Below are 141,872 nucleotides of genomic sequence, written 5' to 3' on the forward strand. Positions count from 1 at the left end.
CAGGCCTTCAGACTTGTCACTGGAGCTTCCCATCAGTGTCAGTGACATTGCACATGCTCAGTGGGCTCTGAGCACCTGTTGAGAAGCTGAGCTTAAAAAGAAGAAGATGGGGGGCTAACGGGGCATCTTCAGAGGCGCCGATATTCCCAGCCGATACAGAAGCCCAAAGCATAATGTTCTACATTTCTACCCTACTTCTTTAGTTAGGCTTTAGTTCTCCTTTAAAACTGGGGCATAAGCAATGTGCAGTAGATGATGGTGGTGGAAAACCAAGGTTGGCTTCAGAGCTTTCTCTCAGGGGCCCAAATAAGTTAAGTCTGGCGATGGTAATGAAAACTGGAGACAAGAGACTAAGACAACAACAGCAATGCAAGATGGAAACATTACGATCATTTATAAACACCAGACATCTGGGCAGTTACCCATGGCAACCAAACAGACGTTTGATTTCATTGTTCTACCTGCAGCTGGCTCAAAAAAAACTAATCACTGATTGGTTGCTATGAGTTACTGCCCAGGTGCAAATTTGCCCAGTGTTTACAAATGAGCCCCATTATGTCAGGATTAAACAGGGCAAGGTGGTGATAGGAGGGAAAGGTGGAGACGGTTCATTTCCTGCTCTACAATTTCCTTTATGTTCTGCTCATTTCCTGCTCTACCATTTCCCTTCTGTTCTGCTCATTTCCTGCTCTACTATTTCCTGTCTGTTCTTTCTGGTCTAGTAGTTTCTGGGTGTCTGCTTTGCTTCTTTCCTGCTCTACTATTTCCTTTCTGTTCTGTTCATTTCCTGCTCTACAATTTCCTTTATGTTCTGCTCATTTCCTGCTCTACCTTTTCCTGTCTGTTCTGCTCATTTCCTGCTTTTACCATTTCCTTTCTGTTCTGCTCATTTCCTGCTCTACCATTTCCTTTCTGTTCTGCTCATTTCCTGCTCTACTATTTCCTGTCTGTTCTTCCTGGTCTAGTAGTTTCTGAGTGCCTGCTTTGCTTATTTCCTGCTCTACCATTTCCTTCTGTTCTGCTCATTTCCTTCTTTTCTGTTCTGTTCATTTCCTGCTCTACAATTTCCTTTATGTTCTGCTCATTTCCTGCTCTACCATTTCCCTTCTGTTCTGCTCATTTCATGCTCTACTATTTCCTGTCTGTTCTTTCTGGTCTAGTAGTTTCTGGGTGTCTGCTTTGCTTATTTCCTGCTCTACTATTTCCTTTATGTTCTGCTCATTTCCTGCTCTACCTCTTCCTGTCTGTTCTGCTCATTTCCTGCTCTACTATTTCCTGTCTGTTCTTCCTGGTCTAGTAGTTTCTGGGTGCCTGCTTTGCTTATTTCCTGCTCTACCATTTCCTTCTGTTCTGCTCACTTACTTCTTTTCTGTTCTGTTCATTTCCTGCTCTACAATTTCTTTATGTTCTGCTCATTTCCTACTCTAACATTTCCCTTTTGTTCTGCTCATTTCCTGCTCTACTATTTCCTGTCTGTTCTTCCTGGTCTAGTAGTTTCTGGGTGTCTGCTTTGCTTATTTCTTGCTCTACTATTTCCTTTCTGTTCTGTTCATTTCCTGCTCTACAATTTCCTTTATGTTCTGCTCATTTCCTGCTCTGCATTTTCCTGTCTGTTCTGCTCATTTCCTGCTCTACTATTTCCTGTCTGTTCTTCCTGGTCTAGTAGTTTCTGGGTGCCTGCTTTGCTCATTTCCTGCTCTACCATTTTCTTTCTGTTCTATTCATTTCCTGCTCTACCATTTCCTTTCTGTTCTATTCATTTCCTGCTCTACCATTTCCTTTCTGTTCTATTCATTTCCTGCTCTACCATTTCCTTTCTGTTCTATTCATTTCCTGCTCTACTATTTCCTTTCTGTTCTATTCCTTTCCTTGCTCTACCTTTCCCTGACTATTCTGGCAGAAAACAGAGCACAACCTGATACACTAGTTGGCCAGCTAGGGTGGCATCTTGGCAGAAGGAGATGTACTGTCTTGTCCTTTGCTGCAATCGGTTTTAAACAGTTTTGTATGTTTGGAAGAGGCAGATGTGCTACCACGTTCCTTTATGAGAGTTCAACCAATCAGTTTGTATTAATTCATTATTAAGTTTGGTTAATAAGACCCTAGCAACCAGATAGCTGCTAAAATACCAAATAGAGAGCTGCTAAAGAAAAAGCTTTATAAAAAACCATAAAAAATTAAGACCTGTTTGCAAATTGTCTCAGAACATTAATGTCTACATCATATGAAATTCAAAGATGACCTATCCCTTTACATAAACGTCTGTGCGCGAGGCTTACTAGCCCTATCAGATAGAAACCTGAGCCCGACACCCAGCCAATAAGCCTTTAATGATATTTACAATTGCACATCTCTCTGTATGGGGGTAGGAGTGAGTGATTTGGCCTCTTTCTTATTATCTCTCTTACTGACAATATTCTCCAATATTTATTACAGTGCCTAATTCATAGGGATGCTGAGCTTCCTACTGCCTGCTTCCCATCTACTATTTTCATTAAGAAACATGTGATTTTTGTTATTTTTTTTTAGCTAAAGAGGGCAGAGAGAGAAATCGAAGGGTCTCCGTATTTCCAATTTCCTGGTTCTTGATAATTAGCAGAACCGGTGCAAAGGTAAACCTCCTACATAATGGACTACTGCTTAGCTGTAAGTCAAAACAGTCACAACAAGGGTTGACAGAGAGGGGGTTGTTTATACAGAGCTAATAATAAAAGTAAGCATAGGAATATGAATTTTTTTTTTTTTTTAAATATTTTTTTGGCTGTCGGGGTCAGTGACCCCCATTTCAAAGCTGGATAGAGGCAGAGAATTATTCAAAAACTATAAAAAAAATAATGAAACCAAAGTTGCTAGCAATAGGCCATTCTATACCATACTAAAAGTTAACTTAAAGGTGTACCACCCCATTAACTCTTTGTTTTACTTGACCTTGGTCTATCCAAAGCTGCACAGGGGGTAAACAAGGAGTTCACGTGTACATTTCAAATAATGAGAAGCAGACCATGGGTGGTCTCCGCCCAGGACTAACCACTACTCGCCCGCGTATTTGTGCGGCACATGACCTACTTGGCTCATTCTATAAATGAACTCACTTTGGGTAGATACTTTTCACCCACTCATCTCAGTTTCTATTTTATTTCCGGAACTGACAGAAGGCAGTGTTGCCTTGCTTTATGGCAGAGACCAGAGCGATAGTCTCATATGATAAGTGGTAGAACTACCCTTTCAGCGAGCAGCTCATTTAGGGCTAAGGGCTCTGGCACAAGGGGGTGACAAAACTCCCTGTTCACGGGCGACTAATCTCCCCGAGTTGCCATGACCCGCTATCCCGCCGGTGAACATGTAAGTCGCCGGCGGGATGGCACACGCGGCAGCGCGATTTCCCGAAATCGCTGAAAAAGACTCGCAAGTCTTTTTCTGCGATTTGCGCGAAATCGCGTCACCGCGTCTGCCATCCCGCCGGCGACTTACATGTTCGCCTGTGGGATGGCAGGGGTAGGCAACTCGGGGAGATTAGTCGCCCGCGAACAGGGAGTTTTGTCGCGGGCGCCTAATCTCCCCCGTGTGCCAGAGCCCTAAGACACACTGAGCTACTAGTAGCAGCTACTTTTTCATGGCTACTAAACTCCAGAAAATCCCCTGCCATAGACAATACTGAAAATTGCCTCTGCTATCACGTAGAGACAATTATCAGTAGATGATCAGCATTGTCTGTGTTAGTAGCCGTGACAAGTAGCTGCTACTAATAGCCCTGTGTGTCTTCACCCTTAAGGGCAGGGGTACACTGGGAGATTAGTCACACCGCGACAAATCTCCATTGTCGTGGGCGACTAATCTCCCTGCGATGCCATCCCACTAGCTAGAATGTAAATCGCCAGTGGGATGGCATACGCGGCACGATTTGCCGAAGTCGCAGAAGTTGCCTTGCCGGTGGGATGGCATTGTGGGGGGATTAGTCGCCCGTGACAACAGAGATTTGTTGTGGTGCGACTAATCTTCTCGTGTGTCACGACCCTAAAAGTATTAGGGTGAAGACACACAGTGCTACTAGTAGCAGCTACTTGTCACGGCTACTGAAATAGACAATGCTGATTATTTAAACGTGTTTTCTCAGTATTGTCTATGGCAGGGGATTTTCTGGCTTTTAGTAGCCGTGACAAGTAGCTGCTACTAAGTATATGCCCCTCTGTCTGGGCAGGGTCCGTCTGTGGTTACAAAGGTATATTAGACACCATCAAGCAGAAATGTACATAGGATATTTGAATGTTTTTGCCTATAAAGGTAATAATATCTTATCCACCCCCCCACGCGCACTTATAAAAATAAATACTGCTTAACATAGAAACGTGCACACCTATAAAAGCTGAAAAACCTGCCTAAGTATTGGGCAAATCCTATAATAATGTGAGGAGGGGTGAGAGGGCACTGGCATTCATTGGATTCTTATGCAAATATCTGCTAATTGGGTTAAATGGGACTTAAGGTGGCCATACACGTACCAATAATGATCTTTCCTTCATTCCTTCATTCCCTCCATTGACATTCACGGCTGAATATGGAGTTAGAAACAAAATGCATTCCACCTTTTGACCCGATCGCTGAGACGCCCAGTATCCGAAGCTTTTGCGATATCGGACATCTAGTCGATCCGCCATATACGCACTGAATATCATACGAAACGAGGTAAATTTGGTGCTTCCCTGGCAATGGCCTCTGTTTACATCCCCCCAGTGATTTTACCTTTACATTCCGAAAGTTCCAAAATTTTGGCATTGAAGCGATCGGAAACGTATTGGCGATCCTAAAGTCACGAAATTTCCGTATCCCATTGATCGTAAACGGCGCGAAACCCTTTCTGACTTGACCAAAAGAAAGTCATGATACCGAAGCTTGAATGAATTCCTAAACTTTCATACTCATTGCGACAAATACGATTTTGTCACACAAACTGTCACAAAGCACAAAAAAATCTTGGAAATTAACAAAAAATTTGCAGAAAATACACACAGTTCTAAAAGTTAGAAAAACTACGATTTTTTTTGTAATCGCAACCAATCATATATTGATAAATGGGCCCCACAATGTTTATTCTGATAAAGGGACTGGGGGAATTGCCTTGTAAAGAGGTAAAACAAACACATTTATTGGCTAAAAAGTGGCAGAAGCAGCTCTGTACAATTATAGAAGCCTGCCTGGTTTTTCTCTGGTGATTATTGCTTTATGTGCTTATTCCCCCCGGTGCGGGGCCCTATTGGGCCCAATTGGCTCTAGGCCGGCCCTGATTACATCACTGGCTATGTGTCAGCCCCAGGAAGGTTTCTGGGAAGGTGACAGGATGGGTGGAAGAGATACTAATGGGTATAATTATAAAACAGGAAAATTCAGTAGTGATTCACCATAACCGTGAGTGCCCTGCCTTAAACATGTTATTGGCAGCAAACAGCCTCCCCATGCTTATAGTCATGTCCCAGGCCTCAATCCGGGGGCGAGACCCCACCCCAACGTCTGTATGAGGTGCTGCATTACTGTTATGGTTGTTGTCTCCATAGGGAAATGGCTGTACAGCACAACTGGAATGCAATGTTTCTCTCTACAGATAAAATGTTTTGGATTCACTATTCAGTGATACTGGCCCTTTACTATTGGTGCCATGGATGCCCAGCTAGAGTAACACGGGTACTGCCAGTGGAAATCGTGGTTTAACCGCACAGAGGGAGGGCCTCAGATTTAACTCCTATCAGGGCCACCATCAGGGGGGTGCAAGGGGTACTACCAGCGCTGCCATCAGTAATTATGTTATAACAAACAGTTGGGTCATTTCCCTATGGGACCAAACTGGAAATGATATCTTTAAAGACGGTGCTTAGTGATGTCATCAGTTATAATCGGAGCTTAGTGATGTCATTTCACATGACTCACTAAAACTTGTATATTATAATAAATAAAGTACCCCCTGTTGTAAAATATGATGATATTATAAGGCCTTCGTGCCTTTATATGGTCATGGAACTCATCGGTGACTTTTTCTATCCCTATAGTTTACAATAGGGGGTACTTTATTCACTATATATTATAAGGAACTCCTCTGGAACTTATAATATCCCTATATGTTACAATAGGGGGCACTTTATTCACTATATATTATAAGGAACTCCTCTGGAACTTATAATATCCCTATATGTTACAATAGGGGGCACTTTATTCACTATATATTATAAGGAACTCCTCTGGAACTTATAATATCCCTATATGTTACAATAGGGGGCACTTTATTCACTATATATTATAAGGAACCCCTCGGGGACTTATAATATCCCTATATGTTACAATAGGGGGTACTTTATTCACTGTATATTATAAGGAACTCCTCGGGGGCTTATAATATCCCTATATGTTACAATAGGGGGTACTTTATTCACTATATATTATAAGGAACTCCTCGGGGACTTATAATATCCCTATATTTTACAATAGGGGGCACTTTATTCACTATATATTATAAGGAACTCCTCTGGGACTTATAATAGCCCTATATGTTACAATAGGGGGTACTTTATTCACTATATATTATAAGGAACCGCTCAGGGGCTTATAATATCCCTATATGTTACAATAGGGGGTACGTTATTCACTATATATTATATGGAACTCCTCGGTGACTTATAATATCCCTATATGTTACAATAGGGGGTACTTTATTCACTATATATTATAAGGAACTCCTCTGGGACTTATAATAGCCCTATATGTTACAATAGGGGGTACTTTATTCACTATATATTATAAGGAACCGCTCGGGGGCTTATAATATCCCTATATGTTACAATAGGGGGTACTTTATTCACTATATATTATAAGGAACTCCTCGGTGACTTATAATATCCCTATATGTTACAATAGGGGGTACTTTATTCACTATGTATTATAAGGAACTCCTCGGGGACTTATAATATCCCTATATGTTACAATAGGGGGTACTTTATTCACTATATATTATAAGGAACTCCTCGGGGGCTTATAATATCCCTATATGTTACAATAGGGGGTACTTTATTCACTATGTATTATAAGGAACTCCTCGGGGACTTATAATATCCCTATATGTTACAATAGGGGGTACTTTATTCACTATATATTATAAGGAACCCCTCGGGGACTTATAATATCCCTATATGTTACAATAGGGGGTACTTTATTCACTATGTATTATAAGGAACTCCTCGGGGACTTATAATATCCCTATATGTTACAATAGGGGGCACTTTATTCACTATATATTATAAGGAACCCCTCGGGGACTTATAATATCCCTATATGTTACAATAGGGAGTACTTTATTCACTATATATTATAAGGAACTCCTCTGTGACTTATAATAGCCCTATATGTTACAATAGGGGGCACTTTATTCACTATATATTATAAGGAACCCCTCGGGGACTTATAATATCCCTATATGTTACAATAGGGGGTACTTTATTCACTATATATTATAAGGAACTCCTCGGGAGCTTATAATATCCCTATATGTTACAATAGGGAGTACTTTATTCACTATATATTATAAGGAACTCCTCTGTGACTTATAATAGCCCTATATGTTACAATAGGGGGTACTTTATTCACTATATATTATAAGGAACCGCTCGGGGGCTTATAATATCCCTATATGTTACAATAGGGGGTACTTTATTCACTATATATTATAAGGAACTCCTCGGTGACTTATAATATCCCTATATGTTACAATAGGGGGTACTTTATTCACTATGTATTATAAGGAACTCCTCGGGGACTTATAATATCCCTATATGTTACAATATGGGGTACTTTATTCACTATATATTATAAGGAACCTCTCGGGGACTTATAATATCCCTATATGTTACAATAGGGGGTACTTTATTCACTATATATTATAAGGAACTCCTCGGTGACTTTTTATATCCCTATATTTTACAATAGGGGGTACTTTATTCACTATTTAAAGGCCCTACCCCCCAGGGGCCCCAAATATTAGCCCACTGGTCACCTGGGCCTCCTGGATGGTGGGCCTTGTCAACAAAGTAAAATGGAAAAAAGCCTGGTGGACACACGATTTCATACCACTGATGAAAACTCTGCCCACTATTCACCCACGGACTGGGCACTATTTCATTCATTTAATGGTTGGCAGGCTCCACCACCCAGGGGACCAGGTGACAAATGGGATAGTATTTAGTGTTCTCTGAGGTATAGGGCCCTGTTAACTTAACAGTATGGAGCCTGGGATTACTAACAAAGTCCCTTGAAGAGTATCTAGAATATTCTACTGACCTTGCCCCAGATCTTTACCTGGGTTCTCCCTGGAATCTGTGTCACTAACTTACCTATAGTTTAATTCTAAACCCTAAACCTCCTGCTGGGCGAGCAAAGCAGCCCGATTGGCCCAGAGTGGCACAGACACAGAGTCGGCCAATAAAGTGCAAGCCTGCAGCCACGGAATTGCTTCATACCAACGCAGCTGCCTGACTCATGATCATTACAGGATCAGCTGCCAATTTGTTTGGGGCGTGATGTTTATTTTTAGGCCTCTGATGAACGAGCACAACAATAGGTTAGTCTATGGCTTGGCTCTGTCAACCAATGCCCCACTCATGGCGCTCCCCACTAGTGGAACCCTAGCACCTCCAGGCTGCCCATAACTCAGTAAGTTATTCTTCTTGCTAAAACAATACAACAATAAATCTAAAAAGCTAAGTTCATAACTAGAAAAAAAGAAAGCAAGAACAATGATATATTGTAGTATAATATGTATTAAATGAGTACTTGCAGCAGGGATTTAATATCCAAACATGATACCCAGCATTTGAATGTAAAAAACAAAGCGGGCAATAGAGGGGGGTCTATAGGGACATACAGAGAATTTGTAGAGGTAAAGTAGCCACACAGCCATTTCTCAGACAGGTAAATTAATGTATACCTTGTTGTTGCTTACATTTAACCCTACCTGTCCCAGTGCCTAGCTTCTGCCTTGCTTTTTACCTCTCTGGATGCTTCTATTTGCCAAGCACCTGTTCTGCCTGTTTCCCAGTCAGATTTGTCTTTGGACCTTACTTCAAACCCTTAAAAGGAGCCAGGGTCCCCCAGTAATACATACTAGCTCCTTTTCCTTAACCCAAGGATTCAGCATCTGAGCTGGATATGACAGAGGTGGACACATAGTTACATACATAGTTAAGTTGGGTTGAAAAAAGACCAAATTCCATCAAGTTCAACCCCTCCAGGTGAAGCCTATCTATACACTTATATAAACTGTATATACCAATACCTATACCAATTTTATATTTTAGTATCACAAGCAGTATTCTGCTTGTTTAAGAACTCATCCAAGCCCTTCTTATAGGCATTAAAAGAATCTGCCATCACAACATCACTCCAAAAGGCATTCCCCAACCTCACTGCCCTCACCGTGAGGGACCCCCTACCCAACATCCCCCGGCAGGGCATTCCCCAACCTCCTCACTGCCCTCATATATCCTTGGCGTACCAACTCTACAAGAACACAATAGAGTTGGATACATATCATTGGCTCTTTCATATCAGCACACAATAGAATTGGATACATATCACTGACTCTTCCATATGAGCACGGGATAGAGTTGGATACATATCACTGGCTCTTCCATATGAGCACGGGATAGAGTTGGATACATATCACTGGCTCTTCCATATGAACACGGGATAGAGTTGGATACATATCACTGACTCTTCCATATGAGCACGGGAAAGAGTTGGATACATATCACTGACTCTTCCATATGAGCACGGGATAGAGTTGGATACATATCACTGACTCTTCCATATGAGCACAGGATAGAGTTGGATACATATCACTGGCTCTTCCATATGAGCACGGGATAGAGTTGGATACATATCACTGGCTCTTCCATATGAGCACAGGATAGAGTTGGATACATATCACTGGCTCTTCCATATGAGCACGGGATAGAGTTGGATACATATCACTGGCTCTTCCATATGAGCACAGGATAGAGTTGGATACATATCACTGGCTCTTCCATATGAGCACGGGATAGAGTTGGATACATATCACTGGCTCTTCCATATGAGCACAGGATAGAGTTGGATACATATCACTGGCTCTTCCATATGAGCACGGGATAGAGTTGGATACATATCACTGGCTCTTCCATATGAGCACGGGATAGAGTTGGATACATATCACTGACTCTTCCATATGAGCACGGGATAGAGTTGGATACATATCACTGGCTCTTCCATATGAGCACGGGATAGAGTTGGATACATATCACTGGCTCTTCCATATGAGCACGGGAAAGAGTTGGATACATATCATTGACTCTTCCATATGAGCACGGGATAGAGTTGGATACATATCACTGACTCTTCCATATGAGCACGGGATAGAGTTGGATACATATCACTGACTCTTCCATATGAGCACGGGATAGAGATGGATACATTTCACTGGCTCTTCCATATGAGCACGGGATAGAGTTGGACACATATCACTGGCTCTTCCATATGAGCACGGGATAGAGTTGGATACATATCACTGGCTCTTCCATATGAGCACGGGATAGAGTTGGATACATATCACTGACTCTTCCATATGAGCACGGGATAGAGTTGGATACATATCACTGACTCTTCCATATGAGCACGGGATAGAGTTGGATACATATCACTGACTCTTCCATATGAGCACGGGATAGAGTTGGATACATATCACTGACTCTTCCATATGAGCACGGGATAGAGTTGGATACATATCACTGGCTCTTCCATATGAGCACAGGATAGAGTTGGATACATATCACTGGCTCTTCCATATGAGCACAGGATAGAGTTGGATACATATCACTGGCTCTTCCATATGAGCACGGGATAGAGTTGGATACATATCACTGACTCTTCCATATGAGCACAGGATAGAGTTGGATACATATCACTGGCTCTTCCATATGAGCACAGGATAGAGTTGGATACATATCACTGGCTCTTCCATATGAGCACGGGATAGAATTGGATACATATCACTGGCTCTTCCATATGAGCACAGGATAGAGTTGGATACATATCACTGGCTCTTCCATATGAGCACGGGATAGAGTTGGATACATATCACTGGCTCTTCCATATGAGCACGGGATAGAATTGGATACATATCACTGGCTCTTCCATATGAGCACAGGATAGAGTTGGATACATATCACTGGCTCTTCCATATGAGCACAGGATAGAGTTGGATACATATCACTGGCTCTTCCATATGAGCACGGGATAGAGTTGGATACATATCACTGGCTCTTCCATATGAGCACGGGATAGAGTTGGATACATATCACTGACTCTTCCATATGAGCACAGGATAGAGTTGGATACATATCACTGACTCTTCCATATGAGCACGGGATAGAGTTGGATACATATCAGCCCTTCAAGTTTCTGAATATACTTTCCATTAAACATATATAGTTATCATTTTGTAGCAATGGGACACTATATACCGTAGCTGATTCTCTTGTTTATGGTCCCTAATTCGATTGCTCGGGCGGCCGGAAAGCTCGGGGTGGTATTTATGTACCAACAAAACAGAACAAGTGAAAACAGTCCTTGAATTTTCTCCAACAAATAAAACAGGATATTGCATAAGGTGCTGCGCTGAGGCGCGTCGCTTTCTAAACAATACGCAATATATCAAAGTTCAGCAGCAAACGCTATCCTTGAGCTCTTTCAGGATTTTACAATAAACATCAATGGGAAAACAAGAATCTGTGTGACCCCCTGTTCTATTGGTACTCGATGTTTCCAGCAGCCGCTGCCAACAAACAATACGCCGTGTCCACAAGCCCTGCTGGCTTTTCATTTAAAGGGGATATGTATGATGTAGAGAGGGATATTCTGAGACAACTTGCAATTGGTCTTCAGTTTTTATTATTTGTAGTTTTTTCGTTATTTCACTTTTCGTTCAGCAGGTTGAAACTGCAGTAGTTATCTGGTTGCTAGGATCTAAATGACCTTAGCAACCAGGGATTGAATGAGAGACTGGTATATGAATAGGAAAGGATCTGAATAGAAAAATATGTTATAAAATGTAATAATAACAATAAAACTGTAACCCCGCCCCTGTAACCTCACAGAGTAAAATTATTTTGCCTGCCGGAGTCAGTGACCCCCAATTGAAAGCTGGAAAGAGTCAGAAGAAGGCAAAATTACTTTTTAAATACTCCCACTACCTACTGCAATCTCATTAAATGACAAGTCAAATTCACTGGCGGTCCTCGCTCCTATTGGCTGAAAAGTGCACCCAACTGGGGCGCTATCCCTTGAGCACCACTATCTCTCCTAATGCCCCTGTCAGGGCCGCCAGGGAGGGGTGGGGGGTACAATTGTGCTGGGCCCTGGGAAATCTTCTTCCGCAAAGGGACCTGGTCACGGCGCTAAAGTGACACATAAAGTTACACCAAAACTTACACAATTTACTTAAGTTCCACAAAAACTCCCTAAAAAAGTCGTAAATTGCCCAGAAATGCGAGTAACTTGCCCAGAAACGCGAGTAACTTGCCCAGAAACGCGAGTAACTTGCCCAGAAACGTAAGTAACTTGCCCAGAAACGTGAGTAACTTGCCCAGAAACGTGAGTAACTTGCCCAGAAACGCGAGTAACTTGCCCAGAAACGCGAGTAACTTGCCCAGAAACGCGAGTAACTTGCCCAGAAACGTGAGTAACTTGCCCAGAAAGTAAGTAACTTGCCCAGAAAGTAAGTAACTTGCCCAGAAACGTAACTTGCCCAGAAACGTGAGTAACTTGCCCAGAAACGTAAGTAACTTGCCCACAAACGTGAGTAACTTGCCCAGAAACGTGAGTAACTTGCCCAGAAACTTAAGTAACTTGCCCAGAAACGCGAGTAACTTGCCCAGAAACGCGAGTAACTTGCCCAGAAACGCGAGTAACTTGCCCAGAAACGTAAGTAACTTGCCCAGAAACGTAAGTAACTTGCCCAGAAACGTAAGTAACTTGCCCAGAGACGTAAGTAACTTGCCCAGAAACATAAGTAACTTGCCCAGAAACGTGAGTAACTTGCCCACAAACGTGAGTAACTTGCCCAGAAACATAAGTAACTTTCCCACAAATGTAAGTAACTTGCCCAGAAACGTCAGTAACTTGCCCAGAAACGTCAGTAACTTGCCCAGAAATGTAAGTAACTTGCCCAGAAACGTAAGTAACTTGCCTAGAAACGTCAGTAACTTGCCCAGAAATGTAAGTAACTTGCCCAGAAACTAAGTAACTTGCCCAGAAACTAAGTAACTTGCCCAGAAACGTAAGTAACTTGCCCAGAAACGTAAGTAACTTGCCCACAAACGTGAGTAACTTGCCCAGAAACATAAGTAACTTGCCCAGAATTGTAAGTAACTTGCCCAGAAACGTAAGTAACTTGCCTAGAAATGTCAGTAACTTGCCCAGAAATGTAAGTAACTTGCCCAGAAACGTAAGTAACTTGCCTAGAAATGTCAGTAACTTGCCCAGAAATGTAAGTAACTTGCCCAGAAACGTAAGTAACTTGCCTAGAAATGTCAGTAACTTGCCCAGAAATGTAAGTAACTTGCCCAGAAACGTAAGTAACTTGCCCAGAAATGTAAGTAACTTGCCCAGAAATGTAAGTAACTTGCGTATAAAGCCAAAGCAGAGAAGCTTTGCAGGGACAAACCCCACTGCCCCCCAATGAATGAAACAACTGAAGGGGAATCCCACTGCCCCCCAATGAATGAAACAACTGAAGGGGAATCCCACTGCCCCCCAATGAATGAAACAACTGAAGGGGAATCCCACTGCCCCCCAATGAATGAAACAACTGAAGGGGAATCCCACTGCCCCCCAATGAATGAAACAACTGAAGGGGAATCCCACTGCCCCCCAATGAATGAAACAACTGAAGGGGAATCCCACTGCCCCCCAATGAATGAAACAACTGAAGGGGAACCCCACTGCCCCCCAATGAATGAAACAACTGAAGGGGAACCCCACTGCCCCCCAATGAATGAAACAACTGAAGGGGAACCCCACTGCCCCCCAATGAATGAAACAACTGAAGGGGAATCCCACTGCCCCCCAATGAATGAAACAACTGAAGGGGAATCCCACTGCCCCCCAATGAATGAAACAACTGAAGGGGAATCCCACTGCCCCCCAATGAATGAAACAACTGAAGGGGAACCCCACTGCCCCCCAATGAATGAAACAACTGAAGGGGAATCCCACTGCCCCCCAATGAATGAAACAACTGAAGGGGAATCCCACTGCCCCCCAATGAATGAAACAACTGAAGGGGAACCCCACTGCCCCCCAATGAATGAAACAACTGAAGGGGAATCCCACTGCCCCCAGTGATCTGACTAATTAGCTCATTAATTATTCATTTTAACTCTTTATTAGCACATTAATCAATGGAAATCTTTATATGAACAGTTTATTATAGAGTAACATCAGCATCACACATAGTGACATCACACAGTACCTACTGACCCCGCCCCCGCACACAGTGACATCACACAGTACCTTCCGCCCCCGCACACAGTACCTTTTTACCCCGCCCCACACACACAGTATAGTACCTAGGGACACACACACACAGTGACAAACACATAATGACACACACAGTACCTAGTGGCACACACAGTATAGTACCTAGCAACACACACACAGTGACAAACACACAGTGACACACACTGACATACACACACAGTGACGCAGACACACATACAGTGACAGACACACAGTGACACACACACACACACAGAGTGGTACCTAGTGACACACACACACAGTGACACACACAGTGACACACAGAGGGGTACCTAGTGACACACACACACAGTGACACACACAGAGTGGTACCTAGTGACACACACACACACACAGTGACACACACACAGTGACACACACAGTGACACACACACAGAGGGGTACCTAGTGACACACACACACACACACAGTGACACACACACACACACACAGTGACACACAGAGGGGTACCTAGTGACACACACACAGTGACACACACACACACACAGTGACACACAGAGGGGTACCTAGTGACACACACACACACACACACAGTGACACACAGAGGGGTACCTAGTGACACACACACACAGTGACACACAGAGGGGTACCTAGTGACACACACACACACACACAGTGACACACAGAGGGGTACCTAGTGACACACACACAGTGACACACACACACACACAGTGACACACAGAGGGGTACCTAGTGACACACACACAGTGACACACACAGTGACACACAGAGGGGTACCTAGTGACACACACACACACAGTGACACACACACAGTGACACACACAGTGACACACAGAGGGGTACCTAGTGACACACACACACACAGTGACACACACACACACAGTGACACACAGAGGGGTACCTAGTGACACACACACAGTGACACACACACACACACACACACACAGTGACACACAGAGGGGTACCTAGTGACACACACACACACACACACAGTGACACACAGAGGGGTACCTAGTGACACACACACAGTGACACACAGTGACACACAGAGGGGTACCTAGTGACACACACACACACAGTGACACACACAGAGGGATACCTAGTGACACACACACAGTGACACACAGAGGGGTACCTAGTGACACACACACACACACAGTGACACACAGAGGGGTACCTAGTGACACACACACACACACAGTGACACACACACACAGTGACACACAGAGGGGTACCTAGTGACACACACACAGTGACACACACAGAGTGGTACCTAGTGACACACACACACACAGTGACACACACAGAGGGATACCTAGTGACACACACAGTGACACACAGAGGGGTACCTAGTGACACACACACACACACAGTGACACACACACACACACACAGTGACACACAGAGGGGTACCTAGTGACACACACACACACACACACAGTGACACACAGAGGGGTACCTAGTGACACACACACAGTGACACACACAGAGTGGTACCTAGTGACACACACACACACAGTGACACACACAGAGGGATACCTAGTGACACACACAGTGACACACAGAGGGGTACCTAGTGACACACACACACACACACACACAGTGACACACACACACACACACAGTGACACACAGAGGGGTACCTAGTGACACACACACACACACACACAGTGACACACAGAGGGGTACCTAGTGACACACACACAGTGACACACACAGAGTGGTACCTAGTGACACACACACACACAGTGACACACACAGAGGGATACCTAGTGACACACACAGTGACACACAGAGGGGTACCTAGTGACACACACACACACACACACACAGTGACACACACACACACACACAGTGACACACAGAGGGGTACCTAGTGACACACACACACACACACAGTGACACACACAGAGGGGTACCTAGTGACACACACAGTGACACACAGAGGGATACCTAGTGACACACACACACAGTGACACACACAGAGTGGTACCTAGTGACACACACGTGTATGCAGCGGAGGCCCCGCCCCTGGGCGTGTATTTGCGGCGCCGTGCGTGTGACGTCACAAAAGGAGTGGGAGGCGGAGCCCTGGCGGGTCCGGCTGAGGTAGAGACCATTTGAGAGAAGCGAACAGTTGGGCCCGCACCCCGGGGATCGGAAGAGTCTCAGTCCCCGCACCGCCCCGCACCCTGCCCGGCCTGACAGCCTTCCGGCCCGCACTGCCTCCTCCTACACTGACACCCGGGCGGGAAGGGGCCACAGGCCCGTAAGCTGCACTGACCGACACAGGCCCGGGCTCTCTGACACTCACACAGGGGCCCGGGGAGCCCAGCCTGACACACACGGACCCAACTCACCCACCGGGGAGAGAGCAGCCTGAGGCCCGGCACCCACTGGCGCCCTGACAGGACTGGCCCAACTTACTGAGCCCCTGTGTGCCCTCCTTCATTCATCCTCTGCTGGGGGAAACCACTTCCGTGTGGCTGTAGGGGGGGCCCTTCCCTGCCCCTCACACTTCTATTGTGTGCAACTGTGCCCTCCCCCAAGGGAATTGCCTTTGTGTGGCCCCTCAGTATCCAGCTCCATTCACAGCCCCCCAAGGGAATTGCCTTTGTGTGGCCCCTCACTATCCAGCTCCATTCACACCCCCCAAGGGAATTGCCTTTGTGTGGCCCCTCAGTATCCAGCTCCATTCACAAGCCTTTGTGTGGCCCCTCAGTATCCAGCTCCATTCACACCCCCCCAAGGGAATTGCCTTTGTGTGGCCCCTCAGTATCCAGCTCCATTCACACCCCCCCAAGGGAATTGCCTTTGTGTGGCCCCTCAGTATCCAGCTCCATTCACAAGCCTTTGTGTGGCCCCTCAGTATCCAGCTCCATTCACAAGCCTTTGTGTGGCCCCTGAATCCAGCTCCATTCGCAGCCCCCCAAGGGAAGCCTTTGTGTGGCCCCTCAGTATCCAGCTCCATTCGCAGCCCCCCAAGGGAAGCCTTTGTGTGGCCCCTCAGTATCCAGCTCCATTCGCAGCCCCCCAAGAGAAGCCTTGGTGTGGCCCCTCAGTATCCAGCTCCATTCGCAGCCCCCCAAGAGAAGCCTTGGTGTGGCCCCTCAGTATCCAGCTCCATTCGCAGCCCCCCAAGAGAAGCCTTGGTGTGGCCCCTCAGTATCCAGCTCCATTCGCAGCCCCCAAGGGAAGCCTTTGTGTGGCCTCTCAGTATCCAGCTCCATTCGCAGCCCCCCAAGGGAAGCCTTTGTGTGGCCCCTCAGTATCCAGCTCCATTCACTGCCCCCAAGGGAAGCCTTTGTGTGGCCCTGGGAGAGACTTTAGTAGACCATTCCCCTTACAGGTGGAGGCCCCCAACCCCATTCCTGAGAGGGAGCCTGACTACCACATTGAGCTAAAGAAAGCCCCCCTAAGAGAAGAGACTTGCCCCAGGAGAGAATCTCTTTGCCCCCCCCCCCCCATACCCTGCTGGGAGAAGCACCCCGACCCTTACCTCCCACCTCTGCGCCCACCATGGCCCAGCAGCAGATGACCAGCTCCCAGAAGGCCCTGATGTTGGAGCTGAAGTCCCTGCAGGAAGAGCCGGTGGAGGGATTTAGGATAACTCTGGTTGATGAAAGTGACCTGTATAACTGGGAAGTGGCAATATTTGGGCCTCCTAATACCCTGTATGAGGGGGGCTATTTTAAGGTGAGTGCCTGACCTAAACATTTTTGGGGTGTGAATTCCAAGCTGTGTCCAGATTTATTTTTGTATATACAAAATAAATGTGTATCTGCGCCCTCTGCTCTTTAGGAATGATTCATGGAATTCTATCAGTCATCCCCTTTAATTGGACCTGCTGCTCCCCTGACTCACTGGTGGTTGGAGTCTACAAGTTGGGCATCCCTACCCTTAGGGTGAAGAAACATGGAGCTACTTAGTAGCAGCTACTTGTCACAGCTACTAAACACCAGGCCCTGCAATAGACAATACTAAGAATTGCCTCTGCTAAACACACGTACAGACAATTATCAGTAAATGATCAGCATTGTCTGTTTTAGTAGCTGCGATTAGTAGCTCCGACTAGTAGCTCCGTGTCCTTTAGGGCTCTGGTACACGGGGAGATTAGTCGCCCGCGGCAAAACTCCCTGCTCGCGGGCGACTAATCTCCCCGAGTTGCCTTCCCTCTGCCATCCCACCGGCGAACATGTAAGTCGCCGGCGGGATGGCAGACGCGGCGAGGCGATTTCGGGAAATCGCCGAAAAAGCCTCGCGAGTCTTTTTCGGCGATTTGCGCGAAATCGCGCCGCCGCGTCTGCCATCCCGCCGGCGACTTACATGTTCGCCGGTGGGATGGCAGAGGGAAGGCAACTCGGGGAGATTAGTCGCCCGCGAGCAGGGAGTTTTGCCGCGGGCGACTAATCTCCCCGTGTACCAGAGCCCTTAGGGTGAAGACACACAGAGCTACTAGTAGCAGCTACTAAAATAGACAATGCTGATCATTTACTGATAACTGTCTCTACGTGTGTTTTAGCAGAGGCAATTCTCAGTATAACCCTGCGATAAACAATATGGAGTTTAGTAGCCTTGAAAAAGTAGCTGCTACTAGTAGCCCAGTGTGTCTTCACCCCTTCACCAATTTGGCAGCCTATCTGCCTGTGTATGGGCCTACCTGACTGAGATCTGGCCTAAAAATTGAGCATATCTCAATCAGGCAGGTTTGATTTTCTGTTGCATCTGGGACTGCATTGGCTCATTGATGTGGTTCCTGATCCAACAGCACCTATGCCCAATGAAATTCAATTGTTTGGCCCAATATCGGGAGAAGATCAGCTCGCTTGGTGACCTCGCCAAACAAGCAAATGGCCACCTTAAGTGCCTAAGCCTTTAGCCCAGGTACTGGCTAGCAGGCTTCCTTTGGATCCGCTGTTGATGGCAAGAAGGTGTTTATGAGATTTCCAAGGGCTTGGGTTCTCATTACCTGTGATATAACACCATTTTTTTTTATTGTTAGCTCTTACGAGCACGGTAAAAACTCTGTTATCCCTAGTTTATTATCCACAGTGTGTGATTGATCCTATAAATGATTAATGCAGTGGAAAATGTAACTTGCCTTTCATGTGAGGGCTGTAGGAAGCCCATGACACTGCATTTGCTCTATGGCTTACCTTTAACCCTTACTGGGTAATGGCTCCTCCAGTGTGGCCTGTGATAGTGGTTCCCAGTATGTTGGGCAGGGCCACCTGTGGGGGCCCAAAACAAGAGACCCAACCTGAACCCCAGTAAATATTATAAGGGCATAAGTTGCTCCCTTTAGATACTCTGAAAGCCCAACTTGAAGATCATTTTATGATGAGAGATTTGGGGTAAACACCTATTTGCTCAGTGATCCACATCTGTGTATGTATGTGGGCAATTCAACTTTCATTTGTTTGTGTCAGTTTAAACTGAATCCTCTTGGCCACGCACGTTCTACAATACTGGGTCCGACTTAAGCCAATTGGTGACCTTTATTCTGGATTTACGGATGAGAGTCTAATCACTTTCCTTTATTCTGTGTTTAGCCATAGAATAGGGGCCACATTTATAGGGATCTTTAGTAGTCAGAGTGGGAAAGGGTAATCATTTTGGCCAGGACCCAGGTAAAATAATTTTACGATGTTATGAAAGTAAATGTTGGTTTATTATTGTGTGGGACCTAGGGTTTTCTGGACAAGCGGGCTTCTAAAAAAAAAATATATATAAACCCAATAGGATTGTTTTGCCCCAGTAAGGATTAATTATAAATTAGCTAGTTTGAAGTACAAGTTACTTTTTTATTATTACAGAGAAAGAGGGAATCAAAGTTAGACATTTAGGGTGAAGAGGCACGGGGTGATTAGTAGCTGCGACTTTTGGAAAAGTACCGATACAAGCACCGATAATATCGTACCAAACCTCGTTTCATATGATATTCGGTGCGTGTATGGCAAGTCGACCTATATCGCAGGAGGCTGCTGATATCGATCGACTCGCCAATCGGGTGGGTTAAAAGATTTTGATCGGGCGCCATAGAAGGCTCCTGAGCAAAATCTGCCTTCAGGGCTGAATCGGCAGAAGGAGGTAGAAATCCTATTGTTTTTACATCCTTATCTGCCGTTTCAGCCCTGAACGTTAGTGGCAAATTGAACGATCTTTTGTGCGACCGATGGTCACGCGAAAGATCGCAAATCGCCACGTGTTTGGCCACCTTAATAGGCCCAGCACCAACGATGCAGCGCTCGTGGTGAGTAGAGGCAGTTCTCAGTATTTGCTGGCGTTTAGTAGCCGTGACAAGTAACTGCTACTAAGTAGTTCCGTGTGTGTCTCACCCTTAGAGGTTGTGGGTGAACCCCAACATATTTCACAAATATAAATAAAAACCCTGTTCAAGTGGTTACTGGGCAGCCGCAGGTTAGGAATGAGTACAGTTTATAGAGCTGGGGATAAACTAAAAAGTCCCTGAGGGTTAATTTATGAATTTATGAAAGCACAAGTACAGCCACGACCAGCCGCAACTTGTCCACAATGCACCAACATGGGCGCAAATGTTTCTGCATTTGTGTGCAAAGGGCTTGAGTTGCAGCTCGACTTGCAACACCCACTAAGGGAACCCTGGGATTGGGCATTGGAACCAGGCCCAGGCAGGCAGTACTTACAGAACCCCCTTCCCTTGAATAGTGTGAAGGAATGCACAATTTAACATATTTTTGCACACCTGAGTTTTTTTTCTCTCTATCTGTCGGCATTGGCCCCAACAAAATACCTGCTGCCTGCAGTTACGTGCTGTTATTTACCCCCAAGGAGGGAATGTGTGGAGCCATGACACATCTAAAGTCACACATACAGCTCTGCTGAAAGTTTCCTTTTGGCTTTGCGATTAACACATCTAAAAATTGTAAATGTATGTTTCGAGTTTCTTGCTTCACTATTAGTCACAGTGATAATCTCGCCCTATTTATTTCGGTGGTGCTGCAACTAAGTGGTTCACAGCGGAACCCCAGCATTTGTATAGGTTTGTGCAGTCAGGAGATGTCAGTGTCACACACCCCAATATACCCAATATAGGATGGACATTTCCATGATTCCTAGTGACTGGTCCATGGGCCTAATGGTCCATTTTGGCCAATATACAGATGGCCAGAATAATGTCTGATTGTTTGGACACTGAACCACGAGTGGATGTTGAATTAAGTTTGATAGGTAGTCCGGTGGGCACACCCATTCAGCCTGTTGATAGGTGGCAATACTGTGCAGGGACCCCCAGTCCGCTGGGCACACCCATTCAGCCTGTTGATAGGTGGCAATACTGTGCAGGGACCCCCAGTCCGCTGGGCACACCCATTCAGCCTGTTGATAGGTGGCAATACTGTGCAGGGACCCCCAGTCCGCTGGGCACACCCATTCAGCCTGTTGATAGGTGGCAATACTGTGTATGGACCCCCAGTCCGGTGAGCACACCCATTCAGCCTGTTGATAGGTGGCAATACTGTGTGGGGACCCCCCAGTCCGGTGGGCATACCCATTCAGCCTGTTGATAGATGGCAATACTATGTAGGGACCCCCAATCCGGTGAGCACACCTGTTCAGCCTGTTGATAGGTGGCAATACTGTGTAGGGACCCCCAGTCCGGTGAGCAAACCATTCAGCCTGTTGATAGGTGGCAACACTGTGTATGGACCCCCAGTCCAGTGAGTACACCCATTCAGCCTGTTGATAGGTGGCAATACTGTGTATGGACCCTCAGTCTGGTGAGCACACCCATAATTATTTATACTATACCCATGAAAAGCCCCAAAAGTGAGGGATACATTCAAATAAAAAAAGTGTAAATTATTTGGTGTGCGAGGTCCCATAGGTTGTGGTGTATAGGTATACCCAGTTAGACCCAGTGCAAGTCTCCTCACAAAGGAGGTAAGTGGCTATTGCACTGACATATTCTGCCCCAGCGGAGCTTACAATCTAGGGCCCTTATCACAGTCATACACACTAGAGTAATTTTCATCAGAAGCCAATAACCTTCCTGTGTATGTGGAGTGTAGGAGGAAAGTGGAGTGCCCAGAAGAAACCCATTAAAGTATGGGGCAAACATACAAACTCCTTGGCTGGAATTGAACCAAGAGCTGCAAGGCATCATTGCTGACCCACGCATCACGTGCTGCCTACAGCATGTTTGTTGCCCCCTCAGAGTTTATGGGGGCAGTTTTGCTATTATACTGGCAAAATAATTCTGTCCGGGGCCAAGTTATACTTTTCCTGTTCTAAATACATGTGTACATACCTGTTTGGCCTTGTGTCACTGTGGCAGGGAGCGCCATAAATCTTCCTTGTTCAGTTTAGGATACGTTCGGCATGTTGCCCCGTGGTGTTTTTTTGACATTCTGCTCAGTTTCACCGGAAAAGAGATTCCAACTTTACATACAGATACAGTTTGTCATTATCTTGTGTACTTGCTCTCCAACAAGGCCTCCATTTTTGTTTTCTGCCATCTTTCTAAAGTCTTCGTGATCTTCCAAATGTACAAAAGTACCCTGTAAAATGATAATATTTGTACTACCTTGCTACCATCGCTGTTGAAGAATCTTAGCCCGTTCCTTACCAAACTGCAGGTTCTGGCACCGCATCTCTATAGGGTTCCACGGGGCACTAGGCCTGTCCAAAACATTTTTGCTTCTCCTCTGCAATTCAGATGTAGACTTGCTTTTTACGTTTGGATTAATATCTTGCTGCATAACCCAATCGAACTTCGGCTTCAGCTCGCAAACAGGTTTTACTCTAGATTTTAGAGCATCGGTCCTCAAACTCTGGCGCCCCAGGAGAATTTACCCGGCCCCCCGCTGCGTCCTCACCCCTGGCAGCGGAGAGAGAGGTCTCAGCGGGGAGCAGGTCGGGGGAGCCCAGAGGCAGGACGGACGGCAGACCGGGGGACAGACAATTGGAGCGCTGGAGACGGGAGGGGTTGGGGGGGGGGATGCGACTAGTTTGGGCCACAGAGTTTGCAGACGGGGTGGGGGGTGATGGCAGTCCGGGCATCTCAAAAGTCTGAGGGGCCCTTGATACGGCCCCTTGGTTCAGAAGTTTGAGCACCTCTGTTCTAGAGTCTAGAACATAACCACCGCCACTTGTTTGTTTATATAAAATTTTGACAAAAACATTGGGGAGAATCCATTTGTTGACAAGCATTGATGTTACTTTTGAACTGCAGTCGGTTTTTCCCCCTTTCTATTCTCCGTTGTATCCCAGTCAGTCTTATTGTGGAGTTAGGAACACCGACTTTAGCTATGGCTAGAGGCCTTGAGTTTTGTTTTTGGCAAATTTTGAGATGGCCACTCTTTGGTGGATTCACCAGTCTTCCATATTTGGAGATGATGGTTCCTTCGAGTCTGAGGCTTATGCTAGCCATTCACACACAGATATAACTGTCCAAAATGATTTTTGTCGTGATATCTGCACAATGAACCTTTGGGCCAATGGGTTTGGATAGTGCAGAAGGCCACCAAGTGTATGGCCATTTCAAAAAATGACTTTGTAACCCTTCCCAGACTTGTGTGGTGTAGTATAATAATCCTGTAGGAATGTTGTGATGACCTTCACTCCCATGGCAAGGTTCAATGCACAGTTAAGTTTATATTTTATAGGCCTGGCTGAACCAACTGAGGCCCATAAAAATCTCCAAATGCTGCTGCCAGTTGGGCAACCCTGCTGCCCTGGAGTATTAGAAGCAAACTTGGAGATGGTTCCCGTAGCCACGTTGTTTATAAAGAGACCCACGGTGACCTAGCAGCTTTGCTGATGGTTGGTTGGAGCCTTGGCATTCCCTGTGGGTAATATTGCACTCATGAATGTCCTTGGCTATGATGTTTAGTCTAAGGCATCTGTTTTCTGCATTTATAGCCTTCTCCTCTGGAGCAAAGCATTGTTTCCAGCAAAGGCAGTGGATAGGACGTCCTGTAACTTAAAAGTTGAGCCAACCCCTCTTAAGGGGCCCCATACGCACTGACCTTAGGGTGGGCAGCAGGGGTGGCTGCCTAGGGTGCAAATGGGTGGGGGGGTAAGCAGGTAGAGTTAGTAGGGTGCCTTTGTGAGTATAAAGGCTGGTACCTAAACTGGACAGGCTGTATAGCACAATATATAGCAGGGTGGTACCCCAATTCATGCATTCTCCGCTATGCATTATGGGTAGATATTTTTCATATGGGGGCAGGTCTTAATATTTGCAAATTTTATTTTTCTACAGCTTTTTTTGTTTTGTTTTTCGCCCCCTTCTGCCTTGCCTTCTGATAACGTTTGTTTTGCGATAACCGAGGGTTTTCAAACAAATAAAGCAGTTGTGGATCCGATTGGGCAGTGGGTAAAAATATGGTTCCCGGGTGGGTTTTACAATTTGGACCCTGGCAGGACTCTTACTTGTGCAAACTGAGGGCCTCTATAAAGGGTACATTGTACTATGTTAACTTTTAGTATGTTATAGAATGGCCAGTTCTAAACAACTTTTTCAACTGGTCTGTTTCCAGTTTTCAAATGGGGGTCACTGACCCCGGCAGCCAATAAACTATTGCTCTGAGGCTCCAGTTTTATTGTTATTGTTACTTTTTATTACTTATTTTTCTATACAGCCCCTCTATTATTCATATATCAGTCACTCGCTGGTTACTAAGGTACATTGGACCCTAGCAACCAGATAACTGCTGAAATTCCAAATTGGAGAGCTGCAGAGCAAGTAAAATAAGTAAAACTACCAATAATAAAAAATGAAGACCAACTGCAAATTCTCAGAATAGCGCTCTCTACGTCATACTGAAAGTTAACACAAAGTTGAACAACCCGTTTCAGGGCACGGGGGCCCCTGCTTCAGGCATCTCTAATGTGTTGGGCCTTTCAGAAGGAAGTACATGTGACTCGGGATCCCTAATGGCAGCTGCTACAGAGCCCGTGTGTTTGCGCACACTTGCTTCCTACGTGCCTGGAGTTGTTTGTACGGGGTCTCACACTGGGGCCCCTCTTTCCTTTACACTTACATAATTGTTGCTGTGAAAAACAGACACTGTTGCCATACAAAGTAGCCATCTCGCTCAGCACAACGCTCTTTTTGTGAACTCACACCCAGCCCCGGTGCAATAAAAGTAAACAGGAGGCCTACTTTGCAAGGGCAAGGTAACCCAAAATTTACTTTTTATTTTGGACTGTCACAGGGATGTCTCTTTCCAAGCTAAAGGTGGCCATACACGGGAAGATTTGCTTGTTTGGCGAGGTTGCCAATTGGCCGAATCTTCTCCCCATATGACTACCTAAAGGTGGGCAATATCGGGCTAATTCCTTAGGTGCATAGGTGCAGTCGGACCGAGGATTGCATCAACGAGCCGATGTGGCCCCCAATCTGACGGAAAATCAAACCTGCCCGATCAAGATTTTAGGCCAGATGTTTGTCAGGTAGGCATGAAACGCGTCAGGTTTCCTTTCTGTTAACTTTTTGAATGTTTATAGAATGGTCAATTCTAAGCAACTTTTCAATTGGTCTTCATTATTTATTTCTTATAGTTCATGCAGCTTTCAAGCGGGGGGGTCACTGACCCCGGCAGCCAAAAAACTATTGTTCTGTGAGATTACAATTTAATTGTTAATAGGGATGCACCGAATCCGGTTCGGGATTCGGGCCAAATCAAGCCTTTTTTTGAAGGATTCGAATCTGTCGGGGCAGGTTCGGCGCATCCCTAATAGTTTGTTACTTTTTTATACTTATTTTTCTATTAAAGTCCTCTCCTATACATATATCAGTCTCTCATTCAAACCACACCCTGGTTGCTAAGGTAATTTGTATCCTAGCAGCCAAACAGAAACTGATATAATTAAAAAACTACAAATATTAAAAAAATGAAGACCAATTGCAAATTGTCTCAGGATATTACTCTCTACATCAGACTAATATCAGTCCGGTAGATCACGCTGGAGTAAAGGGACATTGCCCCTCCCCAGCAGGAATGTACCATGGGAACGGGGGCATTAGTAGAGGAAATGCTTTGCACGCTGCCTAGAATATGTGGCCCGGAATAGGCTGTGAGTTATTACCGTGCCGGTAAATTGCCCACGCGGGGGGTGCGGGGCTTTATCAGAATGCTGCTGGGTAGTGCGTTTCCTCGTACCAGGAAGCCTTACAGAAAGCAGATCTATACATCCCTGGCTTATTAAACCCTAAACAAACAAAAAAAAGAATGCGAGAGAGACTTCCGGGCACCACAGGCAATAAACGAAGCAGAAGCAAATTCCCGGTAACAATGGAGAATATGTGTAATTTAACACCTGCCTTCAAAGTCTGTTGGACCAACGACCCAAAGTTTGTACTTTGATTGTCCCCTTGCAGCGTAACACTAACAAGGGACGGCGTAAATGCCGGGAACGTAATACCTTAATACAAAAACCTCTGTTTTTAATGGTTTTTATTTTGGAGATTGAAGCCCAAGCAGGGTTGTATTTGCCCTTTATTTCTTGCTCAACCTGTCTGTTTGCTTGGGTCAGCGACCCTGCCCAAGGTAAAACGACTGGGCACCAATGCCTGCTTGTCACTGCTCCACGTGCATCCGATAGGGTGTGTATTAGAGAGAGGGGCGGGGTAATGCTCCTCATAGTTGATACCTTTATAGTAATATTCGTAAAGAACTGCTCCTAAGCTGCCCACCTTGGACTGCACAAGCGACTGTCTCCCCATCTTCATCCGTGGCATTATGCCCAGTATATTGACTGCCAGGTCTGTAGAAGGGAGCCCCTAATGGCTGTATGGGGGAGGCAGGAATATGGAGGCAGATGCCCGACTTGCTGACATATAATAAGGCACAGTGGCTAAATGGTATGGGGGCAGGAAAGCTAAAGGAAAGGCGTCACCTGTTGAAGGCAACTGTGGGTGATAAATCTGCCCCATGCAGGTTCTAACCCAGCCCACTGCAATGATTTATTTATCTGTGCCCAAGCCGTCCATCTCTGATGTTACTGTAGGGGACATGGGGTATGTAAATAACTGGTGATCAGTCTCCATGTCAAAAGTGGGCCAAGGAAGGGGCTTGGCATCCCGTTATAGGGGGCAGTTGTTTAGCCCAGACCTGCAGGCAACCCCCCGGGTCCCAGGTGTCCTGTTTATACTAAACACAGTATTGGCAGTGAGAGGCAATAACATCATTTACCATCGATCAGGATGCATTTGCTGTTAGTGTTCCCTCTTTCTCATGCATTTTCTTTCCAATGCACTGTGTGCCCACTCCATGCCCCCCACCCTTCTAACGACAGACACATTTGCCCCTAAGGTGGCCATACATGGGCCAACCAATTCAGCAGCTTATCTGCTTGTGTATAGGTACGAACGACAGGCCTGAGCGACCAACATCTGGCCTGACATCTGCCAGATCTTGATCTCGAGGTTTGATTTTTCCATCAGATCAGGGTCCCCAAAGAGACGGTGCCTATGCCCGCCGTTCCAATTCAACTGTTTGGCCCGAGGGCCAAATGGCTGAATTAGCCCTATATTGCTCACCCGTAGGTGGGGATATCAGGAGATGGTCATGTATGGCCTCCTTTAGCCTGTAGTAACAGATCAAATCCGACCTTTGTTCCCTGTGTGCCTGTTCCCGGGAAATGGTTCGGCCTCCCTGTGTTTAAACCCACGGTATGGCCTGTGTGTCCATCAAACCATAGTGACCGACACCTCTGATATAATATGGCCACATGCTTTTATGGCCAATGTGCACTTATTCCCCTTCAGCCAGTGGCAAATCGGGAGATTTCAAAGTGAGTTTTAAAGGGGCAGTAAAGGTAAAATCACTGGGGGTGGAGCCAAGTTGGTAGGCAGTGATTATTCCCTTTGCTTGTCCCTTTAACTAGCCATGCGCCTAGCCATGTAGACATGCGCCTAGCCATGCAGACATGCGCCTAGCCATGCAAACATGCCAAGCAAAGGTTCATGCAGTTTTTATTACATGTATGCCGGGAGAAGGATCCCAACCAATATCTTTCCAGCAGGGATATTGGTTGCTTTATTGATTGGTGCTGATTGTATAGTGTGTTGGCTGAATGGGGGGAGCGTTGGCTTTAGCCTTTAGAACAAGAGGAAGGCAGCTGTACTATGGATGGCCACTTATATGGTATATGACCATTGGCCAAGTGGCCAGTTGGTTGGATACTGAAGAATGTTGGATAATACATGGGCAATTAGTTTTTTCTTTTTATAGTATTAAGTGAAGGGGGTAAAGAGTGACAGAGAGCCCTTAGATACTGGGCCAAGTGGCACCCTGGTTTCCATTACAGGTTGGCCAGTAGGCTGTGTGAGTGCTGAAGGAAGCCATCGGCAGCCTGTAACCCAATACACATACACCATTTTACTGGGCTGGAAAGAGCAGAGGGATATTTACTTCTATCAGGTGGCTATGAACTAAACACACTGCCCATGATTTACTGCCGGGGCAACCCCTCGCCCAATATGCCACTCATAGGAACGGGCACTTCTGTTCACTATTCTCATCCCTTGTTCCCATGAAAGTGATAAGTGTATTTCTTCGTGCTACTGCTTTGCCTGAGACTGTTTACCGTTGAATGATTTTATTCAGACTTCTTTCTCTAGCTTGCTTTTCCTTTAAAGGGGATATAACCCATTCACTGCACTGCAGGTTCTGACTGTTGAAACAATGTAGCAGAAATCGGCGGATAACGCGGAGTGAAGGCTTCTGTTACTTTGTCATGAGTTGGGGTACGTGTATGTGCAAAAGCCACCCTAATATCAGTCTGGTAGGCCTGGGTTGTAGGAGGCCAGAGTGCTGCCTCTGTAGGAATAGGTGGCTTGAAAATCGCCATTGGTTAGTACATTTACATTACTATTACCTATAACTGTAAGTGTGCTGGACTATATATTATTAGGGTGACATGGAGAGCGGGCTAAGTGCAATACCTCCGTGCATCGCTGCATAGAATCCGGGTTGGGCTGCAGAAATGAAGCGCGGAGTCTGCTGAAAGTGCTTATGAGGCTTTTAAGCAATGTAATGGGAAGTATAGATTAGTAGCATTGCAGCAGCAGAACTGGCAATCTGACGGCTCCCGATAAGCCCCAGCCAGGGTGGGGTAACTTGCCAGTCACTGTGTGAATGTGGCCTGACTGGCGGGGCGCCCCACTTACAGGCACAACATCGGCAGGGCTTGCCTGTAAATTGTATGGACAGCTGCATCCATAGACCATGACCAGTGACCAAAAAAACAAATTTTTAGAAGCCAATGTCTACGGGTAAAGACACACGGAGCTACTTAGTAGCAGCTACTTGTCACAGCTACTAAACGCCAGAAAATCCCCTGCCATAGACAATACTGAGAATTGCTAAACCACACGTAGAGACAATTATCAGTAAATGATCAGTATTGTCTGTTTTAGTAGCCGTGACAAGTAGCTGCTACTAGTAGCTATGTGTGTCTTCACCCTTAATGGCTCTGGCACAATCCCCAGATTGCCATCCCACCGACGAAAATGTAAATCGCCGGTGGGATGGCATACGCGGCAAGTTGCCATCCCACTGGCGATTTACATTTTCGCTGGTGGGATGGCAATCCTTGGAGATTAGTCGCCCGAGACACGGGAGATTTGTCGCGGGCGACTAATCTCCCTGTGTGCCAGAGCCCTAAAGTAAGGTTGGTCCGGCTTAGCCACGGCTACCTGAATCTTCAGCCTGCTGGCCAGTGAGTGGGGCAATGTCAGAGGTTTGGGTGGGCAAAGATCTTTGCATGGATCTCTAGGTTTTTTTTAACCTATGAACAAGTGTGTATTCTTGACCCCATGTGGACTGCTGTCAGGTTATAGAATTGGCAAGGGGGGTGTTAAAGGGTCAGTATTTCTTTAAAGGGAAACTATACCCCCAGAATGAATACTTAATCAACAGTTTATATCGTGTTACGTGACCTCTTGATGTCAGTAAATATTGCCTAATATGTCAGTAAATATTGCCCTTTTACATCCTTTCCCTTGAGTCGCCATTTAGTGATAGGCTGTGTGCTCCCTCAGAGATCAGCTGACAGGAAGTGATGCAGCTCTAACTGTAACAGGAAGTAGTGTGGGAGCAAAAGGCAGAACTCTGCCCATTCATTGGCTGATGGGGCCTAGCATGTATGTATGTATAACTTTATTTATAAAGCGCCACAAGGGTACGCAGCGCTGTACAATCTTACAGAATTACACACAGGGAGGACAAGTGATATAATAAATAAAATATATATATGTGGTATGAGACACAATAGGAAGGAGGTCCCTGCCCCGTAGAGCTTACAATCTAAGTATGTGTGCCTTGGCTTGTTTGTGTGCACTGTGAATCCTATGATCCCAGGGGGCGGCCCTTAATTCTTAAAATGGCAACTTTCTATTTGGGATTACCCAATAGCACAGGGTCAGGGTAGGCGCAGGGACCCTCGCCACCGGTGGCCGAGGGAGCGGTAACAGGAATTTGTTCTGGGTCCGCCGGGGCCCACCAGGTTTTTTTTCCGGTATCCCAGCGGCCCAGTCTGACCCTGCAATAGCACATACTACTAAAAAAAGTATATTTTTATGAAAATGGTTTATTTAGATGAAGCAGGGTTTTACATATGAGCTGTTTATGCAATATATTTTTATAGAGACCTACATTGTTTGGGGGGGGGGGGGGGGTATAGTTTTCCTTTAACTTCTGTTCTCTGCCATGCAGAATAGGAATCCCCGGCTTTAAGGGAGCTGTGGGGTAGCACAGTATCTGATAATTGCCAAAGAGACTTACTGCAAGCTCAGAGGAGCAAACATGGCCGCACCCTGGCTGTGTTAGTGAAGGTGATACCCGTTGAATGGTATTTCCCAGGCTGAAGGTACATTTGTAGGATCCAGCTGACATTAGGGGACCGGGCTGTTCCATAAATCATTCAGCCATTCCTATGGACACATACATGATGTATGATGTGTGTGTGATTTGCCCTTTATTAGTTACCCAGCAGGATATATCAGGCAGTGCCATTGCTCACTATCCCAGCTCTCTCCTCGTTATTGATGCCAGTACCCCATGCCTTGCAGCTGGCTATCACTTGCCATACATGTGGCTATCTAAACCCCCCAGCGGCACGGCATTTCAGATTTGAGGGCAAAGCTTTGGCACGTTGCAAGCAGCTCGGTCACTGTCCCTTGTACTCGGCTATTATTTATGAGCGCTCGGTCCTGCACAAGGTATAGGGTACCGGGTCGTGTTACCCACACACGCCTGCGTTAGTGGGAGAGTATATTAAAGGGAAATCTGACCGGTCCCCTCCCTGTGTGACCTAGTGCATTGTTGCAATGTATGTCCGTCAGTAATATGGTTTGTGTGTGATATCCTACCCCTTAGGGACTACTTTAAATGCCTGTGCCCCTCCGCCCTCATTTTAGTTATGTGGTGCCTTCTGATTTTTTCCAAGTTTCAAATGGGGGTCACTGACCCCAGCTGCCAAAAACCTATTGCTCTGTGAGGCTACAATGTTATTGTTACTTGTTTTTACTTATCTAGTAGAATTAAGTCTAAAACAACTGGACTTTTGTGAGTTTTTCTTGAAAATGTTTCACCACTCATCCGAGTGGCTTCTAAAGAAGCCACTCGGATGAGTGGTGAAACATTTTCAAGAATAACTCAGAAAAGTCCAGTTGTTTTAGACTTAATTCTGCTAGATACTGTATATTATGGCCTGGATGAATGAGAATCTTCATAGACATATTGTTATTACTTATTTTTCTATTCAACTTACTGGTTGCTAAGGTAATTTAAACCTTAGCAACCAGATAACTGTTGAAGTTCCAAAGTGGTTAGCAGCCAAGCATGGTGTCTGTACTGATAAATATAAATATATATAAATATGGAGCAAATGGGCCCATAATAGCGTGTTAGCTGAACTATACCTTGCTACTGGGAGCAAAGGTAATATTTGTGTGCGTGTATGGGCTGCACATTTGTGTTGTATTTATATAAGGGTGAAGACACACAGTAGTAGCAGCTACTTGTCACAGCTACAGAAATAGACAATGCTGATCAGTTACTGATAATTGTCCCTACGTGTGTTTTAGCAGAGGCAATTCTCAGTATTGTCTATGGCAGGGGATTTTCTGGTGTTTAGTAGCTGCTACTAAGTAGCTCTGTGTGTCTTCACCCTTTGACATTGGCTAAGGAATGACTTCTACTATGTGTGTTTTAGCAGGGGCAATTCTCAGTACTGTCTATGGCAGGGGATTTTCTGGCGTTTAGTAGCTGTGACAAGTAGCTGCTACTAAGTAGCTCCGTGTGTCTCACCCTTAGTGGGGTCATAATGTGGTGCCTGTTGGTTTATATAGAGCGGGCATGTTGCCATGAGTGCTATTGGCCGTGCTGGCACCGGTGCCCCATTCCTCCTTATCTTCCTGTTATGATGAAAGCTGTTTACTTTTGCTGCCCTCCCCGGCCCTTGGCAGCTGCCCCTCTCCGGGGTCACGTGAGCACGGGTCACGTCTGGCAACACGCGGGCGCACATCACCCCACCTGACTGGCAGATAGCAGCCAAAATTAGCCGCGGCCCCTTGACTGAGGCAATGTGTCGGAGTGATCCCGTCACGGGGGCGCATTCCAGCACCCTTTTTATCTCACACTTGAACGCCTGCCCTGTTAATTTGTCATTAACGCCTCGCGTCTCGGTTGGGTTCTTATCGCCCTGCTCATCGGTCAGTGGGGTGCTTGGGTGCTGCCATCACTCGCCTATCAATTCGGACGACTGCCGGAGAATAGAGTCACAAGCGGCCAATCCCAGTTACAGGGCACGTTGGGTTTCAGCCAATCGCATTCTCTCCGGCTGCTTACCTGAAGCACATACACTAGCCCTTTGCTTTAGTTGCCAGCCCCCCTGCGGCTGTGCCAGAGGAATGCCCTTATCCCCAGAGCCCAGCTACTTTTAACTTAATGGCGCTGGGTTGTGTCTGCCTCCTGGCTCCGGCTTCTGAGTGCCGTTCCCTGTAGCCTTGGAGGCAGTAGCCATGTACTGATCCCCTTACTGACAAGAACATTGCAATAAATAGCCTGGCCCAGAGCCCAGCATTAGCAGCCTGCCTGTTGCTGCACGGGCTCCGTATTCTGCCTTCTCATCCCTGCCCTGGGGCTTAACCCTTTCACTGCCGCGGCCACCTACGCTGCAAATCCCTATCCTTATCCTACACTCCCCGGCCAGGGAGTTATGTACACAGCGATAATCTTCTTTCATTTCATTGAGGTCTTTTTATGCAGCTTCCCAGATAGCAAAATAAAGGGAAAGTAAAATCATGGCACAGATGAAAGTAAACACATAAAAAGTGACACTTTTGACCTCCTGCAGTGATTAAAGAAGGGGGGTTGTGGGGTATATTCTGGTTGGAGAGGCCTTTTTATAGGGAAATCAAGCCCTGGACTGGGGTGTGAAGGGCCCTCTGGAGCTTCCGTCCCAGGGGCCCTGCAGGTGCACTCAGCCGGGCGCGTCCTCCCCCAAGCACATAAATTTGACGCGTCAGGGGAGGAGTATTCGGGAGGGGGAGCGCCGGCAAGGGTCGGGTCTGGGCCACCTGGGCCCACTAGAGCCAGGGCCTTCCGGGATTTTTCCCGGCGGCCCAGTCCGACCCTGCCTGGACTATAGGATTGCCATTGGAGGTTTTAGTATACAAGTAACGGTGGCCATACACAGCAAGATTGCCTTGTTTGAGGAGGCCGCCAAACAAAAGGATTTTCTCCCAATATGCCCACCTAAAGGTGGGCAATATAGGGCTATCTGGCTACAGTGGCAGGCATGGGCGCCACCGGACAAATGACCGCATCAATGAGCCGATGAGGTTCCCGATCCAACAAAAAAAATCAAACCTAATTGAATTTTTGGCCCTAGGGCGAGCCATACTGTCCCCCAATCCAATGTAAAAATCAAACCTGGCCTATCAAGACCAATTTTAGGCCCCCCATTGGGGGGTGTCTGTACACGGGCAGATAATCTGCCCAATCGGTCTAAATCAGCAGCTGAAATCTGCCCGTGTATAGGCAAATGACGTTACGTTGCTACATTGTAGCAGTAGGCAGAACCAGCAGTGCAGAGAATATAAACAGCAAGACAGATGCGGCTTCCTACAGCAATGACATTTTCAAATAATTTTATTCCAGTTTTCTAAAGTTATTTTGGAAAGTCGCTTAGATTTACATTTTCTTTCATTATGCAAAAAACTGTGTGTGGTTGGAGTTCCCCTTGAAATTCGCTGGAATCACTCTCTGAGGCACGTAGAATCATAGTGGAGGTTAATAAAAGCATCAGGTTCAACCTTAAAGGGACACTGCCATGATTTTTATGGGGCACTTTTTATCACTAAATGACACTGTTACACAGCAAATAATTCCTTCTGCCATTTAACCTTTTATTCTTGTACCAACAAATGTATTTGTAGCTGTAATATTGGTGTGTAGGCGCCATCTCAGTGCCTTGTGCCTGAGTCTGAGCTTTCAGCCAGCGCTACCCATTAGAACTGCTTTCAGCTAACCTATTGTTTCTCCTACTCCCATGTAACTGGAGGAGTCCCAAGCCGGACTTGGATTTCTTACTATTGAGTGCTATTCTGATACCTACTGGGAGCTGCTATCTTGCTCCCTTCCCATTGTTCTGCTGATCGGTTGCTGGGGGTGAGGGGGGGACCCTACCTGCATTCTCTGCTCAGCGTCTCTCCAGCCAAGTACTCCTATTCCTGTGTATCTTTCCCTGCCCGGTGTACTGGGTCATGTCTATAAGTTGACCCTGTGCAAACACGCATGGCGTGACCTAATTCCTGGCAGAGAGGGTACATGGGCATATTGACATAACTGGACTTTTTAGTTTAAATAAATCCCAATAAAGTGTTAGGATTAAAGGGCAAGTGCAGCCTGACAATATAGGCTATAAATGACTATATTTCAGGCTCACTGCTTTCCAGCCCTATCTACATCCATTGGCTCTAGGTCACCCCTGTGTGGCTTGGGGGTTGCTGTAGGCAGCTCAATACCCGTCCAAGCAGAAAGGACAGGTACATCTGTTGAATAAATATTATGTTACTAAATACGTTAGGAGTACTGAACCATAACAAGGAATTGGGCTAGAAATTCTACCTGTTATGTTTTGGGCTTATGTAGCACAGCCCTTTAGCAGTGAAGATCTGTGCCTCCCACAATACAGTATATACAATACAAGGCTGATTAGTAAATAATTCACATTGCATGGCAGCATAGAAAGCAGTGCAGACTACATCAGAATGTATTCACAATCAACCCTGTAGCATTGGCTTCTATGATGGATGTGACCTCGCTTGCTGCTTGATGATTTCCCACACCCCCTTAGATAAGCAACCCAGAGCCCACTGAGCATGTGCAGTGCCACTGACTCACAAAACATGGCCTAACAAGATCAGAAGATGGGGAGACTTATTATTGACTTATTACTATTATAGGGCTGCTGCATCTTTGGGCTGGTACAGTAAGATCAGTATATAACATACAGCAAAATTCTTTATAAATATATAATAATGTGCTCCTTGTTTCTATAATATCTATTTTTGTGTTTTTTTTGTTACAGGCTCATATAAAATTCCCCATTGACTACCCATATTCCCCTCCGACCTTCCGATTTCTGACAAAGATGTGGCATCCCAATATCTATGAGGTGAGAGAATTACACTTGTACTTTAAAGAGGAAACACCACCCAAAAGAAAAGTTAAATATAGTGAAAGAAAATGTCGTTCTAAGCAACTTTCCTATATACGTCGATTATGGTTTTAATATTTCTGTTTAAATATGATTGGTTCTGGCTCTGGTCAGTTCTCTTCCAGGTCTGTTAAGCAGGTAGTTCCTGCTACGTACATTGTTTGAGGAGTCAGAACCAGCAGTGCAGAGATAAACACAGCTAGCCAGGCATATACGGCTTTCATTTGGCGCTTCTATAGGTTGGAGGGAGCTTTTTCTTTCCTCGAGAAGCCAGTTACAAGCATTTCCCACACAGATATCCCAATGTATAATGTATATAGTGTATGTATATATTGGGAAGTTGCTTAGAATTACATTTTACTTCCATATTGGGAACATTCCAGCTTTCAAGCGGGGGGTCCCTGACCTCTGCAGCCAAAACCCTTTTGCTCCCTTGTTATTTTTTATCTTTATGTTCAGGCCCCGTCTCTTCATTTTTCAGTTTCTTATTCAAACTGCTCCCTGGTTACTAGGGGAAACTGGACCCTGCGACATAGAGGCGGGGCAGGCAATATATGATTGACAGCTCTGATTTTTAATTACTTTAACTTTCCATTCAGCGCTTCCTAGATATCACCTAGATGGCAAATGCTTAAGATCTTGGGGGGTACAAAGCTTTGCCTTAATAACAGTGTATACAAAATGGCGCCGGCCTGCTGGCTGTGACTGTAAATCCCAAGCCTGAAGGGGTGTAAGTAAAGTTTATTTTGCTCAACTAAAGATCCCCATACACGGGCCAATTCTAGCTGCCGATATGGGTCCCTTAGACAGATTCAGCAGCTAATCGGCCCGTGTGTGGGCACTACGGACCGTCCTGCCCAACCGATATCTGGCCTGAAATTGGACCTGATCTCGATCGGGCAGGTTAGAAAATCTAGTCGGATCGGGGACCGCATCAGCTCGTTGATACGGTCCCCGGACTGACTTTTGCTATGCCCAACATTATAATTCGATCATTTGGCCCCCGCCAAGCGAGCGGATCTGCCCGCGTATGGGGACCTTAACATGATAGAAAATGATTTGGAATTATTTCTTAGGGTGACATTAGGCCCAGGGACCAAATACGACAGTCCTGCTAACATTTGGCCCGTTGGCTGAACTGGACAGGTACACACAGCCTTCGGATAATATGTGCGCTTATGGGAGTTGTCTTTTCTCTCTCTGCCCCTGTAGAATGGCGATGTCTGCATTTCAATCCTTCACCCCCCAGTAGATGATCCACAGAGCGGAGAGTTACCGTCAGAAAGGTGGAATCCCACGCAGAATGTCAGGTACTGATCTGCCTGTGTGTTGTTGTTATTATTAACATTTATTTATATAGCGCCAACATATCCCGCAGCGCTGTACAATAAGTGGGTTTCATACAATGGACATACAGAGTAACATATAAAGCAATCAATAACCGATACAAGAGGTGAAGAGAGCCCTGCCCAAAAGAGCTTACAATCTACAAGGAGTAACATATAAAGCAATCAATAACCGATACAAGAGGTGAACAGAGCCCTGCCCAAAAGAGCTTACAATCTACAAGGAGTAACATATAAAGCAATCAATAACCGATACAAGAGGGGAAGAGGGCCCTGCTCAAAAGAGCTTACACTCTACAAGGAGTAACATATAAAGCAATCCGTAACCGATACAAGAGGGGAAGAGGGCCCTGCCCAAAAGAGCTTACACTCTACAAGGAGTAACATATAAAGCAATCAGTAACCGATACAAGAGGGGAAGAGGGCCCTGCTCAAAAGAGCTTACACTCTACAAGGAGTAACATATAAAGCAATCAATAACCGATACAAGAGGGGAAGAGAGCCCTGCTCAAAAGAGCTTACACTCTACAAGGAGTAACAAATAAAGCAATCAATAACCGATACAAGAGGTGAAGAGAGCCCTGCCCAAAAGAGCTTACACTCTACAAGGAGTAACATATAAAGCAATCAGTAACCGATACAAGAGGGGAAGGGAGCCCTGCCCAAAAGAGCTTACACTCTACAAGGAGTAACATATAAAGCAATCAATAACCGATACAAGAGGTGAAGAGAGCCCTGGCCAAAAGAGCTTACAATCTACAAGGAGTAACATATAAAGCAATCAATAACCGATACAAGAGGTGAAGAGAGCCCTGCCCAAAAGAGCTTACACTCTACAAGGAGTAACATATAAAGCAATCAGTAACCGATACAAGAGGGGAAGGGAGCCCTGCCCAAAAGAGCTTACACTCTACAAGGAGTAACATATAAAGCAATCAATAACCGATACAAGAGGTGAAGAGAGCCCTGGCCAAAAGAGCTTACAATCTACAAGGAGTAACATATAAAGCAATCAATAACCGATACAAGAGGTGAAGAGAGCCCTGCCCAAAAGTGAATGGAACCCCCAAACATTACCATAGAGCCCCTACAGAAGAGCCCTGCACCCCCAAACTTGTACCAAAAATGCAAAGTTGCACTGGCCGCCACCGTGTCTGGCTGCTAGAATTCCTGATTCTCCTCTCTGGCTGCAATTACTGACCAGGAATGTGTGCACTTGAAGCAAGGAATGTAATGGCTTCTTGGCCGTCAAGTGGCCAGACATGGCGCGGGCCCTCTAAATACAGTCGCGGGGGGCAGGGCCATTCAGGGGGTTCTTTCCGGTGTGGTTGGAAAAGGGCTGGGGTTATTTATATCAATCCATAACAATGCCAAGTCACTTGTTGTTTTACCCACAAATATACTTATTAATGGTGATTTAAATCATGCTGATTGGGTGTAAGAGTAATGTGTGGCCCAGGGTTTCATGCTTTGCCTGCCAAACATGTATCCTGTACTTGGGTTGTCCTAAATGTAACCCAAAGCAATCAATAAGATGCTGGCTGATTGGTTGCTATGGGTTACTGCTCCGGGTTAGTTAGTTGCTATGGGTTACTGCCCTTTATATTTATATAATAATAATTTCTCTGTTTATAATGTGAGTGTATTTATAGTATGCATGTTTATTTATATGCGGGTGTCTCTATGCGCCCTGGAGGGACAATACCTGCACCATTCCGTAGCCGGGCTGGGTGGCTCCACATTTACTGTGGCCATTCTCCTTTCAGCAGCTCTATACCCCCGCTTCTAGGCCAGCCAAGCCAGGTTTAACTCTCTGACAGGTGAGTATAGGTGGCCCTGTATAGTGGATCTTCTCCTCATATATGCACCTAAAGATGGGCGATAGCAGGCTAATTTGATCTTTTAGCCTGATTGGATGGCAACATCGGGCATAGGCACTGTGGGATCGGGGGCCGCATCAGCCAGTGCGGTCCCCTTTCCTGACAGAAAATCAAACCTGCCCGATCTCTGAAGGACCTGAATCGGCCCGTGTACCTTTAGAGCAATGGGTGCTGGGATCACTGATGGGACCCAGAGCTCTGACACCCCAAAGGGACAGAGAGAGCAATGCACAGCACCTTATTACTGGAGGCCTAACCTGCATGTCTAGTTAACCCTAGATCTTCTGGCCCAGCAGGGATGTGAGAGCTGCCCACTTTTGCAGGATACAGTGGCTTATCTTTTACAGATTATTTCAATATTCCTTTGTTAACCCTTTAAAAGTACTCAATATACCAGTTTTTTGCATAAACACTATCTGAACTTCCAGAAATAATGAAAAAAATTTACAGGTATAGGACCCATTATGCAGAATGCTCGGGACCAAGGGTATTCCAGATATGGGGTCTTTCCGTAATTTGGATCTCCATACCTTAATTCTACTAAAAAATCAATTAAACATTAATTAAACCCAATAGGATTATTCTGCCCCCAATAAGGGGTAATTATATCTTAGTTGGGATCAAGTACAGGTACTGTTTTATTATTACAGAGAAAAGGGAATCATTTAACCATTAAATAAACCCAATAGGGCTGTTCTGCCCCCAATAAGGGGTAATTATATCTTAGTTGGGATCAAGTACAGGTACTGTTTTATTATTACAGAGAAAAGGGAATCATTTAACCATTAAATAAACCCAATAGGGCTGTTCTGCCCCAATAAGGGGTAATTATATCTTAGTTGGGATCAATTACAGGTACTGTTTTATTATTACAGAGAAAAGGGAATCATTTAACCATTAAATAAACCCAATAGGGCTGTTCTGCCCCAATAAGGGGTAATTATATCTTAGTTGGGATCAAGTACAGGTAATGTTTTATTATTACAGAGAAAAGGTATATATTTTTTAAAAATGTGAATTATTTCCTTAAAATTGATTCTATCGGAAATGGTCTTTCCGTAATTCGGAACTTTCTGGATAACTGGTAATAACCCCCACGTTTCCTTCTCTCTCAGAACTATATTACTCAGTGTAATTTCCCTGCTCAACGAACCAAACACCTTCTCCCCGGCTAATGTCGATGCCTCTGTCATGTTTAGAAAATGGAGGGACAGTAAAGGAAAGGACAAAGAATATGCAGAAATTATCCGGTGAGTGCTTCTAGCGAATCCATCTGTAGCCATGTCAGTTTGGGGCCCCTGTCCAAGCCCTAGGCCCCCACAGCCCTTTAGCAGGGAAGATCTGTGCCAGTAAAGATGCCCCAGTATCCCCCTATCTTCTTTTCTGCTGATTCCCAGCATATGCTCTGTGCTGCTGTCACTTACCTGCGCTTTGGGATCCTCTCACTATATACGGTATATAACATTACCAACAAACTGCATATACAGTATATAACAGGCCCAATACACAGCATATATACAGTATATAACAGGCCCAATAAACACCATACATACATATATATATATATATATATATATATATATATATATATATATATATATATATATGGTATATAACGGGCCCAATACACGGCATATATATATACGGTATATAACGGGCCCATTACACGGCATATATATATACGGTATATAACGGGCCCATTACACGGCATATATATACGGTATATAACGGGCCCAATACACGGCATATATACAGTATATAACGGGCCCAATACACGGCATATATACAGTATATAACGGGCCCAATACACGGCATATATACAGTATATAACGGGCCCAATACACGGCATATATACAGTATATAACGGGCCCAATACACGGCATATATACAGTATATAACAGGCCCAATACACGGCATATATACATTACAAGAAATAGTAAAGGAATTCTGATTCACATCATAATGCAGCACTGAAACCAGTGTAGTCTGCATCAGAATGTACTTAATAAGTACATGATACTTAATAAGTGACTAATCTTATACCTCCTACTCCAAGCTGGCCTTCCTCTACTTTAAGAAGTACATTCATGTTGGGGTGCGTTTCTGTAGGGTGGGCCCCCTGCAGAGCTCACAGCTGTCTCCCAGATTCACACTTGGCACACACACACAGTTTAGCTCTATAACTAAGATTTCTGCACCATGTATGAGTCTGAGCTGTCACTGGGGGAGCCTGGGGCAAGGTGGTGGGTGGGAGCACACACTGCAGCAGAGAACCCTCAGGCCCCCTTGTGATTTTGTCTCTTTAGCTATAAAAAGTTTTTGAGAACTGAAGCGCCCACTACTGCTTACAGAAGGAAACTGCGCCCGCAGTTATAGCTAGGGGACAAAATGAGCATTTATTCTTAACGGGTTTTCAGTTGGTCTTCATTTTTTATTTTGTATAGTTTTTTTAATTATTTGCCTTTTTCTGGCTCTTTCCAGCTTCCAAATGGCCCCGGAAGCCAAAACCCTATTGCTCTGTGAAGCTACAATTTCATTGTCATTGTTACTTTTTATAACTTATCTTTCTATTCAGGCTCTCCTCTCTTCATATGCCTGTCTTTTTTTCAACCCACTGCCAGGTTGGTAGGTTAAATTGCACCCTAGCAACCAGATACCTGTTGATATTCCAAACTAGAGAGAAGGTGTAGAAAAAGCTTAAAAATACATAAACCACAAATTATAAACAATGAAGACCAATTGCAGATTGTCTCCGAATAGCACTGTTATACTAAAAGTTCATTCAAAGGTGAACAACCCCTTTAACGCAAAAACAATGATTCTATTTCTGACATTTTGTGCCTAGGAAACAAGTTTCGGCCACGAAAGCCGAGGCAGAAAAGGACGGCGTGAAAGTCCCGACCACGTTGGCAGAGTACTGCATCAAAACCAAAGTGCCTTCTAGTGACAACAGTTCTGACTTACTTTATGACGACTTGTATGACGATGACATAGACGATGAAGACGAAGAGGAGGAGGACGCCGATTGCTACGACGACGACGACTCTGGCAACGAAGAGTCGTGACGCGCTCCTTCAGTCCTTCCCTTTATCCACAGCCTGATCCTTAGACCTCCCTGCTCTCTTCCTCTCTAGTTCCTCCGCCTCCGCTGCCCTTTCTACCCCTGCTATCTCAGGCCGGAAATGGAGCAGATCTGAACTGGCAAGGGCGCCCCCCTTCCCACACACACGACCGACGGTCTCTTTGTCGCGGTAAAGACCAACTTGCCTTTTGCATCCTGCAGCGAGAGATGCAGGGACACCGGCTCCGTTTTTATGGACCTCTCGTGGAGGGACGGGAAAGCGGCACGGAATCTATGGAATTCCCGAATGCTGAACCAGTCTCCTAGTGCCGTGCACAATAATGATTTTCGTTGACCTACAAAGCCCCCTCCTTTTTGTCTTTATACCTTTATAATCTGTCGGAAGGCTTTGGTTTTTGATTTTACCCGTGGAGGAGACTGTAGCTTCCCCCCCGGTGCCCTCTCTCGTTCCTTGCTGGTTTCTTTATCCGTCGGGGGAAGCTGGCGTTGGGTTTGGAATTGACGTGGCACTGCAGAGAAGCAAATGAGCAAAAAGACGTAACCATGCAATATCGCCAAGGTTCCAGCGCATCTCGTTCCAGCAATCACACACGTACCTTTTTTTTTTTTACTTTTACCTCAGGCAATCCTTCAAGGCCTCTACCTGTGCCGGACCTCTTAACGTGGCACACACCCACCCCCCTCCGTCGCCAGTTCCGGCCCCGCCGGATGCCCTTGTTACTACTGCTGTTGGCGCGAATGGCTTTGTCAGTGTCGGTGAAATGTAGGAAGCTAGAACATAAGCTGGATAGGCAGCCTGGAGGGGTATTGCGGTATGCGGCACAACACAATTTATTGCTACGGAATTTAAAAACACAAAAAAAAAAAGTGTACAAATATTTGTGTGCAAGAGGTCATGGCTTAGCTAATGTGTTTCCTTTCTGTTTCTCTCCTTGTTTTTCATTTTCCCTAGATTTGTTCTTTGTTTTGTTTTTTTTTTTTCCTTTTTCTTTTTGTTTTGTTGTTTCTTTTAATGTTTTTTTTTTTTTTTTTGCATTCTAGCACCCATGGCTGCAAAAGGGTATTAACTGCAGTTGCAGGGCTCTTGTGGTATGTTTGTTTGTGGGTGTCTTTCACTGTTGTAAAGCAGAAAAGGACAAATAAAGCAAGATGTGAAATCCAAAACGCCTGAGACGGTTCGATGGACAGAGTTTCCAAACCGGTTTGTCAGGCCAAAGGGCAGGTGATGGTATTCGGCCCGTCCTGCCTTGTACAACCGCACTGACCCTGGTGCCATCAAACAGTTTGTACCATCATTGTTTGCAAGCTGCCAGGGTGTTGAACTGGTTTTGTTGTACGGCTTTGTATGCACACATTTCAGTATTACACTAACACAGCAGTGATTGTGCGGGACACTGTGTTGCAGTATAGTGGGCTTTGTGCATATCCCCCCAGATGGGATAGGGCTATACGTTATAGTGGGCTTTGTGCATATCCCCCCAGATAGGATAGGGATATACGGTATAGTGGGCTTTGTGTGTATCCCCCCCCCAGATAGGATAGGGATATACGGTATAGTGGGCTTTGTGCGTATCCCCCCAGATAGGATAGGGCTATACGGTATAGTGGGCTTTGTGCATATCCCCCCAGATAGGATAGGGATATACGGTATAGTGGGCTTTGTGTGTATCCCCCCCAGATAGGATAGGGATGTACGGTATAGTGGGTTTTGTGTGTATCCCCCCCAGATAGGATAGGGATATACGGTATAGTGGGCTTTGTGCATATCCCCCCAGATGGGATAGGGCTATACGTTATAGTGGGCTTTGTGCATATCCCCCCAGATAGGATAGGGATATACGGTATAGTGGGCTTTGTGTGTATCCCCCCCCAGATAGGATAGGGATATACGGTATAGTGGGCTTTGTGCGTATCCCCCCAGATAGGATAGGGATATACGGTATAGTGGGCTTTGTGCGTATCCCCCCAGATAGGATAGGGATATACGGTATAGTGGGCTTTGTGCGTATCCCCCCAGATAGGATAGGGATATACGGTATAGTGGGCTTTGTGTGTATCCCCCCAGATAGGATAGGGATATACGGTATAGTGGGCTTTGTGCGGATCCCCCCCAGATAGGATAGGGATATACGGTATAGTGGGCTTTGTGCGTATCCCCCAGATAGGGATATACGGTATAGTGGGCTTTGTGTGTATCCCCCCCAGATAGGATAGGGATATACGGTATAGTGGGCTTTGTGCGGATCCCCCCAGATAGGATAGGGATATACGGTATAGTGGGCTTTGTGTGTATCCCCCCCCAGATAGGATAGGGATATACGGTATAGTGGGCTTTGTGCGTATCCCCCCAGATAGGATAGGGCTATCCGGTATAGTGGGCTTTGTGCATATCCCCCCAGATAGGATAGGGATATACGGTATAGTGGGCTTTGTGTGTATCCCCCCCAGATAGGATAGGGATGTACGGTATAGTGGGTTTTGTGTGTATCCCCCCCAGATAGGATAGGGATATACGGTATAGTGGGCTTTGTGCATATCCCCCCAGATGGGATAGGGCTATACGTTATAGTGGGCTTTGTGCATATCCCCCCAGATAGGATAGGGATATACGGTATAGTGGGCTTTGTGTGTATCCCCCCCCCAGATAGGATAGGGATATACGGTATAGTGGGCTTTGTGCATATCCCCCCAGATAGGATAGGGATATACGGTATAGTGGGCTTTGTGCGTATCCCCCAGATAGGATAGGGATATACGGTATAGTGGGCTTTGTGCGTATCCCCCCAGATAGGATAGGGATATACGGTATAGTGGGCTTTGTGCGGATCCCCCCAGATAGGATAGGGATATACGGTATAGTGGGCTTTGTGTGCATCCCCCCCAGATAGGATAGGGATATGCTGTATAGTGGGCTTTGTGCGGATCCCCCCAGATAGGGATATACGGTATAGTGGGCTTTGTGCGTATCCCCCCCAGATAGGATAGGGATATACGGTATAGTGGGCTTTGTGCGTATCCCCCCAGATAGGATAGGGATATACGGTATAGTGGGCTTTGTGCGTATCCCCCCCAGATAGGATAGGGATATACGGTATAGTGGGCTTTGTGCGTATCCCCCAGATAGGATAGGGATATACGGTATAGTGGGCTTTGTGCGGATCCCCCCAGATAGGATAGGGATATACGGTATAGTGGGCTTTGTGCGTATCCCCCAGATAGGATAGGGATATACGGTATAGTGGGCTTTGTGCGTATCCCCCCAGATAGGGATATACGGTATAGTGGGCTTTGTGTGTATCCCCCCCCAGATAGGATAGGGATATACGGTATAGTGGGCTTTGTGCGTATCCCCCCAGATAGGATAGGGCTATCCGGTATAGTGGGCTTTGTGCATATCCCCCCAGATAGGATAGGGATATACGGTATAGTGGGCTTTGTGTGTATCCCCCCCAGATAGGATAGGGATGTACGGTATAGTGGGTTTTGTGTGTATCCCCCCCAGATAGGATAGGGATATACGGTATAGTGGGCTTTGTGCATATCCCCCCAGATGGGATAGGGCTATACGTTATAGTGGGCTTTGTGCGTATCCCCCCAGATAGGATAGGGATATACGGTATAGTGGGCTTTGTGTGTATCCCCCCCCAGATAGGATAGGGATATACGGTATAGTGGGCTTTGTGCATATCCCCCCAGATAGGATAGGGATATACGGTATAGTGGGCTTTGTGCGTATCCCCCCAGATAGGATAGGGATATACGGTATAGTGGGCTTTGTGCGTATCCCCCCAGATAGGATAGGGATATACGGTATAGTGGGCTTTGTGCGGATCCCCCCAGATAGGATAGGGATATACGGTATAGTGGGCTTTGTGCGGATCCCCCCAGATAGGATAGGGATATACGGTATAGTGGGCTTTGTGTGCATCCCCCCCAGATAGGATAGGGATATACTGTATAGTGGGCTTTGTGCGGATCCCCCCAGATAGGGATATACGGTATAGTGGGCTTTGTGCGTATCCCCCCCAGATAGGATAGGGATATACGGTATAGTGGGCTTTGTGCGTATCCCCCCCAGATAGGATAGGGATATACGGTATAGTGGGCTTTGTGCGTATCCCCCCCCAGATAGGATAGGGATATACGGTATAGTGGGCTTTGTGCGTATCCCCCAGATAGGATAGGGATATACGGTATAGTGGGCTTTGTGCGGATCCCCCCAGATAGGATAGGGATATACGGTATAGTGGGCTTTGTGCGTATCCCCCAGATAGGGATATACAGTATAGTGGGCCCTGTGCATCTCCCAACACAGGCCTCCCATACAGAAACATTACAACATTTACCCTATTGATACAGGAGGCTCTGTACCTTTCTCTGAACTGAAAGTTCTTTACCCCTCAGAAGACCAGCGGAGCTTTGTGCATATTGCCTGCAATACTGCCCAGTGTGTCTGTATAGTGTATGTGGCTTTTATGTCTATTATTTCATATATGGATATTTGGGCTGTACCCCAACCCAGGGATAACTGGGGCATTAGCTGGAAGTCTAACAGCTCATCTTTTGTTTTGTGCCCAATTGACGGACCAACTTTGCCTGTACCCGTCATTATAATTCGATCGTTTGGCCCCAGGGCCGAACAATCGAATTAGCCTGGATTCTCCCGATATCGCCCACCCGTGGGTGGGGGATATCGGGAGAAGATCCACTCGCTTGATTACATTGCCAAGCAAGCGGATCTGAAGGTGTATAGGCACCTTAAGCCTCACTGATTGTCTGGCTGTCTCTCCTCAACCTTCCTTATCACCTGCAATAACAAGTATTGGATTCTAAATGAATCTATTAATGAGAAATAGTAGTGAAAGTAGCAAGTTACAATGTCATAAGACTTCGGGAGCATAGATATTACCAGATATTCAGCAGGAACAGCCCCCCTAAGTTTGCTCATAGCCTGTACAGAGAGATACCATAAAACTATGGCACATAGGGATTCCCCTGTACTAAGCACAATTCAGCAGGAACAGCCCCCTAAGTTTGCTCATAGCCTGTACAGAGAGATACCATAAAACTATGGCACATAGGGATTCCCCTGTACTAAGCACAATTCAGCAGGAACAGCCCCCTAAGTTTGCTCATAGCCTGTACAGAGAGATACCATAAAACTATGGCACATAGGGATTCCCCTGTACTAAGCACAATTCAGCAGGAACAGCCCCCTAAGTTTGCTCATAGCCTGTACAGAGAGATACCATAAAACTATGGCACATAGGGATTCCCCTGTACTAAGCACAATTCAGCAGGAACAGCCCCCTAAGTTTGCCCATAGCCTGTACAGAGAGATACCATTAAGGATTACCCAGTGGCACATACTACTAATAAAGTATATTTATATGAAAATGGTTTATTTGGATGAAGCAGGGTTTTACATATGAGCTGTTTATACAATATATTTTTATAGAGACCTACATTGTTTGGGGGTATAGGTTTCCTTTAAGACAAAATCAGTTGATGTTGGTCACAGGATGACAGTGTTTGTTTTGATGTTTCCCCATTTATATAATAACAACCCCCACCTCTAAAATCCAGGGGCCCCCAGAGTTCATAGTGTGTTTTTCCCAAAGTAACCCGCTGGGCAATATCTGAAATGGTAAAGGGGAACTCCACCCACACAGGTATTCACATATTTGGGCTGTATAGAATACATGAGATTCTAACGAGGTAATAACGAGGTAATAACAAGGTTGGCAAACAGTGACACCTAATGGGCTGTTAGATGTACTACATTAATGTGCTGCTCTCGCTGGAGCCAAAACATGTAAAGGTGCCCATACACAGGCCCTTCAGACCTACCATACCAGTGTCTGGCCTAAAATTGGGCAGATCTCGATAGGCCGGGTTTGGTTTTACATTGGATAGGGGACAGCAATGGCCCATATACCTGCCCTAGGGCCAAATAATCGAATTAGCCTGGTATGGCCACCTTAAAGGTTCATCTTTTGTCCAAATAAGGTATGTTATAGAATGGCCAATTCTTAGCAACTTTTCAATTGGTCTTCATTATTTATTTCTTACAGTTTTTAATTATCTGCCTTCTACTTCTATCTCTTTCCAGCTGTCAAATGGGGGTCACTGACCCCGGCAGCCAAAACCTATTGCTCTGTGAGGTTCCAGTTTTATTGTTACTGTTACTTTTTATTCCTTATGTTTCTATTCGGCCCCTCCCCTATTCATATGTTAGTATTTCATTCAAACCACTCCCTGGTTACTAAGGTAATTTGGACCCTAGCAACCAAATAACGGTTATACCTCCAAACTGGAGCGTTTCTGGACCATATTTGAAATAACATGTTGTTGACATAGCATAGACTCCAGGTGTTCCATGCATATGAATATGGCTACTAGCCAGTGGGGCAATAGTATATTAGGGGCTGTATATGACTCTTATGACTTGATGTGGCCCCAACCAGAGCAAATGTTGGATATCGCCTTAATAAGGGCCGTTGTACATTAATAATGAGGCAATTAGGCAGCAGCATTAGCAGTTCCAGGGCTCAGCTATACGTGTAGGCTCTGACACAGGAACTTACTTTATATAATACAATATAAAATCACAATGTTATTGAAGGAAAAGTGGGTTCTATGTACAGAATGCCCAAGCTTGCGCATCACACTCGGGGGTCCCACAACTCACTAGGGGCCAAAGTGCTCTCCGCTAGGAAAGGTTCAGCCCCCCCTCCATAGAGCTCGGCATTTGCACCCTCTGCTATGGAATGAGCCATAAAGTGCTACCCCTATACCATTTCATCTGGACAGGGCGGGCCCTTGGGAAATAAACATGAGAATAAACTCCTCCAGGAGTGACACAAATAAATGCCCTGAAATTGCCCTCTTTATGGATCCCTGGGATGTAGCGGCCAATGCAAATGGTTTCCTGATCCGCAAGAAACGATCCATTTGTGATCTACCAATCAGCCGAGACCTGATGAACCTTGTGCGTTTATAGCTCTCACATGGGGGATCATATAGAAAGTGGGGGGCAGTAAGAAAACCTGATATTCAAACAAAGAATGTGCCCAGAATCCCCCATGTGGCATTTATAAAGGGTAAGTAAAAATCTCAGCAAATAGTCAACACAGAGCAAATAGTCATTGTGGGCTAAAGAATTCTGGGTTGGTTGGGGTTGGGGATATGCATTTTAGGGTTCCAATTTAGTTCCCTGAGAATTGGGTACTGGGAGGATTGGGAGTTGGGAGGATTAGGAGTTGGGAGGATTGAGTATTGGGAGGATTGGGTACTGGGAGTTGGGGGGATTGAGTATTGGGAGGATTGGGTACTGGGAGTTGGGAGGATTAGGAGTTGGGAGGATTGGGTACTGGGAATTGGGAGGGTTGGGTACTGGGAATTGGGAGGGTTGGGTACTGGGAGTTGGGAGGGTTGGATACTGGGAGGATTAGGAGTTGGGAGGATTGAGTATTGGGAGGATTGGGTACTGTGAGTTGGGGGGATTGGGTACTGGGAATTGGGAGGGTTGGGTACTGGGAGTTGGGAGGGTTGGGTACTGGGAGGATTAGGAGTTGGGAGGATTGAGTATTGGGAGGATTGGGTACTGTGAGTTGGGGGGATTGAGTAGTGGGAGGATTGGGTACTGGGAGTTGGGAGGATTGGGTACTGGGAGGACTAAGTATTGGGCAGAATGTAGAAATTGTAGATTCTGCGCCTCCCTAGTTAACTACACAGGGAAGATTGCTTTTTTTATCCCTCCCAACCTCTCCAACACCCCCTGAATTCCTACTGTACCCCCTTTCCCTATGAGCGTTAGGGGCCCCCTGTATCTGCCTGTGTTTGTATTTATTCTCTCCCTGCCCTTCTATTGTACAACGCTGTGTTATGTGTTGTGCCCTAGACATGCTTGTTCCCTTTTAGCATGTTATAGGATGAGTAAGCATGTTATAGGATGAGCAAGCATGTTATAGGATGAGCAAGCATGTTATAGGATGAGCAAGCATGTTATAGGATGAGCAAGCATGTTATAGTATGGGCAAGCATGTTATAGGATGAGCAAGCATGTTATAGGATGAGCAAGCATGTTATAGGATGAGCAAGCATGTTATAGGATGAGCAAGCATGTTATAGGATGAGCAAGCATGTTATAGGATGAGCAAGCATGTTATAGGATGAGTAAGCATGTTATAGGATGAGCAAGCATGTTATAGGATGGGCAAGCATGTTATAGGATGAGCAAGCATGTTATAGGATGAGCAAGCATGTTATAGGATGAGCAAGCATGTTATAGGATGAGCAAGCATGTTATAGGATGAGTAAGCATGTTATAGGATGAGCGTTTCACGTTTCTTCTTAGCAACCTTTCAATTGGTCTTCATCTTCATTTTTTTTATAGTATTTGAATTATTTTCTTTTTCTTATGACTCCAGGTCTAAAACAGGGGTCACTGACCCCGGAAGCCAAAAAAACGATTGCTTTGTAAGGCTATAATGTTTTTATTTGTTACATTTTATTACTTATCTTTCTACTCAGGTCTCTCACCACTGCTGGTTGCTAGGGTAATTTCAACCCTAGCAACCAGATAGCTACTGAAATTCCAAATGGGAGAGCTGCTGAACAAAAAGCTAAATAATTTAAAAACCACACACAAAATATAAAGACCAATTGCAAATTGTCTCAGACTATCACTCTCTACATCATATTAAAAGTTAATGTAAAGGTGAGCAACCCCTTTATTAGTATGTGTTCCCTCAGGTTTCTTCCTACATCCCAAACACCTACAGGCAGGGTAACTAATAAAACTGCCCCTAATGTGTAATATGGACTTTAGATTGTAAGCCCAGTGGGCTTTAGAAGAAAGCACAGGATAGCACTAGAAAGGCAAGAAAGAGTGAGAAGAGCGAGGTACTAAACAGTTGGTAAAGAGAGGATCACGGGATCAACAGAGAAGGTGAAATTGAGAGAGCCGCAGCAGAAATATGAGCGAGCTAATGAGAGAGCCGCAGTGGAAATAATATGAAAGAGCTGCAGTGGAAATAATATGAAAGCTGCAGTGGAAGTAATCTGAGAGAGCCGCAGCAGAAATATGAATGAGCTAATGAGAGAGCTGCAGTGGAAATAATATGAAAGAGCTGCAGTGTAAGTAATCTGAGAGAGCTGCAGCGGAAATATGAGCGAGCTGAGAGAGCCGCAGTGGAAATAATATGAAAGAGCTGCAGTGGAAGTAATCTGAGAGAGCCGCAGCAGGCAATGAATGGTGCAGGAGTTGCCTATCAATCGACAGCTAAGGCACAAGGGGAAGGGTTTCAGGGAGAGCTGTCAGATGGAGGGGACAGGGGACTCAATAGGGTACCTGTTGGGGAAGAACAATCACCCGGAGGTTCTGCCAACCACTGTGTCAGTAACTGCAGCAACAGTGACTTCTTCAAACAGAGGAACGTGTGCCCTTACCTGGGCATTACTGTATAACTTCTGCTGATGGCAGGGTTGCCTGGGCAACAAGCAGCACATCAGCAGCTTCTAATAAATTATTTAACTTCACACTTGTGATCTACCCCCCAGGAATAGTATAGGCTGCCTTGGTGAGCCTTCCAGAATAGCCAGACTCCGGGTGGTATCTTGCTCCCTGGCAAGTCTCCTGCCCCTGAGCTCACCCACTCATGTCCCTACACTGGCAGCTTTATCACTGCAGGGTACTAACCCCCACCATACTCCTTGTTGGAGCCTTTAGCTGCAAGGCTTACTTTCCCTGACTTGCCTTTCACTCCCAGGGTAACTATGAAATAACTGTCCTACCCCTATCTTATTCTAACTGGGCCAGCCGCTTACGAGGCCAGGTCCTATGCCCACCTACCCACCAGGTTGGTTCCAGGACAAAGCCCCGAGCACATGGTACCGCTCCCTTTTATAACCAAAAACACTGCCACCTAATGGGCGTTTCGTGAACTCGAATCAAAAGAAGAAAACATCAAGAGATAACGTGGGGGGGAAAGTGCATGAAGGAGCAACACAGACCCACCTGCAGGCCAATGGCACAAGGAGGTGTGAGAACAAGGCAGGGGGGGGACACCAGGGGGAACCCCAATACTGTAAATCAGGAAGCAAATGTGAATGGGCAAATCTCTGAAAGAGAAGTGAAAGCAGGAAAATACATGAGGCATTTGAGTTTTTATATGTAGATGTAGAGAGTGATATTCTGGGATGATTTGCAGTTGGTCTGCAGCTCTCCACATTGCAGTCTCAGCAGCTCTGTGTGAGGTTCCATTCCATTAACAGAATCCTGTTAGATCTGATTGGTGCATTAATAGTGGCATCTGTGCCAATAAAGCAGCAATTCATGGCTTGACAGTCAGAGAGAGAAAATGTCCGTCTGTGGCCCCAGCTGCAGGGGGTGAGATAGGGCAAGGGAATATTTCTGTTGATTTAATGTCATTTCTGTAGTTTCTGTTTGGATATAAAGGTAATGCTGGGTTCTGGGGTCTCTTGAGAGTCATATGATCAGTGTATAGGGGGGCTGCACGGAACTTTACTTCCCATTGGCTTAGGGCAGGTCCCATCAGTGTGTGTGTGCATTCACATAGGGATAATGTTCTATACTCACCCTTTTACGGGGCCACCATCACTAGGGCCCTCACAACAAAACATTGGTAGCCAGCATCCTCCAGTTAACTCCCCCTCCAGCGTCCTCCAGTCCCACCCCCAAGCCTCCCCTCAGTGTCCTTCCCAGAATCCTCCAGCTCCCAACCCCCCAAGTATCCTCCGGCTCCCCCCTGCTCCTACCAGCATCCTCCAGCTCACCCCCAGTGACTTCCTGCAGCTCCCCCCTCTTGATATGTGCCTGGCTCCCCGCTGCATCTGAACAGCTCCCCCCCCCACCATCCTCCTGCGGCTCCCCCCAGCGACTTCCTCCAGCTCCACCCCCAGCGACTTCCTCCAGCTCCATCCCCAGCCCCCCCAGCGACTTCCTCCAGCTCCACCCCCAGCCCCCCAGGGACTTCTTCCAGCCCCCCCCCCCCCAGCAACTTCCTCCAGCTCCATCCCCAGCCCCCCCCAGCGACTTCCTCCAGCTCCACCCCCAGCGACTTCCTCCAGCTCCATCCCCAGCCCCCCCAGCGACTTCCTCCAGCTCCACCCCCAGCCCCCCAGGGACTTCTTCCAGCCCTCCCCCCCCAGCAACTTCCTCCAGCTCCATCCCCAGCCCCCCCCAGCAACTTCCTCCAGCTCCACCCCAGCGACTTCCTCCAGCTCCATCCCCAGCCCCCCCAGCGACTTCCTCCAGCTCCACCCCCAGCCCCCCAGGGACTTCTTCCAGCCCCCCCCCCCCCAGCAACTTCCTCCAGCTCCATCCCCAGCCACCCCCAGCAACTTCCTCCAGCTCCATCCCCCCCCAGCAACTTCCTCCAGCTCCATCCCCAGCCACCCCAGCAACTTCCTCCAGCTCCATCCCCAGCGACTTCCTCCAGCTCCATCCCCCCCCCAGCAACTTCCTCCAGCTCCATCCCCAGCCCCCCCCAGCAACTTCCTCCAGCTCCATCCCCAGCCCCCCCCAGCAACTTCCTCCAGCTCCATCCCCAGCGACTTCCTCCAGCTCCATCCCCAGCGACTTCCTCCAGCTCCATCCCCAGCGACTTCCTCCAGCTCCATCCCCCCCCCCCCAGCAACTTCCTCCAGCTCCATCCCCAGCAACTTCCTCCAGCTCCATCCCCAGCGACTTCCTCCAGCTCCATCCCCCCCCCCCCCAGCAACTTCCTCCAGCTCCATCCCCAGCGACTTCCTCCAGCTCCATCCCCCCCCCCAGCAACTTCCTCCAGCTCCATCCCCAGCAACTTCCTCCAGCTCCATCCCCAGCCCCCCCAGCGAGTTCCTCCAGCTCCCCTGCGGTTTCCTCCAGCTCCCCCACCATTGACTTCATCTGGCCCCCCTGTGGCTTCATCCAGCTCCCCCACCAGCGACTTCCTGCGGATTCACCCGGCTGCATCCTCTCGATCTGTGCCCGGCTCCCCGCTGCATCTGCACATTTTATAAGGTTGCACCCCTTGCGTATGGACGCACGGGGCGTGACCAATCAAATTTACCACTGGCCACCAATGACAGGGCCCGTAGTTCTTTCAACGGGGCCCGAGCTAAAAAAACCTGTATCAAGGCTGGGACAACTTTCTCCCCTGATGGCGGCCCTGCCCTTTTAGAATAAAAACACACAGGGTTACTTGTCACAGCTACTAAACGCCAGAAAATCCCCTGCCATAGACAATACTGAGAATTCCCTCTGCTAAACACACGGAGAGACAATTATCAGTAAATGATCAGAATTGTCTGTTTTTGTAGCTGTGACAAGTAGCTGCTACTCGTAGCTCCGTGTGTCTTCCCCTTATTGTTTTTCCACAGTGGCCCTGGGGTGATGCAGCACAACAGCTTGGGGGCCACAGACAACACATAACAGTAGGCTTAGTGGCTGCCTGAGCATCCAAGATTAGATTGTAAGCTCTGGGGCCAGGAATTGTGGGCATCTTCTCAGGGGCCCCGGGCAGCCCATTGGCTCCTCCCGGGGTAGGATGTAAGCAGTAGGTTACATTACAAAGGGCCAGTATATGCAATAGGAGCTGCTATGATTTGCACCAATGGGGAAACGCGGCTCTATTGCGCTCCCATAACTGGCAGTAAACCACTGAAGCGCTCCGCCCACAAACCGGCTCTGAGCGCCGTCACCCCTAGCAACCGGCGGCGCAGGCTGTGTCGTCATCGTGGTGCGCCGCTATTATCGCCTCCGCTCCTCCCTCAGCCGGCGGAAAGCAGGACAAGGAGCGCAGGAGCAGGCTCGGCTTTAGAGCGGTTTGTCTGGGAGCTCCGGGGATATTTCTCGTCCGGGAATCGGGCGTCGCGGTAGGAAACAGGTACAGGACGCGCAGCCTATTGTCTCTAGTAAGGTTTCCGCCCCCCGCTTCGCTGTGTGAGCCCCCCCCCCCTCCCGGCGGCGCCCGGTGATGACGTCATGTCTGTGAGGCAGGCCGCGCAGCCGGGTGACGCAGGGCACAGGGCCGAAGGAGGGGGGCGCGGTCACGTGACGGGCTGCTGCTGCTTTGTGAGGCGCATTGTGCTGCAGGTAAGCGGGAGGCCGCGGCGGCGGGAGTCGCACCGAGCGGGAAGGCGCCTGGGGAGGGGCCCTGAGTGTAAGCGGGGGGCAGGGGACATTGTGCCGGGGAGGGGGAACTATCCGGGGGTGAGAATTGGCGCCCTGGGAGGCGGCGGGGAGAAGCGGCCCGGCCCCACACCGGCAGGGAATGTTCCTCACGGCGTTGCTATGGTTACGGGTCTGGGGATGGCGGCGGCGGCCTTTCCCCTGAGGCGGTGGGTTGTGTGGGGACAGGCGGGAGAGGGAGGGCTGCAGTGTGTCGCAGTGATGTCTTGCGATTAATTATAGCTCTGTCTGTAGTCGCACGTCATGTCCAGTCTGAGGCCTTTCCGTCCGACCGACCTCTGTCAGCTCTACGGCCGGCTAGCAATGGCCTGGGGAGCCCTGAGCCCCTGAGCAGGGAGGCCCCCTGCATTCCCCAGCACCCCCCGGGAGTCTCTGGCACCCCTGAGCAGGGAGGCCCCCAGCATTCCCCAGCACCCCCCGGGAGTCTCTGGCACCCCTGAGCAGGGAGGCCCCCAGCATTCCCCAGCACCCCCCGGGAGTCTCTGGCACCCCTGAGCAGGAAGGCCCCCTGCATTCCCCAGCACCCCCCGGGAGTCTCTGGCACCCCTGAGCAGGGAGGCCCCCTGCATTCCCCAGCACCCCCCGGGAGTCTCTGGCACCCCTGAGCAGGGAGGCCCCCAGCACCCCTGAGCAGGGAGGCCCCCTGCATTCCCCAGCACCCCCCGGGAGTCTCTGGCACCCCTGAGCAGGGAGGCCCCCTGCATTCCCAAGCACCCCCCGGGAGTCTCTGGCACCCCTGAGCAGGAAGGCCCCCTGCATTCCCCAGCACCCCCCGGGAGTCTCTGGCACCCCTGAGCAGGGAGGCCCCCTGCATTCCCCAGCACCCCCCGGGAGTCTCTGGCACCCCTGAGCAGGGAGCCCCCCTGCATTCCCCAGCACCCCCCGGGAGTCTCTGGCACCCCTGAGCAGGGAGCCCCCCTGCATTCCCCAGCACCCCCCGGGAGTCTCTGGCACCCCTGAGCAGGGAGGCCCCCTGCATTCCCCAGCACCCCCCGGGAGTCTCTGGCACCCCTGAGCAGGGAGGCCCCCAGCATTCCCCAGCACCCCCCGGGAGTCTCTGGCACCCCTGAGCAGGGAGGCCCCCTGCATTCTCCAGCACCCCCCGGGAGTCTCTGGCACCCCTGAGCAGGAAGGCCCCCAGCATTCCCCAGCACCCCCCGGGAGTCTCTGGCACCCCTGAGCAGGGAGGCCCCCTGCATTCCCCAGCACCCCCCGGGAGTCTCTGGCACCCCTGGGCAGGGAGGCCCCCTGCATTCCCCAGCACCCCCTGGGAGTCTCTGGCACCCCTGAGCAGGAAGGCCGCCTGCATTCCCCAGCACCCCCGGGAGTCTCTGGCACCCCTGAGCAGGAAGGCCGCCTGCATTCCCCAGCACCCCCTGGAGTCTCTGGCACCCCTGAGCAGGGAGGCCCCCTGCATTCCCCAGCACCCCCCGGGAGTCTCTGGCACCCCTGAGTAGGGAGGCCCCCTGCATTCCCCAGCACCCCCGGGAGTCTCTGGCACCCCTGAGCAGGGAGCCCCCCTGCATTCCCCAGCACCCCCCGGGAGTCTCTGGCACCCCTGAGCAGGGAGGCCCCCTGCATTCCCCAGCACCCCCCGGGAGTCTCTGGCACCCCTGGGCAGGGAGGCCCCCTGCATTCCCCAGCACCCCCTGGGAGTCTCTGGCACCCCTGAGCAGGAAGGCCGCCTGCATTCCCCAGCACCCCCGGGAGTCTCTGGCACCCCTGGGCAGGGAGGCCCCCTGCATTCCCCAGCACCCCCGGGAGTCTCTGGCACCCCTGAGCAGGAAGGCCGCCTGCATTCCCCAGCACCCCCCGGGAGTCTCTGGCACAAATATATGATACTGGATCCCCTGAGCAGGAGGCCCCCAGGTTACTATTATCTACAATTCTCTGCCACCCTCTGAGAGTCTCTGGCACCCCTGAGCAGGGAGGCCTTCGGGGTGCTATTGGCTACAACTCCCTGCTATCCCGACACATTCTGGGAGTCTCTGGCACCGGTGCATATCTGGGTTCCCCTGAGCAGGGAGGCCTTCGGGGTGCTATTGGCTACAACTCCCTGCTATCCCGACACATTCTGGGAGTCTCTGGTACCGGTGCATATCTGGGTTCCCCTGAGCAGGGAGGCCTTCGGGGTGCTATTGGCTACAACTCCCTGCTATCCCGACACATTCTGGGAGTCTCTGGCACCGGTGCATATCTGGGTTACCCTGAGCAGGGAGGCCTTCGGGGTGCTATTGGCTACAACTCCCTGCTATCCCGACACATTCTGGGAGTCTCTGGCACCAGTGCATATCTGGGTTCCCCTGAGCAGGGAGGCCTTCGGGGTGCTATTGCCTACAACTCCCTGCTATCCCGACACATTCTGGGAGTCTCTGGCACCAGTGCATATCTGGGTTCCCCTGAGCAGGGAGGCCTTCGGGGTGCTATTGGCTACAACTCCCTGCTATCCCGACACATTCTGGGAGTCTCTGGCACCAGTGCATATCTGGGTTCCCCTGAGCAGGGAGGCCTTCGGGGTGCTATTGGCTACAACTCCCTGCTATCCCGACACATTCTGGGAGTCTCTGGCACCGGTGCATATCTGGGTTACCCTGAGCAGGGAGGCCTTCGGGGTGCTATTGGCTACAACTCCCTGCTATCCCGACACATTCTGGGAGTCTCTGGCACCGGTGCATATCTGGGTTCCCCTGAGCAGGGAGGGAGGTTGGTTCCTTTATACTGAGAGGGACAGGCGACTATTGGCTACAATTCCTCACATTCCCCAACATCCTTCATTGCTGCCTGGGATTCCCTGCTACCCATTCACAGCCCTGCGTCCCCCTGAAAGGGCAGATCCCCCACCGTTTGTTCATAGGGGCCCCCAACCTATGTGACTCCCAGCATTCCCTGACACCCTGAATTGCACCCTGAGAATCCCTGAGAAACCAACTCACAATTCTGTGCTTCTGGCAGGAAAGGAGATTGGCTCCTTTATATTCAGGGGAACCTCCAGTCTTCTGCCCCCGGCCTGATACCCCTGGGAATCCCTGGTACCAATGGGCAATTCTGTGTCCTGACAGACTAGTAACTTTCTGTTCTGTCCCATTCTGCTGCAATTCCGAACATTATTTCTGTTCTGGGTGACTTGGGTATACTGGGTGCTATTGGGAGGCCTTGTACGGCCTGAGCAAGGGGAATCGCAGCCCATAGGCACTGTCCTGTAGGCTCTGATTTGAATCATAACATTGGCTTATAGTATACAAAATAATGCATTGTGCAGATGATATTGGTAAGAAGGAAGCTGATTGGAGGAGGAGGTGCCTAAGGGGCTTTCCCCCCTAGTTATAATGGTTGGGCTCCAGGAGTTCCTCAGTGCCAAAGGATAGCCCATAGATGGTTACCATGGGCAGATTGAGCCCGTAGATGGGTTCCCTGGGCAGATTGAGCCCGTAGATGGGTTCCCTGGGCAGATTGAGCCCGTAGATGGGTTCCCTGGGCAGGTTGGGCCCGTAGATGGGTTCCCTGGGCAGGTTGGGCCCGTAGATGGGTTCCCTGGGCAGATTGAGCCCGTAGATGGGTTCCCTGGGCAGATTGAGCCCGTAGATGGGTTCCCTGGGCAGATTGAGCCCGTAGATGGGTTCCCTGGGCAGGTTGAGCCCGTAGATGGGTTCCCTGGGCAGGTTGGGCCCGTAGATGGGTTCCCTGGCAGGTTGGGCCCGTAGATGGGTTCCCTGGGCAGGTTGAGCCCGTAGATGGGTTCCCTGGGCAGGTTGGGCCCGTAGATGGGTTCCCTGGGCAGGTTGGGCCCGTAGATGGGTTCCCTGGGCAGGTTGAGCCCGTAGATGGGTTCCCTGGGCAGGTTGAGCCCGTAGATGGGTTCCTTGGGCAGGTTGGGCCCGTAGATGGGTTCCCTGGGCAGGTTGGGCCCGTAGATGGGTTCCCTGGGCAGGTTGGGCCCGTAGATGGGTTCCCTGGGCAGATTGACGCATTAACCCTCAACTCCCCTCTAATACAAGGCTGTTTCCTGACTCCGCAGCCATTTTCCATTGGGCATATGGTCCCTTTCCTGGGACATAGTGTAAGTTTTTATTGTCTTTGTGCCAATCATTCACCATATTAATTCTATAAGTCCTGTGAGTGCGGATCTCTTTCAGTTTCTACTTTACCTCGTTGCTATGAGTTGGAAGGGCTATGTATGGCCAAGGTTAGAGAAACATTTATTTCTTGCTGGACTGGTTACTGTTATTATCGGCAGCTACACCTGTTTGAGCCACCCTGGCCCTGATTTGGTTAGTAAAGTGTTAATTAGTGCTTCATTGAAGAAATGGGGTGGGTGGGCATGGATGACCAAGCTGCTGCTTTGGGTGGGGAGGGGGGGGGGTGGTCCTACAGTTCGTTAGTTGAGGGAACCCAGTCACCTTTTGGTGCTAATTGCATATGGAAAGCATAGCAGTCACATTTAACTGTGTGATCTCCTTAGCCAAGTTGTATGGACAGCCGCTCTCTGTTGCACTCACAGCACCTGTTGTGGGTAACAGTTGCAGGGCAGCTGCCTCGTCACACTTGCACAGGGCAGATTTGACTTGCAATAGAAGCAGATTTATTTTTCTTTAATTAAAGGGGAAGTGCGCCTTTAAAGTAACTTTTACAATATCATAGATACCTTTATCAGCTCAACTTTATTTTTTGTTATTGATGGTTATTCGCCTTCCTATTCTCTTTCCAACCTGCAACTATAAATACTGCCTTATAATTATTTTATTTCATTTTTCACGTTTTCCCCGCCTGGGGAGTGGGAGAGTCGCTAAACATAAAAGGTTTTGCCATGGAATCCTTATTAAATTAGTAATGTGTTTGAGCGGATGTCTGCTCGCTGGTGTCGGCTGGTTACGTGCACTTCTAATTGGCTCCTTGGCATCTGATCCCGCAAACTTTGTTGGAATATTCACTTTTTGTCTCTCCGTTGTGAGGAGTAGGTGTTTGTCAGCGTCTCGGCTGTTTCCCTGGGAGGGTAGAGCATTTACTGTCAGGAAGGGGTTGTTTATTCGCTGTTTGTGGCTTTGTACAAATAAACCTGTAAGTACATAAAGGCAAGGGGCCTGTATTTAGGGTCAGACTGGGCCCAGCGGAGCCGCCTTGATGTTTGGGACCCACAGCTACTACAGAAAATATGCTTAATGTGTGTTTTATGGCTCTTTTAATGGGGATGGTTCCGCTCGGTGCCACTGGCAGTTCCCCGGTATGCTGGCAGGCCAGTCTGATCCTGCCTATAATTATCCTCTCACAATAAAAGCCCTATATTCTCTATTGTAATGGAATAAAACTCACAGGGACCTCCCTGTGTATTCCTAAGCCGTATTCTTACCCTTACTTACTGCCCATGTATAGGCTCTTCCTTATGGGCCTCTCCGAAAAAATCCAGTCGCGCAAAGTTTCCTCCTGCGGGCAACTTCATGTGACTTTGAAAACAGAAGCTTTGCGTAGGGCTTTCCTCTGGCCTTTTCGGAGCGGTTACTCGCCTGGGGTAGCAGAGATCTGTAGGGGACGTGTAACTCACTCTGTGGGTTCTTACCCATAAGCTGGCCATACACGCACCGATAATATCGTACGAAACCTCGTTTCGTACGATATTCGGTGCGTGTATGGCAAGTCGGCGACCGGTATCGCAGGAGGCTGCTGATATCGGTCGACTCGCCGATCGGGCGGGTCAAAAGATTTTGATCGGGCGCCATAGAAGGCGCCTGAGCAAAATCTGCCACCAGGGCTGAATCGGCAGAAGGAGGTAGAAATCCTATTGTTTCTACCTCCTTATCTGCCGTTTCAGCCCTGAAGGTTAGTGGCGGGTCTGACGATCTTTCGTGCGACTATCGCCACGTGTGTGGCCACCTTAAGGGTGAAGACACGCGGAGCTACTAGTAGCAGCTCCTTTTTGTGGCTACTAAAATAGACAATGCTGATAATTGTCTGTGTTTTATAGCAGGGACAATTCTCAGTATTGTCTATAGTGTCTAGTAGCTGCTACTAAGTAGCTCTGTGTGCCTTCGCCCTACCTTGGGCTGTTACAGACTGCGGAGATAAGGGAAAGTTTGAGAACAATGGAGATTTTAGCCAGCGCTGAAAGTGCAAGTTAACTCGGCAACCACAGAAACAAAGCTAGAAGGGATTATTTACAAAGCCAGTCTTTATTGGCTTTTTATAAGATACCATTATCCACTGAGAAGCTACTTGTCCCAAAGGACTGAAGTTGGACGGAATCTGTTCTGTATCCGTATCATGACTTACTGCTTCTCATGGCGGGGGGCAGTTTGTGGGACTGTGTATCTGGGGGAGCCGTTTGTGTGGGACTGTGTGTCTGGGGGAGCCGGTTGCGGGACTGTGTGTCTGGGGGAGCCGGTTGCGGGACTGTGTGTCTGGGGGAGCCGGTTGCGGGACTGTGTGTCTGGGGGAGCCGGTTGCGGGACTGTGTGTCTGGGGGAGCCGGTTGCGGGACTGTGTATCTGGGGGAGCCGGTTGCGGGACTGTGTATCTCGCCGCTCCGTCTCTGGCAGAGCCACGTGGGCTGGTAGCTCAGTCTGTACGCCCTACAATGCCATGACTTATCGGTTGTTTACATCCCGGCAGCAGGCCTTGAAGGGCCATTAACTTCATAAAGTGAAGAATGTTTTATTTACCCTTTAAGGCTGGAGCGGCTGCCCAGCGCCTACACACACACATAATTTCTTGGCAGCGGAAGTTCATTTTATATGAGGGGTTTTCCTCCTATAGTTGCATTGTTTATGATTAGGTACTGACCTGGGGTCCCTGCACAGTTCAGCCCTAAGCCAAATGCTGGGCTCGCTTGTAGGGATGTATAGAGAGTGTCAGACTTTCCTTATGTAATTGTAGCCTTAGTGTTCCTGGAAGCGAAGGGGTTTTTATCTCATTTAAGGAGAGGTACACCTTTAAGTTAACTCTTAGTATGTTATAGAATGGCTAGTTCTAAGCTGTTTTTCAATTGGCCTTCATTATTTATTTCTTATAGTTCTATTTGCCTTTTTCTGACTCTTTGCAGCTTTCAAATGGGGGTCACTGACCCCGGCAGCCAAACCCTATTGCTCTGTGAGGCTCCAGTTTTATTGTTGTTGTTACTTTCCATAACTTATTTTTCTATTCAGCCCCTCTCCTATTCATATTCCTGTCTCTCATTCAAACCACTCCCTGGTTGCTAAGGTAATATAGACCCTAGCAACCAGATAGCGGAAATAATTTTAAAAAATACTATAGATAAAAAATGAAGACCAATTGCGAATTCTCAGAATATCATTCTCTGCATTATACTAAGAGTTAACGCTAAGGTGAACAATCCCAACGTTGCATTTTACTCATGAATTGCCTTTGTACTGGGGCTTTGGGGTATAAACAAGTAGAATTAGAATGTTTTGCAGTATGTGTAGTTTTTGGTGGTTGGGAGATACAGTCTGGCCTGTAGCTAAGACTGTCAGTGTATGGGTCTGTCTCCCATAGGGTGCTAGAGCAGATACAGAAGCCACAATTAGAGTCAGTGGGACCCATGAAAATGCGATGGGCTCGTTTTTATTTTGCGTATGATTGGTTGAATGAGGCGTATTTGTGGGCTTGCGCGGCAGCCATCTTGTCTGGCAGCTTGTTCCATAGGGGCCAGTAGTGGGCATTCTAATAACAGCGGGGCCCTGGGGGATGTCGCAGGCTGCAGGATTGAGGTCAGGCTGGGTGGGGTAGCAGCTGCTCCTTTCAGAGAAGAAATTGGATCTGAGAGGCAGTTTTCCGTTGAAACATATGCTAAGAGGCACTTATGAAAGACATGCTCATGTTTCGGGCATACGAGGAGGGATTACTGCCTGGCTATTTAAGGAGCTGCACATTTCTCCAACCTTACACAAGCACCCTTACTCTCTCTCTCAGCATGGCGGCTTTGCCCCATACGGGCATGGCGGCTTTGCCCCATACGGGCATGGCGGCTTTACACTTGGGGTTATTATTCATGTTCCGCCCCCTAAGTAGGCCGTAGGATCCCAACTAAGATATAATTACCCCTTATTGGGGGCAGAACAGCCCTTTTGGGTTTATTTGATGGTTAAATGATTCCCTTTTCTCTGTAATAATAAAACAGTACCTGTACTTGATCCCAACTAAGATATAATTACCCCTTATTGGGGCAGAACAGCCCTATTGGGTTTATTTAATGGTTAAATGATTCCCTTTTCTCTGTAATAATAAAACAGTACCTGTACTTGATCCCAACTAAGATATAATTACCCCTTATTGGGGGCAGAACAGCCCTATTGGGTTTATTTAATGGTTAAATGATTTCCTTTTCTCTGTAATAATAAAACAGTACCTGTACTTGATCCCAACTAAGATATAATTACCCCTTATTGGGGCAGAACAGCCCTATTGGGTTTATTTAATGGTTAAATGATCCCCTTTTCTCTGTAATAATAAAACAGTACCTGTACTTGATCCCAACTAAGATATAATTACCCCTTATTGGGGGCAAAACAGCCCTTATCCGGAATACCCTGGGTCCCGAGCATTCTGGATAACAGGTCCCATACGTGTATATGTGCACCTTTTCAGGCCACACAAGCATTAGCCTGTGCAGTAGGCCCATCATATCCAGAGCTAGTCCCTTACCCAGCCGGAGGCTGAGAGTTATTGGGCATCAGGGTACACATTCCTCAGGGGCAGAAAGAATTCATAATATAAACCCAAAAACTTTATATACGTTTATATATAATATGTAGGCCCTGCACTTTCCAGTGATTTCAAGCTGTACAATAAATGGGTTTATACATTGAATATACAGAATTATATACAGCGCAACTAATAACTGATACAAAGGGTGACAAGGGCCCTGCCCAAAGAGCTTACAGTCTAAAAGGAGAAGGGATTGAGACACAACATGTAGGACTGTTGAGTGGCCCCCGTGTGTTCCTATTGGGCCTGTGTGAGTGGCCCCCGTGTGTTCCTATTGGGCCTGTGTGAGTGGCCTCCGTGTGTTCCTATTGGGCCTGTGTGAGTGGCCTCCGTGTGTTCCTATTGGGCCTGTGTGAGTGGCCTCCGTGTGTTCCTATTGGGCCTGTGTGAGTGGCCTCCATGTGTTCCTATTGGGCCTGTGTGAGTTGCCCCCCGTGTGTTCCTATTGGGCCTGTGTGAGTTGCCCCCCGTGTGTTCCTATTGGGCCTGTGTGAGTTGCCCCCCGTGTGTTCCTATTGGGCCTGTGTGAGTGGCCCCCGTGTGTTCCTATTGGGCCTGTGTGAGTGGCCCCCGTGTGTTCCTATTGGGCCTGTGTGAGTGGCCCCCGTGTGTTCCTATTGGGCCTGTGTGAGTGGCCCCCGTGTGTTCCTATTGGGCCTGTGTGAGTGGCCCCCGTGTGTTCCTATTGGGCCTGTGTGAGTGGCCCCCGTGTGTTCCTATTGGGCCTGTGTGAGTGGCCCCCGTGTGTTCCTATTGGGCCTGTGTGAGTTGCCCCCCGTGTGTTCCTATTGGGCCTGTGTGAGTTGCCCCCCGTGTGTTCCTATTGGGCCTGTGTGAGTGGCCCCCGTGTGTTCCTATTGGGCCTGTGTGAGTGGCCCCCTTGTGTTCCTATTGGGCCTGTGTGAGTGGCAGTTATACCAGTGCTGCTGGGGGGGTTAATGCACAGGCCAGGCTTTGCCTGCCAATAGCTGGGGGGGGGGGTTTATTAGGCTACAATGGTTTTACTATGGGTGCCATGTTGGGGTGTGGATGTCACAGCTGTGATCTGCCCCAGTGGGACGGGATCAGCCCCAGATGGACTGAGCCTACTCACAGCTGACTGTATCGGCGTTTATGTTGGTTAGTAGCAGAGCCCTGCCATTTAGGGATCCCCCCACCCCCACACTGGGTATCAGAATCCCTTTGGCCTCCCTTTGTTTCCTCCACCATGAAATAACATGGGAGCTGCCTGGCTCTCTCTCCAGTCTCTGTGTTATCTCAGGGTGCGGGGGATGTCTCTTCCTCTTGATAAGGATGTCTCTGCAGCAGAAGAATGTGTTTTGTTATTAGGACTGTATGTGGCAGAAGGAGAAAGGCCCTTAATTAAAGCAACGTGCAGCCTGAAGTAAATCTGCCGTTTGCTTCCCCTTTGTTGCCGGCGGCAGCTGCGTGCAAGGGTTTGTTTATACTGGGAGGAGTGTTAAAGGGCCGGTAGCGCTTGCTGCACGTGCTGTTGTTCTTTAATGTTGTGTGGAATCTGAAAACAACGGATTCATCCAGTACAAGATTCAGTTTGGGATTCGGCAGAACCGAATCCAAATCCTAAAAATCACGTGACACTTTGTCATGTAAACAGGGAAGTTTGTGACACACGGCGGGGTTGGGGATTTGCCCAAATCCTTTACGGGGTCTCAGCCGAATCTGAAAAAGTGTATTTAGTGTCTCTCTACTGGAAACTGTATGTGGCAAGCCCTCTGTCCCCCCAGACTGGGCCTGTGCTGTAGCCGTACCCCAAGCTATGTAGTTAAAGGGGTAGTTTGCCTTTAAATAGAAAGCTATAGAATGGCCATTTCTAAGCAACTTTTCAGTTGGTCTTCATTATTTATTGTTTTTGCATTAATTGCTTTCTTTTACCAACTCTTTGCAGTCTTTAAATGGGGGGTGAGGCATGCTTTTTATATGTGCCCCTGGCGAAGACCCCCCTCCTTTGAATGGGGGTCAAAACGCGTTGGGTTTTTTGATATGTAAAATAAAGCTGTAACTTTTTATCATTTGGATGTGCCCTGCTCCTCTCATGTTTTGGATTTTTTTGTTGGGATCTTACAGGGGACCCCTGTAGTGAGCACCCACCTTATTGTATTGATTCTGTAGGTGTGCAGCATTACATACTTGAATTTTTAAATGGGGGGTCACTGACCCCGGCAGCCACTGTGAGGCTGCAATTTTATTGTTACTTTTTGTAACTTTCTTTTCTATTCAGCCCCTCCCCTATTCATATACCAGTCTCTCATCCAAACCACTCCCTGGTTGCTAAGGTAACTTTGACCCTAGCAACCCAGTAGCTGCTGAAACTCCAAATTGTAGAGCTCCTGAACTGAAAATGAAATAACTAAAAAAGCAATAAAAAAAATGAAGACCAATTGCAAATTCTCAGAATATCACTCTCTCCATCCTCACTTTACTGAAAGGTGAACAACCCCTTTAAATACATGTACAAAGTTGCAGCAACCACAAGGGACCAATCAGAGCAGTTTGTTTGCAGCACATTTGGGCATTTGGCTTATTGGCCGATCCGCGGTGTATACGCAGCTGTCCCTGGTGTAACCAACCTTAGGCCACATGTTTATATTTATCATTGTGACTGTTCCTCGGATAAACCTGAGCCTCTGCTACTGGGAATCTGTGCCTGAACTCCCTGTCCCACTGAGGGGGCTCAGCGTTCTGCACTGTCAGTTCTGACATCCCTTCCTGCCTCATGGTACGTTTCATAGTACATTGAAAATCTGTTAGAGCGTAAAATTCTGAGAAAATTTGCAGTTGGTCTTTTTTTTTTTTTTTTAATCATTTCACTTTTTGTCCAGCAGCTCTCCAGTTTGGAATTTCAGCACTTAGCCGGGTTGCTGGGGTTTAAATTATCTTAGCGACCAGGGGGTGGTTTGGATGAGAGACTGATATATGAATAGGGGAGGGGCTGAATAGAAAGATAAGGAGTAAAAAGTAACAATAACAATAAAACTGGAGCCTCACAGAGCAATAGGTTTTTGGCTGCCGGGGTCAGTGACCCCCATTTGAAAGCTGGAAAAATGTAGAAGTGGAAGGCAAATATTTTGAAAACTATACAAATTAAATAATGAAGACCAATTGCAAAGTTGCTATAACATACTAAAAGTTAATGTAAAGGTGAACTTCCCCTTTAATGGAGCCTCCCTGGACACGGTGCTAATGGATATACAGTGTGTCCTTATTCCAAGATAGAGTAATGGCACTCGGAGCAAATATTTATATTGTGGGACTTGGCTGCCAGGGCCCCGGCTCGCTGTGACCGCTCAGCCGACATAAATCTCATGTGTGTGAATTCTGTTGCACCCAGCTGCCCAATATGCAGCTATTTACAGTATATATTAATAAGAATTACCCTGCGCTTGTTCCTGCCGTGCCAATGTGTAAAGGTACCTGGTGTATTGCTGCATAGTAACCAGTGGGTTGGGTTTGATGCCACAGCCGGTGTTTGTGTATAAGCCGTGGGAATGGGTTAGGCTGTTGGTATATGCCCAGCCTGTGTAAATGATTTGCTATTGGCGGTTATTTCATAAGAAGCAGCCCCTCGGTGTGTATGCTGAATGGCAGGACCACGTGAGTACTTTGCAGTTGCTGGTGTATATATGCCACGGGGTTATTTTTGGGACTATACTGCCTGCATCTGTCCTGCCCCCCCCTTTAGGAGTGCAGTTTGTGTTGTCCCAGCCGAGGGTAAAGGCGGCCATACACAGGCAGATTAAAGTTGCCGATTTGAGTCCTTTAGACCAATCTGGCAGATAATCTGCCTGTGTATGGGGACTAATGATGTGTGGGGTGTGTGCGGACTGATTTGCAGGTCGCAGACGGGTTTGGATTGAGCACTTGTACTCACTCTCCCTGCCCATGAATTTATAGGCCACACCCCACCCCTTTTGTGACATCATTGCGGGGTGGGCGTGGCTGTATAAGTAAAGGGCATAAGCTGGGTCGGTTAGGGTTTGGGTTGGGAGCGGGCAGCTCGAACTTTACTCGACCGGCACATCAGTAATAAATGGGCCTCCTGATGGATCTCTGGCCAAATATCGGGCAGGTGTCGATTGGGCAGATATGGCCCCCCCAAGGTTGGCATATAGGGGAAAGATTTGCTCGTTTGGAGATCCGCCAATAGAGTGAATTTTTGCTTAAGCCTCCTGGTATCTGTTGGATTTTGTTTGTGGTTTCCTTCCGCCCCCTTTATAGAACTTAAACACCTTCAGCAACTAAACCTATTATTGTGCAAATCCATTTACAGTCTCATTGGGTCACTTCTTCTGGATCTGGTTATAACCCCCATAATCTGAAACTCACATTCCGTCTGAAATTGTAGGATAAAGCCCTAAAAATAACCAATGGGAGGCTGTTCTGTACAGGAAATAGCTACAGGCACCAATCGTACCAAAGTGACTCCCGTTGATGGCCCCCCAAGGGTATCGGCAGATACACAATATCCTTATCCAAACCTTCTAACCTTATATTCCAACTAAGCGGCCAATCGCCATGGAAGTAAATTATTAGGGCTATAATTCTGGGACCCAACTCTGCGGCCTTCCAGCCGTCCCTTTTAAACAACTCCCATAATCTTCTGGCCATGATTAAAGGTGATGTCAGAGCTTAAAATACTTTTTCCTGTAGGGCGGCGGGGCTTAGGGGAGCCTGTTCTGCCCTGTAACCCGACTCCTGTAGGGATGTATGGGGTTACCAGTTGCCGGGCTTGCTGAGGGTAGTTATGTGTAGCTAAGCAGTGGCCTTTCCCTAATGAACCCAGCCTGGAATGTTATTGTTGGTGCAGAGGTTTCACGATTGCTTTGTCTTTAGTAAGCACTGGTCAGATGTGTAACTAGGTTACAAATATATTATCTATGCGATTAACTAGTATTTATTGTGCTAGCCTCATTATGGCACACACGGCTTTCTGTAGTGTCTTTCTGTTTAGTCTGTGTCTGACCCCTCTGCATAGGCCATACCCTACAGTCTGGTGTGGCCTCTGGTTGATCACTCCAACTTGCAGCGCAGCAGTAAAGTGTGCCTGAGTCTGAGCTTTCAGAAGGAACCGGCGCTACACATTAGAACTGCTTTCAGCTAACCTATTGTTTCTCCTACTCCAATGTAACTGGAGGAGTCCCAAGCCGGACTTGGATTTCTTACTATTGAGTGCTATTGTGATACCTACTGGGAGCTGCTATCTTGCTCCCTTCCCATTGTTCTGCTGATCGGCTGCTGGGGGTGAGGGGGGGGGATATCACTCCAACTTGCAGCGCAGCAGTAAAGTGTGCCTCAGTCTGAGCTTTCAGCCAGCGCTACACATTAGAACTGCTTTCAGCTAACCTATTGTTTCTCCTACTCCCATGTAACTGGAGGAGTCCCAAGCCGGACTTGGATTTCTTACTATTGAGTGCTATTCGGATACCTACTGGGAGCTGCTATCTTGCTCCCTTCCCATTGGACTGCTGGGGGTGAGGGGTGGGGGATATCACTCCAACTTGCAGCGCAGCAGTAAAGTGTGCCTGAATTTTATACAGGCTCAGAATATTCACTATGACTCTTTCTTGTTTTCAGATTTTCTATTTTGTACATACATTGTTTTGTATATACTGTATATGATGACTTCGGTGGGAAATGAACGAACCCGGGTCACTCGGGAAAAGCCACAGATTTCAGCTCCACAGACACAAACCCAGAAACAGGTACAGGTATGTGTGCACTTATCTCTAACAATTTTGGGTGAATGACTAAACCGTTTTTTTCTCTAATCTCTAAAATGTCACTGTACCGCCTCCATAATAACTTACCTTTCAGATATGTTTTGTTTCTCTATTACAGCCAATTACAGCGTCAAGCCCCACCCCCTTTTGCTCTGAACCCTACTTCTCCCTCTGACTATGGTGACCTTAAAGAGGTGCCTACTGCACGTGTCTGATTTTCATTGGGGCAGTGAGCATGCCTTGTAGGCACCTCCTTTTAGTAGGGTAGAGGAGGAGGGCTCATAAAAGGGGGTGGAGCTTTAAGCTAGACAAGGAAGTAACTAAAAGGACTGCTGTTTGTAATAGAGAAAATAAATCTGCATGAAGAGAAAGGTATGTTATTCCGGGGGCTGTTTAAGTAATTTTAGGGGATTTTAAATAAACAGCAGCAAATAAGATTTACCCCCAGATTACCACTTCAAATGAACACCCAAATGGCAAACTGGGCTGAGACAGAGGCTGGCATAAGGCATAAAATATAGTTAGGGCCACACATTTTTGGGGAGGAAGTGGTGCAGCAATGAATGGGTTAACTAACCGTTTTACTATAAATTGTAAAGGATACATATATTTCAAAGCCTTATTTCAGAGTCTGAATAGGCAGTCCCATTGCTGAATCTCCGATACCCCTCCCCAGGGCAGCTGTCTCCTATCCTTTTCCCATAAAGGCATTTGTGCATTTAGCTCAGGATATAAACAATATGTTCAGGGTTATGTTATGGAGTTATGTTCAGAGCTGAGGAAATCCTTTTGTCTTCAAGCTTTTCCTGATGGTGGAATCTAAAATACCTCCTCAGTGGCCAGTCCCACAGCCGTTTGTACTGAGCGAAGGAAGCGCAGTGTTTGTCAGCACCACAGAATGTTTAGAATAAGGAATTCTAAAGAGTCTCATTTCAGCCCTTACTGACAGTGACATCCCAGTGTTCCCACATTAGCCATGCTCTTTATTCTCACTTTGTGTTTGATGAGAAATAACCAATTGTAAACATGTGCAAAGAGGGGTCTATCTCAACAGCAAAGGGCCCCCGTGTATATATAAACATTTATATTGCTGGCAGCACCCTGCTTAGTGTGCTCAGCCAATTGCTTCTTCGCATTCACACAAGTAGGGGTTGCCATATTGCTCGCTGTCTCCATACAAAGAGGTAAAAAGATTTGAGCAGATATTAGTGGGCCTATTTGATAATAATTCCATATTGTTTTTTCTCTTTAAAGGCAACAGCTGAGCAAATTCGCCTCGCACAGATGATTTATGACAAAAATGATGCAGAGTTTGAAGACAAAGTGAAACAGGTAAAGAAACTAGAATTGCTCCCATCAGTGTTAGGAGTTGCCAGTTACTGAGGTGGGGGTTAAAGGGGACCGTTTCTTTTCTTATGGAATTTGGGGTAGAGGGGAAGCAGCAGTTTGTTGCAAAGCTGTGTGTTTTGGGAAATCCTTAGACCATTGCTCTCTACCTGGCCGCCTTGGCTGGATTTTCCTTTCTGCAGCTTTGAACGCCCCAAGGAGAGCTGGTCTATATATTAATATGTGCAGTTTGACAATAGGACAGTAAAGGGTTGAGAGAGGATGGGGCAGTAAGCAGATCGTGCAACAAAAAAAGGGAAAGCAGTCAGAGCAGAATATAAAGAGGGAAAGATATATTTTTTCTTTTGCCCTAAAGCAGGGGTCCCCAACCTTTATTACTTGTGAGCCACAGTCAAATGTAAAAAGACTTGGGGAGCAACACAAGCACCATTAAAGTTAATGGAGGTGCCAAATAAGGGCTGTGATTGGCTATTGGGCAGCCTCTATGCACCCTATCAGCTTACATGGGGGCTTTATTTGGTACTAAATCTTGTTTTTATTCAACCAAAACTTGCCCCCAAGTCAGGAATTCAAAAATAACTCCCTGGTTTGGGGGCACTGAGAGCAACATCCAAGGGGTTGGGGAGCAACATCTTGCACCCCGAGTCACTGGTTAGGGGTCACTGCCCTAAAGGAAGGGTCTCTATTGCTAAACTTCAACTCACCAGGCGATAGCCACTATAGCAACAGCTTGGGGGCTGCCCATGGGGTAGCTTGTATTAGTATGTCTGTAATGCAGTTTTAAATGAGATCTCTTATTTGTCATGTTCATCCTTTGCATTTTGTGATGTGCAGCTCATGGAAGTCACAGGAAAGAACCAAGACGAATGCATAGTGGCGCTTCATGACTGTAATGGAGATGTCAACAGAGCTATAAACATACTGCTGGAAGGCAATTCAGATACAGTAAGTGCTTTAGCAGCATTTCATCTCAATCATCTGTATAAAAGTGCTATGTGTATGGTATTACTGGTTCACTGCTTGTGGTGTTAGCTGCTTATAATGCCTTTCATTTTGGCATTTATAGTGTGCACAGAGGAACAATATGGGGAGAGGCAAGCCCTAATCATTAAAGGGATAATGACCCTTATAAGAGTAAAGGCATGGGTTATGGGTTAGGCCTGCATTTCCAGGCTTCTGTTTCCGACATATGCTTTCATGCATTTATAGCGCAAGTGAAATAAGATGTTTTAGGTGCTTTTGAATTAAACTCAGCCATCAAAAGCAAAGAAAATAAAAAATCTTATTTCTTTCCCACCCAGGATGCTTCTCAAAAAGAATTTAAAGGACAAGTAAAGGGAAATTCACTGGGGGTGAATTGGCACCCCCTCCCCAGTGATTATCCCTTTTCTGTATTTTTAGAAACAGCCCCTTGACTATCAAGCTGCAGCATCCCCCATATGGCATAGTAAATGTCATATTTGTGATACAGGCTCATTATTGGAGAAATACAAAGCCCCCAGTGCTACTTGAGCACATACAGCCAATACAAAGTTTTGCATATATGACCAATAAATGGTCCTTCACTGTCAGTGTGTCCATGATATGTCACTTCTGTTAGCTGATCATAGGTCTTGTATAGGGACCATGAAGTTCAGAGTGGTGATTATACTATACCATGTGTTATTACCTGCCCCTAATATCTTTCTTTTTACTGAGTATAGACATCTTGGGAGACCGTTGGGGGTAAAAAGAAAAGCATTGGCAAAGAGAGCTCTGAAAACAAAGAAAACAGAGAAAGGAGAGGTGACAGAGAAATGAGCCGTGGCCGTGGCAGCTCCAGTAGGCGAGGGCGGGGAGGAAGCCGTGGCAGAGAGTGTAGGTCGTCTTCTTTCTTTTTTGACACCAAAACTTCTGTGGCCTGTGGGTTCAGATGTTTAAAAGTTGTATTCTCTTTTCAGTTAGAGCAGAAGAAAATGGCGTAGACATTGGCCCTGGTGACAGACCTTCTGACCGTGGCAGGCGAGGTCGTGGCAGAGGTACCACACAAACATCACGTGTTTATTAGATGACTTTCATTTCCAGTTTTAAACGGCAACTTAACTTGTATGTTTCTTTTTCCTCTTAAGGATTTGGAGGCAGGGGCAGAGGAAGAGGATCGGGAAGATTTTCTGCACAAGGCATGGGGTAGGTGCAGATTGTTAATGCCTTTATGGACTGGGCCAGGGTATTCCTGCACATTCTGCTCTGCCCATCCTAAAGTATGAGGTGCCATGCACTTTGTGTGTTTCTTGGGAGACTGCCTCCTCCTTCTTCCTTGGATATCTAAATCTTATAACAAGTGTTCCTGCGCTTTTGCTACCAGTTTCAACAGAACGGAACTTGGTCCTTCTGGTGCCAGAAAAGTGTCACCTTCATGTTGCCTCTTCTGGCTGAACTACAGCCCCCAGAAATTGCTTTGACTTGGATAGTGAGAGCTGTAGTTCATCCATAACTAAGACACTGACATGATCACATACTTATGTTATGTTATGGTGAAACCATCTAGTTAGCACCGGTTCAACCAGTGGTGGCTTAGCAAAACATAAGGTTGCAGACACAATCCTTTGGCGTGTTGCCTATATAGTATAACTTTACTTTGCACTTTTCTTGTTACAGGACGTTTAACCCAGCAGATTACACAGAACCAACTGCCAATGATGGTGTTGCAAAAACAGACGTTTGGGAAACTGGCCAGAGTGATTGTGATGATGGAACAGGTAATAATAATGCCATTTTTTAACGTTAATAAGTTGATAGTAGAAAAGTACAATAGTCTTATTCTACAATAAAGTCGTTCTCTAAAGTAGAAAGTATCTGATTTCATTAGGTAACCATCCTACTGTTCCTAACTATAAGCTGCAGCCAATAAAAATCATATGTTGGGTTGACCATAGTGATCCAAATGCATCTAAAAACCATTGCGGAATGTTCTGTAAAGTTCATACAAGCCCTGAAGGTCCTTTAGGCCATTTATAATTAGAAAAGCATGTAACATTCATGCAGTTCTACCATCATTGTCACATCCTCGTTATTCTAAGTCTGGTTACCATATGTGCCCTTAATGTGCAGATTATGTTAACTCTTTCAGAGAAACAAATTTCATTTTAAAGTTAAAATAGCTCGTGCCTGTTTCTTTGACATGATTCATCTTTCCAGTGTTTGTATTTGTGTAAGTGATTGTCCAGTTCATTGCTTTGTGACAGAGATTTCAGGCAGTCCATTCTTGCCTCCTCTGAAAGGTGCGTGGCGGAGTTCCCTAGAGGAGTGGACAACGGAAGACTGGAATGAAGATGTAAGTAAGACGGCCGCTGCTTCCTTCTTTCAATTGTCTTTGGTTCCAGTGGGTCTGAAAGCTTCTATTCCCTGTGTTTATAAAGTGCTGAGAGGCCTAATGGCTCCGCCGTAATTAGGCTGTGTCCATTTCCTACACGGTACTACACTATAAATCTAGCGCCAGTAGCCGTGCTTTTATGTGGAGCTCCGGCACAGTCACTGACATTGGTGTTAACCCTTACCCTGCAGATTCTAAATGCAGCCACCCTGTTTCAGAAGGGCTTGCCTCTAGCATTGCACAGATTTCCTGAAGTAGACAGCTGTGTAGCTGTGAGGCTAGAGCAAACGACTACTGCTATTTTTGTAGCGGGATTCAAGCTATGCATTTGGTTATAAATGGGTTAAAATTAACTGGCAAACAGGCAGGGGGGCCATAAGGTTACTGCCAAAGGGGGGGGCTTCCCAGCCATTAGCATTGTCTTAGAAATGTTCATACTGGCTACCCTGTGGTACTGATATCCCTTTTCAGTAAAATGCACATCCCCCAATTATGAATTTAAAGGAACAGTAACACCAAAAAGTGTTTTAAAGTAATTAAAATATAATTTACTGTTACCCTTCACTGGTTTAACTTGTGTGTTTGCTTTAGGACACTACTATAGTTTATATAAATTACCCTGCTGTGTAGCCCCCGGGAGCATATATATATATATATATATCTCTATATATATATCTATATAAAATATTATATTGGGAATGGTTTCCAGTAAACAAATAGAAATGTAGGTAACTGGGATAGTGTTAATGATCCGGGTCTCATTGCTTCTTGCAGCTTTCGGAAACCAAGGTTTTTACTGCATCTTCAGTTCCCACAGAAAATCACATCACCCCAGGTCAAAGGTAAGTTCCTCTAGTTTTCTGCTTACAAATGTCACGAAAGCTCTGAAGGGGTCTTTTACCTGTAGTGATGGGTAGATATAACTCGGGGGGGTACGTGTAAGGTAATGCCTATTCAGTTGTTCTCATACTGACTCGTTCTCTTCCTTTTGCCAGCATCGACTTGGTTGCCCTACTTCAGAAGCAGCCATCCGGCACAGAAACGGATTCTGTTACATTCGAAGCCTCTCAGCAGCAAAACTACGGCCAGGCTCTGGTTTTTACAAACTCTCAGCACAGCTCTCAGATCACCCCAGTTGCCACCACCACCTCCAATGCCGTTAATAGTTACTCTCCGCAAAGCCTTGTAAGTTCCGTGTCTGGGTGCAAGAACATTATGGTTTGTTTGTTTCCATAACTGTAGGGCTAAATGCAACACTAGGGATGCCTGATCTAATGAGGGAGCTGATGGTTCTCCTAATCTGAATAAGATCCTTATTTGGTACAAACCGATAAATGTATTGGTACAGGTATGGGACCCATTATCCATTATCCAGAATGCTCGGGACCAAGGGTATTCCGCATAAGGGGTCTTTCCGTAATTTGGATCTCCGTACATTAAGTCTACTAAAAAATCAATACAACATTAAGTAAACCCAATTGGATTGATTTGACTCAAATAAGGGGTAATTATATCTTAGTTGGGATCAAGTACAGGTACTGTTTTATTATTACAGAGAAAAGGGAATCATTTAACCATGAAATAAACCCAATAGGGCTGTTCTGCCCCCAATAAGGGGTAATTATATCTTAGTTGGGATCAAGTACAGGTACTGTTTTATTATTACAGAGAAAAGGGAATCATTTAACAATTAAATAAACCCAATAGGGCTCTTCTGCCCCCAATAAGGGGTAATTATATCTTAGTTGGGATCAAGTACAGGTACTGTTTTATTATTACTGAGAAAAGGGAATCATTTAACCATGAAATAAACCCAATAGAGCTGTTCTGCCCCAATAAGGGGTAATTATATCTTAGTTGGGATCAAGTACAGGTACTGTTTTATTATTACAGAGAAAAGGGAATCATTTAACAATTAAATAAACCCAATAGGGCTCTTCTGCCCCCATAAGGGGTAATTATATCTTAGTTGGGATCAAGTACAGGTAATGTTTTATTATTACTGAGAAAAGGGAATCATTTAACCATTAAATAAACCCAATAGGACTGTTCTGCCCCCAATAAGGGGTAATTATATCTTAGTTTGGATCAATTACAAGGTACCATTTTATAATTAGAGAGGAAAGAGAATCAGTTTTAGAATTCTAAATTATTTTATTAAAATGGAGTCAATGGGAGAGACAGGCTTTCCATAATTCAGAGCTTTCTGGATAACTGGTTTCCGGATAAGGGATCCCATACCTGTACTTGCCTGGGGCAGTACTTTGTAATGTAATGTGTCTGCTTTACAAGATTTTTTTAAAAGGTTTTTATTTTGCATTTTTAAACAAACAGAAATAAAACAAAATAAAACAGATAAAATAAAATAATTGGCACTTACAGCATCTTTATCACTTATATATCATTTACATTATATACTTGGTGACAGTTAGAACTCCATGTGGTATCAACTTGTCAAGGTACACCAGGGGTTATGTGCGTATAAATCATCCGGTAATTGCTTTACAAGATTTAGTTTGTTTCCATTATAAATACAGTAGTTTGCACATGTAAGCATATACACATTTTTCAAAATGAGTGTTTTGTTTTCCCCTCAGTCGTCTGTCCTTGGCTCTGGGTTTGGTGAACTTGGTTCTTCCAAGCTGACAAACTCTCCCGGGTCCCAGATACTTGAACAGCTGAAAAGTCCAGGTTTGGGGCAGTTCACAAATCAAACCCCCCAACAAAGCAGCACTGGTACAGCAGCGTCTACTTCCTGGGATATTAAGCCCACTGGCCCACAGTCCTCGGTCCTAGGTCAATTCGGTAAGTACATTCTCAGCTTGGTGTGTGTCTAAAAAGCTTAACCAAATAGTATATATTTAGTCTCCCTGTTGGGTTGGCCTTTCCAATGCCCAGGCACACTGATGAATAGTAATCGCTTGCTTGTTAAAAAGAGTGACCGTATATTTGACACAAAACCCTCACTCTACTCCTTCACCTTTTCCTTTTTAACCCACGTTGCATTTTCCTACCAAGATAATAGGGTGTATCCGTGCTGTAGTAAGCTCAGCCACAAACAGTGCTTAAAGACATTGAAGCTCTGGGATCCAAGGTTCTGTTCCAGCCAGGGGGAAAGAGTTTGCTTCTTCTTTCCCCGTGCTTGCGTTAGTTTCCTCCCACACCCCAAAAAATCATTGAGTTGGCTCCTTCTAGAGGTTTTTATGTACATGTGTATGGGCCCTTAGATTGTAAGCTCCACTTGGATAGGAACTGACGTGAATGATGCTTAATCTCTAAATATTACTATGTGATATGCTGCCTCTTAATAATAGGGTACATAAAGCGTTTTCATTCAACCACTAGGATTTTGCTAATTGCCTGTCGGTAACTTATTGTTTATTGTTTGTTTTAGATTTCAAGTCCCAGCCTGAGCCATCCCCAGTATTGAGTCAACTTACTCAGCGTCAACATCAGGCCGTCCCCGTGCCGCCCCCGGGCCTGGAGTCCTTCACTTCCCAGGTCAAGCTCAGAGAGACGTCCCCTGTGGACAGCTCCAGCGCAGTCAGCAAAATGTTGCAACTTTCCAACCTGTCACTAGATACTCAGACAATCTCAGCGCAACAAACACAGCAGCAAAAACAGCTCAAACCTCAGAAACGGCGGATACCTCCAACCTCGAAGGTGGGCATCCAGGAAGTAGGCAACGTTTGCTTTGTTTTTCTATGGGGAGGATTTCCATGGAGCGATAGGAATTGGTTGTGTGTAAACTGATGTATAGAATTATACAATAAATGATAAAATATGTGGGGGAAATGGCCATGGCCTTGGGCATATTCCGTTGCTCCTCCTGCGTGAAGCTGGGATATGTTTCAGAGTACAATGATGCTTTATTTTCCAAGCACATAGCTGATATCAATATGCGGAAAGATGATACTGAGTGTTCTGGAACGCAGACCGGGTATGACCCGTGCCATTTACTGGGCATGTTACATTTGTTCTGTGCTTTTCTCCAGATTCCTGCGTCGGCTGTGGAGATGCCAGGATCGGCCGATGTCTCCGGGTTAAACGTGCAATTTGGAGCCCTGGAATTTGGATCAGAACCATCGCTGGCAGAGTTTGGGTCAAATTCAAGTCCAGATACTGCAACCCAAACGCCTAGCAACTTGTATTCGAAAACCATAAGGTAAGTTGACTGATTCTCACTTAAATCAAGTTTTATTTGGCTTTTCCATTAACCCATGCCTTGCTGTATTTCATTCTAATTGCTGATCTGCCTCAGTGGGCTTTATGCTGTGAGTTCTGTGCAGGTCATTAGAGCAGAGGCTGTTTAGTAATGTACATCACCCTTTGTCTTGCAGTGACTCCCTGAATACCCCTCTGCCAATATCCAGTGCCGTGCAGGAGCCAAGTTACACCCCAACTGTCATTGCCACTTCCAGCCTCAGCAGCTCCTCGCAGAGCACCAGTCCGGTGACCGCAACTTCCTCTTCCTCCTCCTCTTACGACCAGACATCTGTGCATAGCCGGGTAGCATACCAAAGCTCCATGCCTCCTGCAGAGGTGGTGCCTGTCACTGTGAGTTTGGTTTATTTTCTGTGCAAGGCTACTGCCAAAAAAGGGGATATTTTCATTATTATTCCGGTGGATCCAGTTCTGTCCCCAAATGCTGCGTTTTGATAAACAGTCAGCTGACCTTTAATGGCATTTATGGGTCCAGGTAATTGCTATTAAAGGAGAAGGAAAAGCATTTTGACATTTTACTGCCAATAGATTAGCCACATTAGTGACACCTAGAACCCTATATTCTGCAGAAAGCTTTACCTGCCTGAGTAACAGCCCTAGAAGGTCCCTCTGTTTGTTTAAGATAGCAGCTTCCATTTTAGCTTGGTCTCAGTAGCTTCCTGCTGCAGCTCTAGCTGCTGGTAGCTCAGATTGCACAGGCATGGGTCGGGGAGAGATGAGCAAACTGAGCAGGCTTGTGCCATGCCTTGAAGGATTTTTCTGAGAACAGGAAGTCTGACACAGAAGAACATGTGATACAAAAGAAGACAAGAAATCCTGTGTTTCTTTTGATAGAGGACTCAGTGCAGTGTTTCTGTGAGCTTGTGGCTGTATTTACATAGACCTTTCTGATAGAACTTGCTGAGTTTTTACCTAACCTTCTCCTTTAAAAGCAATGATGGGGGAAGGCTGGTAATTGTTTTGCCAACAAAACCGGCTGAATCCGCCTCATCTGCCTGATGTGTTAATTTTATTTTAATTCCCTCGACCACCCTCAGATCAGAGACAATCCTATCTTGCTTTTCTCAAACGGTGTCATGGATATAAATCCCCACGGAGCAGAGCAGCAGTCCAGGAGGTGGCTCTGGGTGGGGCAGAATTAATTGTCCCCCATATTTTGGGTGTTGCCAGAGATTTTCTCAGGAGTCATGGGGTAGAACCTACAGAGTGGGATGTGCACCATTCTTAGGCACCAGCAAAGCTGCAAGGTTCTCTGCAAGACAGCCAGTTTCTCAAGTGGTCAGAGTGGGCACCATGACCGTCTCTTGGTCCCTCCCACTGGTCTACGTGTTTCCACTAATTGTTGTAACTTTTCTGTGGCCCTGGAGGTTCTGGTGTTCAGTTCTATTGGCTCTTGCCCTGGAACCTCAAGCAGAACATCCTCTGATTTACTTCATCAACTTCCTCTTGGTCTACTTCACGCCTCTACTTGGGCACCATGTTCTGCCCTGAAATGTATGCCTGGTGTTCAATTCCTTACTGGATTGCCCAGTTAAAGGTGTGTTTCACCTTCAGGAGTGGACTATTCTTGGCAACTTTCCAGTTGGTCTTCATTTCTGCTTCTTTCCAGCTTTCAAATGGGGGTCACTGACCCCGGCAGCCGAAACCTTATTGCTCTGTGAGGCTCCAGTTTTATTGTTATTGTTACTTTGTATTCATTATCTTTCTATTTACACCCTCTCCTGTTCATATACTTGTCTTTTTCAAAACACTGCCTGGTTGCTAGGTTAAATTGGACCCTAGCAACCAGATAACTGCTCCAAACTGGAGAGCTGCTGAACAAAAAGCTCAAATCTACAGATAATAAATGAAGACATCTCAGAATAGCTCTCTCTACATCAGGGGCCCCCAACCTTTCTTACTAGTGAGCCACAGTCAAATGTAAAAAGACTTGGGGAGCAACACAAGCACCATAAAAGGAGGTGCCAAATAAGGGCTCTGATTGGCTATTAGGCAGCCTCTATGATCATAGGAGAGCCCATAGCAACCATACTGCAGAGAAAACGGTGGCTCTGCTTCAAAGAACGCATCTTAATGTATTTGATAGAAACATACAATAAGCCACTAGTATTTTCATTTTTGGTCTTGCTTGTCCTTTAAAATGCTTCTGCTTTCTTTTACAGAATGGACACAATGGAATTCGGGCGCAAACAACTCTGAGCTGTAAGTACAAATACCTTGAGCAAGCACCATGATTTGTAATTTACAGCTGTTCACTTGAACCCTGGCTACTCGTCTGGGGATGTATTGTTAAGCTGACAGTAGTTGGGCAATTTTCATGATATTATTTCTATAACTGTGAGTCGGTTACTATGATCTCACATGGAATAGCCTGGGGGCGTAGATGGACATTAGTATTGCAGTATAACATGGGGAAGGGGCATTGCCTGAATGTGCCAATCACCAACATAAAGTTGGCAGGGAATGTTCCTGAATGGCTGCCTGGGAGGTGCTAGGCCCCAGGGCCACAAGGGCCCGTTCTTTGTGATGCCCAGAGGTGCTTATCCTCCAGCCGTCTGGGCTGTACAGAAACCTAATTCTTTCCCTTCGCTAAATATCTAATGCCGCACAGGGATGGAGAGACAATGATGGGAGAATTCCAAGCACATATCTGAGCTTTGTGTTGAGATTACTTGTCACTGAGTCTTTCCTACAATATATGGCTTGCATATCCTGCATGTAGAGTTGCCCCCTTGCGGTATGTTAGCGCCCTAGGCAGTCCCATATGGCCTCCCCCTCAAGTCTCTGATTGGCTACTGACTGATAACAGCTTAGAGAGCTGCAAACAAGGAAGTGGAGTTCTGGCTATTATGTTAGACATCTGCCTGCTCCAGCCCATATAGATTACATTTTTGCCTAACTAACTATATTGAAAACATTTTTTATATTTTGCAGTCTGTCTTCTTTACCCAATTTTGTTGTTCCTTTAAAGTGGCCACTGGGGAGAGTGTAGATGGAGCTGCAGGTTACGATAGGTCTGGCAACGCATTGCCTTGTTTGTCATATTAGTTCCATATTAGTTGGGAAAGCAATCTGTTGTGCTGCAGGTACATGTGATGGGCAGGGTCAGGCTTGCAGGATGAGGCCAGTGTCGGCCAGGGACGTTACTTTCATAGTGTAGTTGCACTAGCCCTGCCAGACTGAAGCTCGCTAGTCATTTTGTGAGCTGTGGTTTAAATGCGTGTTCTTCACATCCTTATACCCGCTCATAGAGAGAATGGCCACTTTACTCACCGTGTAACCTCCGTGGAGGTTTAGTTCAGCACATCAGGGATTTTACTCCATATTTTAACATGACATATGTTGCACTTACAGCTACACCTTCCGTCCAGCCTGTGAAGCCTGAAAGTTCCCCCCCAAGCCTCTCGTCTGTAGGGTCCCTTCCCAGCACAGTCCCCACCACCTCCTCTCTGCTCCCGTCGGCGCCTCAGCACTCATCTGCTGTCTCTCTCTCAAGCCTCCCACAGCCGAGCGACCTCTCGAGCACCCCTCTCTCTCAGCTCAACAGGTAAGCAGCCCATAGCTCCCTATCCCCGGCACAGCAGTCTCCAAGCCTTACTGTCATTACGTGTGAGTTACTGGGACACAGAGCACTATGGTCATCTTCCCCTGGGGCCCCAGTTAGTTTAGTTGGACTCGAGTAGGAGGCCAATAACTCGGAAAGTAAATGGCAAGGGAAAGACCATGATGTGAGAGTTCCAAGCACATATCTGAAGTGAATGTGTTGACACATTTTGTCACTGAGTCTCTTCTGCCTACTCTTGTCCCATACGCAGGTACTGCTGTTAATTAAGAATGATTAGGTTTTTTAATGCAAATAATTGGCCATTGCTAAGCCGTGTTTGTACCAACAACCTGATCCCTCTCTGTCCTTCTCAGCACTTTGTCTGGGCACCAGAACAGCCTTCCTGCAGCCTCAGTACTGTCATCTACAGCCTCCCACTCAGTAAGTATTTGCTCACTATATACCTCTGTATAACCCGCACTCGCCAGCCTACTCACCAAGATGGCTGCTTTGTATTCTCATTTACTCATTGTTTGTCATTTGCAGCACACAAGTGTTGAGAGCACCGTGTCCCTGCAGCCCTCCGCCACCTTTTCCACCGCTTCAACGTCGGCTACAAGCACCACCTCTGCTGTGGTCAGCATGGCGAGTACGATGAACAGCATCAACACTCTGGGCCTCACTGCGCCCAGCATAAGCATGCCCGCAGCCACAACGCGGACTGCGCCCCTGGTTACGTCAGGTAAGGAATACCGCCTGAAGCATCCGATATGTTTATGCTGAGGGCTTGGCTAAATGTAATGTAATAATAATAATGCCATTGGTCTTCATAGTATTTGAGATTTGGGGAAGATACCTCCTAGAGTGGGGTGCACAGTGACCTATAAAACTGTCATACAGCACCCACTTGTGCTTTATTATAACCCCACAAGTTATTTTAGTATAAAGGGGTGGTTCAGCAATTCTCCAGTTTGGTGTATCAACAGCTGTCTGGTTGCTAGGGTCTTATTTACCCTAGCAACCAGACAGTGGTTTCAACAAGAGACAGGAATATGAATAGGAAAGGGCCTGCATAAAAAGTAACAATAAAACTGCAGCCTCACAGGGCAATAGGGTTTGGCTGCCGGGGTCAGTGACCCCCATTTGAAAGCTGCAAAGAGTCGGAAGAGGAAGGTAAATGAAAAACTGTTTATTAATCAAAAACTACTTATTATACAGTTTTCAAATGGGGGTCACTGACCCTGACAACCAAAAGCTGCTGTGAGGCTACAATTTTATTTTTATTGTTGCTTTAATTATCTTTTTATTTAGGCCTTTCCTATTAATCTTCCAGTTTCTCAATTACACTGCCTGGTTGCTAGGCTAACTTGGACCTTAGCAACCAGCTGCTGAAATTCCAAACTGAAGAGCTGCTCAACAAAAAGCTAAATAATTAAAAATAAAATAAAAAGAGGATCAATTGCAAATTGTCTCAAATAGCACTCTCGATGCCCTACTAAAAGTTCACTTTTTTTTTTTTTTTTTTTGCAGGAAAAGCTCCACCAAACCTTCCTCAAGGCGTCCCCCCACTGTTACACAACCAGTACATTGTAGGACCGGGAGGGTTACTACCTGCATACCCAGTAAGTGGAATGGAATAGTCCCACTACAATTCCTGTGTGCTCCTCATTGCTTATAGGTTTCAGCACTTTTTGACATTTCCTCAGATTTTCTGATCATTGTTTGCCCATTCCTTATTTTTTAAGCAGATCTACGGGTACGACGATCTCCAGATGCTCCAGTCCCGGCTGCCTATGGTGAGTAGGAACACTCAGATGTACCGAAATGGCCAAGCGGCCGCACCGTGGGATTGGGCACTATCTCCAGTTGTTCATTATAACTTTCTTTTTCTAGGATTACTATGGAATTACATTCCCAGCCCCAGCCACTCTTACAGGCAGAGACGGAGGCCTTGCAAGCAACCCATACTCAGGTGAGTGCCCGACTTGGCCAATAGGAGTCATTCCAGAACCTTTGTTTCTTTGTGTCAGTTCCTGTAGAATATAAATAATGCCTTTTGCACACTGCCATTATATATATATATATATATATATATATATATATATATATATATATATATATATATATATATATAATTATATGGGGCACTTTTTATTTCTAAATGACCGTTACACAGCAAATAATTCCCTCTGCCATTTAACCTTTTATTCTTGAACCAACAAATATAATTGTAGCTGTAATATTGCTGTGTAGGCGCCATCTCAGTGCCTTGTGCCTGAGTCTGAGCTTTCAGCCAGCGCTACACATTAGAACTGCTTTCAGCTAACCTATTGTTTCTCCTACTCCCATGTAACTGGAGGAGTCCCAAGCCGGACTTGGATTTCTTACTATTGAGTGCTATTCTGATACCTACTGGGAGCTGCTATCTTGCTCCCTTCCCATTGTTCTGCTGATTGGCTGCTTGGGGGTGAGGGGGGGATATCACTCCAACTTGCAGCGCAGCAGTAAAGTGAGACTGAAGTTTATCAGAGCACAGGTCACATGGCTGTGGCACCCTAGGAAATGAAGACTATGGCTAGCCCTATGGGATTACAATGCAGGATTCTGCTGGAGAAGCTCTATTAACTGATGGGCTTGTAACAAACATGGTTTCCCGTGACAGTGTTGCATTAAGATGTACTTCCCTGCCTGACTGTGTGATTATGTATTAATGCTGCTGTTGCAGGTGATGTAGCAAAGTTCGGTCGCGCCGATTCTGCGTCCCCAGCACCGGCCACAACATTGGCTCAGCCCCAGCAGAACCAGACCCAGACCCACCATACAGCTCAGCAGCCTTTCCTGAACCCCACGCTGCCCCCCGGCTACAGCTACACAGGCCTGCCCTATTATGCTGGAGTTCCCGGGGTACCCAGTGCGTTCCAGTACGGACCTACCATGTTTGTAAGTACAACTGCTTGTAGCCCGTCTGGGAGGCTTCTGTTTGGCTATCACCGGAGCTTAGGGGGTCTGCCCCCCTGTATTATCCAGGAAAGAAATACGTGTTTGTTTTATTTTTTTTTGTCAATGAAGCCAGTTTATAAATAGCCCCCCTAAATATTGGCTTTTAAGTGCCTGTTTAGAATTCTTTAGTAAACGCTAGTCAGTGGGCTACGGCATGGGAGTGACTAAAGGCACGGGGAGGGGTTCTTGATGGGAAGGGGGCGTGGCTTGTGCTTCAGTCTGTATACAAGCCTGTCTTTCATTTATATTGTTCCTTCAATCCCTTTTTTTTTCCAGGTACCTCCAGCATCAGCCAAACAGCACGGGGTTAATCTTAGCACCGCCTCCACTCCCTTCCAACAGGCCGGAGGCTACGGGCAGCATAGCTATGGGGCAGGTAAGGCTTCCTATGGGCACTCAGATCATCCATGGACTAATCATAAGGCTAGTTATACTATGTGTTTAATTAGTCGCTCTCCCTGTAATTGGTCAGTTTATTTTATTGCTCACATGTAATTGGTCAGTTATTATATTGCTCTCACATGTAATTGGTCAGTTATTATATTGCTCTAACATGCAATTGGTTGCTCTCCCTGTAATTGGTCAGTTTATTATATTGCTCTCCCTGTAATTGGTCAGTTTATTATATTGCTCTCACATGTAATTGGTCGGTTATTATATTGCTCTAACATGTAATTGGTCGGTTATTATATTGCTCGAACATGTAATTGGTTGCTCTCCCACTTGTAGGTTATGACGATCTGACGCAGGGAACAGCGGCTGCCGATTACAGCAAAGGAGGCTACAGCGGCTCGTCTCAAGCACAAAGCAAGTCGGCTGGGACCGGGCCTGGGAAAGGTAACCCATCGCTGACACTCACCTCTGCCTGATATTACTCTTCCGCATTAAACTGTAATGTGGGTATGGGGCAGTGACGGGCAGCCGGTGTGGGTATGGGGCAGTGACGGGCAGCCGGTGTGGGTATGGGGCAGTAATGGGCAGGGTGGGTATGGGGCAGTGACGGGCAGCCGGTGTGGGTATGGGGCAGTGACAGGCAGGGTGGGTATGGGGCAGTGACGGGCAGCCGGTGTGGGTATAGGGCAGTGACGGGCAGCCGGTGTGGGTATAGGGCAGTGACGGGCAGCCGGTGTGGGTATGGGGCAGTGACGGGCAGCCGGTGTGGGTATGGGGCAGTGACGGGCAGCCGGTGGCCCTAGAGATGCCATATTACAGCTCCCTATAACAGCCTTTAGCTGTCAGTCTGGGGGCATTGGGGGCGCTTGTTGCCCACGGCTGGGGCATATAGGGCACACAGCGTCTCTATCCATTAGCCCAATACTGGCCACTGCTTTTGTTTACATTTTTTTTCGTTGTTCAGGGGTGTCTGTGAGTTCCAGTAACACGGGAGTGCCTGATATCAGCGGCTCTGTCTACAATAAAACTCAGGTAAGTTTGCCTTTAATGGGCAGCTGAGGGGGGTTGGGCAGTTTGGGGCGATTCCGACTAATTTTAAGGATAAGTAAAATAGCCATAAACACTCAGGAAAGCTCCTTGTGCCGAAGCCTCAGTGGGGCCTAGTGGCCCGGCGTTGATTGGTACATTGGCAAATTGCTGAGACTGCACCAAAGCACAAGGGGGCTGAGAAACTCAAAATGGGGGGATATAAGTAGCCCCTAAATATAGTTCAGTCCTCGGATCCCTTAGATTCCTTACAGGGGTGAACCAGGATGTTTGTTTGCCCCTTGCGCCCAGTCATGTGACTTACCCCCCCCCATGTTCTCTGTTCTTAGACTTTTGACAAACAGGGATTCCACGCAGCGACGCCCCCTCCCTTCAGCTTGCCTTCGGCACTCGGATCCACCGGGCCCCTAAACCCGGGCGCGGCCGCCGGATACGCTCCAGCCCCGTTCCTCCATATTCTGCCGGCTCATCAGCAGCCTCACTCTCAGCTGCTGCACCACCACCTCCAGCAGGACGGGCAGGTAAGGAAGGGGGGGTGCCCCTTAGGGGCGGGGTGTGCCAAGCAGGGTAGCACCAATATGGCCGACCCTTCTAGGCACTCCCCATCCTGTAGGTGGCGCTGTAACTCTATACACCTGTGTTAAACAGAAGCCACACAGAGCTGCCCCTTACCCCATTTATACCCATATTGGGGGTAACCATCTTGGCTTCCTATTGCCCCCCCGGCCCTAACATGGAAGTGCTCTCCGTGCCACTGTTCTGCACAGCTGTATTAGAGAGGCTGTAGCTTTGGGCCAGTTCCCCGTATGAATGGGCTCCATATTGTGATTGGGTTCCGGCATTTAGTAACCACGTGTCCCGTCTCCCACAGGGCGGCTCGGCGCAGCGCACCCAGCCCAACGCCATGCAGCAGAAGTCCCAGGCTAACAAGACGGCCTACGCCAGTTCCCCATACTGGACAAATTAACCCCTTCCCGCGCGCCGCGCAGCTAAAGGGAGAGTCCGCTAGAGCCCATTCCTGGACACCACCATTCGTTCGACAGAAAACACAACTGTGATGAGCCAATACCGTCTGTGCGGGGGAGGAGCCTGCGCCTGGTCGGTGTGGAAATGGCCGCTTTCTTTTTGGTTTGCTGTTGTATGTAATATATTTATGTATGTATTTGTAAATGTAATAGAGCCTAAACGTGGTTTCTCTGCATTTTGCAGCCTTTTTTTTTCTTTGTAGGGGGCATTTGAATTAACACCCGCATCAGTGCAAATATATATATATATATAATATTTTTGTTTTAAGCTCCTTGGTTTATAAGGAAAGTGCCATTTTAAAAGAAAATAAACACAAAAACAAGCGAAAGCCCCACTTATTTAACGACTCAAAGGATCCATCATGTTTGCCCCTTTGTTTTCCCTTTTGTTTGCCCTTTGTCCCCCCCCCCCCCCCCCCAGCCATTGAGCAGAGATTCCCAGTGTTTATAGGAAAGAAATGGTCCCCTCGCCGTGTCTCCGCCTCCCTCTCATCTCCATCACATTTCTTTTTTTATTTTAAATAAAAACAAAGTAACTTCTGCAGTTAACGACTCCATGCTCCGTCATCTGCGTTTGTTCTCTGTCGCGCCCCCATTGCGCTGAGCCGCCCCGGGACCCCGCCCCTAGGCCCGGAGTACCCCCGCCCTCTATAGCCGCTACCCAGAGGGGTGTTAGAGCTCAGAGCAGGGCACAGCTCCCCCCACCCTGCAGATTTGTCAGACAAATGGAATAAATTCTCAAACTACAAATTGATTGGACATCGTGAGGGATTCCCAGTAATTTGACCTGCAGGGCCCCCTCAGCGATATCCAATCAGTCTGCTAGTTTCCCAGGGATCCTACTAACTGGGGACCCCCCGACTCTCCCTTACAGACTGCCCCTCGGTATTACTGTATGGGGCGCCGCCCCCCCGCTAGCGACTCTCCCTTACAGACTGCCCCTCGGTATTACTGTATGGGGCGCCGCCCCCCCGCTAGCGACTCTCCCTTACAGACTGCCCCTCGGTATTACTGTATGGGGCTCCGGCCCCCCGCTAGCGACTCTCCCTTACAGACTGCCCCTCGGTATTACTGCATGGGGGGCTGGCCCCTCGCTAGCGACTCTCCCTTACAGACTGCCCCTCGGTATTACCGTATGGGGGGCCGGCCCCTCGCTAGTGACTCTCCCTTACAGACTGCCCCTTGGTATTACTGCATGGGGGCCGGCCCCCCGCTAGTGACTCTCCCTTACAGACTGCCCCTTGGTATTACTGTATGGGGCGCCGGCCCCCCGCTAGCGACTCTCCCTTACAGACTGCCCCTCGGTATTACTGCATGGGGGGCTGGCCCCTCGCTAGCGACTCTCCCTTACAGACTGCCCCTCGGTATTACCGTATGGGGGGCCGGCCCCTCGCTAGTGACTCTCCCTTACAGACTGCCCCTTGGTATTACTGCATGGGGGCCGGCCCCCCGCTAGTGACTCTCCCTTACAGACTGCCCTTGGTATTACCGTATGGGGGGCCGGCCCCACGCTAGGGACTCTCCCTTACAGACTGCCCCTCAGTATTACCATATGGGGGGGCCGGCCCCCCGCTAGGGACTCTCCCTTACAGACTGCCCCTCGGTATTACCGTATGGGGGGCCGGCCCCCCGCTAGTGACTCTCCCTTACAGACTGCCCTTGGTATTACCGTATGGGGGGCCGGCCCCACGCTAGGGACTCTCCCTTACAGACTGCCCCTCAGTATTACCGTATGGGGGGGCCGGCCCCCCGCTAGGGACTCTCCCTTACAGACTGCCCCTCGGTATTACCGTATGGGGGGCCGGCCCCTCGCTAGTGACTCTCCCTTACAGACTGCCCCTTGGTATTACTGCATGGGGGGCTGGCCCCCCGCTAGTGACTCTCCCTTACAGACTGCCCCTCAGTATTACCGTATGGGGGGGCCGGCCCCCCGCTAGGGACTCTCCCTTACAGACTGCCCCTCGGTATTACTGTATGGGGCGCCGCCCCCCCGCTAGCGACTCTCCCTTACAGACTGCCCCTCGGTATTACTGTATGGGGCGCCGCCCCCCCGCTAGCGACTCTCCCTTACAGACTGCCCCTCAGTATTACTGTATGGGGCTCCGGCCCCCCGCTAGCGACTCTCCCTTACAGACTGCCCCTCGGTATTACTGCATGGGGGGCCGGCCCCCCGCTAGTGACTCTCCCTTACAGACTGCCCCTTGGTATTACTGTATGGGGGGCCGCCCCCCCGCTAGCGACTCTCCCTTACAGACTGCCCCTCGGTATTACTGCATGGGGGGCTGGCCCCTCGCTAGCGACTTTCCCTTACAGACTGCCCCTCGGTATTACCGTATGGGGGGCCGGCCCCTCGCTAGTGACTCTCCCTTACAGACTGCCCCTTGGTATTACTGCATGGGGGCCGGCCCCCCGCTAGTGACTCTCCCTTACAGACTGCCCTTGGTATTACCGTATGGGGGGCCGGCCCCACGCTAGGGACTCTCCCTTACAGACTGCCCCTCAGTATTACCGTATGGGGGGCTGGCCCCTCGCTAGCGACTTTCCCTTACAGACTGCCCCTCGGTATTACCGTATGGGGGGCCGGCCCCTCGCTAGTGACTCTCCCTTACAGACTGCCCCTTGGTATTACTGCATGGGGGCCGGCCCCCCGCTAGTGACTCTCCCTTACAGACTGCCCTTGGTATTACCGTATGGGGGGCCGGCCCCACGCTAGGGACTCTCCCTTACAGACTGCCCCTCAGTATTACCGTATGGGGGGGCCGGCCCCCCGCTAGGGACTCTCCCTTACAGACTGCCCCTCGGTATTACCGTATGGGGGGCCGGCCCCTCGCTAGTGACTCTCCCTTACAGACTGCCCCTTGGTATTACTGCATGGGGGGCTGGCCCCCCGCTAGTGACTCTCCCTTACAGACTGCCCCTTGGTATTACTGTATGGGGGGCCGGCCCCACGCTAGGGACTCTCCCTTACAGACTGCCCCTCAGTATTACCGTATGGGGGGGCCGGCCCCCCGCTAGGGACTCTCCCTTACAGACTGCCCCTCGGTATTACCGTACGGGGTGCCAAACTTTGTTTGGAATTTCAGCAGTTATCTGGTTGCTAGGGTCCAATTTACCTTAGCAACCCTAAGGGTGGTTTGAGTGAGAGACTGATATATGAATAGGGGAGGGACCTGAGTAAAAATATAAGGAATAAAAAATTAACAAAACTGGAGCCTCACAGAGTAAAAGGTTTTGGCTGCCGGGAAAGCTGGAAAGAGGCAGAAAAAGATGTTAAATTATAAAAAAAAATAAAGACCAATTGAAAAGTTGCTGGGAATTTTCCATTCTATAACCTACTAAAAGCGAACTTGGAAGGTGAACCCTCCCATTATAGGTTCTGTCTTCCTTCATCTCTGTGATGCAGGGCAGCTGGGAATCACCAACCAACCGGCAGCAGGTAAGTACCGAGGCGCGGTTAGGGCTGCACGTGGCACCTATAGTGGCACAATAGGAACGTGGGACTGGGGCTTCCCCTTATGCACCGCACAGCCGCCCCCCCCCAAATATTTGAAAGCTGAACAAGGTTCAGTTAAAGATGTTTCCCTTTAAAATTAACTACACAGCGAGTGATTTTCTGGGACAATTTGCAGTTCGGTCTTGATTTACTTTTTGTGGTTTTTGAATAATTTAGCTTTTTGTTCACCGGCTCCCCAGTTTGGCATTTCAGCTGTATTTGGTTGCTAGGGTCCAACCTGGCAACCAGGCAGTGGTTTCAATGAGACACTGGACAATGAATAAGAAAGGGGCTGAATAGAAAGATAAGGAATAAAAAGTAACAATAAACCAGTAGCCTCACAGAGCAATAGCTTATTGGCTGCCGGGGTCAGTGACCCCCCCCCCGCCCCCCTTCCAATTAAAAAGTTGCTAAGAACGAGTCACCTTATAACATAGTAGAAAGTTAACGTAAGGCGTAACTGCCCCTGTAAAGGCAACAAATTATTTGATGATGTTACCCAGGGGGCTTCTCGGGGCACATCTGCAATTTACTTATCATGAGATATTTGCGTGTTTAGGCCGCCGGTACCAGGCTTTTGGCTCTACTGAGAATCTGGGTTAAACAAGCGCCCAGAGGGGGTCAGTGCCTAAAGCCAACCCAGCGGTATAAAGCTGCTAATAATCACACAAACCAATTAATATAGGGTCGGAGACCCATTCTGTCACTTTGTGCCAATTTAGGTTTTTGGGGTTAACATTCCCTTTATACGATTAGTTTAAGGACCTCAAAGTCACATGTCCACCCTAACTCTTCTGACTTGAACTAAATGGGCGGAGCTCCCAGCGGGGGCTATTTTGGGCCGGACCTTCTGCTTCGGGAACCACTCACCCTTGGTGGCGCCTCGAGTGATTCTTATAGTAATCGGCCAAAAGTCTCTGAGATCAGGCACGGCCGGTGCTCCATGGGGATAAGGGGGGGGGCTTTGAGTAAACCTGTAGAGAGTGACATTCGGAGACAATTTGCAATTGGTCTTCATTTTTTATTACTGGTAGTTTTTTTTTTATTTCATTTTCAGTTCAGCAGCTCTGCAGTTCGGAGTTTTAGCTGCAATCTAGTAGCTAGGGTCCTTGTTACCTTAGCAACCAAGGAGTGATTTAGACTGGTATATGAATAAGAGGCCTGAGTACACAATAAAACTGGAGCCTCACAGAGCAATAGGGTTTGGCTGCCGGGGTCAGTGACCCCCATTTGAAAGCTGGAAAGGGGCAGAAGAAAAAGGCAAATAATTCAAAAATAATAAATAATGAAGACCAATTGAAAAGTTGCTTAGAAGTGGCCATTCTGTTACATACTAAAAGTTAACCTCCCCTTTAAAGGACCTCTCCTTTCTTCCTGTGTCTCTTGGTTACGATTCTGCCAGGGGGGCCGGCCCACTTATCCCGAGGGAGGAGCCAACTCCTAATGCTCTGAAAAGTACAATGCTATTGGTTTGTGACAGAGATCAGAAATACAAAGTTTCCCAGGAACCAGCTTCTTCCACTACCTGGGTCTCTCCCGACACGGGATCCTTCAGGCACTCCGATTGGTTTGTTGCCCTTTGCTGGGTGTTGGCCGAGGGGCCAGACTGACAGATTACACAGAACCGGCATTTGGGTTTATTGTAGATTTAATATACAGTGCCATTAGAATCCTTTACATTTAAAAAAATGCTAAAACCGGGCCCAGACGCCGGACCCGAAAGAATAAAGAGCTTTTTTTTCCTTTTTTTTTTTTCAACTTTGCCAATAACGTTAACGACAGTTTTTCACCGCAATGACTTCACACAAACGAGTAGTCGCCGCGCACGTACACGCAATATTCCCCCCAGACTTTCACGGAAAATCTGGTTCTGTCCGATTGGTGGGAAACACTCTGCAGTCTGTGTAGCGACACCAATGAGAGGCCTCCGAGCCCTCGGCTGCCACTTGCCCGAGGCAAGAATAAAAATCCAAGGGTAAGTTAAAAAAGGTTTTTAGGTTGATATGAAGGGGGCGGCGGCTGAGAGTGGAATGGCTGATGGGAAATACAGAGGAGCCTGTATAATGGATCCCAAGCAGGGGGATCTGGCAACAGAACAACAAAAATAAATGGCGAGTTCTGCTCTCAAAATCATTAAATAAAAAAAAAAAAAAACTGTTGGCGAGAACGGTAAAAACGGAGGAAGTGACAGGGTAAAAAGCTCGGACTTAAGATTTGGCCGACGGACGACTTCCGGATAGAAACGGGGAATAAAGGAGAAACTTTCTCTTCTGGTTCAGGTGAGAGAAAAGGAGGTGGAGCAGAGGGTCCCATTTAGCTCCACAGGCCTGCGTAGTTGCCATGGAGACCGGTAGGTAAGGGCCCCCCTGCCACAAAGAGTTTGGTTCCGGAGGAGTCGTAACAGTGAGTGTAAACGGCGTTGGGGCAGCAGTCGATGTCGGAGAAGTAATTCATCCACATCTCATTGTGATTCTGGGAAAGAGAGAAAGTTACAGGTAAATACAGCAAGCCCCGCCCCCTTCAGGGTAACCGCCCTCTCTCCTGGGTATTACAGGCCAAATGCGGGATAATATGGGCTTCCCCCCGGGGATAAAGACAGGGAATAAATGACCAGAACATCTCAGTGACAAAAGGTCAAGAAAGATCCCCTTCATTTGGTGAGACTGCCGACCAATCAGAACCTCCCATGTGTACCCAGCGTGGGGGGGGGAATCAAAAAAGAAGAGGACCAGACGCTGAAAGCATGGGTAAAATTACCACTCACACTCTGGGGGCGTATCAACCTACTGAAAATGGTCTCTCCCCAAACTCCTATATATATTCCATGCCACACCATACCCCCTCCCACGCTCACTATTCCGCAAACTCAACACCCTAATAATACCATATGTATGGGCAAACAAAACACCGCGTATCTCCTGGCAACGCCTAGCAGCACCACTGCAACAAGGAGGCCTGGCTCTCCCACACTTTTTCTTTTACTACCTGGCTTCCCAGATATCATATTTACACTGGCAGTTCTGCCCCAATCCGTACAACCCCAACATGGCCCTGCATGCCTCCCTCCTTAACTCCATGGAGGGTCTGGGCAACTTCCCCTACAGACATATTACTGACGGAGGTGCTCTACCCGACTCACTCAAAACCCCTCACAAAGCTTGGGCAGTGGCACTCAAACTCCTAGGCCACCCACTCCCACATCTATCTCCCCACATGGCCCTATGGGGTAACTCCCTACTCCCCCACCTCAAGAACCTACCTGACTTTACAATCTGGCCCAAACTAGGGATCAAAAAATTAGGCGACTTAGTCCAAGGTGCACAATTCCCTTCACACCAAGAACTGCGAAGAAAAGCACCCCAAGTGCACCTACATCTATTTAGATACTTACAGCTCAGACACGCCTTTCAGGCGCAGTTCCAAACGCTAACCCCAACCCTGGTCTCACTGGACCTAGAAGCAACACTATACCAACCCCAAACCAAAAAGCTCCTATCTAGAATATATACCCACCTTCTGGCAACTAATGTCAAACCCTTCGAACGTGCATACAACCTGTGGACCACCGCTATTCCCAGCTTAACACTAGAGCACTGGGAGGAAACAACAGAAACCTGTTATGAATTCCTTATCTCCATACGGGACAGGTTGATCCAATACAAGGTCCTGCACCAACTATATATTACACCCACAAAACTCCACCGGTTCGGCAAAGCGCCTGACGATTGCTGCCCCAGGTGCAAATCCCCCCGAGCGGACTTTATTCACCTAATCTGGAGCTGCCCCCCCATAGCGCAGTTCTGGACTGCTGTGATGGACACTATCTCAACAGTGCTAGCGCTACCCAATGTCATCAATCCCACAACCTGTCTCCTAGGCACGGTGGAGGATATGCTCCCCACCAATGCAGCCAGAATAAGATTTAGATCCCTTACATTCTACGCCAAAAAAGCCATTATAATGAGATGGATGGGCAACAGTGTACCCACGCTCGAACTCTGGCAACAACTCGTCAACGCCGCCCTACCCCTTATAAAACTTACCTATGAGACCAGGGGGGCACACGGAAAATTTGAAAAAATCTGGGCCACGTGGTGTGAATCAAATGGGCCCCTCACCCCTTAAAAGAACCGCGTCCGTATTAACACCTTGCAACAAAACTGTACTCATGATAACAAAGCTGTTTAACCAACTTGTATTGTGTAAAGTAACCAACCACTCATATCCATATATGTAACCTGTTTGTTTATGTTAACATTTTATTTCACTATCAATAAAAAGAAAAATAAACCTTTAAAAAAAAAAAAAGAAGAGGACGAGACAAGGTAGAAGCTGAAGGGAAACGAGACATAGGCAGCAGAACATAAAAGAGAGAGAAGGGGGGGGGAGACAAAGGAGGGAGAAAAGGATGAGAGGAGCAAAGAGAGGGGGGTGAGAGGGACAGACAATATGGGGGGGGGGGGGGGGGGGAAGAGACAGAAAGAAATAGTGTGAGTAAAGGTCCCCATACACTAAGATCCGCTCGCTTGGCGACGTCAGGCCAGATATGGGTCGGCCAGGCCGCTCGTTCCTGCCCATACACGGGCCCATTAGCTGCTGAATCGCTCCAAGGGGCCCATATCGGCAGCTTCTATCGGCCCGAGAGACCCAGAGTGCGAGAGAGGGAGAGAGACCCAGAGTGCGAGAGAGGGAGAGAGGGAGAGAGACCCAGAGTGCGAGAGAGGGAGAGAGACCCAGAGTGCGAGAGAGGGAGAGAGACCCAGAGTGCGAGAGAGGGAGAGAGGGAGAGAGACCCAGAGTGCGAGAGAGGGAGAGAGACCCAGAGTGCGAGAGAGGGAGAGAGACCCAGAGTGCGAGAGAGGGAGAGAGGGAGAGAGACCCAGAGTGCGAGAGAGGGAGAGAGACCCAGAGTGCGAGAGAGGGAGAGAGACCCAGAGTGCGAGAGAGGGAGAGAGGGAGAGAGACCCAGAGTGCGAGAGAGGGAGAGAGACCCAGAGTGCGAGAGAGGGAGAGAGACCCAGAGTGCGAGAGAGGGAGAGAGACCCAGAGTGCGAGAGAGGGAGAGAGACCCAGAGTGCGAGAGAGGGAGAGAGACCCAGAGTGCGAGAGAGGGAGAGAGACCCAGAGTGCGAGAGAGGGAGAGAGACCCAGAGTGCGAGAGAGGGAGAGAGACCCAGAGTGCGAGAGAGGGAGAGAGACCCAGAGTGCGAGAGAGGCAGAGAGACATATTGGGCAGTGAATAGTAAGTGGCACAATAAAGGGTAAGTAAACCAGAGAGCGCCCCCTACCAGCCAGCCTTTCCCGGTGCTGAGCTTCAGCAAATCCCCTTTGTACTTGGAATTCCGGCAACTTCCCGTCGAATCTTCCAGAAACCTTTGCGCTCGGATGTCATAAAAGAGCAGCGCCCCCTGGCCGGTTCCCACGGTGACGATGTGTTCGTAGAAACTGACGGAGCGAATCCCTGCAAGGCAAGCAGAGCCGGGGAGCCAATGAGTGAGGGGAAGCAGCGAGGGCTCTTGCTGAACTACACCGGGCACAATGGCACTCACCGCTGCCCTGCTCCCGGCAGTACACAGACTTGGCACACTGGGGCGGCTGCCGCGGGTCCAGGAAGGAGACGTGGGCCTGGGAGCCGACAGCGTAGAGCGACCACTCCAGCCCGTAGGCCAGGCACACGTTCTCCCGGCAGTACGGCAGCTTGGTGGAGAGCAGCTGGGGGCACAGGGAGGAACCAATCAGAAACCTACATGCTGCTGGCGCTGAACTACAACTCACGGGACCCAGTGCAGGGAGCCCAGGGGCATTGTGGGCCAGTGAGGGGGAGGAGCTTACTGTACCTTGGCGAGTGTCAGTTCTGCTTTCCAGAGGTGGAAGAAGCCGTCGAGAGACACGGCCCCCAGTTCCTGCAGGAAAAAACCTCACAGTTAATGGCTCTGCCAGTGTACCAATCTACCCCCCAACTGTACCTGCCCCCCCCAACTGTACCCGCCCCCCCACCCACTGTACCCTCCGCCCCCCCAACCGTATCCCGCCCCCCCACCCACTGTACCCTCCGCCCCCCAACTCTACCCGTCCTCCCACCCAACTTTACCCGTCCTCCCACCCAACTCTACCCGTCCTCCCACCCAACTCTACCCGTCCTCCCACCCAACATCACTCCCAGTGCCAATCATGCCCAACATTCAGTAGAGGCCTCCCAGCCAATCACTGACCTTGTTCTTGCTGTTGAAGGCCAGAGCCCGCACCTTACAGTTGACGGGATTGCTGCTCTCCTTGGGGATGTCCTTCAGGGCTTTGTGGGAGATGTGGGCATAGACGGGCACGCGGGAGAGGCCATGCTGGAAGTCGCTCTTACTCAGAATCTCCTCGGTCATTTCCCACAGAGCCATGGAGCCGTCCCGGGAGCCTGCAGTACCCGCCGGGGAGACACCTTTAGCCAGTGGAGCAGGGGGCACAGAGGGCATTTAAAAGGGCTATTGTCCTCACTTGCACAACCCAAGGGTGGCAATGTGCCCCCTGCAGCTACTAAAGTGCCAGTTGTACTAGAGAGGCATAACCTGCCCGCACTGTGCCAGGGGCAGCAAGGGACACACCCACTTTCTGTACCAGTCAAACTCCGAACCATTGGGCACAGGCACACACACACAGCCCATATACCCTGGCACAGACACACACAGCCCATATACCCTGGCACAGACACACACACAGCCCATATACCCTGGCACAGACACACACACACAGCCCATATACCCTGGCACAGACACACACACACACACAGCCCATATACCCTGGCACAGATACACACACACACAGCCCATATACCCTGGCACAGATACACACACACACAGCCCATATACCCTGCACAGACACACACACACAGCCCATATACCCTGGCACAGACACACACACACAGCCCATATACCCTGGCACAGACACACACACACAGCCCATATACCCTGGCACAGACACACACACACACACAGCCCATATACCCTGGCACAGACACACACACACACACAGCCCATATACCCTGGCACAGACACACACACACACACAGCCCATATACCCTGGCACAGACACACACACACACACAGCCCATATACCCTGGCACAGACACACACACACACAGCCCATATACCCTGGCACAGACACACACACACACACAGCCCATATACCCTGGCACAGACACACACACACACACAGCCCATATACCCTGGCACAGACACACACACACACACAGCCCATATACCCTGGCACAGACACACACACACACACACAGCCCATATACCCTGGCACAGACACACACACACACACAGCCCATATACCCTGGCACAGACACACACACACACACACAGCCCATATACCCTGGCACAGACACACACACACACACACAGCCCATATACCCTGGCACAGACACACACACACACAGCCCATATACCCTGGCACAGACACACACACACAGCCCATATACCCTGGCACAGACACACACACACAGCCCATATACCCTGGCACAGACACACACACACACACAGCCCATATACCCTGGCACAGACACACACACAGCCCATATACCCTGGCACAGACACACACACAGCCCATATACCCTGGCACAGACACACACACAGCCCATATACCCTGGCACAGACACACACACACACACAGCCCATATACCCTGGCACAGACACACACACACAGCCCATATACCCTGGCACAGACACACACACACACAGCCCATATACCCTGGCACAGACACACACACACAGCCCATATACCCTGGCACAGACACACACACACAGCCCATATACCCTGGCACAGACACACACACACAGCCCATATACCCTGGCACAGACACACACACACAGCCCATATACCCTGGCACAGACACACACACACACACAGCCCATATACCCTGGCACAGACACACACACACACAGCCCATATACCCTGGCACAGACACACACACACAGCCCATATACCCTGGCACAGACACACACACACAGCCCATATACCCTGGCACAGACACACACACACAGCCCATATACCCTGGCACAGACACACACACACACACAGCCCATATACCCTGGCACAGACACACACACAGCCCATATACCCTGGCACAGACACACACACACACACAGCCCATATACCCTGGCACAGACACACACACACAGCCCATATACCCTGGCACAGACACACACACACAGCCCATATACCCTGGCTCAGACACACACACACAGCCCATATACCCTGGCACAGACACACACACAGCCCATATACCCTGGCACAGACACACACACACACAGCCCATATACCCTGGCACAGACACACACACACAGCCCATATACCCTGGCACAGACACACACACACACAGCCCATATACCCTGGCACAGACACACACACACACAGCCCATATACCCTGGCACAGACACACACAGCCCATATACCCTGGCACAGACACACACACACAGCCCATATACCCTGGCACAGACACACACACACACACAGCCCATATACCCTGGCACAGACACACACACACACAGCCCATATACCCTGGCACAGGCACACACACAGCCCATATACCCTGGCACAGACACACACACACAGCCCATATACCCTGGCACAGACACACACACACACACACACAGCCCATATACCCTGGCACAGACACACACACACAGCCCATATACCCTGGCACAGACACACACACACACAGCCCATATACCCTGGCACAGGCACACACACACAGCCCATATACCCTGGCACAGACACACACACACAGCCCATATACCCTGGCACAGACACACACACACAGCCCATATACCTTGGCACAGACACACACACACACAGCCTATATACCCTGGCACAGACACACACACAGCCCATATACCCTGGCACAGACACACACACAGCCCATATACCCAGGCACAGACACACACACACACACAGCCCATATACCCTGGCACAGGCACACACACACAGCCCATATACCCTGGCACAGGCACACACACACAGCCCATATACCCTGGCACAGGCACACACAGCCAGCCCATATACCCTGGCACAGACACACACACACAGCCCATATACCCTGGCACAGACACACACACACACAGCCCATATACCCTGGCACAGACACACACACAGCCCATATACCCTGGCACACACACACAGCCCATATACCCTGGCACAGACACACACACACACACAGCCCATATACCCTGGCACAGACACACACACAAGCCCATATACCCTGGCACAGACACACACACAGCCCATATACCCTGGCACAGACACACACACACACACACACACACACAGCCCATATACCCTGGCCACAGACACACACACACACACAGCCCATATTACCCTGGCACAGACACACACACACAGCCCATATACCCTGGCACAGACACACACACACAGCCCATATACCCTGGCACAGACACACACACACAGCCCATATACCCTGGCACAGACACACACACACAGCCCATATACCCTGGCACAGACACACACAGCCCATATACCCTGGCACAGACACACACACACAGCCCATATACCCTGGCACAGACACACACACACACAGCCCATATACCCTGGCACAGACACACACACACACAGCCCATATACCCTGGCACAGACACACACACACAGCCCATATACCCTGGCACAGACACACACACACACAGCCCATATACCCTGGCACAGACACACACACACAGCCCATATACCCTGGCACAGACACACACACACACACACAGCCCATATACCCTGGCACAGACACACACACACACACACACACACACACACAGCCCATATACCCTGGCCCTGGCACAGACACAGACACACACACACAGCCCATATACCCTGGCACAGACACACACACACAGCCCATATACCCTGGCACAGACACACACACACAGCCCATATACCCTGGCACAGACACACACAGCCCATATACCCTGGCACAGGACACACACACACACAGCCCATATACCCTGGCACAGACACACACACACAGCCCATATACCCTGGCACAGACACACACACACACACACACACAGCCCATATACCCTGGCACAGACACAGCCCATATACCCTGGCACAGACACACACACACAGCCCATATACCCTGGGCACAGACACACACACAGCCCATATACCCTGGCACAGACACACACAGCCATACCTGGCACAGACAACACACAGCCATATACCCTGGCACAGACACACCACACACAGCCCATATACCCTGGCACAGACACACACACACACAGCCCATATACCCTGGCACAGACACACACCACACACACACAGCCCATATACCCTGGCACAGACACACACACACAGCCCATATACCCTGGCACAGACACACACACACAGCCCATATACCCTGGCACAGACACACACACACACACAGCCCATATACCCTGGCACAGACACACACACACACAGCCCATATACCCTGGCACAGACACACACACACACACAGCCCATATACCCTGGCACAGACACACACACACAGCCCATATACCCTGGCACAGACACACACACACACACAGCCCATATACCCTGGCACAGACACACACACACACAGCCCATATACCCTGGCACAGACACACACACACACACAGCCCATATACCCTGGCACAGACACACACACACAGCCCATATACCCTGGCACAGACACACACACACACACACACAGCCCATATACCCTGGCACAGACACACACACACACAGCCCATATACCCTGGCACAGACACACACACACACACAGCCCATATACCCTGGCACAGACACACACACACACACACACACACAGCCCATATACCCTGGCACAGACACACACACACAGCCCATATACCCTGGCACAGACACACACACACACAGCCCATATACCCTGGCACAGACACACACACACACAGCCCATATACCCTGGCACAGACACACACACACAGCCCATATACCCTGGCACAGACACACACACACACAGCCCATATACCCTGGCACAGACACACACACACACAGCCCATATACCCTGGCACAGACACACACACACAGCCCATATACCCTGGCCACAGACACACACACACACACACAGCCCATATACCCTGGCACAGACACACCACACACACACACAGCCCATATACCCTGGCACAGACACACACACACACACACACACAGCCCATATACCCTGGCACAGACACACACAGCCCATATACCCTGGCACAGACACCACACACACACAGCCCATATACCCTGGCACAGACACACACACACACAGCCCAATATACCCTGGCACAGACACACACACACACAGCCCATATACCCTGGCACAGACACACACACACACAGCCATATACCCTGGCACAGACACACACACACAGCCCATATACCCTGGCACAGACACACACACACACACAGCCCATATACCCTGGCACAGACCACACACACACACAGCCCATATACCCTGGCACAGACACACACACACACAGCCCATATACCCTGGCACAGACACACACAGCCCATATACCCTGGCACAGACACACACACACACAGCCCATATACCCTGGCACAGACACACACACACACAGCCCATATACCCTGGCACAGACACACACACAGCCCATATACCCTGGCACAGACACACACACACACAGCCCATATACCCTGGCACAGACACACACACACACAGCCCATATACCCTGGCACAGACACACACACACAGCCCATATACCCTGGCACAGACACACACACACAGCCCATATACCCTGGCACAGACACACACAGCCCATATACCCTGGCACAGACACACACAGCCCATATACCCTGGCACAGACACACACAGCCCATATACCCTGGCACAGACACACACAGACACACACACACAGCCCATATACCCTGGCACAGACACACACAGCCCATATACCCTGGCACAGACACACACACACACACACACACACAGACACACACCACACACACCATATACCCTGGCACAGACACACACACAGCCCATATACCCTGGCACAGACACACACACACACACACCATATACCCTGGCACAGACACACACACACACACACACACACACACACACACACACAGCCCATATACCCTGGCACAGACACACACACACAGCCCATATACCCTGGCACAGACACACACACACACACAGCCCATATACCCTGGCACAGACACACACACACACACAGCCCATATACCCTGGCACAGACACACACACAGCCCATATACCCTGGCACAGACACACACACACACACAGCCCATATACCCTGGCACAGACACACACACACACACACACACAGCCCATATACCCTGGCACAGACACACACACACAGCCCATATACCCTGGCACAGGCACAGGCACAGACACACACACACACACACACACACACACACACACACACACACACACACACACACACACACACACACACAGCCCATATACCCTGGCACAGACACACACACACAGCCCATATACCCTGGCACAGACACACAGCCCATATACCCTGGCACAGACACACACACACAGCCCATATACCCTGGCACAGACACACACACACAGCCCATATACCCTGGCACAGACACACACACACAGCCCATATACCCTGGCACAGACACACACACACAGCCCATATACCCTGGCACAGACACACACACACAGCCCATATACCCTGGCACAGACACACACGCACACAGCCCATATACCCTGGCACAGACACACACACACACACAGCCCATATACCCTGGCACAGACACACACACACACAGCCCATATACCCTGGCACAGACACACACAGCCCATATACCCTGGCACAGACACACACACAGCCCATATACCCTGGCACAGACACACACACACACACAGCCCATATACCCTGGCACAGACACACACACACAGCCCATATACCCTGGCACAGACACACACACACACACACAGCCCATATACCCTGGCACAGACACACACACACACAGCCCATATACCCTGGCACAGACACACACACACAGCCCATATACCCTGGCACAGGCACAGGCACAGGCACAGACACAGACACACACACACACACACACACACACACACACACACACACACACACACACACACACACACACACACACACACACACACACACACACACACACACACACACACACACACACACACACACACACACACACACACACACACACACACACACACACACACACACACACACACACACACACACACACAGCCCATATACCCTGGCACAGACACACACACACAGCCCATATACCCTGGCACAGACACACAGCCCATATACCCTGGCACAGACACACACACACAGCCCATATACCCTGGCACAGACACACACACACAGCCCATATACCCTGGCACAGACACACACACACAGCCCATATACCCTGGCACAGACACACACACACAGCCCATATACCCTGGCACAGACACACACACACAGCCCATATACCCTGGCACAGACACACACGCACACACAGCCCATATACCCTGGCACAGACACACACACACACACAGCCCATATACCCTGGCACAGACACACACACACACAGCCCATATACCCTGGCACAGACACACACAGCCCATATACCCTGGCACAGACACACACACACACAGCCCATATACCCTGGCACAGACACACACACACACAGCCCATATACCTGGCACAGACACACACACAGCCCATATACCCTGGCACAGACACACACACACACAGCCCATATACCCTGGCACAGACACACACACACACAGCCCATATACCCTGGCACAGACACACACACACACAGCCCATATACCCTGGCACAGACACACACACACAGCCCATATACCCTGGCACAGACACACACAGCCCATATACCCTGGCACAGACACACACAGACACACACACACAGCCCATATACCCTGGCACAGACACACACAGCCCATATACCCTGGCACAGACACACACACACACACACACACACACACACACAGACACACACACACACACCATATACCCTGGCACAGACACACACACAGCCCATATACCCTGGCACAGACACACACACACACACACACACCATATACCCTGGCACAGACACACACACACACAGCCCATATACCCTGACACACACACACACACACAGCCCATATACCCTGGCACAGACACACACACACACACAGCCCATATACCCTGGCACAGACACACACACACAGCCCATATACCCTGGCACAGACACACACACACACACAGCCCATATACCCTGGCACAGGCACAGACACAGGCACAGACAGACAGACAGACAGACAGACAGACAGACAGACAGACAGACAGACAGACAGACAGACAGACAGACAGACAGACAGACAGACACACACACACACACACACACAGCCCATATACCCTGGCACAGACACACACACACAGCCCATATACCCTGGCACAGACACACAGCCCATATACCCTGGCACAGACACACACGCACACAGCCCATATACCCTGGCACAGACACACACACAGCCCATATACCCTGGCACAGACACACACAGCCCATATACCCTGGCACAGACACACACACAGCCCATATACCCTGGCACAGACACACACACACACAGCCCATATACCCTGGCACAGACACACACACAGCCCATATACCCTGGCACAGACACACACACAGCCCATATACCCTGGCACAGACACACACACAGCCCATATACCCTGGCACAGACACACACACAGCCCATATACCCTGGCACAGACACACACACAGCCCATATACCCTGGCACAGACACACACACAGCCCATATACCCTGGCACAGACACATTCATGCTAACCCCGCCCACCTGTCACTGCCACACATACCTGCTAGCCCCGCCCACCTGTCACTGCCACACATTCCTGCTAGCCCTGCCCAACTGTCACTGCCACACATTCCTGCTAGCCCCGCCCACCTGTCACTGCTGTTGCTACACATTCCTGCTGGTCCCGCCCCTGCCTAATCCTAAGGAACAGGAAGTGCTCTGTGCAAAGGTCAGTTGCCATGGTTACATGCCAGTCACATTGCCCCCCCCCCCCGATTGTTTCCCACCACAGACCCCCTGGGGGGCACCTTACCTGACACAGCCATGGTGTCACTGATCCAGGCGATAGAGAAGATCCAGTCATTGTGCCCACCCTGGGGGAACACAAACACGGGTTTAGCAATGGTCCATGTTGCCACGGGGGGGGGGGGGTGTAGCTTTAGGGGCGGCACTGGGGCATCAGACACATGTGGGGGGGGCACAATCACATGTACCAACCCCCAACTGGGCTCCTAAGATTGGGTACAATCACCGACCCCCCCCCGCAGAACTTACATCCCCCACGCAGACAGGGTCCAGTGTCGGCAGTCTGTACACGGCAATGCTGTTTGGGTTGTCCCCTCCGGTCGCCAGTAACGTCCTCGAAGGGTTAATCTCAATGGCGTGAATCCCGCAGCTCTGATGGCTCCCGCTGAGCGGCTCCCGGTCCTTCAGGATCGGAATCTTCGTTATCTGCCCCGTCTGTACGTCCACTACGAACAACTGCAACGCAGCAAAGCCCCCCTTAGTCACTGCCCTGGGTACCCCCAAACTATAGCAGGGTGACTGTTACCCCAATGTTTCTATATATCTGTAACCTTGTTATGGGCTAAGGGGGCCCAGCCTGAAGGCCAGTTAGGGGGGGATTTGGGGTGAGTGCTTATTTGTGCCCTGGGTACCCCTGGAACTATATCGGGGTGACTGTTACCCCAATGTTTCTATATATCTGTAACCTTGTTATGGGCTAAGGGGGCCCAGGCTGAAGGCCAGTTAGGGGGGGATTTGGGGTGAGTGCTTATTTGTGCCCTGGGTACCCCTGGAACTATAGCGGGGTGACTGTTACCCCAATGTTTCTATATATCTGTAACCTTGTTATGGGCTAAGGGGGCCCAGCCTGAAGGCCAGTTAGGGGGGGATTTGGGGTGAGTGCTTATTTGTGCCCTGGGTACCCCTGGAACTATAGCGGGGTGACTGTTACCCCAATGTTTCTATATATCTGTAACCTTGTTATGGGCTAAGGGGGCCCAGCCTGAAGGCCAGTTAGGGGGGGATTTGGGGTGAGTGCTTATTTGTGCCCTGGGTACCCCTGGAACTATAGCGGGGTGTTACCCCAATGTTTCTATATATCTGTAACCTTGTTATGGGCTAAGGGGGCCCAGCCTGAAGGCCAGTTAGGGGGGGATTTGGGGTGAGTGCTTATTTGTGCCCTGGGTACCCCTGGAACTATAGCAGGGTGACTGTTACCCCAATGTTTCTATATATCTGTAACCTTGTTATGGGCTAAGGGGGCCCAGCCTGAAGGCCAGTTAGGGGGGGATTTGGGGTGAGTGCTTATTTGTGCCCTGGGTACCCCTGGAACTATATCGGGGTGACTGTTACCCCAATGTTTCTATATATCTGTAACCTTGTTATGGGCTAAGGGGGCCCAGCCTGAAGGCCAGTTGGGGGGGATTTGGGGTGAGTGCTTATTTGTGCCCTGGGTACCCCTGGAACTATAGCAGGGTGACTGTTACCCCAATGTTTCCCCTAGTGGGTGGCTGTTACCCCAATGTTTCACCTAGTGGGTGACTGTTACCCCAATGTTTCACCTAGTGGGTGACTGTTACCCCAATGTTTCCCCTAGTGGGTGGCTGTTACCCCAATGTTTCACCTAGTGGGTGGCTGTTACCCCAATGTTTCCCCTAGTGGGTGACTGTTACCCCAATGTTTCCCCAGACTCACGGTGTTGCACTTGGTGCCGCACACCACTTGCCGGTGGTTTAACCACTGAGAGGCGAAGACTTTATTGAGGGTCCCCAGGTGGAACTCCCTCTCGGAGAGAATGCCGGGGAGAGTGCAAGCTGCGTGGCCGCGTAACAGACGAAGGTAACTGGAGTCATTGTGAGGCTTCAGCTCTCTGGACTTCAGGTAGAACACAAGCGATTTCTTCTCCGGGGGGAGCCTCTTGCGTTTATGGGCCGAGTGATCCCAGTCCGACTAACGGGGGGAGAAACCAAGAGTTAATGAGGGTAACGAGCAGTGGGGGCAGCCAGGCACACAGGGAGCAGCCTCGGGACTGGAGTCTGACACCCAGCGGTACTGATGGGCCGGGAGTGATACAGAAGTCTCTAGTAGGCTCCGCCCCTGATCAATAATAAACTGAACCCAAATTTAAAGGGTAAGACAGGGGCCTTATATGATAATAGGGAGGGATTGGGAAATATGGGTACAGACTTGGGTGCTGTCGGTGCCAAAGAGTAAGCTACTAAAGGTGCCAGGGGGCAATATGGGTGGTGGGTTGTGGCACTGTCTACAGAGGTGCCAGGGGGCAATATGGGTGGTGGCTTGTGGCACTGCCTACAGAGGTGCCAGGGGGCAATATGGGTGGTGGCTTGTGGCACTGCCTACAGAGGTGCCAGGGGGCAATATGGGTGGTGGCTTGTGGCACTGCCTACAGAGGTGCCAGGGGGCAATATGGGTGGTGGCTTGTGGCACTGCCTACAGAGGTGCCAGGGGGCAATATGGGTGGTGGCTTGTGGCACTGCCTACAGAGGTGCCAGGGGGCAATATGGGTGGTGGCTTGTGGCACTGCCTACAGAGGTGCCAGGGGCAATATGGGTGGTGGCTTGTGGCACTGCCTACAGAGGTGCCAGGGGGCAATATGGGTGGTGGCTTGTGGCACTGCCTACAGAGGTGCCAGGGGGCAATATGGGTGGTGGCTTGTGGCACTGCCTACAGAGATGGAAGTTACAGGTTCCTGACCCCTGGAGCTGCAACTGCTATCAACTGTGGCTTCTCTGATTGGCTGCCGGACCCACAAACCCACAGGCAGTAAATGAGTTTTGCTCTCTCTGTACCCAGCCCGGGCACTGCCCAGCAGCAGTCTCGTCACTGCCCACCCAGCACTCAGTTAATGGAGGAGAATTAGATGCCAGTCACTGCCACCCATGCCGGAGCCACGGCATCTGCCTTCACTTACTGATAGGGATGCTGAGCGCCAGCCTGTACCCAGGGGCAGCAAGGGGCACTACACACGCACCGAGCAAGGTGGGGATGTTCATGGGGGTCTCTAGCTGAGGTGGCAAACGGCTAAGTTAAGTCTGGGTCCCTAAAGTTAAAAAAATATCCCCATACCCACTGTCCCACCTCTCCCTTCTATAGAGATTCCCAAGCAGGCACAGTGCCCCCACCCCCCCCCAGGCATATCATATTGAGTTCAGCCCCGCCCCCTGATACCTTGTGTGTATCCAGCCTTCCACTTACCTGCACTGCAGCCCCGCCCCCTGATACCTTGTGTGTATCCAGCCTTCCACTTACCTGCACTGCAGCCCCGCCCCCTGATACCTTGTGTGTATCCAGCCTTCCACTTACCTGCACTGCAGCCCCGCCCCCTGATACCTTGTGTGTATCCAGCCTTCCACTTACCTACCTGCACTGCAGCCCCGCCCCCTGATGCCTTGTGTGTATCCAGCCTCCCACTTACCTGCACTGCAGCCCCGCCCCCTGATACCTTGTGTGTATCCAGCCTCCCACTTACCTACCTGCACTGCAGCCCCGCCCCCTGATGCCTTGTGTGTATCCAGCCTCCCACTTACCTGCACTGCAGCCCCGCCCCCTGATACCTTGTGTGTATCCAGCCTCCCACTTACCTGCACTGCAGCCCCGCCCCCTGATACCTTGTGTGCTCCCCGGGGCCCCCCACACAGGCACCTACCTGCTCCCCTCAGCCCCCCACACAGGCACCTACCTGCTCCCCGGGGCCTCCCACACAGGCACCTACCTGCTCCCTGGGGCCCCCCCACACAGGCACCTACCTGCTCCCCGGGGGCACCCCACACAGGCACCTACCTGCTCCCCGGGGCCCCCCCACACAGGCACCTACCTGCTCCCCGGGGCCCCCCCACACAGGCACCTACCTGCTCCCCGGGGCCCCCCACACAGGCACCTACCTGCTCCCCGGGGCACCCCACACAGGCACCTACCTGCTCCCCGGGGCCCCCCCACACAGGCACCTACCTGCTCCCCGGGGCCCCCACACAGGCACCTACCTGCTCCCCTCAGCCCCCCACACAGGCACCTACCTGCTCCCCGGGGCCCCCCACACAGGCACCTACCTGCTCCCCGGGGCCCCCCACACAGGCACCTACCTGCTCCCCGGGGCCCCCCACACAGGCACCTACCTGCTCCCCGGGGCCCCCCACACAGGCACCTACCTGCTCCCCTCAGCCCCCCACACAGGCACCTACCTGCTCCCCGGGGCCCCCCCACACAGGCACCTACCTGCCCCCCTCAGCCCCCCCACACAGGCACCTACCTGCTCCCCGGGGCCCCCCACACAGGCACCTACCTGCTCCCCGGGGCCCCCCACACAGGCACCTACCTGCTCCCCGGGGCCCCCCACACAGGCACCTACCTGCTCCCCGGGGCCCCCCACACAGGCACCTACCTGCTCCCCGGGGCCCGTTCCAGGAGCCGCCCTCCGCTTCCTGCTAACTGCTCTCCGGGTCATGCTCCCCCCGGCACGACACCCACATGGAGAGGCTCCGGGCCGCCGCACAGCACATATAACGAGAAGTGAGTCGGAACCGGAACAGAACCAGCACGGCAGCCGCCTGACCTCTCACCTTTGCGCGCCGCTATGACGTAAGACTTTTTTTTTCCTCCCTAGAAGGTCCCTCCCACGTTTCCTTAGCAACCCAGTACGGGGACACAAAGGGGCGGAGCTAGGAGGGTTCCATAGTAACAAGCTGAGACGCCTGTCCTGGGCCGAACCAACTGCACAGCGGGGGTGGAAAGAGAAACATTGCTTTGAAGTTGTTTTTTTAATCAAATAAATTACATTTTTGTCTTATTTTATTGGTTTATTTCTATTCTTCCTCTCCTCCTCAGCATTAATGCAGGGAATCTCCCTCTGTACAACAGTGGTATGACCCAAGCCTGAAGCCTGGCCCTGAGTAGCCCTCAAGCCTTGGCTGTTATTTTCTTTCACTCAGCGCTTATTGCGGGTCAGTGCCGCCTCTACATCAATTCCTGTACTGACCATTTGAAAAATTGACATTTTTTTAAAGAATTTTCTTGCAGTGACTTTTCCGTGCGACTTTTATATAGTAAATAACAGATGAGTTTAGTTGAATTTGAAAAAATAAAACATGAAAGAGAAAGGATGGAGTTTTAGTAAATCTGCCCCGTGGCGTGAGCGGCGCACGTACAACTTTTTCTGTGAAATTTGTTTCACGCCAAATATTTGCAGCCGTTTAGCGAAAAAATGTGCCGATGGCAAAAAGGGTAACTTGGCTGCAAATCCATCGCTAGGGGTGAAACGCGTAGGAACCGAGGGGCTCAGCATTAAGGTGGCCATACACGTAAAGATCCGCTCACCTGCCGAGGGTTCTTATCACAATATCCCCACCTACTGGTGGGCACATACACCTACGGGTGGGCACATACACCTACTGGTGGGCACATACACCTGCGGGCAGGCGCATACACCTACGGGCGGGCGCATACACCTACTGGTGGGCACATACACCTGCGGGCGGGCGCATACACCTACGGGCGGGCGCATACACCTACTGGTGGGCACATACACCTACGGGCAGGCGCATACACCCCCGGGCATACACCTACGGGCGGGCACATACACCTGCGGGCAGGCGCATACACCTTCTGGTGGGCACATACACCTACGAGCGGGCACATACACCTGCGGGCGGGCGCATACACCCCCGGGCATACACCTACGGGCGGGAGCATACACCTGCGGGCAGGCGCATACACCTGCGGGCGGGCGCATACACCTGCGGGCGGGCGCATACACCTACGGGCGGGAGCATACACCTACGGGCGGGAGCATACACCTACGGGCGGGAGCATACACCTACGGGCGGGCGCATACACCTACGGGCGGGAGCATACACCTTCGGGCGGGCGCATACACCTACAGGTGGGTGATATCAGGGGAATTTAGGCTAATTCGGTTGTTTGGCCCTGGGCGCAGTCAGTTCGGGGAGCGCATCAACCAGCCAATGTGGTCCCCAATCCGACTGAATTGGATCCGCAGGCTGGAGATGTTCATGCTTCGTCGGCTGCTTCGTTATGCCTCTCCTTGCGACAGGCCCTTTTATAAGGTTGCGCCTGTGGGTGTGACGTCATTACGCACGGGGCGCAACCTTATAAAAGGGCCTGTCGCGCAGCGCAAGGAGAGGCATAACTGTCAGCGGGGGCCTCCGGCACCCACGGGAAGGGTGAGGTCAGGATCAAGGAGGAAGGCTGCTTCCAGCGAGTCCGAGCGAAGTACAGATGCAGGATAATCCTGCAAAAGGCAAAGGTCACTTGAGGCAGGCAGCAAGGTTCAAGGTCAGGAACAGGCAATAAAACAGCAACAGGAAGGCAGATGAGACAATTAGAGACCCAGGAACACAATAGGTAAATTGAGCTATACTCGGGCATTGAACCTGGGTCTCTGGCGTCCTTTTAAGTTTGAATTTGGCGCCATAGCGCGTGACGTCATCGCGCCGGCGTCCTTGGGCCCACGTGGAGTCCTGGGCGCCGCCATCTTGGATTCACCGCGCCGAGAAGGAAGACGCCGCCGCACACCGGGAGCAGGTAGGTAGCGCTTCGTGACAGTACCCCCCCCACGGGGGGCCACTGGACCACCAGGCCGCGGTTTCTGAGGGAATTGACCATGGAACGCCTTCACAAGACGAGGAGCATGTACATCAGAATCTTTCTCCCAGGAGCATTCCTCAGGGCCGAATCCCTTCCATTGGACGAGGTACTGGAGTGATCCCCTGGAGAGCCTAGAATCTAGAATTTTCTCAACTTCGTACTCTTGCTGACCATCCACGAGGACGGCAGAAGGAGGGGGCTGAGCAGAGGAGAATTGATTGAACACTACTGGCTTCAATAAGGAAACGTGGAACACGTTAGGAATCCGCATCTCTGGGGGAAGTTGTAGACGGACAGCCACTGGATTGATCACCTCAGAGATGGAGAAGGGACCCACAAATTTGGGACCCAGTTTCGGAGATGGTACCCTCAAGCGGATGTTCCTGGAAGAAAGCCAGACTTTATCACCGACCTTGTATGGAGGGGAAGGCTTTCTGCGACGATCAGCGAAGGTCTTGTGTACCAGGGAACTCTTCTCCAAATTAGACTTGGTGGCAGCCCAGATAACAGACATGTGAGCCGCCAGGTCATCTGCAGCAGGAACTTCGGAGAGGAGAAAGTCTTGAGGGAAGGCCAAAGGATGTTGACCATACACTGACAAGAAAGGAGATCTTCCAGTGGAGGAGTGACTGGCATTGTTGTGAGCGAATTCCGCCCATGGAAGTAAATCCGACCAGTCGTCTTGGCAAAGGGAAACATGGTTTCGCAGGAATTGTTCAAGAGCTTGGTTTACACGCTCTGCTGCCCCATTGGTCTGAGGGTGATAGGCTGAGGAGAACTGAAGAGATACTCCCAGAGACTTGCACAAGGAGCGCCAAAATCTGGAAACAAACTGGGACCCTCTTTCGGAGACAATTTCCACAGGGAAACCATGTAAACGAAAGATATGCTGTACGAAGAGATGAGCCAGTTCTACAGCCGAGGGGAGTTTCCTCAAGGGTATGAAGTGCGCCATCTTGCTGAAGCGGTCTATCACTACCCAAATGACAGTGTTACCACAGGAGGGCGGCAACTCCACAATAAAGTCCATACCCAAATGCGTCCATGGGCGAGAGGGTATTGGCAATGGATGCAGAAGACCGCAGGGTCGAGAGTGGCTGGCCTTAGTGGTGGCACATACTGTACAAGCTGCGACAAAGTCTCGGACATCCTTGCGGATGGTCGGCCACCAAACTAGGCGTCGAAGAAGCTCAAGGGTTTTTTCAGAACCAGGGTGGCCAGCTTGTTTGGAGCTATGAGTCTGCTGGAGAATGGGAATGCGTAACTCAGGAGGTACAAATGCCATTCCTATGGGAGTATCTGGAGGAGTGGCAGACTGGCTTAGCAAAATTTGTTCAGCGAATTGGGGTAATACAGAGGCAATGATCCGGGTAGGAGGAATGATAGGCTCTTGCTCTATAGGTAGACGATCTTCTGGGGAGAAACTTCGAGACAGGGCGTCTGCCTTCCGGTTCTTGGTCCCAGGATGATACGTCAGGACAAAATTGAAACGGGAGAAGAAAAGTGACCACCTCGCCTGACGGGGATTCTGTCTCTTGAGAGATTGTAGAAATTCTAAGTTCTTATGATCAGTGTAGATCGTGACCGGATGAGATGCTCCCTCTAAGAGGTGGCGCCATTCTTCAAGGGCGAGTTTGACAGCCAGGAGTTCTCGATTCCCAATGTCGTAGTTCTGCTCAGCGGAGGAAAACTTCTTGGAGAAGTATGCACATGGATGGAGCTTACCATCAGCAGAATGTCTCTGGGAAAGGATAGCACCTGCCCCTACGTCAGAGGCATCGACTTCAATGAAGAAGGGTAGGTGAGGCTCTGGGTGTCGAAGAACAGAGGCAGAAATTAAGGCATCCTTCAGGGACTGGAAGGCTTCTAGGGCCACAGGAGGCCAACAATTGGGTCTCCCTCCTTTGCGGATGAGGGAAAGGATAGGAGAAATGCGGGAAGAAAAGCCTTTAATGAATTGGCGGTAATAGTTCGCAAATCCTATAAACCTTTGGATTGCCTTAGTACTCTGGGGGAGTGGCCACTTCTGGATAGCAGATACTTTGGCAGGATCCATCTCGAAGCCCCTAGACGAGATAATGTAGCCCAGAAAGGAGATCTTTGGTACTTCGAAGGTGCATTTCTCCAACTTGGCGAAAAGAGAATTTTCTCTAAGACGGGAAAGAACTTCTTTGACTTGGGAGCGATGGGTTTCCAAATCTTGAGAGAAGATAAGGATGTCATCCAGGTACACGACAACAAACTTCCCCAGGAGATCCCGAAAAATATCGTTTACGAACTCCTGAAAGACGGCTGGAGCGTTGCAGAGGCCGAAGGGCATTACGAGGTACTCGTAATGCCCATCACGGGTATTGAAAGCCGTCTTCCATTCATCGCCCTCTCGGATCCTGATGAGATTATAAGCCCCGCAGAGATCCAACTTAGAGAAAATCTTGGCCCCTTTAAGTTGGTCGAAAAGTTCTGAAATAAGGGGTAAAGGGTATCTGTTTTTAACAGTTATTTTATTGAGACCCCGATAGTCAATACAGGGACGGAGTCCACCGTCCTTCTTTTTGACAAAGAAGAAGCCAGCTCCTGCTGGGGAGGTAGAAGGACGGATAAATCCACGCTGGAGGTTCTCGGAGATATACTCCTTCATGGCAGCCGTCTCTGCTGGGGATAAGAGATAGGTCCGCCCACCGGGTGGCATGGTTCCAGGAAGGAGATCGATAGGGCAGTCATACTGCCGATGCGGAGGAAGAAATTCTGCTGACTTTTTGCAAAAAACATCAGAGAAGTCCCTGTAGACGGAGGGCAGGGCTGAAAGACTCGTAGAGGAGACTGTAACCCGCTGGAGTGGCTGAGGAATTAAACAATGTCTTTGGCAGTACTGACTCCAACGGGAGATTTGACCAGACGACCAATCAATGGAGGGGTTATGGAGTCGTAACCACGGCAACCCCAGCACGACAGGAGAAGAAGGACATGGGATGATCGGGAATGACATCTTTTCCAGGTGTAGTGCTCCAATCTGGATGGATAGTTCACCGGTGGTTAAAGTGATGGTGTCCGTGGAGAGGGGTCTGTCATCAATGGCAAAGACCCGAATAGGAGGAGTCACTGGAAAGAGAGGAATGCCAACCTTTTTTGCGAATGCCCAGTCCATAAAGTTTCCTGCAGCTCCGGAATCAAGGAAGGCTGAGACTGGAATTGCCTGGGAGGACAACCGGATCTGCACAGGAACATGAAATTGGTGAGATTGTTCCGCTGACTTAGGAACAATACTACCAGCAAAAGAAACAACAGTCTTACTTGAAGCAGAAGTATTCCCCAGCTTGACAGGGCAGGAAACCGCTAAGTGGGATTGTCCGCCGCAGTACAGACATAGGCCGGAAAGGCGTCTCCGAAGCTTCTCTTGTGCAGACAGTCGAGCTTTCCCAAGTTGCATGGGTTCCTCCGAAGGGGAAGTGGTAAACTGCGGAGAAGACGGGGGTATCATAGGGTTCTGGAAGCGCGGAGCCAGGACTGGATGAGACTTTTTATTCCGCTCTTTATCAGCCTGATGTTCTTTAAGGCGAGTGTCCACCTTAATAGCGAGAGCAATCAAATCTTCAAGGGAGTCAGGTAGATCTCTGGATACCAGGTCATCCTTCAGACGGGACGATAGGCCTTGGTAGAAGACTGCCTTATAAGCCTCCTCATTCCAGGAAGTTTCCGCCATAAGGGTTCTAAAGTCTATGGCATACTCACTGGCACCGAGACTGCCCTGGCGGATTTGCAGCAGGCGTGAAGAGGCAGTAGCGACCCGACCAGGGGCATCAAAGATGGTTCTGAACATCCGTAGAAATTCCTTCACATCAAATGTCAGGGGCGACTGACACTCCCAGAGAGAAGTTGCCCATTCCAGCAGAGGCAGGGGGAAATAGAAGAAGAAGACGGGGGGGCCCGGCAGGGCAAGTGGGAGGAGAGGCAGTGCCATACAGGCATGAACCTACTGAGGGGCAGGGGGTATTAGAAGAAGAGGACAGGGAGCCTGGCAGTGCCAGTGGGAGGAGAGGCAGTGCCATACAGGCATGAACCTACTGAGGGGCAGGGGGTATTAGAAGAAGAAGATGGGGGGCCTGGCAGTGCCAGTGGGAGAAGAGTCAGTGCCATAAGGGCATGAACCTCTGAGGGGCAGGGGGTATTAGAAGAAGAAGACGGGGGGCCCGGCAGTGCCAGTGGGAGGAGAGGCAGTGCCACACAGGTATGAACCTCTGAGGGGCAGGGGGTATTAGAAGAAGAGGACGGGGGGCCCGGCAGTGCTAGTGGCAGGAGAAGGAGTGCCATACTGGCATGAACCTCTGAGGAGCAGGAGGTATTAGAAAAAGAAGATGGGGGGCCTGGCAGGGCCAGTGGGAGGAGAGGCAGTGCCATACAGGGGGTATTAGAAGAAGAAGACAGGGAGTATTAGAAGAAGAAGACGGGGGGCCCAGCAGTGCCAATGGGAGGAGAGACAGTGCCATGCAAGCATGAACCTCTGAGGGGCAGGGGGTATTAGAAGAAGAAGACGGGGGCCCGGCAGTGCCAGTGGGAGAAGAAGCCATTTAATTGTAACTACATCTACAGTAAAGGTGTAAAATAAACACTACGTTTCAAGCGACAGTGAAATAAGGAGTGCCACATAGCTGTACTTATCTCTTTCCAAATTATGATGGTGGGTGCATCTCTGACACTCAGGATAAGTAGGCAGTTCCAGGCGTGGGAAGAATTGCCTGGGCAACAGCAGTTCCAAGTGGAAGATCGTTCTTGAAGGAGACGGCACCGCCCTGGTAGTGGTGGTACTCTGAAGTCTCCATTAGCCTGGTTGTTCTGCGTCCATTTAAACTCAAAGGGTCCAGCAGTGTTGGAGAGAGGACTCCATTGGTGATGTATCGCTGGTGGAGACGCGGTATTGCCAGTGAGTTACGGTAGCGGCCGGTGCTGTCCCTGCTTTGCTAAACAAAAATAAATACATAATGCATTTGAATGTTTCTAACAAATATGGCAGGGCTGTAACATTCAGGAAAAGACATAGGAATGTTCCCAGGAGAACAGGAGTGGTAACTAATGTGGCAATAATTGGTGAAGGGAAACAGAAACTTATAACAGGGCAATGAGAAGAAAAAGTCAGAGTGGCAAAAAGGAAGGGAATAACAGAAAAATAAGGAAGAAAAATGAGAACGGAACGACATAGTGACTGTCTATGGCATCTTATACAGGGGGGCTTCGGGCCTTAGCACCTCCCTGAGGCGGCCTAGGGAAAGCCAACACCCTTAACCCTTAGCTTTTAGCCTTCACTATAAGTCTCCCTTACCCTAAAGGCTGATAGAAGATTTGTCTATAATAAGGGTTTCCATAAGCAAACATGCATATTTACCTTAGGTTTGTCCGGCCTGCAGGGAATATCCTTCCGTTCTGGGAGGAAAGGGTTGCACCCAGCTGATGTAGAAGATTAAACGGAGGCACCAAGAGTTAGACCAACTGGACTTGGCCTTCCACTCATCTCCTTCCTGCATGAAGATCACATTGTGACCTCCTAGAAAGTCCTGGTGCTGGAAAGCTTCCTTTAGCCGGCTGCGTCATTCCTGGGTGAGGAGTGGCATTTGCCTCAACCTTCAAATGTGCCAGGTTGGTTCCGCTTGTCTCTTCTCCCATTCAGCCAGCATAATAATCAAAGTTCTGGAGAGCTTCATTGACGGAGTCTGCTATAGGCTCCGTTTGGCCGTAAGTAGGTAGAACAAGGTTTGAATCATAGCTTCGCACATTGGGGAGGAATGGCGGCCTCACTTGTTTATTCAAGAGGTGTTCCCAATTTATTTTCTATGATACGGGAGATGGGGCAAATGAATAGAACAGGAGGGATTATTATTATTATTATTCAGAGTACGCACGCTTACAATCCATGCTATGGCATAAAATCCCACACGCATAGGAACAGCCATTGCCAATACCCCATCTAACTGACACAATGATACATTTACGGGTATTGGGAAAAAAGAGATGGAGAACATCACAAGTAATATGGATAGAATATAGGGTCTAGCCCAATGGGTTATGTATAGAATATAAATAATGGGACATTCTATGGGGATGAGCTTAAATAACAATCAAAGGGACATTATCCTGAGCAACTGAGCATTTGGTAAAGCCATTCCCAAGAGATCCCTCCTACAATGTGATTACTCAGTAAAGTCAGGGAAGCTTTCTCCCTTGTGTCACAATGATTCAGCCAAGGGCCCCATTTCACTTGTGCTCTTACATAGAAACCTACAGAGAATTTGGGGGGCTCGGGAGCCAATTGAAATCTAATGGGGCCATTTAGTTCCCTGATACTCTCACTAGACACTAATAACTTTTAATGGATCTATATCCCCTCATTATTATGGCACAATAGGGCTAATATAGAATTATAAACTTACACAGAATAAAGGCTGGCTCTTCACTTCTTCAGCTCCGTTAAATCCCAAACGATGTTCAGGGAATTTAACCAAAAGCTGCAGAAAGAATCAAATAAATGTCACTCAAACAGCACAATGTGGGAAGGGAATCAGTGTTCATTAAACAATACTATTCCCCAGTGAGACTTCATTACAAATCAACTCTCTCTATGGGCACACCCCAGTCCGACGCTGAGGCCGTCACGTGATAATAGCAATATTTCAACTTACTCCTTTTACTGTAGAGGCAAAAGCAGGAGGGACAATCTCTGGAACACGTGGCCGTGTATACACAATCACCCTAGACGGATAATCCGTGTTAACTTGTGAGCGTTCTCTTTGCATAACAGAATGTAGAGATGGTCACTTAATGTATTCCCATTGCAGGGCTTCCCTTGCTATTGGCTAAATCCTTCTGCTACTTTATTCCCATAACAACGTTTCTGTGCTGTTAATTCTGTTGGCTGGAGGAATAACACTTACCTTGCCAAGCACCATGTAATAAAACATCACTCCCAGAGACCACCAGTCTACTGCTTTTCCATAGGGCTCCCCTTTAAATATCTCTGGAGCGGTATAATGGGGTGTTCCAACGCCGGATGTGGTTAAGACTCCGACGCCCATTCCTGTAACAAACGCAAGGCTTTACGTTAGCAGAATCTCCTTCTCCATGAATCTATGTGGCAGCATGGTATCTGCTCTGTACATGTCTTTGTGAGGGGCAATAATTACAGAGCAGATGGGGCACATTGGGTACTGAGCTGAGCTGGGATATACAAGGCAATACGGCAGGAACTCTTACCTTTTTTTTTGCACAGGCCAGAGTCTGTAATTTTTGTATAACCGGATTCATCCACGAGAACATTTTCAAGCTTTAAATCTCTGTGTAAAAAAAGCAAACCTATCATTGAAATCTTTGGAAATCAGTAACAGTCCTTCCCTATGGTTTGCAATGTGAGTGCCAATAGTTCCAGCTGTGTGCCCGATATGGAATTGCCGGTATGTAGTGCCATGGCTCGCTATAGTCACCACAGTGGGAAACCCAATAAGGGCAGCCGCTCTGTGGCTTAGTTAGCTGTGGAAGCAATGCATACCCACTCCCTACCTAGCTCTGTGAAGGTGCCCATGTTCCCTTTGTGTTATACTGATGCCTTATACCAGTGCCAAGCCCTGGCGCTAAGGGCAGATGCCCCTATAACTTGCATTAAGGCTTACCTATGAACCACGTTCTGCTCATGGAGGAATTCCAACCCCAGAGTAATGCAGGAAGTGTAAAATCTGTAAACAGACAGACTATTCCCATATCAGTTGGAGTATAATTACAGGCAATTTAGCGATTAATACAGCACAGTGCTGCTATTCCTAAACAACAAATCCAAGGCTCCAGTTTCTCTACATCCAACCCTCCCAACATCCCCCATATTATTACTACATCAGTTCTATTACTGCATGAACATCATCCTTGTTCCCCTCCCAGGAATTCCAAGCTCACAACCCAGTCTCCTGCTTACACCGCTGCACCGAAGTTAAATTCTGGTCTTCTCATCACTTTGGTTAAATCGCCTCCAGTCGCACAATCCATGGCGAGGCAAGCGTGATGCTGTGTTTGGAACGAGGCAAACAATCCGGTGAGGAAAGGATGTTGCTCTCGCCTGACCAATAGAAGTATCTCCTTCTCTATCAGAGCACTGCAAAATAACAGCCACATATTAAACCCCTGTGTATTTCTCAGCTGACAGTTTGCCACAGAAGGCGCCTCTGACATGTGAGGGTTAATTCTGTAGCAGGGGGAGTTTGACATCACATACAAAGATACAAAAAGCCTCCTGTTTGTTGGCCTGTAACTCACCTGTTCAACTTCATTTCTTCGCAACTCATTTCTTGCTTCTTTAAGGCCTTGATGGCAAACGTCTTGCCCGATACACCTAGAAACAAGCAAGTGGTGGAAATGAGAGCACAGAATGGGAATGAAAGTCCTGATCTGAATTATGGAGCAAGTGACTTACTGTTCCAAAACCTCCCAAAAGTTTATTAGACTAACACATGATACAAATAGCCTATGATTAAGTGCCGTGAGGTGCGAAACGCGTAAGGCTATTTGTATCATGTGTTAGTCTAATAAACTTTGGTAATTTTATTTCATTTTTTTGTGAACAACTGCCTTTTTTTTACTGAAATCCTGGAGTGCCTGCCTTTTTCTATGTGATTTATCCAAGATGGCTCCCTCAAGCTGAAGGTCTGGGGCATGAGCACCTGGGCCCATCTATACTACGGGTGAGATCCTGGCGACTTGCTTTACTTATGAGCATATGTTTCTTTCTAATATTGTTAAAAGAAAGTAGAGCCAATATTCTGGGAATGTTCCTGGCAGCAATGCACTAAATCTCGAGATAAACATTTCTTCCCATCGCACTTACCCAGCCTGACATTTAAGTGGACAATGGCTCCCTCACGATTGGCTGCTCTGCACTGAGAAGGGTTTTTCTCTCTTCATGGCTACATTTTATGGTTCCTAATTGATTTGATTGGTTGAGAGCAGTTCCTTGAATAATTGTATTATTATTTGTAACTTGAGTTTATTTTTCGCACAGGGAAAGGGAGTGAATGGGTTCTTGGTGCCGGACATGTTTCTGCCCATCTCTTTGTCTATGGTCTCAAAGTCAGACACCCAGGTTCTCTGGGCAATGTTACACGCTGGCCCAACATGACAGCAGTCGGTGCAATTGGACTCTGTGGCACTGGAGTAATGTAGCTTCTTCCTAGGACTTTCCATTCAGATTCTCCTGTTGCAGCATTTGGAGAGATGGATCTATTGGCAATAAACCCATCCAGCTGCCCTCTGGGAACTCTGATCCAACGCCGACCCAAAGTGTAACTGGGAGGTGATTTACAGTTAATAGAAAAGTCTATAGAATGTGGATACTGAGCCGAGGTAGAAATGTGCGGCTGCTTGGCACAGAGTCTCAGCGTAGGGCAGAAGTGATGGAGATGGAGTCCTGTATGTAATGAGCTGTCACAAACACCAGGTGGCGCTGCACTCTCTCTTCCAAACTCAGCCCATTGTACTGCCCTGTGAGCCGCCGGGTAGCGTTCATCTCTGCCCCTGAGATGCTCTATGGTTCCATGCATTGGCTCCATACTGTTGGGGTTCCCTGGGTCCCTGCGCGGCTGCTAAATTACATAATAACTGGGAAATGATCTGAAATGAAAGCAGCAAGAATATGTGAGAATTAGGGAGCAGAATACAGTCTATTCCAGAGTGAGCGCTGTATAGAGGTTTTGGGGGCTCCTGTTGATTGATCTTTTTAGTTCAACATGTAATATTTTCTTTCAACCTCCCCCCCCCCAAACATAAAAATAATCAGTGTCCTTTCCACATGGAGGGACGGTTATAGGCTGCTCTATCATTGGGGGCCATACCCTAAAACTTCTTGCCTGTGACCAGTAACCCAACACAGTAATTGTTAGCTTGCAGCTCCCAGCATCCCCTATAAAACTTTATATCCAATTAGATTACAGTTCCAAGCATCCTCTGTAGAATTTGCCACGTTCACTACATTTCCCAGATTCCCCAGCCAACCTTAACTTTCTTGAATCCCATTCGCACCTTTTATCTTTTCCAGGCTTTAGTATATAATTAGGCCACAACAATTAGGCAAAACAAAAAGGTAAATATAGTGGGGGGCTCTTTTGGGAGAATCAGAATTGGGGGACAAGAAGGGACGGCACAAGGAGGGGAAGATTCAATTAAAGGAGAAGGAAGGGCACAATCACTGGGGGAGCCAAAATGTTAGGAACCCCCCAGTGTAATCACTTACCTGGCACCCCGGGCCCTATTTGGATTCTAAAGTGCCCGACAACTAATATGGTCAGACTCCCCCCTCCCTGCTCTGGATTTTCCAATACTACAATGACTTTCTCTACAAAGAGTGAGGTTTGCAGTTCAGCAAATACAGGTTGTTCGCTACTTCTCTACTTTATCTGTTTTCTTTGGCTATTTGTGTATTTTTCTTCACCCTTTGACACCTTGAGTTGACATGGTATACACTTATATTTATCTATATTTTTTTTGAGGTTTTTACTTTAACAGTTATGTTTAATTGGTACACGGTTGGTGGGTGGTGCTAAGCTAATTCATAGTGTGACGTCATAAACTGTATTTTGGCGCCAAGTTTGGTTTAAATGTGGGTTGATGGTTCTGTGTATTCACTTTGAAAAAGGCTGAAGGGACAGCCGAAACGTTAGTCTGAATTAATACATTTTCTTTTTTTGCACTAAGTCCTGTGAGTGCGGCATCCTTTCTATTTATATATATATATATACACACCAGTCCTTGATGTGTCTGCATTCTGATGCAAAAAGTCATATATAGGGGGGCGCTCAATCAAATGGAATATATAATTATTATATATAATAATAAATATATAACTATTGTTAGACTGACACAACCTATAAAAACATCCAAAACTTTATTGTGAACACATTGCACAGAATTATCCGACATTTAGGTCCTTAAGGTATATAATTGATATATATACATATACAGGAGTATATAAGCAGGAGGCGTCGGCCTATAGAGGGGGTACATATACAGGAGTATATAAGGAGGAGGCGTCGGCCTATAGAGGGGATACATATACAGGTATCGGACCCCTTATCCGGAAACCCGTTATCCAGAAAGCTCCGAATTACGGAATGCCCGTCTCCCATAGACTCCATTTTAATCAAATAATTCAGAATTTTAAAACTGATTTCCTTTTTCTATGTAGAAATAAAACAAAACCCTGTAATTGATTCTAACTAAGATATAATTAATCCTTATTGGATGCAAAACAATCCTATTGGGTTTAATTAATGTTTTATTGATTTTTTAGTAGACTTAAGGTATTGAGATCCAAATTACGGAAAGACCCCTTATCCGGAATACCCTTGGTCCCGAGCATTCTGGATAATGGGTCCTATACCTGTACAGGAGTATATAAGGAGGAGGTGTCGGCCTATAGAGGGGTACATATTCAGGAGTATATAAGGAGGAGGCGTCGGCCTATAGAGGGGTACATATACAGGAGTATATAAGGAGGAGGCGTCGGCCTATAGAGGGGGTACATATACAGGAGTATATAAGGAGGAGGCGTCGGCCTATAGAGGGGTACATATACAGGAGTATATAAGGAGGAGGCGTCGGCCTATAGAGGGGTACATATTCAGGAGTATATAAGGAGGAGGCGTCGGCCTATAGAGGGGGTACATATACAGGAGTATATAAGGAGGAGGCGTTGGCCTATAGAGGGGATACATATACAGGAGTATATAAGGGGTAGGCGTCGGCCTATAGAGGGGGTACATATACAGGAGTTTATAAGGAGGAGGCGTCGGCCTATAGAGGGGGTACATATACAGGAGTATATAAGGAGGAGGCGTCGGCCTATAGAGGGGGTACATATACAGGAGTATATAAGGAGGAGGCGTCGGCCTATAGAGGGGGTACATATACAGGAGTTTATAAGGAGGAGGCGGTCGGCCTATAGAGGGGGTACATATACAGGAGTATATAAGGAGGAGGTTCGGCCTATAGAGGGGGTACATATACAGGAGTATATAAGGAGGAGGCGTCGGCCTATAGAGGGGTACATATTCAGGAGTATATAAGGAGGGGCGTCGGCCTATAGAGGGGGTACATATACAGGAGTATATAGGAGGAGGCGTCGGCCTATAGAGGGGGTACATATACAGGAGTATATAAGGAGGAGGCGTCGGCCTATAGAGGGGGTACATATACAGGAGTATATAAGGAGGCGTCGGCCTATAGAGGGGGTACATATACAGGAGTATATAAGGAGGAGGCGTCGGCCTATAGAGGGGTACATATACAGGAGTATATAAGGAGGAGGCGTCGGCCTATAGAGGGGGTACATATACAGGAGTATATAAGGAGGAGGCGTCGGCCTATAGAGGGGGTACATATACAGGAGTATATAAGGAGGAGGTCGGCCTATAGAGGGGGTACATATACAGGAGTATATAAGGAGGGAGGCGTCGGCCTATAGAGGGAATGATATATAAGAGAGGGTATAGAGGGGTACATATACAGGAGTATATAAGGAGGAGGCGTCGGCCTATAGAGGGGGTACATATACAGGAGTATATAAGGAGGAGGCGTCGGCCTATAGAGGGGGTACATATACAGGAGTATATAAGGAGGAGGCGTCGGACTATAGAGGGGGTACATATACAGGAGTATATAAGGAGGAGGTGTCGGCCTATAGAGGGGTACATATACAGGAGTATATAAGGAGGAGGGCGTCGGCCTATAGAGGGGGTACATAAACAGGAGTATATAAGGAGGAGGCGTCGGCCTATAGAAGGGGTACATATACAGGAGTATATAGGAGGAGGCGTCGGCCTATAGAGGGGTACATATACAGGAGTATATAAGGAGGAGGCGTCGGCCTATAGAGGGGTACATATTCAGGAGTATATAAGGAGGAGGCGTCGGCCTATAGAGGGGATACATATACAGGAGTATATAAGGGGTAGGCGTCGGCCTATAGAGGGGGTACATATACAGGAGTTTATAAGGAGGAGGCGTCGGCCTATAGAGGGGTACATATTCAGGAGTATATAAGGAGGAGGCGTCGGCCTATAGAGGGGTACATATTCAGGAGTTATATAAGGAGAAGGCGTCGGCCTATAGAGGGGTACATATTCAGGAGTATATAAGGGGGAGGCGTCGGCCTATAGAGGGGGTACATATACAGGAGTATATAAGGAGGAGGCGTCGGCCTATAGAGGGGTACATATACAGGAGTATATAAGGAGGAGGCGTCGGCCTATAGAGGGGGTACATATTCAGGAGTATATAAGGAGGAGGCGTCGGCCTATAGAGGGGGTACATATACAGGAGTATATAAGGCGTCGGCCTATAGAGGGGGTACATATACAGGAGTATATAAGGAGGAGGCGTCGGCCTATAGAGGGGGTACATATACAGGAGTATATAAGGAGGAGGCGTCGGCCTATAGAGGGGGTACATATACAGGAGTATATAAGGAGGAGGCGTCGGCCTATAGAGGGGGTACATATTCAGGAGTATATAAGGATACAGGAGTATATAAGGCGTTATAGAGGGGACATATATACAGGAGTATATAAGGAGGAGGCGTCGGCCTATAGAGGGGTACATATACAGGAGTATATAAGGAGGAGGCGTCGGACTATAGAGGGGGTACATATACAGGAGTATATAAGGAGGAGGCGTCGGCCTATAGAAGGGGTACATATACAGGAGTATATAAGGAGGAGGCGTCGGCCTATAGAGGGGGTACATATAAAGGAGTATATAAGGAGGAGGCGTCGGCCTATAGAGGGGGTACATATACAGGAGTATAGAAGGAGGAGGCGTCGGCCTATAGAGGGGGTACATATACAGGAGTATATAAGGAGGAGGCGTCGGCCTATAGAGGGGTACATATACAGGAGTATATAAGGAGGAGGCGTCGGCCTATAGAGGGGGTACATATACAGGAGTATATAAGGAGGAGGCGTCGGCCTATAGAGGGGTACATATAGTTCTGTTACTAAGTGCTGCTCAGTCCATGTAACATATAAGTTACACTCAGTGATTCCCAAGTCCCTGGGATTTTCCCTAAGCACTCACTTGGATTTGCCTGGCAATAAGCAGCAGATCTGGGCCAAATACATGATATATTTCTATATTAAACCTGCCTCGTTCATTTCCTTTTGCCCAAGCTGGAGGCTGCATACCCCGCTGAAGCCTTGGTTACTGCCACTGCCTATGGTACCTGTCTGCCTGGGTTTAACCCTTACATGTACAATGAATACATTCCCCCCGACCCCCCCAGCCTCTATATGTACTTCCCCTGCTGCTCTGATTCCTGCCTGCCTGTCTCACTGATTCCTCTGCCCCTTCTGCCCCACACAGCTTTCTGTACTGCTTGTAAAGCCGCATGGGGATTGGATAAACTAGGGGAGGGGTTTGCACTTCCCCTGCAGATTATCCAATCCCCATGCGGCTTTACAAGCAGTACAGAAAGCTGTGTGGGGGAAAGAAAATGGAGGGAAACAAGGCCCCGCCCTCCCTGCCCAGTTCTATAACTAAACACTCTGGGCCCGGGGCAGTTATCAAACTGACACAAAATTATTGAGAAAATTTAATTTAAGCAATACATGCTAGAGATAGGTAAAAAAAAAAGAAAGCCTGTTAGCTAGACTGTGTACATTAATATAAATGGTGTGATAGCTTGACTCCAGGCTAATGCGGCCCTGAATGAACTCACAGATAGAAGTGTGTGTGTGTTCCCTGAGATACCGGAGTTTGTTGCTTTGTGGGTGTATCGGTGGGCTTTATTCTCCTTATTTTTGTTTTATTGTTTTTCCATCTCACAACCCCAAGGGCAACTGTAATTATTACTGTTTGTAATAACTAAAATCTACAATAAGTATAGATATTGGCATATATTATATATGTGAGTGTATAGACAGGTGGGTATAAGTCTATATGTGAGCATGGGGGCTGGGGCGCTGCTGCCATGAGGAGACCGGAGGAACTCGCCTCAGCCGGCAGCCCCAGCAACTTACGGGGGGCGGCAAAAAGCCCACAAAAGTGGGGGCGCAGGCAGGTGTAGATACAGCAGGAATCCAGGAGAAAAATCCATTCCTACTCTGTTAGGAAGGGGCAATCATTCCATACTCTCTGTACTTAACTTGCACAGGATTTAGCAATCTGGAAGGTAACCATACCTCCCAACATTTCAAAAATGAAAAGAGGGACAAAAAGATTTGGCGCGCGCAGCGCAGCAATTTTATCCACGCCTACTTTGTGGCCACGCCTCCAAATACCATGCCCCATTTTTAAAAAATACTCCTTTTATATAGTTGAAATGGTGGGATCAGACGCAAATGTGCTATACCCTCATACTGTACTACCTAAGGAAAACAATATAGCAACTCCTACATATAAACACAAATATAGAGAGAAGGCAGTCATACATAGTAACATAGTAACATAGTAAGTTGGGTTGAAAAAAGACATACGTCCATCAAGTTCAACCATAATGCCTATACCTAACCTGCCTAACTACAAGTTGATCCAGAGGACTCCAAGATGGCAATCGGACCAGTCCCTGGATCAACTTGTACTAAGAGCTATCTCCCATAACCGTGTATTCCCTCACTTGCTAAGAATCCATCCAGCCCCTTCTTAAAGCTATATAATGTATCAGCCAGTACGACTGATTCGGGGAGGGAATTCCAGAACCTCACAGCTCTCACTGTAAAAAATCCTTTCCGAATATTTAAATGGAACCTCCCTTCTTCTAAACGGAGTGGGTGCCCTCGTGTCCGTTGGAAGGACCTACTGGTAAATAAAACATTAGAGAGGTTATTATATGATCCCCTTATATATTTATACATAGTTATCATGTCACCTCTTAAGCGCCTCTTCTCCAGTGTAAACAGACCCAACTTGGCCAGTCTTTCTTCATAACCGAGACTTTCCATACCCTTTACCAGCTTAGTTGCCCTTCTCTGGACCCTCTCTAGCTCAATAATGTCCCGTTTGAGCACTGGAGACCAAAACTGAACAGCATATTCTAGATGGGGCCTTACCAGTGCTCTGTAAAGGGGAAGAATAACCCCCTCCTCCCGTGAATCTATACCCCTTTTAATACAGCTCAGAACCTTGTTTGCCCTTGCAGCTGCTGCCTGGCAGTTATAAGTGAGTTATAACTATGTACTAGTTTTGCCCCCCCATACACAGTGCCCCCAATGGCCCAATAGACAGTACCCCCCATACACAGTGCCCCCATAGACAGTACCCCCATACACAGTGCCCCCATAGAAAGTGCCCCAAAGACAGTACCCCCCATAGAAAGTGCCCCCATAGACAGTGCCCCCAATTGACCCCATAGACAGTAGCCCCCAAACACAGTGCCCCCTATACACAATGCCCCATAGAAAGTGCCCACATAGACCATACCCACCATACACAGTGCCACCATAGACAGTACCCCCATACACAGTGCCCCCATACACAGTACCCCCAATGGCCCAATAGACAGTACCCCCCATACACAGTGACCCCATAGACAGTACCCCCCATACACAGTACCCCCAATTTCCCCCATAGACAGTACCCCCCATATACAGTGCCCCCATAGATAGTACCCCCATACACACTGCCTCCATAGAAAGTGCCTCAAAGACAGTACCCCCCATAGAAAGTGCCCCCAATCGACCCCATAGATAGTACCCCCCATACACAGTGCCCCCATAGAAGTAACCCCCATACACAATGCCCTCATAGAAAGTGCCATAAAAAAAGCATATGGCACTCAGGACTACAAACAAGGGTAATACCCTTTTAAAAGTTTATTGCGGAGGTGCAACGTTTCAGGGCAATGTGACCCCTTTATCAAGCATACAAATCAGTGAAGGCAAGTGAAATTTATACAGATGCAGTAACCACATCCCCAAGTTAATTGGTAATTGAATAAATACTTAATTGACAATAATAATATCCAGCCAACCTAGTTGTTTTAAAAAAATATAGAATTATGTAACTAAAGTGCGGTGCATCATATATAGGGGCTGATTTACTTACCCACGAACGGGTCGAATGGAGTCCGATTGCGTTTTTTTCGTAATGATCGGTATTTTGCGATTTTTTCGTATGTTTTGCGATTTTTTCGGATTCTTTACGAATTTTTCGTTACGCGAAAAGTTGCGCATTTTTCGTAGCGTTAAGTTTTAACGCTACGAAAAATGCGCAACTTTTCGCGTAAGTTTTAACGCTACGAAAAATGCTCAACTTTTTACACAACTTTCGTAATGGATACGAAAAACTCGCGCTTTTACGCAAAAATCGTATTGGTAACGAAAAATTCGTACAGAATCCGAAAAAATCGCAAAACATACGAAAAAGTCGCAAAATGTTCGTTTTCAAGTCGGAACTTTTCCAATTCGGGTCGGATTCGTGGGTTAGTAAATCAGCCCCATAGTGTACATTCAACGTCAGTGAATTAATCTCATAAAGTGCATGATGTACATTAAAAACAATTTAGTTGTACAAGACCGATGTGATCACACTTTCTTATTTCCCTCTGTTCTAAGTCCAGTGTTGTAGTTGAATAGCAACAGTGTATCACCGTAGAGAGCCCATAGGAAACTAAAATACAAAGTATGGGTCTGCTGTCACGCATCCACAACATGGCACTAGACACGAAGTAGGTGGCTTTTATACCTGTGATAGTAAAGATGTTATATATTGTGTTAAATGTCCATGTGGATTGGCCTATGTAGGTCAGACGTCAAGACCCATTAAAATGAGACTTAACGAACATAAATCTACTATAAGGAATTATAAACCTCCAACTCAGTCCCCCCAGAGAACAATACAAACTGTTAGAAAGAAGGAGATTGAAAAGAAAAGGGAAACTTTGTTGGCTAAACATTTTTTTACACATGGCCACCAGGTGGCACAGGTTAGGTGGCAGATCTTAGAAAAAATACAGGTACGACTGGGCCAGGATAAAAAGAAGCTACTATCTCAGAGGGAGTGCTATTGGATTTGGCTTTTACAATCTTGCCACTCAAGGGGGTTAAATGACGAATTTAACATGGCTTGCTTCTTATAAATATTTCATTTATGTTTTTATAGATAAATGTTTCCTGGGTGCACATCAGGGATAGATATTCTTTTCCTTTGCTTTTGGGTAAGATATACTCTTCCTTTGATCTGTACCATTATGGATTTGGTTACATATGTTTTTATTTGATACTTAGCTGATTATGGATACTTTGTATTTTAGTTTCCTATGGGCTCTCTACGGTGATACACTGTTGCTATTCAACTACAACACTGGACTTAGAACAGAGGGAAATAAGAAAGTGTGATCACATCGGTCTTGTACAACTAAATTGTTTTTAATGTATATTATGCACTTTATGAGATTAATTCACTGACGTTGAATGTACACTGTATATGATGCACCGCACTTTAGTTACATAATTCTCTATTTTTTTAAAACAACTAGGTTGGCTGGATATTATTATTGTCAATTAAGTATTTATTCAATTACCAATTAACTTGGGGTTGTGGCTACTGCATCTGTATAAATTTCACTTGCCTTCACTGATTTGCATGCTTGATAAAGGGGTCACATTGCCCCGAAACGTTGCACCTCCGCAATAAACTTTTAAAAGGGTATTACCCTTGTTTGTAGTCCTGAGTGCCATATGCTTTTTTTCTTGCTATAGTGTATTTGGAGGGTGCCGATCCCTCTAGCAGTGTGCACCGGACAAAATAACTTTTGGAGAGTGAGGGTGTGCGGATAAGGTCTCTGTGGTCTCATAGAAAGTGCCCCCATAGACCGTACCACCCATACACAATGCCCCCATAGTAAGTGCCCCCATAGACAGTACCCCCCCCCATAGGCGCTCTGGCTTCTTCTGCTGCTCTGCTTCTTATACGGCAACAGGCCCTTTTATAAGGTTGTGCCCCGTGCATACTGCCGTCACACATACCCACGGGGCGCAACCTTATTAAAGGGCCTGTTGCCACTGCACAAGGAACCACAGAAGAAGCAGAGCAGCAGAAGAAGTCGGAGCGCACGGCTCCAGCCAGCACATCCAGCTGTGCTGAATAGTTCAATAAATGTCCCGATTACGGAAATGCAGGACATTCATTGAACTATCCAGGACAGCGGGATACGCTATAAAAACCAGGACTGTCCCGCATAAAGCGGGACCGTTGGGGGTATGGGGTAACTAGTGTACGGTAAGGGGGGCATTATATGCTAGTGCTGTTCTGGGCAAGGTCAGAGTTAGGGCCCTTACCCACGGGCATTTGTTTCTGTGGCCCCCTGGGATAACCTTCACACGTTCCACCGCAGAGAAACGCAGCCCATACCTCCTGATTGTGCTGTAGTCACTGAGCGCTTGGATCACATCAAGTTGTGTTACACCTGCATTCAGTGCCGGTATGTGCCTGAATGAGTACGGCCCCATTTGGGACTGCGTTTCCTCCTGTGTATCCCTGTGGGGGAATGCAGGAGAATTCCATTACAGGGGAATGAAGGGCGAAAAAGGGGCCTCCAGTAATTCAGCGGGGTGGATTTAAGTATGTTTAACCAGTGGCAACCCAGCTGTTGGACTACAATTCCCAGCATCCACCAGACAGCTCTTGGACTACAATTATACAACTGCTGGAGGGCTGCAGGTTGGAATTCAAACTGAATCTCAGCATCACATGTACTTATACCTTGCCTAGGGGCCCCTGAGCTACTGCAACCCTGGGTAAATGCCCTAAAACTGGTGCTGCCATTGGGTGTATTACTAAGTGCCGATTAAACAGGGCATAGAACCTGAAAACATGAATGTAAAACTTCGGCATCTGCAAGCTTGCAAGTTTATGTAGAATTGGAGTTGCCCTAGGCAAAGCCAGGCCATATTTTCAATTCAAGATTTTCAAATTTGCTAACTCACAAATTCAAAGTAGTTTTCCATATAAATAAATAAGCAAGTGTTTGGGGTTTTTTTAAAATGTGAGTTTATTCGGAGGGGGGAGGTTGACAGCTCTGGGACTGTTTGGGCCTCTGTGTACTCACAGTCTGGACCTAGTAAGATTTATTTTTTTGCAATCAGTGGGTTAGATGCAGTTTACACAAACGCTGGCTCAGTTTTACAAGTTGATCCAGTACTGAGAAAGTACATTAGTACATACATAGCATAACTTACCAACAGGCTCCCAAGTTACTGGATAAGTTAGTGCAGAGCCATTTTGCTAGTAACCCTGAGGGGACTGAACCAAAAGAGACACACTTCCCTGTGGAAGATGTAGTATATGCAACTTTATATCGATGTAGGGATTTTGTAACTACGAGATCAAAAAGTAAAAAACACCATCGCTTGGCGATGTCGCCAAGCGAGCGGACCTTCTTCCGATATCCCTCACCTACGGGTGGGCGATATCGGGAGAATCCACGGTAATTTGATCGTTTGGCCCTGGGGTCAAACAATCGAATTATAATGATTGGCATAGGTAAAGTCGGTCTGGGGACCGCATCAACGAGCCGATGCAGTCCCCAATCCGACTAGATTTTCTAACCTGCCCGATCGAGATCTGGACGATTTCAGGCCAGATATCAGTCAGACAGGCCTGTCGGATGCGCCCATACACGGGCCGATTAACTGCCGAATCGGTCTAAGGGACTGATATCGGCAGCTACTATCGGCCCATGTATGGGCACCTTAACCCATATGAATGTTAAGCTCATTGGTGACTTTACCCACAAGCCTTCTATGCTTTTATCATTTGAAATGTTCCTGTAATATTAAAAAAAGTGTATGATTTAGCTTTAGACCAACCCCTGAGTGTCCAATCCCACAGACTTTGGGTGAAAAAAGTATTTTTTTAAAAAAAAATAGGAAATATTACACCTAAGATACATTTCTGATTATATTTGACAGCCCCATGTTATTACATCTCAGTATGAGTACGAGTATGGCACTCTAGGAAACTACTAGCACTCTGATGGTGATGCATCAGTCTTTTTCATTTTGTAGAGGACAAAAAAGAAACTGACCCAATTCTAAAGCTGGGAATACACTCACTCATACACTTCCTACGACTTTTAGACTTTTTTTTTGTTCAGCAGCTCTCCAGATTGCAGTTTCAGCAGCTATCTAGTTGCTAGGGTCCAGATTACCTTAGCAACCAGGGAGTGCTTTGGATGCGAGAAGTAGCAATAACTGTAAAATTGTAGCCTCACAGAGCAATAGTTTTTTGCCTGCCGGGGTCAGTGACCCCCAATTTGAAAGGCACACAGAGATTCAGAAGAAGAAGGCAAATAATTAAAAAAAACTATAAAAAAATAATGAAGACCAATGTCAAAAGTTGCTTAGAATTGGCCATTCTATAAAATACTAAGTTAAGGGGAAATGTTTGTATAAATCATCTCAATCTAGTATATTGTTCCTGCAGCAAAGCTGTCTATTATGATGACAGCTTCCCCTTTAAACATTAAAATGCCCATGCAATGGTACGTATTTTTTTTCCAACTGAAACCTGTTACCTTTTGGGGGGGTCCAGTGGTGCTCCCCATAGGAAGTCTGAAGGAGGAGGAACTCGATCCCATCCCCGGCAGCAGCTGAGACTCCAGCCTGGCATCTCCGGAATATTATCAGACCACAAGCCCGTAAAGCCATGCTGCCGCTGCTGCTGCTAAAGGGGAAACAAACACACACAAGATGTTTGGGGCGGTTACAGATATAGGGCACTGCTCAGGCACACTTAGCATTCATACTGAATAAAATGCAGTGTTTGCCCAGTAACCCACTACAACCAATAAATATTTGACCAGTAAATGCTCCCTGATTGGTTGCCTTAAGTGATTGGACCTTTTAAAATATGTTTCAATATTTTTTTCTACACTTTTAGAGAGCAAAGTTCCCAGTTTCCCTAACTCTCGGGTATGGTCTGTAATATGGGGCTTCCCAAAACATAGAGGAAAGCTCTAATTTCTCTCTGGGTCTCTTGGTAATGCCCCAAAATGCCGATCCTACAAACCACGTGCCGGTTTTCTCTGTGCATGCCAGCTTGTCAGGGGGGTGCCGGGCCCCTATCACGTACAAGTGCCACAGGGTTGGAACTGATTTACAAGTAGTGCCTTCATGCTCAGTAACTATGAGGAATCTCTAAGTGATTCGGACTGCTCTGCCCCCAGTTGAAACCAGTCTTATTATTGGTTAGTACAGAATTCTAGGCACAGCCTCACCCTGTCATTGGGGCCATAAACACACGGCAGGGGCCCCTTGGGGGGTGCGTGGGCTCCTGAGGCGACAGTCCGGGTGAGCCCTGCACCCCCCCAGTGTAACTCTGGCCAGAGGGGCAGCCATAAGATACCATTTTCATTATTTATTGGGCCGGTGGGAGGCTGTTTGGGCCTCTGTGTACGCAAACTTCAGGGTCTATTTTGGGCCTGTGGTCAGCCCAAGGCTAAAATAATGACATCCAATGATGGGCTCTAGTGGGTAGGGAGTAAACAGGATAACTTGCTGTTGGCTTTTACTTGCCCATCTCTCCTACAGGCCCCATAACCTATTAATGCCATAGCCTGGCCTTTGGAACCAGTCGTGACTCAATACACTATTTTGCACCGTCACTGATCTTTTTCACTCCGGCAGTCATGTGAGCTGACATCACTCACCCGAAGGAAAGCACGGGAGTAACAATTAGCAAGAGAGTGACTCATTGTAGCCAGAGGCTACGGGCCCCCACCCTGCTTGTCTTTCTATAAAACCCTCTTGTTTCCTGTATGGGGAACACACACACTGACACAGCTGATATGTAACAAAGCATTTACATGAATATTTGAGTGGGGCTATTGCATTATTAAAGGCTGAGGGTGAGTTCATTATATTCACAAACTGCTCATTACAGCCAAGTGACACATAGAGGAATGAACCTGCCCTACCTACCGACTGTCAGCTACTGCCCCATCATAGGAAATGTCACTCTATGCAGTATCCCAATAAACATTCATTCCACATTCTCACTGGCTTTATGGTTATGTGTAAGCAGTGGCTGCCTATTCTTGGCACTGCTGGTTCCGACTCCTTAAGCTAAGCAACAGACCTGGAGGAGTTACTTCTACTACTTTGTATAAAGAGTCAGAACCAAGAGTGTGTGCAGAGGACACAAAGAGACAAATCATTATCTTATTAGCAATTGTGTTTACAAATAACTATTGACATTTTTTACTGAATGTCTACAGAAAAGTTGCTTAGAATTGCATTTTTTCATTATTTTGGGGTGGAGTTCCCCTTTAATAAAAGTGTACCCTTGTTTTTGTATAATGTCAGGTTATGTTTGTTTATTATCTAATTTTGTTGCCATAGTCCCTTCCAGGGGCAGAGCATCAGGCACCTCAGCAAACTTATGGGCCCCTCCAGGCTAGATGTGTCCATATTTGATGGTGACCTCCCCATTCCCCCAATGGACCCCTCACAATCAGGGGTTCTGCTCCCAGAGTTATTTATTGGGGTAATGCCATTGTGTATCTAAGGGGAGCAGTAAGGCCAGTAGGAAACACTCCCTCAGGGGCAGAGTTATTGGGGTAATGCCATTGTGTATCTAAGGGGAGCAGTAAGGCCAGTAGGAAACACTCCCTCAGGGGCAGAGTTATTTATTGGGGTAACGCCATTGTGTATCTAAGGGGAGCAGTAAGGCCAGTAGGAAACACTCCCTCAGGGGCAGGGTTATTTATTGGGGTAACGCCATTGTGTATCTAAGGAGAGCAGTAAGGCCAGTAGGAAACACTCCCTCAGGGGCAGAGTTATTTATTGGGGTAACGCCATTGTGTATCTAAGGAGAGCAGTAAGGCCAGTAGGAAACACTCCCTCAGGGGCAGAGTTATTTATTGGGGTAACGCCATTGTGTATCTAATGGGAGCAGTAAGGCCAGTAGGAAACACTCCCTCAGGGGCAGGGTTATTTATTGGGGTAACGCCATTGTGTATCTAATGGGAGCAGTAAGGCCAGTAGGAAACACTCCCTCAGGGGCAGAGTTATTTATTGGGGTAACGCCATTGTGTATCTAAGGAGAGCAGTAAGGCCAGTAGGAAACACTTCCTCAGGGGAAGAGTTATTGGGGTAACGCCATTGTGTATCAAAGGGGAGCAGTAAGGCCAGTAGGAAACACTTCCTCAGGGGCAGAGTTATTTATTGGGGTAACGCCATTGTGTATCTAAGGGGAGCAGTAAGGCCAGTAGGAAACACTTCCTCAGGGGCAGAGTTATTTATTGGGGTAACGCCATTGTGTATCTGAGGGGAGCAGTAAGGCCAGTAGGAAACACTCCCTCAGGGGCAGAGTTATTTATTGGGGTAACGCCATTGTGTATCTAATGGGAGCAGTAAGGCCAGTAGGAAACACTTCCTCAGGGGCAGAGTTATTTATTGGGGTAACGCCATTGTGTATCTGAGGGGAGCAGTAAGGCCAGTAGGAAACACTTCCTCAGGGGCCGAGTTATTGGGGTAATGCCATTGTGTATCTAAGGGGAGCAGTAAGGCCAGTAGGAAACACTTCCTCAGGGGCAGAGTTATTTATTGGGGTAACGCCATTGTGTATCTGAGGGGAGCAGTAAGGCCAGTAGGAAACACTTCCTCAGGGGCAGAGTTATTTATTGGGGTAACACCATTGTGTATCTAATGGGAGCAGTAAGGCCAGTAGGAAACACTTCCTCAGGGGCAGAGTTATTTATTGGGGTAACGCCATTGTGTATCTGAGGGGAGCAGTAAGGCCAGTAGGAAACACTTCCTCAGGGGCAGAGTTATTTATTGGGGTAACGCCATTGTGTATCTAAGGGGAGCAGTAAGGCCAGTAGGAAACACTTCCTCAGGGGCAGAGTTATTTATTGGGGTAACGCCATTGTGTATCTGAGGGGAGCAGTAAGGCCAGTAGGAAACACTCCCTCAGGGGCAGAGTTATTTATTGGGGTAACGCCATTGTGTATCTGAGGGGAGCAGTAAGGCCAGTAGGAAACACTTCCTCAGGGGCAGAGTTATTTATTGGGGTAACGCCATTGTGTATCTAAGGGGAGCAGTAAGGCCAGTAGGAAACACTTCCTCAGGGGCAGAGTTATTTATTGGGGTAACGCCATTGTGTATCTGAGGGGAGCAGTAAGGCCAGTAGGAAACACTTCCTCAGGGGCAGAGTTATTTATTGGGGTAACGCCATTGTGTATCTGAGGGGAGCAGTAAGGCCAGTAGGAAACACTCCCTCAGGGGCAGAGTTATTTATTGGGGTAACGCCATTGTGTATCTAAGGGGAGCAGTAAGGCCAGTAGGAAACACTTCCTCAGGGGCAGAGTTATTTATTGGGGTAACGCCATTGTGTATCTAAGGGGAGCAGTAAGGCCAGTAGGAAACACTTCCTCAGGGGCAGAGTTATTTATTGGGGTAACGCCATTGTGTATCTAAGGGGAGCAGTAAGGCCAGTAGGAAACACTCCCTCAGGGGCAGAGTTATTTATTGGGGTAACGCCATTGTGTATCTAAGGGGAGCAGTAAGGCCAGTAGGAAACACTCCCTCAGGGGCAGAGTTATTGGGGTAACACCATTGTGTATCTAAGGGGAGCAGTAAGGCCAGTAGGAAACACTCCCTCAGGGGCAGAGTTATTGGGGTAACACCATTGTGTATCTAAGGGGAGCAGTAAGGCCAGTAGGAAACACTCCCTCAGGGGCAGAGTTATTTATTGGGGTAACGCCATTGTGTATCTAATGGGAGCAGTAAGGCCAGTAGGAAACACTTCCTCAGGGGCAGAGTTATTTATTGGGGTAACGCCATTGTGTATCTAAGGGGAGCAGTAAGGCCAGTAGGAAACACTTCCTCAGGGGCAGAGTTATTTATTGGGGTAACGCCATTGTGTATCTAAGGGGAGCAGTAAGGCCAGTAGGAAACACTCCCTCAGGGGCAGAGTTATTTATTGGGGTAACGCCATTGTGTATCTGAGGGGAGCAGTAAGGCCAGTAGGAAACACTCCCTCAGGGGCAGAGTTATTGGGGTAACACCATTGTGTATCTAAGGGGAGCAGTAAGGCCAGTAGGAAACACTTCCTCAGGGGCCGAGTTATTGGGGTAACGCCATTGTGTATCTAAGGGGAGCAGTAAGGCCAGTAGGAAACACTTCCTCAGGGGCAGAGTTATTTATTGGGGTAACACCATTGTGTATCTAATGGGAGCAGTAAGGCCAGTAGGAAACACTCCCTCAGGGGCAGAGTTATTTATTGGGGTAACACCATTGTGTATCTAAGGGGAGCAGTAAGGCCAGTAGGAAACACTTCCTCAGGGGCCGAGTTATTGGGGTAACGCCATTGTGTATCTAAGGGGAGCAGTAAGGCCAGTAGGAAACACTTCCTCAGGGGCCGAGTTATTGGGGTAACGCCATTGTGTATCTAAGGGGAGCAGTAAGGCCAGTAGGAAACACTCCCTCAGGGGCAGAGTTATTTATTGGGGTAACGCCATTGTGTATCTAAGGGGAGCAGTAAGGCCAGTAGGAAACACTCCCTCAGGGGAAGAGTTATTTATTGGGGTAACGCCATTGTGTATCTAATGGGAGCAGTAAGGCCAGTAGGAAACACTCCCTCGGGCAGAGTTATTTATTGGGGTAACGCCATTGTGTATCTAATGGGAGCAGTAAGGCCAGTAGGAAACACTCCCTCAGGGGCAGAGTTATTTATTGGGGTAACGCCATTGTGTATCTAAGGGGAGCAGTAAGGCCAGTAGGAAACACTCCCTCAGGGCAGAGTTATTTATTGGGGTAACGCCATTGTGTATCTAAGGGGAGCAGTAAGGCCAGTAGGAAACACTCCCTCAGGGGCAGAGTTATTTATTGGGGTAACGCCATTGTGTATCTAAGGGGAGCAGTAAGGCCAGTAGGAAACACTCCCTCAGGGGCAGAGTTATTTATTGCGGTAACGCCATTGTGTATCTAAGGAGAGCAGTAAGGCCAGTAGGAAACACTTCCTCAGGGGCAGGGTTATTGGGGTAACGCCATTGTGTATCTAAGGGGAGCAGTAAGGCCAGTAGGAAACACTCCCTCAGGGGCAGAGTTATTTATTGCGGTAACGCCATTGTGTATCTAAGGAGAGCAGTAAGGCCAGTAGGAAACACTTCCTCAGGGGCAGGGTTATTGGGGTAACGCCATTGTGTATCTAAGGGGAGCAGTAAGGCCAGTAGGAAACACTCCCTCAGGGGCAGAGTTATTGGGGTAACGCCATTGTGTATCTAAGGAGAGCAGTAAGGCCAGTAGGAAACACTCCCTCAGGGGCAGAGTTATTTATTGCGGTAACGCCATTGTGTATCTAAGGAGAGCAGTAAGGCCAGTAGGAAACACTTCCTCAGGGGCAGGGTTATTGGGGTAACGCCATTGTGTATCTAAGGGGAGCAGTAAGGCCAGTAGGAAACACTTCCTCAGGGGCAGAGTTATTGGGGTAACGCCATTGTGTATCTAAGGGGAGCAGTAAGGCCAGTAGGAAACACTCCCTCAGGGGCAGAGTTATTGGGGTAACGCCATTGTGTATCTAAGGGGAGCAGTAAGGCCAGTAGGAAACACTCCCTCAGGGGCAGAGTTATTTATTGCGGTAACGCCATTGTGTATCTGAGGGGAGCAGTAAGGCCAGTAGGAAACACTTCCTCAGGGGCAGAGTTATTGGGGTAACGCCATTGTGTATCTAAGGGGAGCAGTAAGGCCAGTAGGAAACACTCCCTCAGGGGCAGAGTTATTGGGGTAACGCCATTGTGTATCTAAGGAGAGCAGTAAGGCCAGTAGGAAACACTTCCTCAGGGGCAGAGTTATTTATTGCGGTAACGCCATTGTGTATCTAAGGAGAGCAGTAAGGCCAGTAGGAAACACTTCCTCAGGGGCAGGGTTATTGGGGTAACGCCATTGTGTATCTAAGGGGAGCAGTAAGGCCAGTAGGAAACACTTCCTCAGGGGCAGAGTTATTTATTGCGGTAACGCCATTGTGTATCTAAGGGGAGCAGTAAGGCCAGTAGGAAACACTCCCTCAGGGGCAGAGTTATTGGGGTAACGCCATTGTGTATCTAAGGGGAGCAGTAAGGCCAGTAGGAAACACTCCCTCAGGGGCAGAGTTATTTATTGCGGTAACGCCATTGTGTATCTAAGGAGAGCAGTAAGGCCAGTAGGAAACACTTCCTCAGGGGCAGAGTTATTGGGGTAACGCCATTGTGTATCTAATGGGAGCAGTAAGGCCAGTAGGAAACACTCCCTCAGGGGCAGAGTTATTTATTGCGGTAACGCCATTGTGTATCTAAGGAGAGCAGTAAGGCCAGTAGGAAACACTTCCTCAGGGGCAGAGTTATTTATTGCGGTAACGCCATTGTGTATCTAAGGGGAGCAGTAAGGCCAGTAGGAAACACTCCCTCAGGGGCAGGGTTATTGGGGTAACGCCATTGTGTATCTGAGGGGAGCAGTAAGGCCAGTAGGAAACACTCCCTCAGGGGCAGGGTTATTGGGGTAACGCC

At 48.2% G+C, this 141,872-nt stretch overlaps 5 protein-coding genes, 1 long non-coding RNA gene and 3 other non-coding genes across 20 annotated transcripts; 6 read left to right on the forward strand and 3 right to left on the reverse strand.

Annotated features, from left to right (window-relative positions):
• The first annotated feature begins 255 nt into the window (after positions 1-255).
• On the forward strand, positions 256-17,995 carry LOC116412552 (uncharacterized protein DKFZp434B061-like). The gene is made up of 3 exons (XM_031906794.1): positions 256-274; positions 17,003-17,121; positions 17,229-17,995. Exons 1-3 carry the CDS (start codon positions 256-258, stop codon positions 17,973-17,975), a joined length of 885 nt encoding a protein of 294 aa, XP_031762654.1. The 3' UTR covers positions 17,976-17,995.
• On the forward strand, positions 17,843-43,757 carry ube2r2 (ubiquitin conjugating enzyme E2 R2). Its single transcript, NM_001079234.1, is given in 5 exon segments — positions 17,843-18,267; positions 36,157-36,243; positions 37,498-37,595; positions 40,627-40,761; positions 42,357-43,757. Coding segments are annotated over 5 exon segments (717 nt in total). The 5' UTR covers positions 17,843-18,090; the 3' UTR covers positions 42,577-43,757.
• An 11,538-nt stretch (positions 43,758-55,295) lies between these two features.
• Positions 55,296-88,699, forward strand: ubap2 (ubiquitin associated protein 2). 11 transcript variants are annotated; one of them, XM_031894944.1, is made up of 28 exons: positions 55,296-55,486; positions 70,078-70,211; positions 71,478-71,555; positions 72,405-72,515; positions 73,274-73,427; positions 73,511-73,588; positions 73,679-73,736; positions 74,208-74,308; positions 74,831-74,883; positions 75,697-75,764; positions 75,918-76,107; positions 77,520-77,727; positions 78,317-78,600; positions 78,918-79,087; positions 79,263-79,479; positions 81,309-81,348; positions 82,501-82,693; positions 83,065-83,131; positions 83,237-83,432; positions 84,221-84,312; positions 84,436-84,486; positions 84,584-84,662; positions 85,416-85,630; positions 85,967-86,066; positions 86,420-86,527; positions 87,048-87,115; positions 87,460-87,651; positions 88,002-88,699. In XM_031894944.1, the coding sequence occupies exons 2-28, from the start codon at positions 70,119-70,121 to the stop codon at positions 88,095-88,097; spliced, it is 3,360 nt and encodes a 1,119-aa protein (XP_031750804.1). In that variant the 5' UTR covers positions 55,296-55,486; positions 70,078-70,118; the 3' UTR covers positions 88,098-88,699. The 11 variants fall into 11 exon arrangements, with proteins under 11 accessions (XP_031750804.1, XP_004910371.2, XP_031750802.1 ...); XM_004910314.4 differs by having other exon boundaries at positions 55,297-55,486; positions 74,795-74,883; XM_031894942.1 differs by having other exon boundaries at positions 55,297-55,486; positions 74,795-74,883; positions 84,439-84,486.
• Positions 78,772-78,852, forward strand: LOC116408520. The gene has a single exon (XR_004221023.1). It is a non-coding gene; the product is annotated as a small nucleolar RNA SNORD121A (small nucleolar RNA).
• LOC116408521 lies at positions 81,759-81,839 on the forward strand. The gene has a single exon (XR_004221024.1). It is a non-coding gene; the product is annotated as a small nucleolar RNA SNORD121A (small nucleolar RNA).
• Positions 82,858-82,940, forward strand: LOC116408523. The gene has a single exon (XR_004221026.1). It is a non-coding gene; the product is annotated as a small nucleolar RNA SNORD121A (small nucleolar RNA).
• Positions 88,700-93,278: 4,579 nt separating the features above from the next.
• On the reverse strand, positions 93,279-112,021 carry dcaf12 (DDB1 and CUL4 associated factor 12). Of its 2 annotated transcripts, none has more exons than XM_031897039.1 (9): positions 111,153-112,021; positions 108,449-108,703; positions 107,024-107,230; positions 106,782-106,842; positions 97,861-98,078; positions 97,486-97,551; positions 97,198-97,360; positions 96,937-97,109; positions 93,279-94,120 (listed from the first exon to the last, which is right to left on the reverse strand). In XM_031897039.1, the coding sequence occupies exons 1-9, from the start codon at positions 111,213-111,215 to the stop codon at positions 93,962-93,964; spliced, it is 1,365 nt and encodes a 454-aa protein (XP_031752899.1). In that variant the 5' UTR covers positions 111,216-112,021; the 3' UTR covers positions 93,279-93,961. The 2 variants fall into 2 exon arrangements, with proteins under 2 accessions (XP_031752899.1, NP_988998.1); NM_203667.1 differs by having other exon boundaries at positions 97,861-98,054; positions 111,153-111,321.
• Positions 112,022-117,199: 5,178 nt separating this feature from the next.
• On the reverse strand, positions 117,200-119,889 carry LOC116408356. Its single transcript, XR_004220895.1, has 3 exons — positions 119,794-119,889; positions 118,752-119,194; positions 117,200-118,329 (listed from the first exon to the last, which is right to left on the reverse strand). It is a non-coding gene; the product is annotated as an uncharacterized LOC116408356 (long non-coding RNA).
• A 255-nt stretch (positions 119,890-120,144) lies between these two features.
• LOC116408357 (serine/threonine-protein kinase N1-like) lies at positions 120,145-123,007 on the reverse strand. The gene is made up of 6 exons (XM_031895130.1): positions 122,229-123,007; positions 121,661-121,736; positions 121,323-121,499; positions 121,027-121,089; positions 120,614-120,693; positions 120,145-120,437 (listed from the first exon to the last, which is right to left on the reverse strand). Exons 2-6 carry the CDS (start codon positions 121,687-121,689, stop codon positions 120,235-120,237), a joined length of 552 nt encoding a protein of 183 aa, XP_031750990.1. The 5' UTR covers positions 121,690-121,736; positions 122,229-123,007; the 3' UTR covers positions 120,145-120,234.
• Positions 123,008-141,872: the final 18,865 nt, after the last annotated feature.

The sequence above is a fragment of the Xenopus tropicalis genome, chromosome 1 (assembly GCF_000004195.4).
Source record: "Xenopus tropicalis strain Nigerian chromosome 1, UCB_Xtro_10.0, whole genome shotgun sequence".
In the NCBI taxonomy this organism is placed as follows: Eukaryota; Metazoa; Chordata; class Amphibia; order Anura; family Pipidae; genus Xenopus; species Xenopus tropicalis.

Bases quoted from the DNA above. Each gene is read 5' to 3' on its own strand.
- ubap2 (XM_004910314.4), top strand. From the start codon at position 70,119: ATGATGACTTCGGTGGGAAATGAACGAACCCGGGTCACTCGGGAAAAG. The intron at 81,349-82,500 runs GTAAGTACAAAT...TTGCACTTACAG, and splicing joins GGCGCAAACAACTCTGAGCT to CTACACCTTCCGTCCAGCCT. The intron at 84,487-84,583 runs GTGAGTAGGAAC...TTCTTTTTCTAG, and splicing joins TCCAGTCCCGGCTGCCTATG to GATTACTATGGAATTACATT.
- LOC116408357 (XM_031895130.1), bottom strand. From the start codon at position 121,689: ATGAGTTGCGAAGAAATGAAGTTGAACAG. The intron at 121,500-121,660 runs GTGAGTTACAGG...GTTATTTTGCAG, and splicing joins GAAGAAATGAAGTTGAACAG to TGCTCTGATAGAGAAGGAGA. The intron at 120,438-120,613 runs GTAAGAGTTCCT...CGTTTGTTACAG, and splicing joins TGGCCTGTGCAAAAAAAAAG to GAATGGGCGTCGGAGTCTTA.
- LOC116412552 (XM_031906794.1), top strand. The intron at 17,122-17,228 runs GGAATTGCCTTT...ACACCCCCCAAG, and splicing joins CAACTGTGCCCTCCCCCAAG to GGAATTGCCTTTGTGTGGCC.
- dcaf12 (XM_031897039.1), bottom strand. From the start codon at position 111,215: ATGACCCGGAGAGCAGTTAGCAGGAAGCGGAGGGCGGCTCCTGGAACG. The intron at 98,079-106,781 runs GTAAGGTGCCCC...CACTGGCTAAAG, and splicing joins TGACACCATGGCTGTGTCAG to GTGTCTCCCCGGCGGGTACT. The intron at 97,552-97,860 runs GTCAGTGATTGG...TTTTTCCTGCAG, and splicing joins CCTTCAACAGCAAGAACAAG to GAACTGGGGGCCGTGTCTCT.